Source organism: Pseudophryne corroboree, chromosome 11, assembly GCF_028390025.1.
Source record: "Pseudophryne corroboree isolate aPseCor3 chromosome 11, aPseCor3.hap2, whole genome shotgun sequence".
NCBI lineage: Eukaryota > Metazoa > Chordata > Amphibia > Anura > Myobatrachidae > Pseudophryne > Pseudophryne corroboree.
In genome coordinates, this window is record NC_086454.1 from 288,565,126 (window position 1) to 288,709,304 (window position 144,179).

The 144,179-nt window shown below is 47.0% G+C and overlaps 1 protein-coding gene and 4 pseudogenes across 3 annotated transcripts; 2 read left to right on the plus strand and 3 right to left on the minus strand.

Moving 5' to 3' along the window:
* Positions 1–448: 448 nt before the first annotated feature.
* B3GNT9 (UDP-GlcNAc:betaGal beta-1,3-N-acetylglucosaminyltransferase 9) lies at positions 449–86,957 on the minus strand. 3 transcript variants are annotated; one of them, XM_063945426.1, is made up of 3 exons: positions 41,271–41,997; positions 13,532–13,696; positions 449–3,339 (listed from the first exon to the last, which is right to left on the minus strand). In XM_063945426.1, the coding sequence occupies exon 3, from the start codon at positions 3,274–3,276 to the stop codon at positions 2,047–2,049; it is 1,230 nt and encodes a 409-aa protein (XP_063801496.1). In that variant the 5' UTR covers positions 3,277–3,339; positions 13,532–13,696; positions 41,271–41,997; the 3' UTR covers positions 449–2,046. The 3 variants fall into 3 exon arrangements, with proteins under 3 accessions (XP_063801496.1, XP_063801495.1, XP_063801494.1); XM_063945425.1 differs by lacking the exons at positions 13,532–13,696; positions 41,271–41,997 and adding an exon at positions 86,723–86,957; XM_063945424.1 differs by lacking the exon at positions 13,532–13,696.
* Positions 86,958–102,854: 15,897 nt separating this feature from the next.
* On the minus strand, positions 102,855–102,972 carry LOC134970768 (5S ribosomal RNA; annotated as a pseudogene).
* Positions 102,973–103,116: 144 nt separating this feature from the next.
* LOC134971307 (5S ribosomal RNA) lies at positions 103,117–103,234 on the minus strand (annotated as a pseudogene).
* Positions 103,235–106,067: 2,833 nt separating this feature from the next.
* On the plus strand, positions 106,068–106,185 carry LOC134971308 (5S ribosomal RNA; annotated as a pseudogene).
* A 144-nt stretch (positions 106,186–106,329) lies between these two features.
* On the plus strand, positions 106,330–106,447 carry LOC134970780 (5S ribosomal RNA; annotated as a pseudogene).
* The last annotated feature ends 37,732 nt before the right edge of the window (positions 106,448–144,179 follow it).

Below are 144,179 nucleotides of genomic sequence, written 5' to 3' on the forward strand. Positions count from 1 at the left end.
TTTGAACCCTGACATTCTCTCATTTCCCTATCTCTCAATTCTCCTTCCATCCCTCTACTTCACATTTACCTCTAACATCTCTCTCACTGTTCTTCCCAACTCTCACTTTTCACTTGAAGCTGTGGTGCTCTCTCCATCTTCCTCTCATCCCCACTTACCTCTTTCTCCCAGGCTCTTTTCCTCCCATCTCTACCTCACTAGTTCATCTGCCCATGTCTTCCTCCATCTTCCTCCCATCTCTCTCCCCCTCCTTCACCCATCTCTCTCCCCCTCTACTTCCCATCTCCCCCTTCCTCCCATCTCTCTCCCCCTCCTTCACCCATCTCTCTCCCCCTCTACTTCTCATCTCCCCCTTCCTCCCATCTCTCTCCCCCTCCTTCACCCATCTCTCTCCCCCTCTACTTCTCATCTCCCCCTTCCTCCCATCTCTCTCCCCCTCCTTCACCCATCTCTCTCCCCCTCTACTTCCCATCTCCCCCTTCCTCCCATCTCTATCTCACTGTGTTCCCTTCACACTATTTCTCATCCTGTTCCTCCTATCTCCCCCTATTGTCACTTCAAGCTCTGGGGAAGGAGGGGAGGGCATCATGTAGACAGTGAAAGTTGTGAGGGGGCAGCTCGCCCTGCACTTGTGGTAGAAGGGCATCCATGTGGGTTATATAATAGACATATACATTATACAATGGTGCTTTTAATACTCCTGTTTCCCTGGGTTACATAGTTGCCAGCACTCTCTTTTTTTTTTGGGTGGGTGGGGGGGGGGGGGGGGGGGGGAGGGGGTGGGGGGGGGTTGGAGGTTAATTTCTGATTCGGGTTAAATTTTAATTCTTATGACTAGTTCTACAAATAAGAAAAGATCAGTGAATTTCTAACATTAGCATCTGTAATACACTTACACACCTAAGGATGTATTTTGTTACACAAGATTTTTCATCAACGGATGGCAAGTGCCCTCTCTCTATTGAATACATTATATTCAATGCTGTAAACAGCATAAAATAGATTCCATTATACAGAGATGTGGCAAGCAGGTCAATCACATTCCTATGCTCCAAATACTGCAAGGAGACATTTTTAAAACCACAAGCATCTTCTATGGTCTTAGAAGGGGATGTGGTCAATACCGACACTGTGATCCCGACCGGCACTATCCCGACATATTCTCCCTCTGTGGGTGTCCACGACACCCATAGAGTGAGAACAAATTAGTGTGCCGAGCGTAGCGAGGCACCGTGCCTGCAGCGTGGCGAGCGCAGCGAGCCCGCAAGGGGCTGCGTTGCGCTCGTCCCCCTGTCGGGATTGTGCCGGTCGGGATCCCGGTGTCTGTATTCCGACCGCCGAGATTCCATCCGGTGGTATCGCGTTCTGATCCCCCTAGAAGAGACACACATATATGAGTGGGCAGCAGGTCAGCTGGTTTTGCCCCTCAGGTGAGGCTTCCTCCGATACTCATCCATGGACCTATCCCTGTACTGGAGATATTCTGATGTTCTATAGCGCCACTGTAAATTAGAATGCTCCATTATAAGCCAGTAAGAAATTATAACAGATCTTATCACAAAAATCTCTGAAATATATTTCAATTGCACCTGTCTACTGAACACACTGGAGACAGCTGTTCACTGAGTTTGCGACACCCAAGTTGTGCCTTGTGCCTCTGGAGGTGGAACGATTTCCTAGTAACCCGACATTTATGACTCAGCAGTTATTATTTTACCAAGTCCAATAAATGTTGCCGCTCCTATTAAAGTGGTTGAAAAGTGTGCAAATAACAGTGGTGACGAGTACAACTTACAGTGGGGGCATAGCGGCAACTAACTGTTTTAAGGTCAGTGCTACATAAATGACGTTGTAGCAGCTGCAAAAGATAAGGCAAGTTATGAGACGCTTAGAGAAGTGCCACATTCTGCGATGCATTAAAGTGACTTTTAGTGTTGGACTAAGTTGTCCTTGTAGACGTGCCTTGAAGCTTGCATCTTATATTAGATGTGTCTATTAGTCACTGCAATAGTGCAAGGTGGTTCACAGTAGTCTTGTATCCCTTCTTTAGTTTGTGACAGCCTTCCCCGTCTGTTTTGTCTTTTTCCTTTTCCAGTGGAAGGGTTTCTTTATCCGCTGTTTTTGGGAACATGGTGGTTGTTGACTGTGCAGGAGACTCCACATTAGCCAGATCTCTGCTGCCTTCAGGCTGTGCACCACCATCAAGTCCCGGTAGAAGCAGGGATCAAATGTCTCCAGATGGGGAGCAGCTGAGGGCTTTGTAATACCAAATGTTTTAAACCCTTCATGAAGCACTGGTGTGAGATTGATTCTTTGCAAGCACATGCCTAAGAACACATCATCTATTGGGAAGAGTTCCACCTCCTTGCAGGATTGGGACAGTTTTCTCATGGTGACCCCTGACATAAGGAACCCACCCCCACCTGCATATGCTGGGTAAATGCCTAACCCATACATAGTCTCTGGGATGTAGTATTTGCTTTTCTTTGATCGTATTGGTTTGGCATGGTTTATTATATCTCCAACAAACAAGTCTCCAGAGGAATCCTGAGTCTGTAAGAAATGGATCAGATTCTCTACATTGACAAAAACGTCCGCGTCGCCCTTGAATATAAATTTAACGTTGCTGCAGAAGTCTTCTGCCCAGCTGAGGAAGTGGATCTCCTTCAGGGTTAGGTTGAAGAAAGTATCAAGGAAATCCCACAGTAAAATATCTTTGTAGTAATGACTTTCATGTTGCATGAGCGACTCCCACATAGACACTGCAGTCTTATTCCTGGGAGTACCCAAAAGGAATATTCTCCGCACTCTCGCCCCATTGATAATTCCTTCTCTGCCCCAAGTCTTGCGGACACTTTCTCGTCGGTCAAAGTCTTCCACAATGGACTTCACAGCAATCAGCAGGAACGTATCTCCTGAGGGCTTCGTACACTTGTTTGGCTGGTTAATCAGCAGGCTGAAGTTACGATGATCTTTACTCCTAAGATATTGTTGGAAGTCAAAGGGGGGTTGTGTCACCAAAGCTGGAGTGGTGGGCTTGACCTCCTCGCTGCCATCCCGTGCATTGTATACATCAGAGAGGAGTTTTGCTCTACCTGCCTTACCCTCAGACTCAAAGAATGTTTTGGGCTTTGCAGTTGTAGGTAGGGATTTGGACTTGTTGAGTTTAACAGGGAATAGTCTTTGTGTTGGTCTCATTAAAGTGTAGAGTAATGTACACAGAACAATCACCAGGAACAGAGTGCACAGAATATCCGCCTTAAGCCGAACTCTCATTGTTACCTTAGCGTTTTCTAGTATTACGTTCTCATGTGAGGAAGCAGCATGTTGTCAGTCCATCTGAAAGAATTGAAACATAATGAATACAGAGCTAATGCCATTTATGGGGGAACCATCATACAACAGTTATGTATAAATAGTTATCTATCTAGGGTGAAGAAGAAAAAAAAAGAATTACTAATAGACAATTAAGGGCAAATGTAATAAACCTTAAGGCCCATACACACTTGACGATGCACACGTCGTTAACGACTTCCCTTGAACTTCCCTTCAACAGCTGAGCAAACGACATGAGCATACACACTACCAACGACCAAAGACCATTCATCGTTGAAGCATCCAAGCTGAACAATTTATTAAAATAATGAGCTGGGAACAGGGCTGATGAACAGTGGCTTGGTCGTTGGTCGTTCACACCATACACATTCAACGACGTCTCTGGTCGGTAACGACCATAGTGGAAATTGAGCATACATGCTCTACAGATAAGCGAGGGTCGTTAACGTCCCACGGGGCCGTGCATCGGTGGTCGTCGGATCCATACACACTTGACGATATAATGAGTGACGTCGTTGATGAGGGCTGAAATGAACGACGTCGCTCATTTTATCGTCAAGTGTGTATGGGCCTTTAGAGAGAGCTAAAGTGGAGAAGTTGCCCATAGCAACACATCACCTGTCATTTTATAGACTGTGCAAGAACAGTAAGTAATAGCTAGAAACTGATTGCTATGGGCAATGTCTACACATGGGTTCGGTATGTAATACCGCCGCCCGGGATGCCGAATGTCGCTATCCCGACATCAGCACCCCGAGCATTGGGATGCCGACAGGGTGGCGAGGGCAACTAAGCCCCTTGCGGGCTCGCTGCGCTCGCAACGCTGTGGGCTCAGCTATGAGTGTCGTGTATACCCATAGAGGGGGAATCACCTATCTCACCGGGTATCGGCGGCGGTATGGTGCCCCTGTTGAGATACCGCCATCTTTATTGTGACCGCCGGGATCCCGACTGTCGGTATGCTAACCGCATACCCTACACTTTATCACTCTCAAAGATTTGATACATCTCCCCCTAATGTTACATTTCAGCACAAATAAAAAACGAATAATATCAATCACTGCATTATGTGTTTCGGGTGGCAGCCATCCTTAATGTGCTTTTGTTTCCTAAATGTTGAATCCTATTAATAAAATGGAAAACTAAAACCATATATTTCATGGGTGTCCTCAGACAGCAAAGGGTAAATATTTTGTGAGTCAGCCCTAAACCCTGACTTTTCAGTTCTAGTTGAAACAGCTGGAACGTCTTTCAATGACTAAACTTTTGGAAGCCATTCTGGTTATAGAAATCAGAGTTCCTTACAGATCTGGGAACACATGGCCAACAGTGCAGAGTTTGGCACAGAAAACACTTTTTCCTATGTGTCATAACTTAGTTCAATGCCTAACTTCATAAGCTTTTAGGCTGAGCTATCTCCTTTTCCTGCAAGGTGGGTATAGAAATCATGTGACATTAGTGTAAACATGTGAACTGGGACTTAAAACCAAAGTGTGAATTTTATGAGTCTCTGCAGGCACAAAGGGATTACAGCTTGCCAGTCCCTCCTAGCCTTTCCAGGAACAGGATTCCCACAGCAGATGGATGCTTCATCATAATTGCTTCAGACATTTGCTCCGCTTGCCCAGCAGATACTTTCCGTTCAATTTGGCATAAATGTGACTATTGTGATTAGAATGCTGTCTCCGTCTTTGGTTAAGAACAGCCATGTGGATTCAATTATGGAGGTTTAATATTAACGTGCTAGATGTCTCTTGTCCCACCAGACAGATAAAGTAATCAGAGATGGATTAAAACATTATGGGGCCCTAGGCTCCAACTAGTTTGGGCCACCATGCCTCCCAGTCCCTCCCCCTTCCCCCTCTATTTGTTGAGAAGGACAAAACATAAACAACGGATTAGTGTAAGGCGGGCCACCTTTTCCCCACTGGGCCCGTGATGGTAGTCTAGGATGCCTAATATATGATCCAGTTATGAAGGTGATGCAGATACAGTACACTCAGTATAGTACTTTGCTAACTTGTACCTAGCACAGGGACAAAGTGGTGGAATGAGCTGTTTTGGTGGCCAAAGCAAAGTACCTATTTTCCCACCTTTCTTACCATAAATATTTACATACAGTACCCTACAGTGTCACACACAGCAGTAGTCCCCATCATATAATATATATCTCTTGTGACTAGCGTGTAAATCATAGTACAGGGCTACAAGGATACATACGTTATCCCGGCAGACGGGATGCCAGCTGTCACTATGCCGACAGCGGCATCCCATCTGCCGTAATACCAGGAACGAGACAGCAAATCCCCTCGCTGCGCTCGCCACAGGTTCTATTCCCACTCGGTTGGTGGCGTGGACCATGGGAATACTGGTCAGGATAGACGGGATTCCGTTTGTCGGTAATTTGCCGGCTGTTGGGATGCCGGCATCGGTCTACTGAACACTGGGATTCCAACAGCCATTATATTGACTGCATCCCGGGCTATACTGCAGGATTTCTACAGAATGTCTGAAAATGCTTGAAAAACTGCCACAATAAGTATAAAACAAGCACTTTACAACGTGTTGCTTATTCACACTTTTTGCTGCCCGTGCGATCAACTAGACGCCGCCTATGGGGAGTGTATTTCTGCATAGCAGGGCTGCGAACGCTTGTGCATCCCTGCTATGCAAAAAAGGTTTCCTTTAAAAGAAGACCAGGGTAAGATTTACTTACCCTGTGTGATCGATCCAGCGATGCAGGTCCCGGAATTGATGTCAGACATCCGCCCTCCAAACACCTGGATACGCCTGCGGAAAATGGTCAGTTGGCGCCCCGGAACGCATTCCTCCTGTCAACCTTCTTGCGGTTGCTGCTGCGACCGCTTTTGTTGTTAGCGGCGTCGCTACCCACGACGGCTGTTGCCGGGCAATGCCGTGCCTGTGCAATGCGGCCGCCGCGCATGCACAGAACCGACCCATTTGCACCGCTGCGACAAACAGCAGCGTGCGAACGGTTCAAAATGACCCCCACCGTCTTAAATTATATGAAGTAGCTTTAAAAGGGTCAAATGTTTGAGCCCATACAATAAATACTGCAGATGTGCAAATTTACAGTCGCTGCCAATATTGCACATACCCATGATTAATGTGGAATGCAATTGTTCAGCATAAAAGCAATCTTCATCGTGCAGGGGACACTGAGAGGACCATTCCCTCCAGCTGTACCTTTTTAGCAGGTACAGGACCTTTTTTTTATGGTCTGTACCGATTTTTGGATTTCCAAACTTCCATTGAAAGTATAAGGAAAGGAGCGTGGCCACGCCCCCTTTACCTGCGGCCACGCCCCCTTTTCTAATTTGTACCGATTTTTATGTGTAAAATGTTGGAGGGTTTGGAGGACTGGATGACACACGGACAGGACAGACAGAAACACAAGCAGCACTGACAGTGCTAGAAGCCAGAATCACGGGTCACTTACTCCATCTGGTTAAACACCTTTGATGGTAAAAGTATTCAACATCGGCCATAGACCATCAATGATTCTGAATAATTAATGGTCGATGGCCATACCTAGTTCTGCTACTTCCTGAACTGATCCCTCCCCTCACATCTGCTGTCAGCATCTTGCAGTGCCTAGAGATCCTACATCACAGAAGAGATTATTCCCTGGTGGCTAGTATATAATACAGATCATACCTGTGGTAACTAGTGTACAAACAAAAAGGGTATGCAGTTAAAATACCAGCTGTCGGGATCCCGGCATACAGAGACCAATGCCGGAATCCCGGCAGCCGATGAAATACCCACCCGCACTGCTCCCATGAGAACAGGACATTTATAATTTTCTCAAAATAATGTTATTACAGTTTTCCTCCATCTGTTGGTTCCTGCAAATTTATTTTTCTCTTCTTTTTCTTCTCATAGCGTACTTCCACCCCACTGTGTGCTATTCCTGTAATGTTTGCCTCCACGGACTGCATACCCTGCCAGCAGCAACCTACGCAGTGCGCCGCAGATGGTTGCCTCGGATGGTTCCTCCATGGGCAGGGTGTGCTTCATTTGGATCTTTCCGCGCAGGGTGTAGCATACTACTATACCCGTTTCAGTTTTCCCATACATGCATTTGGCTATTGTATGGCTCAGCTCCCACAGTGTAACCTTCGTAGTGCGACCAACATGGCTGCCTTATCTGGTGCGCTTGTGGATGGGATAATAAATACATGAACCTGATGGTTTTGTTGGAACCCTACTCTGAACTTTAGGACTCTGAAATCACCCCCATGTTGTGTCATCTCTTCCAGGGGTGGACTATTCCACCCTGGGTAATCCTACACTGTGCGCCCAAGATGGCTGCCACACCTGGTACTTTGTGAGGGTGGAATACACAACCCTTGGAAGTTATTACCCAAAATGCCTACACAATCATGCATTATGCTTTCTGTGTGCTCAAGGTTTTCTTTTATGTCTGTGTGGCAGATCTATTGCTCTATTACTTAAATCTTCTGTATTATGTGCATTGTTTTTGATGTCTGTAAAGCGCCTTGAGTCCTGTTGGAGAAAGAGCGCTATGTAAATAAAATAATAATAATTATTATTATTATTATTATTATTATTAAATACCGCCAGACAGAATCCCGACATCTGCCGGGTACTCCCACTCGGTTGGTATGTTAACGCCAGCAACCAAGTGAGAACATAACCTGTGGCGAGTGAAGCAAGCTCATGTGGGGACTCGATGCCTTGCTGACGGGATTCCGAGAGACGGATTCCACTGTCTGTATACTAACAGCCGTCATCCCGTCTGTCAGTAAAACATACCGATTCCACAAAAAGTGGCCATTCATTGGTGGCAAGTGTATAATTTATGGGCCTTTCAGTGGTTGCCAAAGTAAAGCCAAAGACTAGTGACGCATACGCGACGCATACGCCAGGTACGCGGTGACGCATACGCATAGTGACGCATACGCGAGGTACGCGGATTCGTAGAGCGCCAGACTGAAGAGGGCAATGCGTTTGTGGTACGGGATGGAGCAGCATCCATGGAGAAGGCCACAATAAGATGGTGGAGGAGGTACTTCAACGTCAATTTAAGCACTGTACTGGGCTTTGGGCACGGTAAGAAGGAGAGATGGGGGCCCAATGGTACGTCAGTTGGCGCAAGTGCTCTCACCCCTGTAGTGTCACATCCCCGCAGCGGCTGGAGCATCATCCCTCAGTCTACAAGCACTACTTACAACAAGCCGCTGCTGCCAGAGGCCAGGGATTCGGAACCATACTGCATGCATCCCTGGTGTCCCGAAAGACAAAGCTGGGCCACAGTAGCCAGTGAGTGTGTGCCTGAAGGGCTGGGCAGGAGGCATCACAAGGTGTAGTGAGCATGGACTGCAGTGTGTATGTTTAGGGAGTACTAGGGAGCAAGGACCTGGGTGCAGTGTGTAGGAAGCAGGGACTACAGGTGGTGTGTGTAGGGAGTATGGAACAAGGACTGGGGGAGTGTGTAGGAAACAGGCACTTCAGAGTGAGGCAAGGGGGGGGGGTGCAGTGAGCAGGGACCGCAGGGTCGGTGCTTGTTTGTGTAGGGAGCAGGAACCACATATATATATATATATATATACTGTATATACTGTAGTGTATACAGTATGTGATGTGTGTTTGTATGTATGTATATGTGTGTGTCATTATGAATTGGGGGCACTGCTGTGTGGGGGCCCTGCATATTTTGCCAGTGCTAGGACCTACAATTTCTGATGGCAGCTCTGGTTCCCGTTCTGAGGTGAGTTCCCGCTGTGTACTTGTAGTGTCGCTGCAGCTGGACAGATCACTAGTAGTGCACATCATGCAGAGAGAGGAACAGGCCAAAGCTAACTTCAAGAAGAGACTGGCGTCCATATCACCCCAGCCTCAGTCACCCACTATCTCCCTGTCACCCCAGTTACCTACTATATCCCTATACCCTTGGTGTTTACAATTATGTGACCATGCCCCTTTCTTGTGAGACCACACCCCTTTTTTCCCCACGCGCCTTCGGCGCACGCTGTCCCTTTAAGAAGTTTATCCCATCAAAGGGCACCATTTGCCTACTAAACAAAATAAGCTCATGTCAGCCATGCCAAAGACAATTCCCCAGCAACCAGTATAAAATGCAGAGCATGCTCCCTGGTGGCCAGTGTAAAATAGGGGTTACTTTACTGAATGGTGCACTTTATATATTCAACCTTTAATGTTTCTGTTATCAAAATAAGGGGAAAATAAAAAATGAACATTGCTACCGTGTTTCCCCGATAATAAGACCTACCCTTACTTCTGCAGAACGGTCCAAAATACGCCCTACCCCGAAAATAAGACCTAGCTAAATCCCCATTTTTTCCATTCCCTGTGCTACACTACAATGCCCCCAGCTCCGCCCCCCCCCCCCCTCCCCCGCATGAAATGGATGCCGCTGTTAAAGATTTAACAGTGGCATCCAATCACAGCGGCAGCGTTTCACTCTCTCACAGTGAGCGCGCACCCCCCCCCTTCGTTCTCTGTGAATGACGCTGGCGTGCGTGCCAGCGCCATTTACAGCAGCGCCACGGAGGAGAGTACAGAAAAAGAGGAAAGTGAAAACAAAACAAAAAAACGGTAAGTAAAGTATTGTAAAGCAGGTCTGAGGGTCAGGAAATGGAGGCGCAAGAAATCCAGGCCGGAATTCAGGGTTTGGACACATATGATAATGTTGTTGAAGAAGATGAATAAAGTTGTTGAATAAAGTTAGATTTTTTTTGTTCACACTTACCTGTTTATTGAAATTGCTGTCAATGTTAATTAAAATAAGACCTACCCCGAAAATAAGCCCTATGGTGTTTTTTGGACCGAAAAAAAATAAAATAAGATAGTGTCTTATTATCGGGGAAACACGGTATAAGTCATTTCAAAGGCAAATAAATATGTAATGCACATTCATCCACAAAGAAAAGTCATATTGTAACATCTCACATGTAAGGGGAGGTGTGTCAAGCTTTGGAGAGAGATAAAGTGGAGGCTGACTAATTCAATCAATCATCTCCTGACATTTATTTACCACAGTCAATGAAATGACTGTTTGCTTTGGAAAACTACTCCACTTTATCCATACCTCCCAACTGTCCCGATTTTCGGGGGACAGTCCCGCTGTCCCACCCGCGGGCCGCAGTTTCCCGTGGTGGTGCGGGTGGCAGTTGGGAGGCTCCTGCACTCGTTGCTCTGCTTAGCAGAGCCGCAATGAATAGACGCTGTGCGCATGCGCACAGCGTCTATTCAGTAGAGCCAGAAGGAGAGGGGGCATGCCAGCGGCTCACAGAGTGCTGGGCATGCCCCCTCAGTGATGAAAACGGGGGCGTGGCACATAATTGCGGGCACTCCTGCGAAGCCAAGCACCTTTTTCGTAGGTTACGCCCCTGTGTGTCCCTCTTCTGGTGCATCGAAAGTTGGGAGGTATGCTTTATCTCTCCAAGGCTTGATACATCTCCCCTATAGGGCCAAATGTACAGTAATATCCAGCACGATTCCGGTGAGATAGTTATTAGCTTTAAAGCAGCAATTGGTTTAAAGGCAAAACCAGGTTGGCATGTGTTTTTGGATTCTTTAATACCTGTTGCTACAAGAGTCCTTCTAGAAAGTCAACATGCTCTGAGAGCAAAACAAATCTGAGTGATTATGGTGTAAAGAGATTAGGACAGATTTAATTTAGGGGGAGAATCCTTCCAGGCTGGAGTGTGTGCAGTCTTTATTTTCCCCACAAAAAGACAGCAGAGGCATTGTGGCACATTACGGGGGTGTAATGTGTGCCCGCGCCCATTTTGTGTGTGCAAGCCTTCGATCCAACACAGTTGTCCCAAATCAGAATGGAACTGAATTTTAGCAGGTATGACCGATACTGCTCCAAGCCAGTTCATGTCCTTGATAAATTGCAGTGATACATGATTTGTTATGACCTTGATAAGCGGCAATAAAAGAATCATCCTTATCACAGCAGGCTGATAAATTGGTTCTTAAATCTAGCTTTATTTCCTTACACGTTGGTTACCTCAGGGCCAGATTAATAATGGGGCAGATGGAGCTACAGCTACAGTCCTTCACAATAAAAAAGGGCCATCATCATAACAGTATGATGATAACAAGCCACCTAGCTGGCCACAAGATCGGCCATAAATCATGAGTTTAAAATTTTCTCATAAAATTCTGCAATTTTTCTATTTTTTTGTATTTTGTGGGACAGTGGGTCTGATAGTGTGAGGGAGTACACACCCAAATGTCTCTGACCACACCCACACAGCACTGACCACACCCACAAATCACTGGTCACAGCTCCTCCCCTTCTCAGTATAGGCCCGTAAAACAGTTTAAGCCTCAGACCCATGTGGCCCTTCATCCGGCCCTGTGTATTCTGCACCACTAGTGAAACATCTGGGCCATGGGCTCTGAGAATGTCACTGGTCCCCACACAACAAACAAGTCTTGATTAATTGGCAAATGCAGGGCTGGATAAAGGGCAATACGGGCCTGGAGCTGAAAATGTTCAAGGGCCTATTCTGAGACAAACATACATTATGTGAAACAGCAAAAGGCACACCGCATTATAGTGCTAGATGCATCATCACTTGGAAAGTGATAAAATGGAGAGTGAAAAATTACCAGCCAATCAGCTCCTAACTGACATTTTTCAAACACAGCCTGTGACATGGCAGTTAGGACCTGATTGGTTGGTGCTTTTTCACTCTCCATTTTATCACTTTCCAAGCGATGATGCATCTAGCCCTATGTATGTTTGTCATGTAACTGTGTTCCTCTGGCATGTACATCTCTCCTGGTTCGGAGTCCAAACAAACTCCCTTTATCATATATGCTCAATCTTTCCTTGTCACAATGCTGTCTCCCACATACAGTATGTCCCTTCACTTGCTCCTTGGCACATATGCTAATCACTCTCCCCTTCTCACGTGACGTCACCCTCCTATCACTTATCATATATGACTCTCGCTCTCTCTTCCATTGTGACCTATATTATCCTTGGTCACGTATCATATTGGCCAATTTGAGTGACAGACTAGCATGGTAGTTATATGTAACACTGGGAGACAGATACAGCAGAATATGTGACAAGGAAAGAGTGGCATAGTAACAGGTGCAATTTAATTAGTAAAATTAGTGATCCAGCTATTAGTAATGTACATATAACTGATAACACTTGACCTTCTGCCTAACAATAATGTATCAAACTATAATTCCGCTTACAGCTGGTGCAAAACACAGCTGCCAGGCTGTTAACCAACCAGCCCCGTTCTAGCCACATAACACCCATCCTCTACTCCCTTCACTGGCTGCCTGTAAGATGGTTAATCATCCTCAAGATTGGCTTACTGAGTTTCAAAGCACTTCATGACCAGGGCCCTAGGTACCTGAAGCAGCTTCTGATCCCATACTGCCCCACTCGATTACTGCGATCTGTAGATGAAGGACTTTTAGCAGTACCTAGAATCTACCGTAATTCATCTGGGGGTCGAGCTTTTAGTCATGCGGCTCCGACTCTATGGAACTCACTTCCCCGCACAGTGCGAGAGGCCCCAACTATAGAATCCTTCAAAAGTAGACTCAAGACTTTCCTGTTTACTCAAGCATTTCCATAATGTCCCTTTTAGTATCTTCATGCTTCTGTATTTTATGAAAAGCTTTTCTGTACTTCATTATTTTCTGTACTTCATTATTTTCTGTACTATATTATGCTATGTATCTGTTAAGCGCCTTGAGTCCTATTGGAGAAATAGCGCTATATAAATAAAATTATTATTATTATTATTATTATTATTATTATTATATGAATCAGGTTTTGGTTGCAGCGATCTGTTCTAAACACTTATATTTTCCAGTATAAGTGAGCACCAACTGCCTATCACTGACTGTAAGATACTGAAGTATTACTATGCAAGACATCCCCAGACTCAGATCTATCTCTCTGCAGATCTGCTATTTCCTGTTGTGTTATAATATGCCACATATTTAACTAATAAAAGGAACATCTGCCTAAGCCTCTCGTCCTCAAAACAGGTCAACAGTAAAAAGTTCCCATCGCTGCAGGAGAAATGAAACTCTATTAACGTACCTCCACTGCCCTGGTGTTTGTAATAATGGGGTTAATAAAACATACAGTATGATTTCAAGCAACGCGCAAAAGAATAACGGTATAAACCCTACTTACTTTACCCATGTAGAGGTATTCTTAAGTTATGACGACCTTCAAAGAAATCCATTTGTGCAGCCAGAACCATGACAACGAGCTATGAAGTGGTCACTTTTCTGAAACAAACTCTTTGTGGTGGCATGGAATTTTGGATGCCCTCTCCTAGCAGATCGATAAAGCATTCTAGAAGAGAGGTAACCAATCTTACCCTATGTGCGGAACAGGAAGAGTCTGAAACAATACAAAAATCTAGCTTAGACCCATATGTGAAAAGGGAGGTGTTCCCTCGGGAGAGAGATGTCTATTGGCTGAGGAGACACAGATGTGTGTATAGTGGCTCCAGGACATGTTGTGCTTCTCATATTCTAGGTTGCATTATTTCCAAATATGAGTAAGCCCTTTCTTCTGACAGATATTACCATTCCAACTGTGGACTGTTTTCCAGACAAGTGTCGCACACAGCTTCTGTTTACAGATTGTAGCATCTAATAAACTCCTATAGCTCTGCTGCAGCCAATATAGAAACCCACTTTATAAAATGATGGTGGTGCTCGAGTTTACAACCCCATGTGACTAACAAATCCCATGCATAGACCTAGATTTGTGGCAGCATAGACATCATGGCACCCATGGAACTGGCATCTATGGTTGTCAACAATTGCAAAATGATTTACATTTATGTTTTGCAGTCAAGATGAGGCATCACATGTGCCTCAGTGGACCTCAGAGCACTACAGTCCGTGTCACGCAGGGTCACCCTATAGCGAGCATATAGTGATTGGAACATTAACAGCTTAAGGGACCTGGTCACAGGAAGCACTTGCATGTACTATCCCATATAGTTGCTGCCCTTCTGCTAGATCGAACATGTTATGTGAAATCTTCCATGGACCATTGAGGTATCTCCATAGCTCCCTGCATCACTGGCTCTGCTGCCACCTTTAAAGATTTAGGAGTAGCAGGCAAAAGACTTGGGAGTCTATTTACTAAGCCAATCAGCTCTTAACTGTCATTTTTCAAACCCAGTCTATGACATGACAGTTATGAGCTGATTGGCTGGTACTTTATCTCCTACCACTTTTTCTCCATACAAGGCTTAGTAAATAGACCCCTTGGCTACCAGTCTGTGCTGAACCCTTGGACCCCTGCAAAATACTGCTGCAACCTTCCAGCAATTATCCCGCCCCTAAGTAATAATGTTCTCTTCAAAATAAATATATATATATATATATATAATGCAAATGTGCTCCGGCACTCCGGTCCTCCCCCTCAGGGTGTATCTTGCTTCGGTGCCTTCCCCAGGGATGCTCTCCCTCACATGTACCGACAATAGAAATCAAAAGGCGGCACTCGAAGACTGTAGTAAACAGTGAAAAAAACTGTATTTGTGCGGTCAACGTTTCGGGGACCACCTCCCCGTCTTCAGGACAAACAAATAGTGACAATAGTGAACTTTAAATACACACTTACCCCCCTCCTCTTTCTGATCTCCCCGCCAGCGACCGCCGTGGACACGCCAGCCGCACTTCCTGTCCGCGGCTCTGAATGCTTCTTTCTAACCGGAAGTGACGTCTCATTGTGGGCCGCGTGACCATGGCGACGCTGGGGGGGAAGAAGAAAAAGTGAACACTTAATCCCTAGTGCTTAAAATCAGATCATACAACATATATATAATTAAGAAACGGTAGCTTATTTTTTTAAAAGAAAGAAAACTCGCTCCGCTATCATGTCATCAATATGTATAGTTAAAAACAACATTTTTTGCAATCACTATTAAAACATTCAATGTGTTCACGATGTCTCTTGTGGTACTTTCAGTGATTAAAAATTTACTAAATTAAGACCTGTACAACCACCGGATAATTATTACTCGGCTGGTGTCAGGATAGGTGCTTCACTCCAAAATTATTTATTTGTGCACAGTAATTAATGTTCCTTAAAACAACATATGCTGATGTTTATTTTGGCTGCTGATAGATTATTCTGTTTAATTTGGAGACTTTTCCCCTATTATCATTCCTAGTTACTGCTTATAGTGACCTTCTATATACGGCATTTGCTGGCAGTTATGTATTTAAATTTAAATTTATTGCTAACCTTACAAAAAATTAATCAAGCCCAGACTGTCATTCAAACCGCCCGGTTTCAGGGTATTTAATTTGTGGATCCACCTGGACTCTAGTTGCAATAACTGTTGTCCTCGATTGCCACCTCTGGGCTGAATTGGCACATGATCGATGATCCTGTGTTTAAATGTGGCCATACCATGTCTGTTATCCAAATAATGTCTGGCCACAGGTTGGTCTGCGCTACCGGTTGCTAAGGCGTTGCGTATTGCCTGTCTGTGCTGTGCCATTCTGATCTTAAACTGGCACTCCGTCTTGCCGATGTAATAGCGCCCGCATGGGCACATAATGGCGTATACCACAAATTTAGTGCTACATGTCAGTGGCCATCTAATGGGGAATTTCTTCCCCGTATATGGATGGACAATATTATCACCAGGTGACATGTGGGAACACGTGGTGCAACCTGTGCACTTGTAGCAGCCATTTTTGCGTGTTAAGAAATTCTTTACTGGGGGTGCTTTGAATTTGGACATGTCCGTCTTGACCACTATATCCCTGATGCTTTTACCTCTTTTATGGCTAGGCATCAGTCTCTTATCTTTAAAGATTTGTAAGTCTGGGTCTGTTGTGACAATGGGCCACAACTTCTGTACCTGCTTTTTAGTGGTCGCACTCCTAGTAGAGAATTCATTCACCCATGGAATGACCTTGGTCATATCCTTGGCCTCAGCTGGTTGCAATAGCTCTTCTCTCTTTTTACCCAAGGCCTTAACCTTGGCTGCCTGCAATAATTTTCTGGGATATCCCCTTTGGAGAAATCTTTGCTCCATTTCATCCAATTGGGATATCCTCTGTTGTTTGTCGCTATTCACCCTGCAGACACGCAGAAACTGGGAGTAGGGGAGCCCCTTAACTGTGGCTGGGGGGTGGAAACTGTCATGCCTTAACATGGTGTTCCTGTCTGTCGGTTTTTTATACAGACTAGTGATGATCTGCTTATCTTGGATTTTGATGTGAATATCCAAGAAGCAGATCTCTGTCTTGCTGCTTATTGCGGTAAACTTGATGGGGCTGGTTGTGGCATTATGTATCGCCACCAGCTCCTGTAATGCCAACTCTGTGCCTCTCCAAAGCAGCAATAGGTCATCTATATACCTATAATAGACGAACAAGCAGTCCGCCACCGTTTTCTCTGCAAAAAAGAGCTCTCTCTCTACTACCCACATGTAGGAATTGGCGAACGAGGGTGCCACCGAAGACCCCATGGCACACCCCGTTAGCTGCCTGTAATAAATCCCATCAAAAATAAAAAAATTGTGGGTAAGTGTGAATTCCAACAACAAAATAAAGAAATCTACATCAGGTCCTTCATAATGTCTGTTCCCTGTTATCAGCTGTCTTACAGCCTGTAGACCCTGTGCATGGGGTATGCACGTGTAGAGGCTTGTGACGTCTAGGGTGGCTAGTACGACATCTGTCGGTACCTCCTTGATGGACAGGAACTTCCTGAGCAGCATACTAGAGTCTTTTAGATGGGAGACCGTGTTCTGGATGCAGGGTTGTAGGTAAGTGTCCAAGTACACTGCGGCTGGCTCGCACAGAGACCCCCGGGCGGATATGATCGGTCTTCCCGGAGGCCTCTGTGCGTTCTTGTGTATCTTGGGGATTGTATACAATATAGGTGTTACTGGATATTCCGGACACAGCTTCCTGCCAATTTCAGCTGTTATCAACCCCTCATCCTGTGCTTCCTGTAACAAACTCCCCAATTGTGTTCTGTAATCCTGTGAAGGATCAGAACTCAATCTGCAGTAGGTGTCCTGGTCGCTCAACAATCGAAGACATTCTGTCTTGTATTCTAAAATGTCCTGTATTACTACGGCCCCACCCTTGTCCGCATTGCGGATGACAATGTCTTTGCGGTTGCTTAGATCTTTTAGAGCAGCACGTTCCTCCTTCAATAAATTATGATGTTTATGAAGGGGTATGTTTTTGCCTGCTGTCTCCAGCATCCTGTAAAAAGTTTTTATCGATGAGTTATGTGAGACTGGATCAAACCGCGACTTAGGTCCCAAACCCTGAATCCTTGGTGGTAGTATAACTTTATCTTTGCTGGGGGGGATTTTACTAAAATGTTCCTTGATCTTAAGGGTACGATGTAATTTAAATGTCTCAACAGACCACCCAAAATCACTACCAGCATTTGTGGGGACATATGACAACCCTTTGTTAAGAACACTCACCTCAGCAGGTGTGAGGGGGGTTGTAGACAGGTTAAAAATTAACGTGTCTTCCCCTTGGTAGTTTTGCCTTTGTCTTTGGCTTTGTCCTCCCCGTCGCGTTTGCCTCCTTTTCCTCCCCGAGCTGCCACCTTTGCTCGGGTCTTTACCCCTAAAGGGGTCCTCTCGTTTGAGGATATGGCTGATGATGTGTTGGCTTCCTCAGAGTCACTAGCTGAGGTATAGCCGTGCCTGCCACCACTTCGGAATCTCGGATTACGGGTGGGCCTCCTCCTGATGTTCTCTGTTTTGGTGTTACCCAACCAGGTGTAAACTTGGTGTTGCGTGTAATCCATCTGCACTTTTCTCAATTTCTCTTTCTTGAATTTCAAGAGATTGTTTTTGTACTGGTCTACTTGTTCGTTGAGTTTGTTCATCCAGGTTTTGGATTGTTCCATGGATAGAGCCGTGGCATGCTCTAGCTCAAATTTGCCAATGTTCTCTCTTGTTCGCTCCAATTCCTTGGTAGATTCCTCAATTACGAGGAGTATCAAGTCCATTGAGCATTTGTTAAGGACCGCGATCCATTTTTTACAGAACTCCATACTGTATCGTCCAATAGTGGGGATATTATGGACTCTGAAGCCCCTCGGTAGTTGTTTCGCTCTGTAATAGTCAGATAGCGTCCGGCTGTGATACAGGTAGTCCATATATAGAAGGTCACTATAAGCAGTAACTAGGAATGATAATAGGGGAAAAGTCTCCAAATTAAACAGAATAATCTATCAGCAGCCAAAATAAACATCAGCATATGTTGTTTTAAGGAACATTAATTACTGTGCACAAATAAATAATTTTGGAGTGAAGCACCTATCCTGACACCAGCCGAGTAATAATTATCCGGTGGTTGTACAGGTCTTAATTTAGTAAATTTTTAATCACTGAAAGTACCACAAGAGACATCGTGAACACATTGAATGTTTTAATAGTGATTGCAAAAAATGTTGTTTTTAACTATACATATTGATGACATGATAGCGGAGCGAGTTTTCTTTCTTTTAAAAAAATAAGCTACCGTTTCTTAATTATATATATGTTGTATGATCTGATTTTAAGCACTAGGGATTAAGTGTTCACTTTTTCTTCTTCCCCCCCAGCGTCGCCATGGTCACGCGGCCCACAATGAGACGTCACTTCCGGTTAGAAAGAAGCATTCAGAGCCGCGGACAGGAAGTGCGGCTGGCGTGTCCACGGCGGTCGCTGGCGGGGAGATCAGAAAGAGGAGGGGGGTAAGTGTGTATTTAAAGTTCACTATTGTCACTATTTGTTTGTCCTGAAGACGGGGAGGTGGTCCCCGAAACGTTGACCGCACAAATACAGTTTTTTTTCACTGTTTACTACAGTCTTCGAGTGCCGCCTTTTGATTTCTATTGTCGGTACATGTGAGGGAGAGCATCCCTGGGGAAGGCACCGAAGCAAGATACACCCTGAGGGGGAGGACCGGAGTGCCGGAGCACATTTGCATTATACTATTAGCCCTTGCACGCCGTGCAGGCGTAAAGGACTACTCAGGGCACCCGGTAACTGTTTTATCTGGTACATGACCACCCTACTTCATCAGGTCTGATCTCACTGGCACGAGCACTTTATTAAGCACTAAATTTATGCACAGCACATTTCTGCACTTTAAATTGCTTTTTGCACGTCGGAAATTAACAACATGGCTACAGCTGCACAGGAAAGTGGAGACCTCACTTCATTCCTGCTTCACTGTGACACATATGATACACTGAGCTTCTCCGACATTGAAGCAGAAAGAATACTACATAAGGAGCCAGCATTCACAGAGTCGGTTACAGCCTCGGGGGATGATATCCAGCGAGAATTGTTCCGTTTAAAAAAACGCGAATTGGACTACCTGTATCACAGCCGGACGCTATCTGACTATTACAGAGCGAAACAACTACCGAGGGGCTTCAGAGTCCATAATATCCCCACTATTGGACGATACAGTATGGAGTTCTGTAAAAAATGGATCGCGGTCCTTAACAAATGCTCAATGGACTTGATACTCCTCGTAATTGAGGAATCTACCAAGGAATTGGAGCGAACAAGAGAGAACATTGGCAAATTTGAGCTAGAGCATGCCACGGCTCTATCCATGGAACAATCCAAAACATGGATGAACAAACTCAACGAACAAGTAGACCAGTACAAAAACAATCTCTTGAAATTCAAGAAAGAGAAATTGAGAAAAGTGCAGATGGATTACACGCAACACCAAGTTTACACCTGGTTGGGTAACACCAAAACAGAGAACATCAGGAGGAGGCCCACCCGTAATCCGAGATTCCGAAGTGGTGGCAGGCACGGCTATACCTCAGCTAGTGACTCTGAGGAAGCCAACACATCATCAGCCATATCCTCAAACGAGAGGACCCCTTTAGGGGTAAAGACCCGAGCAAAGGTGGCAGCTCGGGGAGGAAAAGGAGGCAAACGCGACGGGGAGGACAAAGCCAAAGACAAAGGCAAAACTACCAAGGGGAAGACACGTTAATTTTTAACCTGTCTACAACCCCCCTCACACCTGCTGAGGTGAGTGTTCTTAACAAAGGGTTGTCATATGTCCCCACAAATGCTGGTAGTGATTTTGGGTGGTCTGTTGAGACATTTAAATTACATCGTACCCTTAAGATCAAGGAACATTTTAGTAAAATCCCCCCCAGCAAAGATAAAGTTATACTACCACCAAGGATTCAGGGTTTGGGACCTAAGTCGCGGTTTGATCCAGTCTCACATAACTCATCGATAAAAACTTTTTACAGGATGCTGGAGACAGCAGGCAAAAACATACCCCTTCATAAACATCATAATTTATTGAAGGAGGAACGTGCTGCTCTAAAAGATCTAAGCAACCGCAAAGACATTGTCATCCGCAATGCGGACAAGGGTGGGGCCGTAGTAATACAGGACATTTTAGAATACAAGACAGAATGTCTTCGATTGTTGAGCGACCAGGACACCTACTGCAGATTGAGTTCTGATCCTTCACAGGATTACAGAACACAATTGGGGAGTTTGTTACAGGAAGCACAGGATGAGGGGTTGATAACAGCTGAAATTGGCAGGAAGCTGTGTCCGGAATATCCAGTAACACCTATATTGTATACAATCCCCAAGATACACAAGAACGCACAGAGGCCTCCGGGAAGACCGATCATATCCGCCCGGGGGTCTCTGTGCGAGCCAGCCGCAGTGTACTTGGACACTTACCTACAACCCTGCATCCAGAACACGGTCTCCCATCTAAAAGACTCTAGTATGCTGCTCAGGAAGTTCCTGTCCATCAAGGAGGTACCGACAGATGTCGTACTAGCCACCCTAGACGTCACAAGCCTCTACACGTGCATACCCCATGCACAGGGTCTACAGGCTGTAAGACAGCTGATAACAGGGAACAGACATTATGAAGGACCTGATGTAGATTTCTTTATTTTGTTGTTGGAATTCACACTTACCCACAATTTTTTTATTTTTGATGGGATTTATTACAGGCAGCTAACGGGGTGTGCCATGGGGTCTTCGGTGGCACCCTCGTTCGCCAATTCCTACATGTGGGTAGTAGAGAGAGAGCTCTTTTTTGCAGAGAAAACGGTGGCGGACTGCTTGTTCGTCTATTATAGGTATATAGATGACCTATTGCTGCTTTGGAGAGGCACAGAGTTGGCATTACAGGAGCTGGTGGCGATACATAATGCCACAACCAGCCCCATCAAGTTTACCGCAATAAGCAGCAAGACAGAGATCTGCTTCTTGGATATTCACATCAAAATCCAAGATAAGCAGATCATCACTAGTCTGTATAAAAAACCGACAGACAGGAACACCATGTTAAGGCATGACAGTTTCCACCCCCCAGCCACAGTTAAGGGGCTCCCCTACTCCCAGTTTCTGCGTGTCTGCAGGGTGAATAGCGACAAACAACAGAGGATATCCCAATTGGATGAAATGGAGCAAAGATTTCTCCAAAGGGGATATCCCAGAAAATTATTGCAGGCAGCCAAGGTTAAGGCCTTGGGTAAAAAGAGAGAAGAGCTATTGCAACCAGCTGAGGCCAAGGATATGACCAAGGTCATTCCATGGGTGAATGAATTCTCTACTAGGAGTGCGACCACTAAAAAGCAGGTACAGAAGTTGTGGCCCATTGTCACAACAGACCCAGACTTACAAATCTTTAAAGATAAGAGACTGATGCCTAGCCATAAAAGAGGTAAAAGCATCAGGGATATAGTGGTCAAGACGGACATGTCCAAATTCAAAGCACCCCCAGTAAAGAATTTCTTAACACGCAAAAATGGCTGCTACAAGTGCACAGGTTGCACCACGTGTTCCCACATGTCACCTGGTGATAATATTGTCCATCCATATACGGGGAAGAAATTCCCCATTAGATGGCCACTGACATGTAGCACTAAATTTGTGGTATACGCCATTATGTGCCCATGCGGGCGCTATTACATCGGCAAGACGGAGTGCCAGTTTAAGATCAGAATGGCACAGCACAGACAGGCAATACGCAACGCCTTAGCAACCGGTAGCGCAGACCAACCTGTGGCCAGACATTATTTGGATAACAGACATGGTATGGCCACATTTAAACACAGGATCATCGATCATGTGCCAATTCAGCCCAGAGGTGGCAATCGAGGACAACAGTTATTGCAACTAGAGTCCAGGTGGATCCACAAATTAAATACCCTGAAACCGGGCGGTTTGAATGACAGTCTGGGCTTGATTAATTTTTTGTAAGGTTAGCAATAAATTTAAATTTAAATACATAACTGCCAGCAAATGCCGTATATAGAAGGTCACTATAAGCAGTAACTAGGAATGATAATAGGGGAAAAGTCTCCAAATTAAACAGAATAATCTATCAGCAGCCAAAATAAACATCAGCATATGTTGTTTTAAGGAACATTAATTACTGTGCACAAATAAATAATTTTGGAGTGAAGCACCTATCCTGACACCAGCCGAGTAATAATTATCCGGTGGTTGTACAGGTCTTAATTTAGTAAATTTTTAATCACTGAAAGTACCACAAGAGACATCGTGAACACATTGAATGTTTTAATAGTGATTGCAAAAAATGTTGTTTTTAACTATACATATTGATGACATGATAGCGGAGCGAGTTTTCTTTCTTTTAAAAAAATAAGCTACCGTTTCTTAATTATATATATGTTGTATGATCTGATTTTAAGCACTAGGGATTAAGTGTTCACTTTTTCTTCTTCCCCCCCAGCGTCGCCATGGTCACGCGGCCCACAATGAGACGTCACTTCCGGTTAGAAAGAAGCATTCAGAGCCGCGGACAGGAAGTGCGGCTGGCGTGTCCACGGCGGTCGCTGGCGGGGAGATCAGAAAGAGGAGGGGGGTAAGTGTGTATTTAAAGTTCACTATTGTCACTATTTGTTTGTCCTGAAGACGGGGAGGTGGTCCCCGAAACGTTGACCGCACAAATACAGTTTTTTTCACTGTTTACTACAGTCTTCGAGTGCCGCCTTTTGATTTCTATTGTCGGTATATATATATATATATATATATATATATATATATAAAATTTATTTTTTATTTATTTTCAGTTTAGAAATAAGTTGCAGCAATGTCACTTTAACAGGTAATCTACACTTATATATATTAGCATTTTAAAGTTCAAGCTTATCTATTTATTTTGTTATTTATTATTCTTTCATAATACAGGCACTTCTAAGCCTAGGGTTCTTCTGAGTTATTACACAAAGACTGTCCTTATTTTTACATGGATGAGCTAATGGCTGGCGTAGGATTGTTGGGTATATGTGACCGGTGGTCAGGAGGCCGCTGGTCACAATACCGATGGTGGGATCCCAGCTGTCGGATGGCCGGCAGCAGGACAAGCGGAACAAAGCCCCTTGTGGGCTCGGTGGCTCGCCAGAGGTTATATTCCCACTCTATAGGTGTCGTGAACACCCACGAGTGGGAATAGTCCCTGCTGGTCGGCACGTCTCCAGACTGCCGGTCACATTAACGTAACCTGCGTAGGAAACACAGATATGTACAGAGAGGTTCTCCTATACTAACCTCCATTACTGTAAGACCATAGGGTACAGTACAGCATCAAACACATTAGCCCCTGATGAAAAAAAAATCCAAATATATTAGTCCCCACAGGAAAAAAATGTAATATATTGTCCGCTGACATGAAAGAAAACAAATACATTAACCCCCACAGGAAAAACACACGACAGGAAAAAATGACAGGAACATACCAAACACAGTAGCCAGCACAGGAAAAAAATAAAACACATTGGCACTCGACAGAAAAAACCCCAAAAACAAACACATTAGCCACCACAGGAAATATTTTTATACATTGGCACCTGACAGGGAAAAAAAACAATTTAAAACCCACAGTCCTGCGCTACTCACATAATCAAACAGGGCCCCGATATTGGCTGTCACCAACAGGGTCCTGGTGCCTGGAGAAGCCATTCTCCCGATCCTGCTGTGCCCAGGACAAGCACAGAGATCCTGGGGCTCAACCGGCAGATAAATGAATCAGCACAACCCAGCAGGCTGAGTGATCTGGCCTGGTGGAATGGTACCGGTCCAGCGGTAACATACCCAATATACTTGTGGCTCAATCCAGCCCTGGAGAGCAGGGTAGGGCAGGTATAGATTATCTGTCTGAGGTGCCCCAGAGTGGCTGCAAATCAGCCAGGGCAGAGGAGCAATGCCCCCCATCAGTTAAACAATACACTACACACTATTCAGAGGGGTACATGGTTTTTGTGCAGTTTCTGAGTAGCTCTGAACTTACTCAGCCACTGCGATCACTTCAGCCTGTCAGGTCCCGGAATTGACGTCAGACACCCGCCCTGCAAACATGCCTGTGTTTCCCACGGCACTCGCAGAAAACGGTCAGTTGACACCCAGAAACGCCTTCTCCCTGTCAATCACCTTGCGATCACATCTGCGATCGCATTCTTCGTAAGGTCCCACGCTGTCCGGCATTTCCCGTCGCTAGGTAAAGACGTGCTCGCGCATTGCGGTCGCGGTGCATGCGCAGTTCAGGCCCAATCGCACCGCTGCAAACAACTGCAGCATGCAATCGGGTCAGAATGACCCCCTCAATGGCTGCAAGCATAATCTTGAAGCATTGGTTATAAGCACTGTGGTCCGCAACACATGGACGCTGCCTCTACCCACGCTCTGTGCACGGAAAGGGGATTAAGGTACTGCAGTGCTGAATACAGACTTTAAAACCACAATTCAGGTGACGGACTTTATGATAATAATCAATATAGCTGCTTATGCATAGGAGGTAGAGTGCAACGCTGATCAAAAAACGAAGGGTGGGTAAGAGCAATACAGCTATCTACACTTTGGCTATATTTATATCTATATATGAATTTACCAATAACTCTGGATCAATAGATTATTTAATATCAAAGCTGATGTGTTACCCAGCTAAAGTGTATATTCACGAATATTGTTTTTATAACTTTTTGATTATGTAATAAATATTTTAAATATTCTTGCGCTCTCTTATACATGTATCTATTTTTACGATTTTCCCTGACCTACTACAATAAAAATCTCTAGATTGTAAGCTCACATGAGCAGGACCCTCTCCTGTCTTACGTCTACATCTTCTCCATCTGTCTCATATTTGTTCTGTTTTCAAGTATGACCTATTTTTATGTGCAATTGTTATGCCCACTGTCACTAGTGCCCTGTGAGGCCTTACTCACACAAGATGATGATAATAATTATTATCAAGCTATTGGCTATAGCAGCACGTCAGGACCCAACATGAACTTTTTTATTCAGTGCCTTATAAAAAAAAATGACCATAACTGGTCATATATTGTAGACTTTCTTTAAAGTGCCACTGTGTCTTGGAGATGGCTTTATTTATACCACAGTGTACAGATGGAGCCCTGCTCATTTATCCCTTTAATAGGATTAAGTGAGCCAGTGCTGTCGGACGTAATCCCCTGCTGTAATGACTTAATCCCCTGATGTACTGTTGTCTCTGTATTGTATTGAAGCTGATAACAATAGATGAAAGGCGTATGCTAATAAACCTTGGTGCACCTAGACTCAGCAGAGAAGGCTAGATGAGCAAGGCTCCATCTGTATTTTGTTCGTAACAGAAGAATCTTTCTGTGGAACAGTCATTAGGTTATATTTACTAAGCAGCAATTTTTGAAAGCCGCCACTTGTTGGAGGCTTTGCTCGTGGGATTTAAAAGGGTATATATTAATATATGCAAAAATAGGAGTGCTTTGCATTTAATGTTATTGCCCTTTAAAAAAAGAAGAAGAAAATCTACTATAAATGTGCTGGGCATTCCTGGACGGTGACTGGGACACTGACGTATCTATAATGGGTGCAAGGGCTCACACACCGCACACCCTGTACATATATAATTATATTTCTACTCCGTCGTTGTGACACTGGCTGTGCAGAGCTGCAGAAATCACCAGGAAAATGGACAGCGAGGCCATTTTTCTGGTGATTCACGCATATGCAGTAGAGATATCCTGGGATCATCAGCATTTACCCGTGTTTTTTGCTAGTAGAAATGGCTCCCTCAGGAAAAACCCGGATCAAGTGACCTGGGAATACTACCCGGGTAGCTACCTGGGTAGGACACGGGAATGATCCGGGTAAGGTTGATCTCCCAGCGCCGCCCCTGCCACTTCACCAGCAGCGTCACCAACCCGGCAATATGCCGGGATGGTGACTGCTGATGGGAAAGGGGCCATGAAGCGGGTCGCAGCCGGGTAGCACCCGTGTCAGGCTCCCGGCTGCGACCCGCATCGTCAGATGGAAAAGGGGTATCAATGAGAGAAGAGGAATGTAAGGCAGAAATATACACAGTATATTAGGCAATGCTCTTCAAAATAATTCTAATTTTCCTGGAAGCCAAGTAATCAGACCTGATAACATAATGGTGAGAGTGCAGACTGTTCAATTACGTTTATCTACTAGTTAAGGATACTTATTCCAAAAGGGACAATACAGTATTATGTATTATACAAATAGTGGATCTGTATATCATTTAGCACTGCAAGGGGTGAACATACATGCATTTATTTATTTATTGCATGCAGGATAAACACTGGCTGCTTTTGCATGTAGCCCACAAGTACTGGATAGCTTTAAGGTGTATACACACAGTGCGATGCGTGCTTACGATTTTGACTATATAGTCAATCGTGTGAAAAGGTAGCACATATCGCACTGGGGGTGTCATTCTGACCTGATCGCACACTGACGTTCATCGCAGCGCAGCGATCAGGTCAGAAGTGCGCATGCATCGGTGCATGGCTGACAGGCGATGGCTGTCATTGCCTAGTGGTCGCTCTTGCCTGATTGACAGGCAGAGGCGGTCGCTGGGTAGGAGGGGCTGCACGGTGGCATTTGGCCACAGTTTTGTGGGCGTGGTCCGGCCAACGCAGGCGTGGACGGACCATGCGGAGGGCGTGCCGCAGCGGCTGCGTGATGTCACACGCAGCTGCTGCGACTCGGGCAGCGATGAGTAGCTCCCGGCCAGCACGCAAAAGCTGCGCTGGCCGGGAGCTACTCCTGAAGTGCAAAAGCAGCAGCGATGCTTTTGTAATTCTGCAGTGGATGGGAGTCGGGATTGACATGCGGGTAGGACTAGCCATGTGCTGGGCGTCCCCCGCATGTCAGTGTGCCTGATCATAGCCCTGCAAAATTTTGCAGGGCTACGATCAGGTCTGAATTAGGCCCTGTGTGTATACAGCTTGCGATACCAATGCGCGCTCCCTTAGTGTCCGTATCGCAAGAAAAAATAGACTGTGTAGGCATGGCTGTTTTGACTAAATTGTGTACAATCTAGTTTCTAGTATAGCCAAAATTGTACATAGCCAAAATTGCACAGCGTGTATAGTCAATATTGGTGGTTCTGGGTTCCTGGGAGTTCAAGGGTAATCGCAAAGTCAAAATCTTAGGCAGAATCGTACCGTGTGTATGCACCTTTAGTTTTACACTGCAATTTCGAGTTCAGCTGGGACACGCCCCTCCTGTATATTTGTTTTTATGCAATATTTAGAATGTTGTAGGTGCACTTGGTGCCATTTTATATAAATGAGGTAATGATTTCTATCTGGGGTAAAAAAAAAAATGATGAGTGAGACCAGCATATGACTGACAGGACTTGCATTAGATATACAACTACAATTACTTACCAAGAGCTACAGTTACTTATGTAAGCTGCAGCGAGTGCACGTAAGCGACTTTCTGCAGTGACCGCGCCTCTCAGCTCTCCAGCATCCGTTACTTAATTTTGAAGTTACTTTGGCACAGCTGTCTCATCCGCCTACCACATTGTGTTTCGCAATCAGCAATCCTCACAGAGCCAATTGCAGTAACATAATTAAAATGGATTTATTTATCTTTCGAAACGGAGGGAATATAACATAACCGAAGAAAGCTGCAGTTTTGTGCCTCGGGCGTTATCAGCACAGTTGGCACTGGGCAAAGGAGTAGGTGTTCCAGCTTGGATGAAGATAATTTCAGGTGTACACAAATGAAAGGAGGTTAAGTACCCCAGGGCCGGTTCTAGCCCTTGTGGCGCCCCGGGCAAAAAATAGGGGCATGGCTTCATATGGGGGCATGGTCAGTTACGCCCCCATTTGTGCCCCCTGTAGAGTAGCGCCGCTGAAAGAAAATAAAAATAAATAAATTAATACTTACTATCCCTGCTCCTGATTCCCAACCGCTGCAGACCACCGCCGGCGCCGCTCCTCTCCTTGGATCTATTGGAGAGATGCATGACGTCTCTCCCATAGCACTGCATAGACACTAGAGGTCAGTTATGACCCCTAGCGTCTGTGCCAGTCCCACAATGCTGTGCGGTGCGCGATGACGTCATCGTGCACCGCACAGCAAAGGTCCTCTCCACGAAGGGAAACTAGATGGGTAGCGTCTAGTTCCCTTCACAGCGGGGGACACAGCGGGGGACACAGTAGGGGATCTTGTCATGGTGCGGCGCCCTCCGGATGGCACCGGTGCCCTCCGGAAGGCGGCACCCCGGGCAAAAGTCCTGCTTGCCCTTGGCAAGATCCGCTACTGAAGTACCCCTATGTCCTTCTTATAGATAGGTACAGTAACCTGTACTATGTTCCTGCATCAGAGTTCAATTCCAATGTTGAGAGCAGGGCTGTTTCTAACTAATTTGGCTCTCAGGGCGAACAAAAAAAATGTGAGGGGACATTATTAATATTTACAAATATATAAAGGGACAATACAAGGATCTATCAGGCAATTTGTTTATCGAAAAATCTCTACACAGGACATGTGAGCACCCTCTTAGGTTAGAGTAGAGAAAATGTCACACCCAATGAAGAAAAGGGTTCTTCATAGTAAGGGCAGTAAAAATGTGGAATTCTCTGCCAGAGAAAGTAGTAATGACTCAGTCAATATGTTTAAAAATGGATTAGATAAATTCCTAGCTGAAAGAAATATCCAAGGATATAGCATTTAAAGGAAGAGAATTTTAGAAAAAGCATGAATTATAGTTGTTATTTAGACTTAAAAACATAACTTCACCTGGGTCATTATAGTTAAACTACAGTTACATACAGATTAGTGTAAGAATTATAATACAGGTTGAACTCGATGGACATTTAGTCTTTTTTCAACCTTAATAACTATGTTACCATGTTAAGAACCACACAGTAATGCCTATTGCACCTTATTATGCCCCACACAGTAATGCCCATTGCACCTTATGATGTCCCACACAGTAATGCCCATTGCACCTAATTATGTCTCACACAGTAATGCCCATTGCACCTTATTATGTCCCACACAGTAATGCCCATTGTCAGGCTTGGACTGGCCCACAGAGGTACAGGGGAAACCACCGGTGGGCCCCACTGCCTGGGGGCCCACCTCCTGCTCTAAGGATCAGGATTCAGACTGTGCACTTGAATTATACATCATACATATGTTACCTTATACTGGACTATGGTGTATTTTCTACAGTGCATTGCTGTTATTATTCTGGTACATTATCATGCATGCAGCACAGAGCCGGCCTTAGCTATAGGCAGGCTAGGCATTTGCCTAGGGCATTCAAGCATGTCTATGGGCATCCAAGCATGTCCCTGCAGCATCTCATGCTGAGAGGGACAGTCCGCAAACTAACTGTTACTTTCCAAATGTGTTCAATCAGTACTTGTAATTATACACTGCTGTTTACATTTGTCAAAAAAAATGCACACTGTGCCTTAAACTTCCTCTGACATGCTTGAATGCCCCTGACTTGTGAGACCTCAGACAGACAGCAGAAGCCCAGTAAATGCAATTCCTGGACCTGTGACATTTTTACTGACTATATAAGGTTATTACTGGATGGCTTCTTATGATAACACATGTGTATTTTGGAAGACTGCTTCACAGAAACCTGACATCACCTATACTGCTTGTGCACATGGGGGAGAAAGACCCTGCCATCCTGTGTGTGTCCCTTATCCCTGTGCAAACCCCAGGTGTCTGCAGGGACATAACATGGGCAGTGTTCTCCCCACACTTTATTTCTTAGTCAGTCCATACCGTAAAATTCCCTTGCCATCTAGCACTGTAACGTGGTCAGTAAGTTGCGTTGTGCTATTTCTATATGAAACATCAGTGCAGCGTGACTTTTGGACACATCAGACTGGAGGGCAGAGCATTTAGCTCCCACAGTAACAATAAAGTAAAGTGCATGCAGTTAACGGGAGTAACAGACACCAGCAAACACACTGAATAGTGAAGAGAATGGACAGTTTCTACATGTTTGATACTGATCTTTTTGTATAACCAGCAAGTGTGGCAGTATCTGTGGCAGTATATGTGTATTATGGGCATTACTAATGTGGGGCATATGTGTAAGGTGCATTACTGTGTGGCATTGTGTATTATGGGCATTACTAATGTGGGGCATATGTGTAAGGTTCCTTTACTGTGTGGAATTATATGTATTATGGTCATTACTGTGTGGCATTGTGCAGAGTTGAACTGGCCCACAGGGTAACCCCCCGGTGGGCCCCACTACCTGAGCGTTGCAGGTACAGATGCAGAACTAGCGACGGAGCTAGGGGGCACCAGACAAAATTTTGCCTAGGGCATCAAATTGGCTAGGGTCGGCTCTGATGCAGCAGCTGCATTTACTGTATATATTTATGAATGGGCCCAGATATTGCATTAATGGTTAGTCAAACCAATGATGTGGCAGGCCACACCCCCTCTGCGGACTGGCCACACCCCTAAAATGGGCCCTTACCACTGCATTCCCCCGGTGGGCCCTACATGCCCCAGTCCGACACTGCCCATTGTACCTTATTATGTCCCACACAGTAATGCCCATTGCATCTTATTATGTCCCACTCAGTAATGCCCATTGTACCTTATGTCCCACACAGTAATGCCCATTGCACCTTATTATGTCCCACACAGTAATGCCCATTGCATCTTATTATGTCCCACTCAGTAATGCGCATTGTACCTTATTATGTCCTACACAGTAATGCCCATTGCATCTTATTATGTCCCACTCAGTAATGCCCATTGCACCTTATTATGTCCTACACAGTAATGCCCATTGTACCTTGTGTCCCGCACAGTAATGCCCATTGCACCTTATTATGTACCACACAGTAATGCACCCTAGCACCATGCCTCACTTAAAATTGGCAGTGTACCTGCTTGTTGTCAAGGGGTTGTTTCATGCTGCTGGCCTGCCTGCTCCCTTCGCTGCCACCGCCGCCGCATCCCCGGCACTGCTGTACCGTTTTTTGCCTCCTCCTGCTCCTTCCGTCTCAGTCTATGAGATGTCCCTCTTAAAATGGCCACCGCCTCCTCTAGCATCCTTAAAATCTGTCCTCTCTCAATCAGCGGCCATTTTGGGAGGGACGTTTTAACAGTATTCTATACGGCCGGTCAGTCCAGATAGAATACTGCTACAGTGTACTCACAATGGCCGCAGGCTGGCACTCTGTGCGATTGCATGGCTGGCCTCACCCCAAAAGGGCACTAGTTGAGAGATCTGTGCAAGCCCAGATGTCGTACTGCGTTTGTGCAGATCTTTCTGTGCGAGAATGCAAGCAGTGCTTCCAAGTCACAGCATCACTGACATGTTGCAGCCGTTGGGGGGCATGACAGAGGGCTGCAACTGGACCATTCTACAAAAGTGAGGTCCCACCAAAAAAAAACACACACACAGCACCCCCATTTTGTAGGCGTGCAAAGCCAGGGTCTGCATCTTTTACAATTATGACATTTATTTTATGTTCTAATTAGAGATGAGCGGGTTCTGTTCCTCGAGATATGAACCCCCCCGAACTTCACCTATTTTACACGGTTCCGAGGCAGCCTCAGATCTTCCCGCCTTGCTCGTTTAACCCGAACGCGCCCGAACATCATCATCCCGCTGTCAGATTCTCGCGAGATTCGTATTCTATATAAAGAGCCGCGCGTCGCCGCCATTTTCACTCGTGCATTGGAGATTAAACAACAGTATATAGTTGTACAGTATATGATTAGGCCATTGCTGTAGTATCTTGCAGCTCAGTGTCACTGCAAGTATCCATTCCATATCTGTGCTGCATTTTGTGAGCAGTATATATAGTATTACAGTGCAGCATTTTGGTGACCAACAGTATATAGTTGTACAGTACATTAGGCCATTGCTGTAGTATCTTGCAGCTCTGTGTCACTGCAAGTATCCATTCCATATCTGTGCTGCATTTTTGTGAGCAGTATATATAGTATTACAGTGCAGCATTTTGGTGAACAACAGTATATAGTTGTACAGTACAGTAGGCCATTGCTGTATCTTGCAGCTCTGTGTCACTGCAAGTATCCATTCCATATCTGTGCTGAATTTTTGTGAGCAGTATATATAGTATTACAGTGCAGCATTTTGATGACCAACAGTATGTAGTTGTACAGTACATTAGGCCATTGCTGTAGTATCTTGCAGCTCAGTGTCACTGCAAGTATACATTCCATATCTGTGCTGCATTTTTGTGAGCAGTATAATTATATAGTATTACAGTGCAGCATTTTGGTGACCAACAGTATATAGTTGTACAGTATAGTAGGCCATTGCTGTATCTTGCAGCTCTGTGTCACTGCAAGTATCCATTCCATATCTGTGCTGCATTTTGTGAGCAGTATATATAGTATTACAGTGCAGCATTTTGGTGACCAACAGTATATAGTTGTACAGTACATTAGGCCATTGCTGTAGTATCTTGCAGCTCAGTGTCACTGCAAGTATCCATTCCATATCTGTGCTGCATTTTGTGAGCTGTATATATAGTATTACAGTGCAGCATTTTGGTGACCAACGGTATATAGTTGTACAGTACATTAGGCCATTGCTGTAGTATCTTGCAGCTCAGTGTCACTGCAAGTATACATTCCATATCTGTGCTGCATTATTGTGAGCAGTATATAGTAGGACAGTGCAACATTTTCGTGACCAGCAGTATACATATATAGTACAGTACAGTAGGCCATTGCTGTATCTTGCAGCTCTGTGTCACTTCTAGTATCCTGATCAGTGCTCAATATCTGCTGCATTGTTGTGACCAGTATGTATACTGTACTGTGCGACGTGTGTTATACACCTGGTGATTATACATCCTGTAATCTGTACTGAGCAATGTGTGAGATACACCTGGGGGTTATATACCCTATATACTGTACTGTGTGATGTGTGAGATACACCTGGGGATTATACACCCTATATTATTATTATTATTATTATTATTATTATTATTATTATTATCCTTTATTTATATGATGCCACAAGGGTTCTGCAGCGCCCAATTACAGAGTACATAAATAATCAAACAGGAAAACAGCAACTTACAGTTGATGACAGTATAGGACAAGTACAGGGTAAATACACATAGTTACATAAACAGATGACACTGGAATAAGTATCAGGTGGCAGAAGACTGCTGAATGTGGTATAGTTGAAGATTATTAAAGAAAGACAAAGGATAAGCACATGAGGGAAGAGGGCCCTGCTCGTGAGAGCTTACAATCTAAAGGGGAGGGGTAGACACAGACATGGGTGACACAGATGGGGTACATAGAGAATGTGGAACAGAGGTTTAGGATGAGATTTGGCTGGGTTTTGTGAAGAAGTGGACCCCCAGAAGGCACAAGTCAATACTTAACATTGCAACATTTTACTGGGCTATGCAGGAGAAAATTAAAAATAGGGGAAAATAAAAAATACAAAAAAGAATCAATAACTTCTACCGCTTTCAAAAAGGTCAATGGAAGCTGAAATAATGGACAACTACCTCATGGAAGCCAGATACAGTATACCAAACAGTACTTAGCAGAGTTAGGAATGAGTGCTTATGAAATACAGTAACATTTTGTCATAATATTTCAGAAACTGCATGGCTGGTCTCTTGCACTCTTTTGCATTAATACACCACCTGCTTTAGGATTTATATTCAAAAACATTATGTCTCCATAATCCCAAAAACGTCAGTCTTCTTGGAAAGTGGTTTGTGCCTTTGTAAGGGAAAAAGAACAAATGTTCTCAAACAACGGTTTCTCAATTTCTTTTTCCTCTGGGAAGGGATTGTGGATTCGCAAGAATATCTGAGCATTTCTGTAATCAGAAAGCAGTGACTTTCTACAAATGTTTACGAATAATTCCAGTGATTTTGTCATTTTCTTCCAGTGATTTGGACCAATAATACCATTGATTAGAACGAATAATTCCAGTGATTTTGTCATTTTCTTCTAGTGATTTGGACCAATAATACCATTGATTAGAACAAATAATTCCAATGATTTTGTCATTTTCTTCCAGTAATTTGGACCAATAATACCATTGATTAGAACGAATAATTCCTGTGATATTGAGGTGTTTGTGTCGCTTAGCTTAGCCGTCCAGCGACCACAGTGCACCTCGTTTTCTCTTTTCTTTGCATCATGGGGGTAATTCCAAGTTGATCGCAGCAGGAATTTTGTTAGCAGTTGGGCAAAACCATGTGCACTGCAGGGGAGGCAGATTTAACATGTGCAGAGAGAGTTAGATTTGGGTGTGGTGTGTTCAATCTGCAATCTAATTTGCAGTGTAAAAATAAAGCAACCAGTATTTACCCTGCACAAAAACAAAATAACCCACCCAAATCTAACTCTTTCTGCACATGTTATATCTGCCTCCCCTGCAGTGCACATGGTTTTGCCCAATTGCTATCAAAAATCCTGCTGCGATCAACTTGGAATTACCCCCCATGTGCTGTTTGGGGCCAATTTTTTTAAGTGCCATCCTGTCTGACACTGCAGTGCCACTCCTAGATGGGCCAGGTGTTTGTGCCGCCCTCTTGGGTCGCTTTGCTTAGTCATCCAGCGACCTCAGTGCAAATTTTTGGACTAAAAATAGTATTGTGAGGTGTTCAGAATAGACTGGAAATAAGTGGAAATTGTGGTTATTGAGGTTAATAATATTATAGGATCAAAATTTCCCCCAAATTCTATGATTTAAGCTGTTTTTGAGGGGTTTTTGAAAAAAAAAAAAAACACCCGAATCCGACAAAAAAATTTCAGGGAGGTTTTGCCAAAACGCAACCAATACAAACAAATGGAGTAGAACACAAGCGCTACAGTACAGATGGATCAAGGCCTCTAGAAGGTTGTCTTAATACTCAGGTAGCTATCCCCTCGATCAGGCTCGCACCTGCAGACTGACCTCCTCTCATTGGGGGAAAAACACAGAAAGGTTTCTTTTAGCACCACCACGGTCACATTCAGTTCCAGGGGGTATCCTCTCCCTCAGTATAGGTGCTCACCTTACTACAGGTCCCTATGTGCCTTGAAAGGTATCTTTTCCTCCCAACTTCTTATATCCTTCCGTATTCACAACATTTGGGGGTCACCCTCCAATCAAACGCTCACCTTAAAAATAGGCCCTATGTTCCTTGAAAGGTTTCTTTTGTTGTATCCTTCCAACAGTCTCTTCTATAAGGCCGTGTAGACTTTTTCTCAGGATATTTATTTTTCCTCAAACATGAGATCCATTCAGAAAGATATATTAAAAAATTTTATTCCACATACAACTCCATCAATGGAATACAACATACAAATGATAAAATAATCAGACAAAGCTGATCAAAAAATCCCCCTAAAAAGACGGCCTGGGTTTTTCCTTTAACACTCCCCTTAGAAGCCGGTCGGAGAAATTTCTCCCAAAAGGATATAAATTAATCCCCCGGTTTTAAGGCCTCCATACAGGGTAGTGAATCTATAAGTAAAACCTTACCGCCTAGGGGCTAAAAGTGCTGGTGCCAGCACTTTTAGCCCCTAGGCGGTAAGGTTTTACTTATAGATTCACTACCCTGTATGGAGGCCTTAAAACCGGGGGATTAATTTATATCCTTTTGGGAGAAATTTCTCCGACCGGCTTCTAAGGGGAGTGTTAAAGGAAAAACCCAGGCCGTCTTTTTAGGGGGATTTTTTGATCAGCTTTGTCTGATTATTTTATCATTTGTATGTTGTATTCCATTGATGGAGTTGTATGTGGAATAAAAAATTTTTATATATCTTTCTGAATGGATCTCATGTTTGAGGAAAAATAAGTATCCTGAGAAAAAGTCTACACGGCCTTATAGAAGAGACTGTTGGAAGGATACAACAAAAGAAACCTTTCAAGGAACATAGGGCCTATTTTTAAGGTGAGCGTTTGATTGGAGGGTGACCCCCAAATGTTGTGAATACGGAAGGATATAAGAAGTTGGGAGGAAAAGATACCTTTCAAGGCACATAGGGACCTGTAGTAAGGTGAGCACCTATACTGAGGGAGAGGATACCCCCTGGAACTGAATGTGACCGTGGTGGTGCTAAAAGAAACCTTTCTGTGTTTTTCCCCCAATGAGAGGAGGTCAGTCTGCAGGTGCGAGCCTGATCGAGGGGATAGCTACCTGAGTATTAAGACAACCTTCTAGAGGCCTTGATCCATCTGTACTGTAGCGCTTGTGTTCTACTCCTTTTGTTTGTATTGGTTGTATATTGAAGAGTGGTGATCTTTGGGGGTTTAGGACAAAGCAGCTACAGGGCGCAAGTTACATCTCTCTTATTCTTTATTTGTTTTTGCCAAAACGCGTCCGAATCCAAAACACTGCCGCGGAACCGAATCCAAAACCAAAACACAAAACCCGAAAAATTTCCGGTGCACATCTCTAGTTCTAATGGCAATTTTAATGTAATTTATTAATTGGTTCCTATGATGTAACGACATGTTACGCACTTTGACCTTGGTAGTGGTGGTTATTTGGGGGAGATTTATCAAAGCTTGGAGAGAGATAAAGTAGAGAGAGATAAAGTACTAACTATTCAGCCCCTGCCTGTCATTTTGCCGTCTGTGAGGTCTATGTACTAAGCCTTGAAAAGAGATAAAGTCAACCAGCTCCTAAGATGTATCAAACAAGAGAGAGAGAGAGATAAAGTGGAACAGTTGCCCATAGAAACTAACCAGCTACTGTAACTTTGTAGACTAGAGGACTGATAGCCAGAAGTGTATTGGTTGCCATGGGCAACTTCTCCACTATCTCTCACTATCTGAAGCTGGATACACACCTATACAGTGGTCGAGCCGTTCTTTCAATTCCCGACCCGTTCAGCGGTAAGAGTATGTACTCACCTCCTGTCATGATCTGTCAGAGAAAAACAGGTCACATCTAAGGTCAGGTGTTATGTGCAGTTTAATTTTCATCAAATTCACTGGTACAATATCAGGCAAAAAGTGGAGCGTGTACAATGCGATCCACTGTTCTGTCCGATGTTCCCCCAGCAGCAGCACCACCATCATTGTGTCTTTCCGGCAGATATTAGACAATGAGTTTCATGGATGGAAAGTAGATTGTAAAGGTGTGTACACCAGAGTCTGCACTGTGTAGTAAAATCACATTGAATTTATGATTGCATTTTATCCTGGTGCACTGCATGTTTCAGCAGTCCCAGGATGCCATGACGAGATTTACATGTGCCAGTATACGCAACCTTTTAATGGCAAACAGAGCATGCTGGGAACCCATGGAATAATAATTTTGCCACCTAATCTTCTGCTATTTATTACTACTGCAGTGCAGTACAGAAAAGCACATTTTGCATCCAACTCTACACGAGTCCGAGAGATTATAAATCTGCAGAGAATACTAAGGGCCTAATTCAGATCTGATCACAGCAGCAAATGTGTTAGCTAATGGGCAAAACCATGTGCACTGCAGGGGGGGGCAAATATAACATGTGCAGAGAGAGTTAGATTTGGGGGGATCAGTATGAGATCCCGGTGGCGGGAGCCCGACAGCCGGTATCCCGGCAGCGAGCGCAGCATGTCCCCTCGCGGGCTCACTGCGCTTGTCAAGCTTCGGGCCCAGCGGTCGCCACAGGTTTCTATTCCCCTCCGGGTGGTGGCGTGGACCACCACCCAAGAGGGGTAAGCAGCCGGCGGTCAGGACTCCGACCGCTGGTATTTCAGCTGGTGTCGGGATTCCGGCGTCGGTATCCTGACCGCTGGGATCCAGCAAGGTGGTCAATTGACTGACTCCCAGATTTGGGTGGGGCGTGTTCAAACTGAAATCTAAATTGCTGTGTAAAAATAAAGCAGCCAGTATTTACCCTGCACAGAAACAATATAACCCACCCAAATCTAACTGTCTCTGCACATGTTATATCTGCTCCCCTGCAGTGCATATGGGGGGTAATTCAAACCTGATTGCTAGGGTGCATTATTTGCATCCCTGCGGTCAGGTAGTCGCCGCCTACAGGGTTTATGCAGTCTCTGCACAGCCTAGAACTTACTCAGCCGATGCGATGATCGGGGCCGGAGCTGACGTCACGAATCCTCCCACAAAATGCCGGGTCCCTCCTGCGTTTTTCCGGACACTCCCTGAAAACGGTCAGTTGCCACCCACAAACGCCCTCTTCCTGTCAATCTTCTTGGGATCGCCGGTGCGATCGGATTTTCCATACCATCCCGCGCTCCCCGTTGCGCCTGCACATTGCGGTGCATACGCAAGCAGTGGCAAATGCAGGATTCCTAAAGGGGGGTTTCCAAATGCAATTCGCAATTTCTCATTCTGCGGAACACTGGAACAAGTGCAGGAGTCTGAGGGAGCGGCAGAAGACCCTAGTAACAACCCTGGCCATTAATGTAATCTATGGTCTTTTTATTCACTGGATACTGCAGGGATTACTGTGTAAATATTTAACACTGTTGATTGGTCTCTAATATAGGCTGTAGCAAACATAATTAAAAAATATAACTAAGTGGTCAGAAAAAGGTTAAACATACCATAATAAAAAAATTACACAAACATAAAAGTACCACTGCTGCACTTTCTAAGCACACATTCTCCCATCACATGGTAAGGCTCCTCTATCCTCTTCCTGGCAGCTACTCTCTAGTCCAGTGCACTGATTGAGGACTCAGATCCGCACACATAGCAAACTTGGTAGAAGAAGCTGTTACCACTGGGCATGAGAGGAGGGGGGTTTCCGAGCAACCGGAACCCCCCCCCCCTGCATTTGCCTATGGCAAGCGCAGCTCAGACCTGATCGCACAGCGGCGATCAGGTCTGAATTAGCCCCATGATTTTGCCCACTAGCTAACAAATTTGCTGCTGCAATCAGATCTGAATTAGGCCCTTAAATACACATCTTATATTTGGAGTACTGCTTATAAAACACTACTCTAAAACATTTCTGTTACTGTGTTACATTTTACAATAAATTACCAAAAGACTATCCATTCATTGAATGGAAGTAAAAAGAAGGGAAAATGTGATGTATTTCTAATGCACATCTATGGTATGTAATGGTATACCATCTACTAAACCATATACTATTTCCTTTACACACATGGCTATTACAGGCTAATTGTGTGACAACCACCCACCCCTGTTTGAAGGTCCCTAAAATTGTGGGGCCCCTGGCAGCTGCCAAGTGTGCCTACACGTTAAGATGGCCCTGACGGGGAAGGCACTGTTTAGGTGCGTACACACGGTGAGATAAATCCTTTCGATTTTGACTATATAGTCATAATCGGAAGGAAAGTTAGTGCAAATCGGAAGGTGTTATGCCGCTTGCGATACCGATTCGATCAATCTAGTACAAAGTATAGTCCAAACTGGCACTTAGTCAAAATCGTACATAGTCAAAATCGAAAATACAGATAGTCAAAATCTGTGTTATGTGGGCTCTGGGGGAGTTTATGGGAAATTGCATAGTCAAAATCGGCCATAGGAAGGATCTCACCGTGTATATGCACCTTTAGTGTCCCACGGCCCCTGAATCTGGCTAGCTGGAAATGGCACTCTGTAGCTGGTATTACTGCTGTGAAGGACTCACTGGGCACGTACACTACAGACTGTTCAACTGCTCAGAGCGTCCTAAGAATGCTGCTGGCTGTGCCGAACTTCCCGATGGTGACTGCCCCGCCCCCTCAGTCCATGATGTCATGTACTCAGGGAGCGGGATCGGCACAGGGCTTAGTGCCACCCTGTCCCGGCATTGGCCAACACTAATGCGCACAGCCATATCTGATGACAAATAAGACGATCAGAACCACAGAGCTATGTTTAATATGCAGAGTCATTCCTGGTGCCAAGACTAAATTGCATTGTCAGATCTGGAGCTAAGAGAAATACTGTATGTAGAGCCATATTTGATGCCAGGACAGTAAAGAAAACTGTGTATTGTTATTGTAACAGACATGCTGAATGCAGCCTCTTCACCATCAGCTCAATAATGTTTATATTTGCTTGGTTGCATGCAGTGTCGGACTGGGACATGTAGGGCCCACCGGGGAAATGCAGTGGGAGGGGCCCATGTTAGGGGTGTAACCATTAGAGTGCAACTTTTGGTCCCCTTCAAAAATATATACAGTAAATTCAGCTGCTGCATGCATGATAATGTACCAGATTAATAGGAGATTAATAACAGCAATGCACTGTAGAAAGTACACCATAGTCCAGTATAAGGTAACATATGTATAATGTATAATTCATGTGCACAGTCTGGAACCCGATCCCTAGATAAAGAGGTGGGCCCCCAGGCAGTGGGACCCACCGGTGGTTTCCCTGTACCCCTGTGGGCCAGTCCAAGCCTGGTTGCATGAGTTACATCACAATGAAACATTAAGGGCCCCATTTAATAATAAGTAATATGCTTGTTATCACTGTTACAATCCTATATGGTGCTCCAACAAATCAGCTCCTGTCATTTTACAGGCTGTGTTTGAAAACTGACAGCTATGAGCTGATTGGTTGGGGCACCATATAAGATTAGTAACGAGTGATAACAAGCATATCACTCATTATTAAATGGGTCCCTAAATACTGAGAACTGCTACCTGTCATTATCAGGTGCACTTACCAGACGTCCAGAGTGACCGCGTCCTGCAGCTGTTATGGGAAATACCAGATATCAGTCTCGGGAATATGTATCCCCATGTGACTCCACTTGTATGACCATACTGTAATATATAAACTTGTACATCTGTATATTGCTTTGTGTCGTTAGAAACTGGTTATAAAGGGAAATATATGAGCACATTTAATATTTCAGGTTTTGGAAACCTGAAATTATTTAAACTTTTTAAAAAAAATAAAAAGAAGAAGAAAAATAAAAATTTGAAAGTTTTCCTTTGGCACAAATGTCCATTTTAGATCAATTTTCCTGATTACATATTTCCACTTGACAATCCGACAACTGATCTGTCACATTCCCTTGCGGATCTGACTCAAGTATCATGGCCAACTTGCAAATCTCCAGGTAGCACAACTGTGTTCTCCTGGGTCTGTGTGAAGCAAATGTCCGTCCTGTCAGTGATGTGGCAGAAAGCATGAAATCCTCTGTAGAAAGCCCCCTGAGCAGCCAGTGACAGCTACCGAATCTCCCACAAAGGTGCTGATTATCTGCAAGGCTGGGCATGTCGCAGGAATAAGCAGCTGGAGAAGATGAGATGAGGATGTATTACTAGCAGATATCCCATTGCGTCTCTATACCGGCCCTTCTGAGAGTTTTCGGCTGTGTTCTTTGTGTGTCTGTGTGCGTCTTTCTCAGGACTGCCAAATAAGCACATCTGGATTTTTTTCAATCTGTACATTCCGTAAGCCTCGCCTCTTGAATAAAAGCTCAGCCGGAGCCAGACGTCCCATGGCAGGACTGAACTTGTATCCTTGTGTGATACACTACAGCTCTACCTACCTCAGGCTCCCATGTGTCCCAGAACAAACCTAATGTTTTCCTGAATGTGAATTGTTCTGCAGTTTAGACTTCTGATTGTATTTCTGGTTCTGCCATTTCTTTGAGGTATTCAATAAACAAACTTGGAAACAAATAGAACTAAAGAACTACTTTATTGCGGTTTGAACACAAAAAGATGCAGTTCATTTTATTTATATACTTGGAAATGGCAGTGCACATCAGTGTCCTAGTATGGGCATCAACAACTGTAGCCTGGTCACAACCATGACGCTGAGGGAGCAGTATGAAAACAGGATTATGGAAAGTTGTCAGAACCGTTTTGTTTTGCTAGAGCCTAAACAAAAGGAGTCGCTGACAGTGGGCCACACTGTTATTTATTTATTAACAGTTTTATATATAGCGCAGCATATTCCGTTGCGCTTTACAATTAGAACAGCAACAAAACTGGGTAAAAACAGACAGACATAGAGGTAGGAAGGCCCTGCTCGCAAGCTTACAATCTATAGGGAAAAAGGCATTGATACACAAGGATAGATGCTACCTATTGCATAATGGTCCGCCAGATTGCTAGGTTCTTAATGGGTTGTATGATATGATCAGCCAGAAATGTTGGCCATGGGTCAGGAGGGTATGTTAGTAAAAAAAGACATTGTTGTGTAATATAGGACTGATTCAGGTTTGTAAGCAATGCAAATAAAGCACACAACTGGGCAAAACCATGTTGCACTGCAGGTGGGGCAGATGTAACGTGCAGAGAGATTTAGGTTTGGGTGGGTTATATTGTTTCTGTGCAGGGTAAATACTGGCTGCTTTTTTTTAACACTGCAATTTGACTTTCAGTTTAAACACACCACACCCAAATCTAAATCTCTCTGCTCGTGACGGAATCAGTATGTTATCCCGCCGCACAGAATCCCGGCGGTCAAAATACCAACGCCGGGACCCCGAAGTTCAAAACACAGACAGGAGTGAGGAAGAAGTGTTCTACCCTCACCCCACCCCCCTAACCCTCCCTACCCGCAACTTAACCCTAATCTCCCCCCTTAGTGCCTAACCTTAACCCCCCCCACCTCCCCCGGAGATGCCTAAACCTATCTGTCCATCCCTGCTGCCTAAACCTAACCCACCCTCCCCGCAGCCTAACCCACCCTCTCCCCTGGTCCTAAACCTAACTTTGAATGCATACTTATTGTCGGGATGCTGGCCTTCGAGATTCCGGCGTCGGTCTTCTGGCCCATACAGAGTCCCGACATCGGGTGTCGGGATTCCAGCGTGTGTGTATTTCGACTGCCGGGATCTTGACAGTTGGCATCTTGACCACATCCCCATGTTACATCTGCCCCACCTGCAGTACAGCATGGTTTTGACCAGTTGGGTGCTTTATTGCTTTAGTTACAAACCTGAATCAGGACTATAGCCCCTAGCATTAAATGCAAGTGGATGGCAGCAAGTAACCTCATTCCAGTAGTATTTTATTATTACTATTATTATTATTATCAGTTATTTATATGGCGCACGCATATTCTGCTGCGCTTTACTTATAGGCCCTACACACATGCCGTTTGTTTGAAAGATATGAACGATCTCATTCATAAATGAACGAGAACTCGTTCATATCTTTCAGTGTGGAGGCTCCAACGATGAACGATGCGCGGCCCCGTGCTCGTTCATCGCTGGTTCCCCGTCGGCTGTGCATGCAGGCCAATATGGACGACCTCGTCCATATTTGCCTGCACTTCAATGGAGCTGCGTGACGGGGGGGATGAAGAAACTTCACTCCCTCCGTCACTGCCCCCCCCCCCCCCCGCCGGGTCGCCCATCGGCCGTATCCGCCGTCGGGCAGCTCGGCGGCGGATCGGCATGTCTGTAGGGCCCTTTAGACTATATGGCCATTTGTATCAATCTCTAAGCCAGTGGAGCTAACACTCTGTTCCCTACCACATGTACACGTACATACACGCTAGGGTTCATTTTCGTTGGGAGCCAGGTAACCTATCAGTATATTTTTGGATTGTGGGAGGAAACCAGAGAACCCAGAGGAAACATTCTCAGGCATTGGGGAGTATATACAAACTCCATAGTTAGGTCTTTGTTGGATTACCTGGTTAGTTGGAGACACCATTCTTTCTTCTAACTTAAATCTTCCCTCATAATGATTCTCCTTCCAATGTGCAGACTTTAAATACAAGCCCTTTGCTTGGGGTAGCAGATTCTGTATAATACCCATTCCCTGCAATGGATAATATTTAAATTTTTTCCCCCGTTCAATACTATTATTATTATTAATAATAATAATAATAATAATAATAATAATAAAAAGAATAGCACAGATGTGATGAATGCAAAGAATTATTTAATAGCCTAATGCAAATATCATTAGTTTTAAATACCACCGCCATATGACGCAAAGCTGTACAGAGTTTATATAATCCTTCCCATCAGTTCCAGGTGCAGGCTGTTCTGAGGCTGGAGACATTCAGTCATAGATCAGTCAGTGTGTATCTATTGTGGTCTTGAAAGAAAAGCCTCAGTTTTATTAAATATTGGAGCATCTGTTATGCATGCCATTGTGGCATTGCTGATGTGTGATGTTAGACAGGCTTCTGCTTTCAGTCATAGCCAGGGACGGACTGGGGACTCCGTCTGGCCTGGCATACGTGAAATGTTGAGGCTAGATCCAAGTGGCCTAAGGGACCTTTTCCATCAGGGGGAGGAGCCACGACACAAGGGGGAGGAGCTAGGCCTCCGGGACAGTTGCTCTACTATCCATGTCACCAACTATTACCTTTAGTAATTAGGTGGCGAGCGAAGCGGAGCGGAGTGAGCCACCAAGCCCGAAGCGTGGCGAGCGTACTTTTCGGGTACCCTGTTTGGCTGTAGCTCCTCTCCCTGGTGACGTAGCTCCTCCCCATGGGACTGTCAAAGTCAAAAAATATCATGATGCATACCCCTTGTACTAACCCCTCATGCACATGCACGCTGCTCGTGCACCTGTTCCCCCGTGTGTGCACATACCCGCAAGTTGCGTAAGATCGCTCCGGCGATCGTGCGCATGAGATGTGTATTTACGGCGGAGTTTGTGAGCGTGTAGCGTACGACTCGATCGTAGCATATTTAACCCAAATAGTGCATTTTGTAGTTAATATTCCCCTAGACCAGGCTTTCCCAACCACGGTCCTCAAGGCACACCAACAGTGCAGGTTTTAGCGATATCCAGGCTTCAGCACAGGTGACATAATTAGTAGCTCAGTTATTTTGATTTAACCATCTGTGCTTCAGCCTGGATATCACTAAAACCTGCACTGTTGGTGTGCCTTGAGGACCGCGGTTGGGAATGCCTGCCCTAGACCATGTCAGCCAGTATGATTAGTTTAAACTGTTCCTGGACAGAGAGATTCCTCTTTGCATGATAGGAAGTGTCAGATAAAGGTTGAAAGGTGGTGTCTAGTATCCAGCTGTAGGGTATTTCAAGGGTAACATTCCGGTGTTAGTTAGGAAAGGATCGCTCGCTCCTGCATATAGTTATGTACAGAAGTAGATTATGAACATTAACTGTATTTGCTGTAAATTACACATGCGGCGGGAATCCTGAGGATACCTCCCACCAGAGCAGTTGGGGAAAGACATAGCCCACCTGTTCAAATCCACCTATGACCTTTGCTGTAATGTAGTGACACATCCCTGTGTCCAATGAACAATGAGATTACAGGTACCATTGTATTGTGAATGTATGTTGTGTATATAAAGACCACTGTTGTCTGGCCAGCCTCATGTCTCTGAAGGCTTTCTACCTGAATAGCTGAGGACTGGATTCCAGGTTGTGCTTGCGAAAGATTCCCCACGTATGTATATTCTCTGTAGCCATTGTTCATGTTATTCTCTGTTATTATGTTAGATTTCTGTGTTAGCTTGTAGTGTATAACTTGTACTGTTTTCCCCTTTTTCTCTGAATAATCCACGGCGGTGTTAGAGCTGCTGTGGTTGTAACCAAACCCGGTGTTGTGTTTTCACTTTCCTGCAAAGGGCTCTCTTAGCGTCTTAATCGCTCAAACAGCATACACATTGTTAAGGTTTAAGCGTTACATCATTACAGTATTTGACTACTAAGGTTTAGAGTATAAGTATATTCTTACTGTGCTTTATTAACAAGGTTTAAAGGTTATCAACTGTGTGTGCGCCCGCTGTGTGTATTCCGTACACTCAGCGCAGCGTGTGTACGCCAAGTGCGTACCACGTGCGGGACTCTGTACGCAAATAGCATACAAAGTGCGTAGCACGTGCACGTGGTCTAGCGGCCATAGCTGCTCCACGGTAATAGTGTATAGCTTTATGTTTAAAGATAATAATTGACATTATCAGGACGTCAGAAGGTCCCTTCTCCCACTCCGATATAGAATCAACCATACGTGAAAGGGGCCGCGCGCCGTGTAAAGTGCGTGCAGACACTGCAAATGGGGGTAAGTCACGAGTCAGGGGGCGTGGACTCGCGGCACGCCCCCATATTGCTTAGAAACGGGGCACGTCTGGCTGCGGCGGCGGCAGCGGGGAACAAACCAGTGAGCCGGGAGCTGCGTTGAGCGCAGCCTTCCCGGCTCTCTGTGGACCGGATCAGCCCATCGGCCCTTCTGGCATTTGCATACTTGTGCTATCATAGCACAAGTATGCATTAACTGTTCATTGGTCCACAGTGAATTAAAATGTGACCGGGATGGTTGGGAGCAATATGTATGGATCTATACCTGGCATGTAGCTTTGTTGTAACCATATTTACATACTTTCATATCTTCCTTCCACATGGAGTCTACATAGGCAACTGTGCAGGGCCAGTGCTGAGTTACTAGGTGGCGGTGCCCTAGGGGCAAAGCTTCTCCCTACCTTCTCTGCTTCCCCGTACATAAAACCTTACCTACTGTACATGCTTTTTACCAAATTTGGCTGTCTGAGGTAGTGGGATGGCTCCCGAATTGCATAGCCGATATAATTTACATTTACATATGCTGCCTCTTATATCCATGCTATTTAATGTTTTGGTCATTCTGTGAAGTCGTGTTTTTTATTGTTTGTTTTTTATTGTAGCATGTCAATAAGAAGGGATCAGTACTAATTGCCGCCGGTCGGAATCCCGGCGGTAGAAATACCGACGCCGGAATCCCGACCACACAATCCCGACAGGGGTGGTGAGCGGAACGAAGCCCCTTGCGGGCTCGCTTCGCTCGCCACGCTGCGGGAACGGTGCCTCGCTACGCTCGGCACACTATTATATTCTCCCTCTATGGGTGTCGTGGACACCCACGGAGGGAGAATATGTCGGGATTGTAGCGGTCGGGATTCCGGCGTCGGTATTTCGACCGCCGGGATTCCGTCCGGCGGCATCCTGACCGCATCCCAATAAGAAACAGAGGGGTACATTTACTAAGCAGTGATAAGAGCGGAGAAGTGAGCCAGTGGAGAAGTTGCCCATGGCAACCAATCAGCACTGAAGTAACATCTATAATTTGCATACTATAAAATGATACAGAGCTGCTGATTGGTTGATGGGGAAATTTCTCCATTGGCTCACTTCTCCGTTCTTATCACTGCTTAGTAAATGTACTCCAAACAGTGATATAACAATCATCACTAAATAAAATACAGAATCAAAATAACTAAATACAATAGCCCAATAGAAGGAACAAATAAGAGTAAACAATAGAACATAAGACAAATGGACAAATGTTATCGAGTCACATAGCAGTTTATAAATCAAACAATCTCCTATATATTAGCCATGTGACTCGGTGCCTGGCCCTCTAACGATGGATGGAGTCACAGCGGTGGGCGGAGTCACACAGCCCGCCCACCACATGTGCAGCAAGTCTCTGCTCCTGCTGTCTGTCCATCTACCCCCTCCGTCATCAGCAACTCTGACTCCCTGGCTGCGGCGCCGGGCGAACAACTGCTGCTGCCGCTGGCATTCACGTTAGGAGGGACAGGTGGCGCAGTAGAAGGCTTCATAGCCCTCCCTGCGCCACGTACACAGACCCGCCCCTCCACGCTCATCCAGACACGGCGACAGGGGGGTCATGAAGTATACAGTATTACAATTGCCGCCCGCCGCCTCACCTTAGCCTGTCACTTCGTTCGGGTCGTGCCGCTGCCCCTGCCCTTCACCACCGGAATTACCGCAGATGCCAGCCCTGCGGTGTGCACACTACCTGCTCTGCTGTGACAGGAGCCGAGTGAGATAATCCTCTGCAGCACTCGGCTCCTGCCACAGAGAAGAGTCGACACACACACACTCCAGTCTCCGGGGGCTGCCAGCATCTACAGGCAAGCTGGACACACCCCCGGAGCAAGAGAGAAAATACCCGCGAGGCTATGCCCCCTTTCAAATTAAGCCACGCCCCTTTCAGCCGTCGCACGGCACGAGTGTGGGGGGGGGGGAATGCATATATAAATGCATGCGTATGTATGTTGAGGAGGGGGGCTAGGGTGGTTTGGAGAGGAGGGCCCCAAGTATTCAGTTGCCGCCCCTGCGCACGCCACATTCCAACGCTGCCTCCCTCCATCCCCAGAGGCTCTAACTCCACGACACACGGCCGGCCCGACAGCCCAGAGACAGGGGATTAAACGGACAGAGTTCGTGATACTGTGGAGGGAGATATCTCTGGACGCTGCACCAATTTCACAGGTGAGAGTGCACCGCTGTGAGTGTCGGGGGCAAACTGTGAGCCAGGAGAGAGCAATCCCACCCCGGTCTACCCTTCTGGTGTCCACCCCCTCCACTACTTTCCATGTTCTCTTCATCAGCTTCCTCACTGGGGACTCCCCTACCTACTGACCTGTGTTTCAGTATCCCCTCCCTGCCACCCTGCGTCTCTGTATGCCCTCCCTACCGCCCCGCGTCTCTGTATGACCTCCCTACCACCCCGCGTCTCTGTATCCCCTCCCTGCCGCCCAGCCTCTCTGTATCCCCTCCCTACCACCCCGCATCTCTGTATCCCCTCCCTACAACTAGGGATGTGCACTTGAAATTTTTCGGGTTTTGTGTTTTGGTTTTGGGTTCGGTTCCGCGGCCGTGTTTTGGGTTCGACCGCGTTTTGGCAAAATCTCACCGAATTTTTTTTGTCGGATTCGGGTGTGTTTTGGATTCGGGTGTTTTTTTCAAAAAACCCTAAAAAACAGCTTAAATCATAGAATGTGGGGGTCATTTTGATCCCAAAGTATTATTAACCTCAAAAACCATAATTTCCACTCATTTTCAGTCTATTCTGAATATCTCACACCTCACAATATTATTTTTAGTCCTAAAATTTGCACCGAGGTCGCTGAATGACTAAGCTAAGCGACCCTAGTGGCCGACACAAACACCTGGCCCATCTAGGAGTGGCACTGCAGTGTCACGCAGGATGGCCTTTCCAAAAAACACTCCCCAAACAGCACATGACGCAAAGAAAAAAAGAGGCGCAATGAGGTAGCTGTGTGAGTAAGCTAAGCGACCCTAGTGGCCGACACAAACACCTGGCCCATCTAGGAGTGGCACTGCAGTGTCACGCAGGATGGCCCTTCCAAAAAACACTCCCCAAACAGCACATGACGCAAAGAAGAAAAAAAGAGGCGCAATGAGGTAGCTGTGTGAGTAAGCTAAGCGACCCTAGTGGCCGACACAAACACCTGGCCCATCTAGGAGTGGCACTGCAGTGTCACGCTGGATGGCCCTTCCAAAAAACACTCCCCAAACAGCACATGACGCAAAGAAGAAAAAAAGAGGCGCAATGAGGTAGCTGTGTGAGTAAGCTAAGCGACCCTAGTGGCCGACACAAACACCTGGCCCATCTAGGAGTGGCACTGCAGTGTCACGCAGGATGGCCCTTCCAAAAAACACTCCCCAAACAGCACATGACGCAAAGAAGAAAAAAAGAGGCGCAATGAGGTAGCTGTGTGAGTGTGAGTCTGCTGCTAATATAGACTGGATGATAATAAATTACACATGCGGCGGGAATCCTGAGGATACCTCCCACCAGAGCAGTTGGGGAAAGACATAGCCCACCTGTTCAAATCCACCTATGACCTTTGCTGTAATGTAGTGACACATCCCTGTGTCCAATGAACAATGAGATTACAGGTACCATTGTATTGTGAATGTATGTTGTGTATATAAAGACCACTGTTGTCTGGCCAGCCTCATGTCTCTGAAGGCTTTCTACCTGAATAGCTGAGGACTGGATTCCAGGTTGTGCTTGCGAAAGATTCCCCACGTATGTATATTCTCTGTAGCCATTGTTCATGTTATTCTCTGTTATTATGTTAGATTTCTGTGTTAGCTTGTAGTGTATAACTTGTACTGTTTTCCCCTTTTTCTCTGAATAATCCACGGCGGTGTTAGAGCTGCTGTGGTTGTAACCAAACCCGGTGTTGTGTTTTCACTTTCCTGCAAAGGGCTCTCTTAGCGTCTTAATCGCTCAAACAGCATACACATTGTTAAGGTTTAAGCGTTACATCATTACAGTATTTGACTACTAAGGTTTAGAGTATAAGTATATTCTTACTGTGCTTTATTAACAAGGTTTAAAGGTTATCAACTGTGTGTGCGCCCGCTGTGTGTATTCCGTACACTCAGCGCAGCGTGTGTACGCCAAGTGCGTACCACGTGCGGGACTCTGTACGCAAATAGCATACAAAGTGCGTAGCACGTGCACGTGGTCTAGCGGCCATAGCTGCTCCACGGTAATAGTGTATAGCTTTATGTTTAAAGATAATAATTGACATTATCAGGACGTCAGAAGGTCCCTTCTCCCACTCCGATATAGAATCAACCATACGTGAAAGGGGCCGCGCGCCGTGTAAAGTGCGTGCAGACACTGCAAATGGGGGTAAGTCACGAGTCAGGGGGCGTGGACTCGCGGCACGCCCCCATATTGCTTAGAAACGGGGCACGTCTGGCTGCGGCGGCGGCAGCGGGGAACAAACCAGTGAGCCGGGAGCTGCGTTGAGCGCAGCCTTCCCGGCTCTCTGTGGACCGGATCAGCCCATCGGCCCTTCTGGCATTTGCATACTTGTGCTATCATAGCACAAGTATGCATTAACTGTTCATTGGTCCACAGTGAATTAAAATGTGACCGGGATGGTTGGGAGCAATATGTATGGATCTATACCTGGCATGTAGCTTTGTTGTAACCATATTTACATACTTTCATATCTTCCTTCCACATGGAGTCTACATAGGCAACTGTGCAGGGCCAGTGCTGAGTTACTAGGTGGCGGTGCCCTAGGGGCAAAGCTTCTCCCTACCTTCTCTGCTTCCCCGTACATAAAACCTTACCTACTGTACATGCTTTTTACCAAATTTGGCTGTCTGAGGTAGTGGGATGGCTCCCGAATTGCATAGCCGATATAATTTACATTTACATATGCTGCCTCTTATATCCATGCTATTTAATGTTTTGGTCATTCTGTGAAGTCGTGTTTTTTATTGTTTGTTTTTTATTGTAGCATGTCAATAAGAAGGGATCAGTACTAATTGCCGCCGGTCGGAATCCCGGCGGTAGAAATACCGACGCCGGAATCCCGACCACACAATCCCGACAGGGGTGGTGAGCGGAACGAAGCCCCTTGCGGGCTCGCTTCGCTCGCCACGCTGCGGGAACGGTGCCTCGCTACGCTCGGCACACTATTATATTCTCCCTCTATGGGTGTCGTGGACACCCACGGAGGGAGAATATGTCGGGATTGTAGCGGTCGGGATTCCGGCGTCGGTATTTCGACCGCCGGGATTCCGTCCGGCGGCATCCTGACCGCATCCCAATAAGAAACAGAGGGGTACATTTACTAAGCAGTGATAAGAGCGGAGAAGTGAGCCAGTGGAGAAGTTGCCCATGGCAACCAATCAGCACTGAAGTAACATCTATAATTTGCATACTATAAAATGATACAGAGCTGCTGATTGGTTGATGGGGAAATTTCTCCATTGGCTCACTTCTCCGTTCTTATCACTGCTTAGTAAATGTACTCCAAACAGTGATATAACAATCATCACTAAATAAAATACAGAATCAAAATAACTAAATACAATAGCCCAATAGAAGGAACAAATAAGAGTAAACAATAGAACATAAGACAAATGGACAAATGTTATCGAGTCACATAGCAGTTTATAAATCAAACAATCTCCTATATATTAGCCATGTGACTCGGTGCCTGGCCCTCTAACGATGGATGGAGTCACAGCGGTGGGCGGAGTCACACAGCCCGCCCACCACATGTGCAGCAAGTCTCTGCTCCTGCTGTCTGTCCATCTACCCCCTCCGTCATCAGCAACTCTGACTCCCTGGCTGCGGCGCCGGGCGAACAACTGCTGCTGCCGCTGGCATTCACGTTAGGAGGGACAGGTGGCGCAGTAGAAGGCTTCATAGCCCTCCCTGCGCCACGTACACAGACCCGCCCCTCCACGCTCATCCAGACACGGCGACAGGGGGGTCATGAAGTATACAGTATTACAATTGCCGCCCGCCGCCTCACCTTAGCCTGTCACTTCGTTCGGGTCGTGCCGCTGCCCCTGCCCTTCACCACCGGAATTACCGCAGATGCCAGCCCTGCGGTGTGCACACTACCTGCTCTGCTGTGACAGGAGCCGAGTGAGATAATCCTCTGCAGCACTCGGCTCCTGCCACAGAGAAGAGTCGACACACACACACTCCAGTCTCCGGGGGCTGCCAGCATCTACAGGCAAGCTGGACACACCCCCGGAGCAAGAGAGAAAATACCCGCGAGGCTATGCCCCCTTTCAAATTAAGCCACGCCCCTTTCAGCCGTCGCACGGCACGAGTGTGGGGGGGGGGAATGCATATATAAATGCATGCGTATGTATGTTGAGGAGGGGGGCTAGGGTGGTTTGGAGAGGAGGGCCCCAAGTATTCAGTTGCCGCCCCTGCGCACGCCACATTCCAACGCTGCCTCCCTCCATCCCCAGAGGCTCTAACTCCACGACACACGGCCGGCCCGACAGCCCAGAGACAGGGGATTAAACGGACAGAGTTCGTGATACTGTGGAGGGAGATATCTCTGGACGCTGCACCAATTTCACAGGTGAGAGTGCACCGCTGTGAGTGTCGGGGGCAAACTGTGAGCCAGGAGAGAGCAATCCCACCCCGGTCTACCCTTCTGGTGTCCACCCCCTCCACTACTTTCCATGTTCTCTTCATCAGCTTCCTCACTGGGGACTCCCCTACCTACTGACCTGTGTTTCAGTATCCCCTCCCTGCCACCCTGCGTCTCTGTATGCCCTCCCTACCGCCCCGCGTCTCTGTATGACCTCCCTACCACCCCGCGTCTCTGTATCCCCTCCCTGCCGCCCAGCCTCTCTGTATCCCCTCCCTACCACCCCGCATCTCTGTATCCCCTCCCTACAACTAGGGATGTGCACTTGAAATTTTTCTGGTTTTGTGTTTTGGTTTTGGGTTCGGTTCCGCGGCCGTGTTTTGGGTTCGACCGCGTTTTGGCAAAATCTCACCGAATTTTTTTTGTCGGATTCGGGTGTGTTTTGGATTCGGGTGTTTTTTTCAAAAAACCCTAAAAAACAGCTTAAATCATAGAATGTGGGGGTCATTTTGATCCCAAAGTATTATTAACCTCAAAAACCATAATTTCCACTCATTTTCAGTCTATTCTGAATATCTCACACCTCACAATATTATTTTTAGTCCTAAAATTTGCACCGAGGTCGCTGAATGACTAAGCTAAGCGACCCTAGTGGCCGACACAAACACCTGGCCCATCTAGGAGTGGCACTGCAGTGTCACGCAGGATGGCCTTTCCAAAAAACACTCCCCAAACAGCACATGACGCAAAGAAAAAAAGAGGCGCAATGAGGTAGCTGTGTGAGTAAGCTAAGCGACCCTAGTGGCCGACACAAACACCTGGCCCATCTAGGAGTGGCACTGCAGTGTCACGCAGGATGGCCCTTCCAAAAAACACTCCCCAAACAGCACATGACGCAAAGAAGAAAAAAAGAGGCGCAATGAGGTAGCTGTGTGAGTAAGCTAAGCGACCCTAGTGGCCGACACAAACACCTGGCCCATCTAGGAGTGGCACTGCAGTGTCACGCTGGATGGCCCTTCCAAAAAACACTCCCCAAACAGCACATGACGCAAAGAAGAAAAAAAGAGGCGCAATGAGGTAGCTGTGTGAGTAAGCTAAGCGACCCTAGTGGCCGACACAAACACCTGGCCCATCTAGGAGTGGCACTGCAGTGTCACGCAGGATGGCCCTTCCAAAAAACACTCCCCAAACAGCACATGACGCAAAGAAGAAAAAAAGAGGCGCAATGAGGTAGCTGTGTGAGTGTGAGTCTGCTGCTAATATAGACTGGATGATAATAAATTACACATGCGGCGGGAATCCTGAGGATACCTCCCACCAGAGCAGTTGGGGAAAGACATAGCCCACCTGTTCAAATCCACCTATGACCTTTGCTGTAATGTAGTGACACATCCCTGTGTCCAATGAACAATGAGATTACAGGTACCATTGTATTGTGAATGTATGTTGTGTATATAAAGACCACTGTTGTCTGGCCAGCCTCATGTCTCTGAAGGCTTTCTACCTGAATAGCTGAGGACTGGATTCCAGGTTGTGCTTGCGAAAGATTCCCCACGTATGTATATTCTCTGTAGCCATTGTTCATGTTATTCTCTGTTATTATGTTAGATTTCTGTGTTAGCTTGTAGTGTATAACTTGTACTGTTTTCCCCTTTTTCTCTGAATAATCCACGGCGGTGTTAGAGCTGCTGTGGTTGTAACCAAACCCGGTGTTGTGTTTTCACTTTCCTGCAAAGGGCTCTCTTAGCGTCTTAATTGCTCAAACAGCATACACATTGTTAAGGTTTAAGCGTTACATCATTACAGTATTTGACTACTAAGGTTTAGAGTATAAGTATATTCTTACTGTGCTTTATTAACAAGGTTTAAAGGTTATCAACTGTGTGTGCGCCCGCTGTGTGTATTCCGTACACTCAGCGCAGCGTGTGTACGCCAAGTGCGTACCACGTGCGGGACTCTGTACGCAAATAGCATACAAAGTGCGTAGCACGTGCACGTGGTCTAGCGGCCATAGCTGCTCCACGGTAATAGTGTATAGCTTTATGTTTAAAGATAATAATTGACATTATCAGGACGTCAGAAGGTCCCTTCTCCCACTCCGATATAGAATCAACCATACGTGAAAGGGGCCGCGCGCCGTGTAAAGTGCGTGCAGACACTGCAAATGGGGGTAAGTCACGAGTCAGGGGGCGTGGACTCGCGGCACGCCCCCATATTGCTTAGAAACGGGGCACGTCTGGCTGCGGCGGCGGCAGCGGGGAACAAACCAGTGAGCCAGGAGCTGCGTTGAGCGCAGCCTTCCCGGCTCTCTGTGGACCGGATCAGCCCATCGGCCCTTCTGGCATTTGCATACTTGTGCTATCATAGCACAAGTATGCATTAACTGTTCATTGGTCCACAGTGAATTAAAATGTGACCGGGATGGTTGGGAGCAATATGTATGGATCTATACCTGGCATGTAGCTTTGTTGTAACCATATTTACATACTTTCATATCTTCCTTCCACATGGAGTCTACATAGGCAACTGTGCAGGGCCAGTGCTGAGTTACTAGGTGGCGGTGCCCTAGGGGCAAAGCTTCTCCCTACCTTCTCTGCTTCCCCGTACATAAAACCTTACCTACTGTACATGCTTTTTACCAAATTTGGCTGTCTGAGGTAGTGGGATGGCTCCCGAATTGCATAGCCGATATAATTTACATTTACATATGCTGCCTCTTATATCCATGCTATTTAATGTTTTGGTCATTCTGTGAAGTCGTGTTTTTTATTGTTTGTTTTTTATTGTAGCATGTCAATAAGAAGGGATCAGTACTAATTGCCGCCGGTCGGAATCCCGGCGGTCGAAATACCGACGCCGGAATCCCGACCACACAATCCCGACAGGGGTGGTGAGCGGAACGAAGCCCCTTGCGGGCTCGCTTCGCTCGCCACGCTGCGGGAACGGTGCCTCGCTACGCTCGGCACACTATTATATTCTCCCTCTATGGGTGTCGTGGACACCCACGGAGGGAGAATATGTCGGGATTGTAGCGGTCGGGATTCCGGCGTCGGTATTTCGACCGCCGGGATTCCGTCCGGCGGCATCCTGACCGCATCCCAATAAGAAACAGAGGGGTACATTTACTAAGCAGTGATAAGAGCGGAGAAGTGAGCCAGTGGAGAAGTTGCCCATGGCAACCAATCAGCACTGAAGTAACATCTATAATTTGCATACTATAAAATGATACAGAGCTGCTGATTGGTTGATGGGGAAATTTCTCCATTGGCTCACTTCTCCGTTCTTATCACTGCTTAGTAAATGTACTCCAAACAGTGATATAACAATCATCACTAAATAAAATACAGAATCAAAATAACTAAATACAATAGCCCAATAGAAGGAACAAATAAGAGTAAACAATAGAACATAAGACAAATGGACAAATGTTATCGAGTCACATAGCAGTTTATAAATCAAACAATCTCCTATATATTAGCCATGTGACTCGGTGCCTGGCCCTCTAACGATGGATGGAGTCACAGCGGTGGGCGGAGTCACACAGCCCGCCCACCACATGTGCAGCAAGTCTCTGCTCCTGCTGTCTGTCCATCTACCCCCTCCGTCATCAGCAACTCTGACTCCCTGGCTGCGGCGCCGGGCGAACAACTGCTGCTGCCGCTGGCATTCACGTTAGGAGGGACAGGTGGCGCAGTAGAAGGCTTCATAGCCCTCCCTGCGCCACGTACACAGACCCGCCCCTCCACGCTCATCCAGACACGGCGACAGGGGGGTCATGAAGTATACAGTATTACAATTGCCGCCCGCCGCCTCACCTTAGCCTGTCACTTCGTTCGGGTCGTGCCGCTGCCCCTGCCCTTCACCACCGGAATTACCGCAGATGCCAGCCCTGCGGTGTGCACACTACCTGCTCTGCTGTGACAGGAGCCGAGTGAGATAATCCTCTGCAGCACTCGGCTCCTGCCACAGAGAAGAGTCGACACACACACACTCCAGTCTCCGGGGGCTGCCAGCATCTACAGGCAAGCTGGACACACCCCCGGAGCAAGAGAGAAAATACCCGCGAGGCTATGCCCCCTTTCAAATTAAGCCACGCCCCTTTCAGCCGTCGCACGGCACGAGTGTGGGGGGGGGGAATGCATATATAAATGCATGCGTATGTATGTTGAGGAGGGGGGCTAGGGTGGTTTGGAGAGGAGGGCCCCAAGTATTCAGTTGCCGCCCCTGCGCACGCCACATTCCAACGCTGCCTCCCTCCATCCCCAGAGGCTCTAACTCCACGACACACGGCCGGCCCGACAGCCCAGAGACAGGGGATTAAACGGACAGAGTTCGTGATACTGTGGAGGGAGATATCTCTGGACGCTGCACCAATTTCACAGGTGAGAGTGCACCGCTGTGAGTGTCGGGGGCAAACTGTGAGCCAGGAGAGAGCAATCCCACCCCGGTCTACCCTTCTGGTGTCCACCCCCTCCACTACTTTCCATGTTCTCTTCATCAGCTTCCTCACTGGGGACTCCCCTACCTACTGACCTGTGTTTCAGTATCCCCTCCCTGCCACCCTGCGTCTCTGTATGCCCTCCCTACCGCCCCGCGTCTCTGTATGACCTCCCTACCACCCCGCGTCTCTGTATCCCCTCCCTGCCGCCCAGCCTCTCTGTATCCCCTCCCTACCACCCCGCATCTCTGTATCCCCTCCCTACAACTAGGGATGTGCACTTGAAATTTTTCGGGTTTTGTGTTTTGGTTTTGGGTTCGGTTCCGCGGCCGTGTTTTGGGTTCGACCGCGTTTTGGCAAAATCTCACCGAATTTTTTTTGTCGGATTCGGGTGTGTTTTGGATTCGGGTGTTTTTTTCAAAAAACCCTAAAAAACAGCTTAAATCATAGAATGTGGGGGTCATTTTGATCCCAAAGTATTATTAACCTCAAAAACCATAATTTCCACTCATTTTCAGTCTATTCTGAATATCTCACACCTCACAATATTATTTTTAGTCCTAAAATTTGCACCGAGGTCGCTGAATGACTAAGCTAAGCGACCCTAGTGGCCGACACAAACACCTGGCCCATCTAGGAGTGGCACTGCAGTGTCACGCAGGATGGCCTTTCCAAAAAACACTCCCCAAACAGCACATGACGCAAAGAAAAAAAGAGGCGCAATGAGGTAGCTGTGTGAGTAAGCTAAGCGACCCTAGTGGCCGACACAAACACCTGGCCCATCTAGGAGTGGCACTGCAGTGTCACGCAGGATGGCCCTTCCAAAAAACACTCCCCAAACAGCACATGACGCAAAGAAGAAAAAAAGAGGCGCAATGAGGTAGCTGTGTGAGTAAGCTAAGCGACCCTAGTGGCCGACACAAACACCTGGCCCATCTAGGAGTGGCACTGCAGTGTCACGCTGGATGGCCCTTCCAAAAAACACTCCCCAAACAGCACATGACGCAAAGAAGAAAAAAAGAGGCGCAATGAGGTAGCTGTGTGAGTAAGCTAAGCGACCCTAGTGGCCGACACAAACACCTGGCCCATCTAGGAGTGGCACTGCAGTGTCACGCAGGATGGCCCTTCCAAAAAACACTCCCCAAACAGCACATGACGCAAAGAAGAAAAAAAGAGGCGCAATGAGGTAGCTGTGTGAGTGTGAGTCTGCTGCTAATATAGACTGGATGATAATGAGATGAAATCAATATATATATATATATATATATATATAATATCACTAGTACTGCAGCCGGACAGGTATATATATTTATTATGTAATGACTGATGACGGACCTGCTGGACACTGTCAGCTCAGCAGCACCGCAGACTGCTACAGTAAGCTACTATAGTAGTATGTATAAAGAAGAAAGAAAAAAAAAAACCACGGGTAGGTGGTATACAATTATGGATGGACGAGCGACTGCCGACACAGAGGTAGCTACAGCCGTGGACTACCGTACTGTGTCTGCTGCTAATATAGACTGGATGATAATGAGATGAAATTAATATATATATATATATATAATATCACACTAGTACTGCAGCCGGACAGGTAGATATATTTATTATGTAATGACTGATGACGGACCTGCTGGACACTGTCAGCTCAGCAGCACCGCAGACTGCTACAGTAAGCTACTATAGTAGTATGTATAAAGAAGAAAGAAAAAAAAAAAACCACGGTTAGGTGGTATACAATTATGGATGGACGAGCGACTGCCGACACAGAGGTAGCTACAGCCGTGGACTACCGTACTGTGTCTGCTGCTAATATAGACTGGATGATAATGAGATGAAATCAATATATATATATATAATATCACTAGTACTGCAGCCGGACAGGTATATATATTTATTATGTAATGACTGATGACGGACCTGCTGGACACTGTCAGCTCAGCAGCACCGCAGACTGCTACAGTAAGCTACTATAGTAGTATGTATAAAGAAGAAAGAAAAAAAAAACACGGGTAGGTGGTATACAATTATGGATGGACGAGCGACTGCCGACACAGAGGTAGCTACAGCCGTGGACTACCGTACTGTGTCTGCTGCTAATATAGACTGGATGATAATGAGATGAAATCAATATATATATATATAATATCACTAGTACTGCAGCCGGACAGGTAGATATATTTATTATGTAATGACTGATGACGGACCTGCTGGACACTGTCAGCTCAGCAGCACCGCAGACTGCTACAGTAAGCTACTATAGTAGTATGTATAAAGAAGAAAGAAAAAAAAAAACCACGGGTAGGTCGGCCCCGTGTGAAAAAAACTGAAGTTCGGGCGGGTTCGGATTCCGAGGAACCGAACCCGCTCATCCCTACCTACAACCCTGCGTTTCTGTATTCCCGCCCTGCGTCTCTGTATCCCCTCCCTACCTCCCGCGTCTCTCTGTCCCCTCCCTACCACCCTGCCTCTCTGTATCCCCTCCCTACCACCCCGCATCTCTGTATCCCCTCCCTACCGCCCCGCATCTCTGTATCCCCTCCCTACCGCCCCGCATCTCTGTATCCCCTCCCTCCCACCCTGCGTCTCTGTATCCCCTCCCTACCGCCCCGCATCTCTGTATTCCCTCCCTCCCACCCCGCGTCTCTGTATCCCCTCCCTACCACCCTGCATCCATGTGTCCCCTCCCTACCGCCCCGCATCTCTGTATCCCCTCCCTCCCATCCTGCATCTCTGTATCCCCTCCCTACCGCCCCGCATCTCTGTATCCCCTCCCTCCCACCCTGCGTCTCTGTATCCCCTCCCTACCACCCCGCATCTCTGTATCCCCTCCCTACTGCCCTGCGTCTCTGTATTCCCGCCCTGCGTCTCTGTATCTGTCCCCTCTGTATCGACGGTGTGAAGAGCGCCCGTAGGGCGCGATGAAGCACCTAGTATAAGTAATAAGAACATAACAAATCCGTGAGGCACGCTGGGGCTTAGATTATAAAGAAAAAGGAAACAGTAGAGTAACTGGTCAGGGTACAAGAACAATTTGGGGATCATATAGACGCATATGGGCAGGGTTGGACTGGCCCACAGGGGAACAGGGGAAACCACCGGTGGGCCCTACTGCCTGTGGGCCCTCCTCCTCCTCTAGGGATCAAGTTCCAGACTGTCCTAGTGCACTGGATTTATGCATTGTACATATGTTACATTATACTTCACAATAATTATGTTTATTGTATATTTACCAAGGGGCACAAAACATGTAATGGTTAGCCAAACCTCTGTGGTAATTGGCTACACCTTCCTGGAACCTGGCTACACCCTTAAGCACGGGCCCCTACAGCAGCATTCCCCCGGTGGACCCTTCATGCCCCAGTCCGACACTGCATATGAGTTTCTGGGTTTCGTACCATGTAGTGGCAGAAAAACAGTTGTTAATACGCCGCCAAACTGGTTCTGGGCCTCAGAAAGTTGTCCAGTAATTTGTTAATTAAAGAGTAAACCTCAAACCAACCTGTGAATAAATGGATAAATGAAGGAAGACGATTAAACAAAAACTACATTTTTGTTGAAATTCTGGTTATGATCAGACTTAGCAAAGAGAAGCGATGAAGGGAAGGATTGCATAATTTGGGACAGGAGATTTTAATAAAAGCTTATTTGGTATATTCCTTTAAATGGCTAAATCCAGCCCAAACTATTCAACAACATGCTGCCTGCAGGAACAAGGGAATCATTGCTGGATATTTACTAAGGTGTGAAATGTTAAGGAAATGAAGCAATTTCTAGCATTCTTCCCTGTCTTTTAATATCATTTAATACTTAAAGCAATATTATGAAAGACATGTTTGTGATAAGGAATGTATGTTCATGACAAGAATTTGCCTACTTCGCTAAATCATCCTAGCTTTGCTGAATTCTGTACGTCATGTACCCAAGCCAGGACCAGATGGTGTTCGATAAGGAGGAACTGGCCTCAAGGCCTGCTCGGATTGGTCCAAACCTTGGGTGGAGGAATTTTGTAATATACAATATTAAGGACTTTTGTTCGCCATGTTCTGGGCAGACTGAGCGTTCTTGTAATATTACCTGTAAGTGCATGCTAATTGCATACTTGCCTACCTGACCCTCTCCATGAGGGAGAAAAAGCTCTGTTCCTGGACTTTCCTGGTAATGTATGATTGCCATCACCTGTGGTGAGCTAGGTAATTGATAAGAAAGGTGTTTCACCACAAGTGATGGCAATCATACATTACCAGGAAAGTCCAGGAACAGAGCATTTTCTCCCTCATGGAGAGGGTCAGGTAGGCAAGTATGGCTAATTGTCACTTTATTGTAATCTTGCTCTGCCATTATCAATATAAAATACAAATTTGATAACAGCGGTTCACGTTGTTTTTTATCCACAACAGAGTTTTTTCAGAAGTTGAGCTATTGCCCATAGCAACCAATCAGATTCTACTTAACATTTATCTAGCTGCTTCTAGAATATAATAGCTAGAATATGATTGGTTGCTATAGGCAACATCTCCACTTCTAAAAAATCCACACCTTAGTAAATATACTCCATAGAGAGACCCGCTGGATTAGGTGGAGTGCATGAGACCAATTCATTTCCATACATTTGTGCAAATATAGATCCATTAAACTTTTCTAAATTATTTTAAAAAGAGTTTATAAGACAGCAATATTATTCATATTCATCTATAAATAACTGATTCTGGGAGATCAGCCAAGCAACAAATTGAATCTGGAAAGAATTAAAAGATTCCCAAACTCAGATAAGATGCCAGAACTCTCAATTTAACCTCTTACAGCTAAAGTTTCTCCGCTGTGGAAAGTCTTTTCCCAAACACAATTGCTTCTACTTTCACGGATGGGGAATACTTATATTTACGCTTAGCTTATACACGTCAGCAGCTGATGTGTGTGGTCAATGCACGATTGCAGGCAGTATCCCACAATGCATCACTCATACAAGTGTAAATGTCACCTTAAAGCACAGTATAGTTGTGGTTCAACACTTTATTAATTGTACATTTTTTAATTCTCTCTGTATATGGTGCCCATTTTATGTTCATGTTTCTCTTGGACTGTAAGGAGCCACATAAGCTGCCTCTACTCAAAGTGTTAAAAATTAGAATTTTGATAACACATCGGAGTGCATGAACAGATGTGCGCATTTTACCATACTTGTAGCATAACTTCTGGGGCTCTAATGCTGTGGCTCCAGTTTATGTTACCCTAATAATATAGATCAGGGTGCCCCAGCCACCGTCCTTAAGGTACACTAGCAGTACAGGATTTAAGGATAGTCATATTAGTTCCATAGTTATTTTGAGTTAACCATCTGTGCTCAAGCATGGATATCACTAAAACCTGAACTCTTAAGGGCCCTACACATTTCCCGATGCGCCGCCGAGGTGCCCGACGGCCGATATGGCCGACAAGCGACCCGGCGGCGGGGGGGCAGTGACGGGGGGAGTGAAGTTTCTTCATCCCCCCCGTCACGCGGCTGCATTGAAGTGCAGGCAAATATGGACGAGATCGTCCATATTGGCCTGCATGCACAGCCGACGGGAGACCAGCGATGAACGAGCACGGGGCCGCGCATCGTTCATCGCTGGAGTCTCCACACTGAAAGATATGAACGAGTTCTCGTTCATTTATGAACAAGATCGTTCATATCTTTCAGAAAATCGGCCAGTGTGTAGGGCCTATTAGTGGGGGTAATTCTGAGTTGATCGCAGCAGGAACTTTGTTAGCAGTTGGGCAAAACCATGTGCACAGCAGGAGGGGCAGATATAACATGTGCAGAGAGAGATAGATTTGGGTGGGGTGTGTTCAATCTGCAATCTAAATTGCAGTGTAAAAATAAAGCAGCCAGTATTTACCCTGCACAGAAACAAAATAACCCACCCAAATCTAACTCTCTCTGCAAATGTTATATCTGCCTCCCCTGCAGTGCACATGGTTTTGCCCAATTGCTAAAAAATTTCCTGCTGCGATCAACTTGGAATTACCCCCCATGTGCACTGCAGGGGAGGCAGATATAACATGTGCAGAGAGAGTTAGATTTGGGTGGGTTATTTTGTTTCTGTGCAGGGTAAATACTGGCTGCTTTATTTTTACACTGCAATTTAGATTGCAGATTGAACACACCACACCCAAATCTAACTCTCTCTGCACATGTTATATCTGCCTCCCCTGCAGTGCACATGGTTTTGCCCAACTGCTAACAAAGTTCCTGCTGCGATCAACTCGGAATTACCCCCTTAGTGTGTCTTGAGGACCAAGGTTGGGAATCACTGATATAGATGTTTATGTACCGTTTGAGAACTTCGCATATACAGAATCTGAAACTGAATGCATTGTACTAAGCATACTGAGATTAACAGGATCCTGAGTTAACAATATTATTTATAACTAACTAGTTACCAGCCCGTTAAAATGACAAAACAACATAACCGTAATGTCAGTGCCATGGGCTGTGCATGCCCGAATGGAGCAAAACTTGAATTGCTGCGTCAGTAGCTGTCTAGTGGCTGCCGACGTGCAACACACTTGAATTCCCCCTGTAGAGGTGAGGGGCAGCGTTAGCCTTTTATTATATAGGATTTCCCTTGCAGGAAAGAATGCAGTAAATTAAGAAAATAGAAAAACAATCTAATAAAGTGCCTAATTCAGACCTGATTGCAGCAGCCAAATTGTTCTCTAATGGGTAACACCATATGCACTGCTGTGGGGGGGGGGGGGGGGGGGGGGGGGGGGGTCAGATATAACATGTGCAGAGAGAATTAGATTTGGGTGTGGTATGTTCAAACTGAAATCTAAATTGCAGTGTAAAAATAAAACAGCAAGTATTTACCCTGCACAGAAACAGTGGCAGAGAGGGGGGGGAGAGGATACAAATTACCTGGGCCCAGGTCTGATGGAGGGGCCTAGTGGGGGCCCAGGACCCGTCTCCCCCTTACCTGGAAGCAGCAGCTGCAGCTTTTCTTCTAAGCGTGCTGGGCTGCAGTGTGGCCAGGGAAGTGCTTTAAAAAAATCAGTATTTCTTTCTAAGGGTGCATGGCCATGCCTCCTGTGATTAGGCTATGCCCCCTGAAAAGTACCTAGGACCAGCCAGGCTCTCTACTACCCTGTTTGGGAGGCATGCCATGCCCCTGTGAGTGGGTGCTTCTCATGTTCTAGACATCCCCCCAAAGAAGTGTGGCTATGCCCCCAGCATGCTGAGGTCACCCCCCCTACAGGGGGGGCGTGGAGGCCCATGAAGTTGTTGTACTGGGGACCAGGATTTCTCTTGGCAGTCCTGCGCAGAAACAATATATCCCACCCAAATCTAACTTTCTCTGCACTTTATATCTGTCCCACCTGCAGCGCACATGGTTTTGCCCATTAGAGAAAGATTTTGCTGCTGAGATCAGGTCTGAATTAGGGCCAAAGGGGTCATTCCAAGTTGATCGCTAGCTGAAAATGTTCGCTGCGCAGCAATGATGCAAAAAAACTGCACTTCTGCAAATGCGTATGCGGCGCAATGCGCACGCACGACGTACTTTCACAACGGCCAAAGTAGTTTCATACAAGGTCTAGCGAAGTCGCACTGCTGGCTGCCGAGTGATTGACAGGAAGTGGGCGTTTCTGGGTGTCAAATGACCGTTTTCAGAGAGTGATTGAAAAAACGCAGGCGTGCCTGGAAAAACGCAAGCGTGGCTGGGTGAACGCAGGACGTGTTTGTGACGTCAAATCAGGAACTAAACAGTCTGAAGTGAACGCAAGCGCTGAGTAGGTCTGGAGCTACTCTGAAACTGCACAATTATTTTTTGTAGCCGCTGTGCGATCCTTTCGTTCGCACTTCTGCTAAGCTAAGATACACTCCCAGAGGGCGGCGGCTTAGCGTTTGCATGGCTGCTAAAAACAGCTAGCGAGCGATCAACTCGGAATGACCCCCAAAGTATGATCAGGCTCAGAGTATTGGAACACGGTGCCAGTTACACTGGTGTTTATTCAACCTCTAGCTTCTATAACATTGTTATTTTTTAATTGTAGATGGAAGTGTGCAGCAGATGTACAGATATACGGCTTCAAATTCTCTATGTCACGAATATAATGGTCATCTATTGGTAGGCTGACCATACTATCCCTTTTAACCGTGACAATCATGAATTACACAGGTTCTGTGGCTGGCTGACTTCAAGCATGCATGTCATTTGGTTTTAACTTAAGCAGCCACAAAACCTGTGTAATCCATGACCTGGTTTAAAGGGATGCTGTGGAAAGCCTATCTATTGGTACTTTTATCGAGTGCTTTGGACACTTCTCCAAAATGCTGCTATTGTAATAACAGGTAAGTAGTGTGTCGGTGGTATGGGTGATCGTACCTAAACTCTTCGGCTGGGATCGCCTGTCTCACCCGGATCTCACTGCTGGAACCAAAGGCAGAAGGATGGAGAATACCCTAGAGAATCACCCAGACTTAATGACGGTGACAATTAATTTATTAAGCAGGGAGAAGGGTGGTCACCGCTGCAACTTTAAATTTTAGTTAAGCAAAACAATTTACGATTCACAAGGCAAGGTATAATTAATTACATTAAATGCTAGACATCAATTAGCATGCATCAGCATGGATATATGACTATATAGGCAATACAGTTCACAAGCAAATATATTGACTTTAGGTGGCAAGCGTATTGATTAGGCATAACATAGAAATATTCAGCTCAGGTCATATAACACCATATAACATAACAGTATACCGTACCCTGGAAATAATGCAACAGCCTGTCTAAAGCTCAGTATCTACTTCACTGTAAATTGAGAATGTTATTCCGTGGTAATGAACTTAAGTGTCCACCAGGGGTGTATTTAGGGGTCCGAGTGCCCCTGGCAAAGTAAAAGACTGGTACCCCCCCACCATAATTGAAATAGGGACGGTACGTGTGTGGAAAAAAGGGGCGTGGCCACTCAATAGTACCCCAATTCAAATGACACCACAATAGTGTGCATTACTCACATTACACAGCACAGTAATGTACAGTACATTATTCACGTTATGCTACGTTATGCTACACAGTAGTACTCATGTGCAGATTCCATGTTTGGGCCCCCTCCTGTCTCATAGCCATCACCGCTGAGAGTCTACAGTGCATGCGCAGGACTCTGAAAAATGGCCACCGCGCCATTTTTTCGAAGTCCTATGCATGCGCTGTAGACTCTGGCAGAGTCTCTAGGGCTCAGTTCGCTAGCAGCAGTGGTGACGGCTACAGGAGAGGAGGGGTCCCACACACAGTCAGCGATGGATTCTGAAAAGGTAAGTATAGGAGAAATGGGTGCAGTGTGTGCAGTGTGGGGCCCCTGGACTCAGGAGCCAGTGTGCACAGCACACATTGCACCCATTATAGATACGCCACTGAGTACTACCCCTTATACACATTATGCTACACAGTAGTGCCCATATATCTGGGAAAGTGGGCATGGCCTAACAATTTTATATTATGATATCAAACTATAAATATATAATCACACCCCCTACACATGCACACACACAGTTAGCAGCCTTACACACAATGGTGGTCATTCCGAGTTGTTCGCTCGCTAGCTACTTTTAGCAGCAATGCAAACGCAAAGCCGCCACCCTCTGGGAGTGTATCTTAGCATAGCAGAATTGCTAACAAAAGATTAGCAATTCTGCTATTAAGTATTTCCTTGCAGTTTCTGAGTAGCTCCAGACCTACTCCTAGATTGCGATCACCTCAGTCCGTTTAGTTCCTGGTTTGACGTCACAAACATGCCCAGCGTCCGGCCAGCCACTCCCCCGTTTCTCCAGCCACTCCTGCGTTTTCTGCTGGCACGCCTGCGTTTTTTAGCACACTCCCGGAAAACGCTCAGTTACCACCCAGAAACACCCACTTCCTGTCAATCATTCTCCGATCAACAGAGCGACTGAAAAGCTTTGTTCGCCCGTGAGTAAAATAGCATAGTTTTGTGTGAATTTACTTAGCGCGTTCGCCTGCGGTGCATACGCATGCGCAGAACTGCCGGATTTTAGCCTATTAGCAATTCTGCTAAAAATAGCAGCGAGCGAACAACTCGGAATGACCCCAATACCCACAGTAGTTCTCCTTACACGTAATGTCCCAAGTATGTCAGATGCACATAATACCCCCCAGCATAGTGCCAGTTACACATAATGACCCCAGTAGTGCAGTGCCAGATACACATAATGCCTCCAAGTATAGTGCCAAATACACATATGCCCCCACAGTGCCAGATACACATAGTGTGCTCCCACAGTACCAGACACTCGTATGCCCCCACAGTGCCAGACACTCAAATGCCCACATAGTGCCAGATACACGTATGTCCCCACAGTGCCAGATACACGTATGCCCCCACAGTGCCAGATACACATATGCCCCCACAGTGCCAGACACACATATCCCCTATGTTGATTTTACTATTAAAGGCAGCACTTTTAGGTAGATTCACTTTTAGAGGCGGCAGCTATCCCCCCACCCCCATGTAGTTCCTCAACAGCAGGGATGCCCATTAATGATCAAAGAATGCAGCAACAGCCACTGTAATTGGCGCCGGGGTCCAGCACCATACCACAATACAGACAAGAAACTCTACATACTGTAAACTACACCTCCCAGCAGCCGCTGCTGCATGCTGTGATCCTTACTGGGCATCCATGCTGGTGGGGAACTACACAGAGGTGGGGGGATAGCTGCTGCCTCTAAAAGTGAATCTACAGTACCTACTGCCCGCGGGTGGCACCTCTGGATGGCGTCCAGGGCCGATTCTAGCCCTTGTGGCACCCCGGGTGAAAATAGGGGCGTGGCTTCATAAAGGGGCATGGTCAGTTATGCCCCCTGTAGAGTTGTGCCCCCGTTTGTGCCCCCAGTAGAGTTGTGCCCCCGTTTGTGCCCCCAGTAGAGTTGTGCCCCCGTTTGTGTCCCATGTAGAGTTGTTCCCCTGTTTGTGCCCCCAGTAGAGTTGTGCCCCCGTTTGTGCCCGATTGTGCCCCCAGTAGAGTTGTGCCCCCGTTTGTGCCCCCAGTAGAGTTGTGCTGCTTACAAAAAAAATAAAACAAAAATAAATGAATACTCACCATCCCCGCTCCTGATTCCCGACCGCTACTGACCTCTGTCTCTGGCCGCCGGCGCCACTCCTCCTCTGATCTATGGGAGAGACATCATGACGTCTCTCCCATAGCACAGCATAGACACTAGAGGTCAATTATGACCCCTAGCGTCTATGTGCCGGTCCCACAACACCGTGCAGTGCGCATCAGTGACAGCACAGCAACGGGGGGCACCACCAGTAGCAGATCTTGCCACGGCGGCGGCGCCCTCCGGGCAAAAATCCTGTGTGTTCATAGCAAGATCCGCTACTGATGGCGCAACTCCTCGACTGGCGCTCCTGGCGAGTGCCATCCTGGCCAATAAGAAGATACACCCCTGGTGTCCACCAGAAAGCGACTAAAACTTCCCTATTGCTCCTTTATATTATGCAATTGCTCCCTCTGAGTGAAATCTTTTTGTTCCCAGTGCTGTAGCACTGTCTTTTTAGAAGTAAAGGTCCATACACACTTGACGATGCACACATCGTTAACGACCGTCGTTAACGACTTCCCTTGAACTTCCCTTGAACAGCTGAGCAAACGACATGAGCATACACACTACCAACGACCAAAGACGAAAGACCAAAGACGAAAGACCAAAGACCATAGACCATTCATCGTTGAAGCATCCAAGCTGAACAGTTTATTAAAATAATGAGCTGGGAACAGGGCTGGTGAACAGTGGCTTGGTCGTTGGTCTTTCACACCATACACATTCAACGACGTCTCTGGTCGGTAACGACCATAGTGGAAATTGAGCATACATGCTCCACAGATAAGCGAGGGTCGTTAACGTCCCGCGGGGCCGCGCATCGGTGGTCGTCGGATGCATACACACTTGACGATATAATGAGCGACGTCGTTGATGAGGGCTGAAATGAACGACGTCGTTCATTTTATCGTCAAGTGTGTATGGGCCTTTAGAGTCAGCCTGTTCGACAAGTAGGGGTTAAATTGAGCCTGAACGGGGCGGAACTGCGTTCCGTCAGTTCCACTTGGAGACGGAACCCAGTTCCGCCTCTTCCGGCTCACCTAACCCGATGTGTGCCCGGCGCCGCAGGGAGATGCCGGGCGCCCGCTGAGATTGTGTTACCAGCGGGCGCCCGGCCCTCTCTCCACAGCGGAAGTCGGCGGCAGGAGCTCACTACTGAGTTCCGGCTCCTGGATCTGTCAGTGTGCGCTATGGGAGACGTTTCTCCCATAGTGCCGAGGAGCGGACGCCGGAAGGACTGCACTGCAGCGGTTGGACGTGGGAGCGGGGCTTGGTGAGTATTGTGTTTTTTTTTCATGTTTGAGTGTATTAGCTGCGCATCTACAAACTACAAGGGGGCTAACTACTGGGGCTAACTACAAAGGGGGCATTACTATTGGGGGGGCATTACTACTGGGGGCTAGCTACTGGGGGCAAACTACAAGGGGGCATTACTACTGGGGGCTAGCTACTAGGGGCAAACTACAGGGGGCATTACTACTGGGGGCATTACTACTGGGGGCATTACTACTCAGGGCAAACTACAAGGGGGCAAACTACAAGGGAGCATTATTACTGGGGGGCATTACTACTGGAGGCAAACTACAAGGGGGCTAACTACTGGGGCAAACTACAAGGGGGCCTTACTACTGGGGGGCAAACTACAAGGGGGCTAACTATTGGGGGCAAACTACAAGGGGGCATTGCTACTGGGGCCTAGCTACTAAGGGCAAACTACAAGGGGGCATTGCTACTGGGGGCTAGCTACTAGGGGCAAACTACAGGGGGGCATTACTACTGGGGGCATTACTACTGGGGGTTTTACTACAGGGGGCTAACTACATGGTAGCAAACTACAGGGGGGCATTACTACTGGGGGGCATTACTACAGGGGGCAAACTACTGGGGGCAAACTACATGGGGGCATTACTACTGGGGCATTACTACTGGGGGCATTACTACTGGGGGCAAACTACAAGAGGGCATTGCTACTGGGGGGATTACTACTGGGGGTGAACTACTAGGGGCAAACTACAAGGGGGCTAACTACTGGGGGCAAACTACAAGGGTGCCTTACTACTGGGGGCATTACTACTGGGGGCAAACTACAAGGGGGCTAACTATGGGGGCAAACTACAAGGGGGCATTACTACTGGGGGCATTACTACTGCAGGCTACCTACTGGGGGCAAACTACAAGGGGGCTAACTACTGGGGGCATTACTACTGGGGGGCATTACTACTGGGGGCTATCTACTGGGGAAACTACAAGGGGGCTAACTACTGGGGGCAAACTACAGGGGTCATTACTACTGGGGGCATTACTACTGGGGGCTAAACTACAGGGGGCTAAACTACAGGGGGCTAACTACATGGGGCAAACTACAGGGGGCATTACTACTGGGGGCATTACTACAGGGGGCTAAACTACAGGGGGCTAACTACATGGGGGCATAACTACAGGCGCTAAACTACTGGGTGCCTTACTATTGGGGGGCTAAACTACATGGGGCAAAAAACATGAGGGCTAAACTACAGGGAGACTAAACTACTAGGTTCATACCTACAGGGGCTAAACTACTGGGGGCATAACTACAGGGGCTAAACTACTGGGGGTATTACCACTGGGGGGCTAAACTAAAGGGTGGTAAACTACTGGGGGCATAACTACAGGTGGCTAAACGACTGGGGGCATTACCATTAAGGGCATTACTACTGGGGGCACTACTAATGAGGGCATTGTAAAGGGGGCACTTCATAAGGGGCACTACTACTGGGGGCATTGCATAAGGGGCACCACTACTATGGGCTCTATATAAGGGGCACTACCACTGTGGGCACTACGAGTACAGTGGACATTGCATATGGGGCACTACAACTGTGGGCATTGTATAAGGGGCGCTACTGCTGTGGCCATTATGTGTATTAGGGGTGCTACTAATGTGGGCTTTGTGTATAAGGGATAAAGTCAGTATACAGTATCTCCTTAAAAACCACTTAACTGACAAATATTCCCTTCAAAATCATTCATAACATTGTTTTTTACATTTTTTTTTATTTAAAATAGTTTTAAAAGTATTTTTTTTGCAATATTTAAATATTATACTATGCACATCTGCAGAACGAATCTCCTCGTCAAAAACTGGGGGACACATTGGGGCGACGCGGTTGCATGAGATCTGACCATGGCAGTTAAGTGGTTTTAAACTGTGAGTAAAGCCAGGAAAATAGTCTTTCAGCAGTTGCTTAACAGATGTGGGCAGTCCCACTTAAATCTCTCTCAGTAGCGGTAGCTCACTGGGCTTAATTCAGACCTGATTGGTGTTGTGTGTTTTCGCACAGCAGCTGATCAGGTCTGAACTGTGCATGCATCGGCGCTTGGCGGGAGTGGGCGGGCTGGCGGGGTTTGGCCGCCCTTTAGGGGGTGCGGTCCGGGCAAGTAGGCATGCCCAGACCGTTGTGGGGGGGGGGGGGGGCAGCGGCGTGACGTCACAGGCAGCTGCTGCAACCCTCACAGCGACGAGTAGCTCCCTGCCAGCATGCACGCTAGCAGGGAGCTACTTCTAAGGTACAAAAGTATCGCTGCTGTGTGATGCTTTGTACTTGTGTGTGTGTGGGGGGGGGGGCCTGACATGCGGGGCAGGATAGCCCTGGGCTGGGCGTCCCCCCGCATGTCTGTGTGACTGATCGTAGATGTGCTATATTTAGCACATCTACGATCAGGTCTGAATTAGGCCCATTATACCCTGAGCCCTGAACAAAGCAAGGCTTAAGCAGCTCATGAGTTGCACAATTGTAATCATGCGGTGCAGTTCCTCTGTGGGTACAGGGGTGTGTTAAAGCCAGTCAAGAAGCAGGTTAAGGGAACACCCGGTTTACTAAAGAGATAGTGAGCAGTGATAGGTGCAGAGTGAAGGGGTGGCACAGGTTATTACTTAAAACGGACACAATGATTCCGCACTGATCTGGCAGTTGTCAAAGTCTCATGGCACTACATTAGCTCAATCTGCCCCCAACTTATGTGTTAACAGGGCGCACAGTCCCTCCAGAACTATCACTGGCTAGGACAAGGGCATCAGTTCTGTCTACCCCGGTGGTACCATCCCTGGACTGTGTGGACGTGGTGCTATTTATCTGGTACTAGTCACTTTTCCTGCATTGGTGATACCGTGTGGGTGTAGGTCTCCCACAGCTTTCACTCTGTCTGCTGATCGCTGACTCCCCTCCTACAGCTCCCTGGTGGTCCTTTCTCGCAGCGCATCGCTCTGCGGTCACAGCCGCTGCTCCGGTCGCTGCGACGATTGGCACCTCAGGGCTCTTGGCACAAACCCCAAAACTTCCTAGGCTTCTTAGGAGTCAGCGGCTCTCTTCTCCAGCCCCGGCACTTCTCTCTCCGGCCTCTCAGGGTGTGCACGCCATGGCTCTCTTACAGCACAGAGCTCCTTATGCACTGCTCCATTGCCGCTCTTGGGCGGCAGCCATGCTCCTCCAAAAACCCTGGCACCTCACACACTCCAGCTCCAGCCATGTGCAGGAGCTATCCTCAGCCCTCCTCTAAACCAGGGCAAAATTCTATCTCCAGGGTAACATTTCATGTCTGGGATTCCCGCCCTCAGGGCACCCAATCAGCTGCAGGTCAGGAGTCCTGCAGCTTGCAACACTGTATAACCTGCAGCATCTTGGATGCTGGCTGTAAACTGCATTAACCCTTTCTTGGGCTGGTTGGTCAGCTATAATCAGTGGGGTGCCACATTATTAGCTATTCTAGGCATAGGTGTGCGCAGGGGGGTGCCTGGTGCGCACAGGCACCCCCTAATGTCTGGAACCCTGATCTCACATGCCTGATGCAGCGATCCCCTGATGCAGCGTCCCCTTTGCGCTGCACCCTGTCAGGACTGCATTACTGACCGGACGCCTGGGTTAATGAAAGGTGCCACTGCCACCGGCTTTCAAACTCCAGGCTCCACCTCCATGTACAAAAACAGCGTGATGTGACGTGATTATGTCATGCTGCTCGCAAGCCCACACGTCACACCCGCCACACGCCCACCTCTCTCCTTCAATGCTATGCCAATGCCAGCCACTGATGAGGATCAGCATGCAGCCAGCGTTCCTCTTGGGAAAACAAATTCAATACTGGCAGGCGGTCGGCAGCAACATTGACACGTCACTCGTTTTTTCAGCAGCAGCAATACTAGTCTGCGACTGTCAGTGCAGGGCCGAAACTAGGATTTTTGTCACCCGGGGCAAGGTAGTCATTTGACACCCCCCCCCCCCCCCGGCAAAAAAAATAATAATTCTTTTACAATAAATAAATAAAAATAATAATAATAAAAATTAAAATAAATAAATACATGAATAAAAATATTATATATATATATATATATATATATATATATATATATATCTCTTTCAGAACTTTTTTACCTGAAAAATTGCCTTTTCTAACATGAATTTCATATCCAGGAAAAAGTGTCCCCATTTTACACAGTACGACAGGCAAGTGTCCCCATTCCCCATTTTACACATTGCGGCAGACAGGTGACCCCATTTTACACATTGCGGCAGACAGGTGTCCCCATTTTACACATTGCGGCAGGAAAAAGTGTCCCCATTTTACACATTGCGGCAGACAGGTGACCCCATTTTACACATTGCGGCAGATAGGTGTCCCCATTTTACACATTGCGGCAGGAAAAAGTGTCCCCATTTTACACATTGCGGCAGGCACGTGTCCCCATTTTACACAGTACGCTGGCAAGTGTCCCCATTTTACACATTGCGGCAGGAAAAAGTGTCCCCATTTTACACATTGCGGCAGGAAAAAGTGTCACCATTTTACACATTGCGGCAGGAAAAAGTGTCCCCATTTTACACATTGCGGCAGGCACAGGTCCCCATTTTACACATTGCGGCAGGAAAAAGTGTCCCCATTTTACACATTGCGGCAGGCACAGGTCCCCATTTTACACATTGCGGCAGGAAAAAGTGTCCCCATTTTACACATTGCGGCAGGCACAGGTCCCCATTTTACACATTGCGGCAGGAAAAAGTGTCCCCATTTTACACATTGCGGCAGGCACAGGTCCCCATTTTACACAGCACGCTGGCAAGTGTCCCCATTTTACACATTGTGGCAGGAAAAAGTGTCCCCATTTTACACATTGCGGCAGGAAAAAGTGTCCCCATTTTACACATTGCGGCAGACAGGTGACCCCATTTTACACATTGCGGCAGATAGGTGTCCCCATTTTACACATTGCGGCAGGAAAAAGTGTCCCCATTTTACACATTGCGGCAGGCACGTGTCCCCATTTTACACAGTACGCTGGCAAGTGTCCCCATTTTACACATTGCGGCAGGAAAAAGTGTCCCCATTTTACACATTGCGGCAGGAAAAAGTGTCACCATTTTACACATTGCGGCAGGAAAAAGTGTCCCCATTTTACACATTGCGGCAGGCACAGGTCCCCATTTTACACATTGCGGCAGGAAAAAGTGTCCCCATTTTACACATTGCGGCAGGCACAGGTCCCCATTTTACACATTGCGGCAGGAAAAAGTGTCCCCATTTTACACATTGCGGCAGGCACAGGTCCCCATTTTACACATTGCGGCAGGAAAAAGTGTCCCCATTTTACACATTGCGGCAGGCACAGGTCCCCATTTTACACAGCACGCTGGCAAGTGTCCCCATTTTACACATTGTGGCAGGAAAAAGTGTCCCCATTTTACACATTGAGGCAGGCACAGGTCCCCATTTTACACAGTACGCTGGCAAGTGTCCCCATTTTACACATTGCGGCAGGCACAGGTCCCCATTTTACACAGTACGCTGGCAAGTGTCCCCATTTTACACATTGCGGCAGGCACAGGTCCCCATTTTACACAGTACGCTGGCAAGTGTCCCCATTTTACACATTGTGGCAGGAAAAAGTGTCCCCATTTTACACATTGAGGCAGGCACAGGTCCCCATTTTACACAGTACGCTGGCAAGTGTCCCCATTTTACACATTGTGGCAGGAAAAAGTGTCCCCATTTTACACATTGAGGCAGGCACAGGTCCCTATTTTACACATTGCGGCAGGCACAGGTCCCCATTTTACACATTGCGGCAGGACGGTGGTGGAGGGAGAGAGAGACGAGAGGAAGGGAGAGGGGCTGACTTACATTTGAAGCGGTTCTCGCCGCTCTTCAGCCGCCTCTCCCTCCTCGTCCGGTCTGTGCGGCTCCCCCTTCTCCCTCCTCCGGCGGGGTTTCGTGGAATGACGCGTTTGCGCCGTGACGTCACGACGCAATCGCGTCATTCCGCAAAACCCCGCCCCCCGAGCTGGGCACTCGGGAGAAGGGGGTTTCAACGTTATAAAAGTGCCGCGGCGGGTGTTAGGGGGTCTCGGCGCCCCCTCCAATCCGGCGCCCAGGTCGCCTGCCCCCCTAGCCCCCCCCTAGTTTCGGCCCTGGTCAGTGTCAGTGAGTGACTGACTTGTAAGTAAGCTGCTGCAGCTTGCAGGGGAAAGAGAGTGGGAGCCAGACCAGGCTGAGGAGGAGCAGTGTAATTGCAGTGAGTGCCATCAGGGGTATTTGTTTGGTGCACACCACAACATCTGACAATGTATCTTCTTTATTAGGATTGGTACAAGGGTGGATATTTTATATTGCGTTGACCGTCAATAGATGGTGCTAGACACGCCCAAAAGGCGGTGCTAGACACACCCCTCCGACAGTGCACCCTCTAATAAAATGTGCTGCGCACGCCTATGATTCTAGGATAAACCCATAATTCCCCTTTCAGACTGACAAAAATTTCCCGAGTTATTGCACATGAACGTGCATCAACCCGGGAATTTGCTCAGTGTGAAAGGGTCCTGAAAGAATATCCTGGGACGAGCGTCCCGGCATTTCATCCCAGGTCTCGACCAGGGTTGAATCCAGGATCATCCCGGGATGCAGTGTAGTGTGAATGGGCCCTACCCGGTATTCAGTACATGGGACTGTAAAAAGGCCTCTCATTGGAGCTTTCTTGGGCTCAGAAATGATGATGTCATCATCCAGAGCCCGGGGAAGCGTCCTGGAAGTGGAGGAGACAGGCAATATGGCTACCTGGACTGCTCAGGAGGTCAGAGAGCTGCTCAGCATAAGGGGGGAGAAGGAAATAGACAGATAACTGGCACAGTGAAGGATGCTATTATTTATAAAAACATTGCAAAGCTGCTTGAAGCCAGAGGAATGATCCGTACACAGCAAGTTGTTAATAAAATGAAGACTCTGAAAAAGCAGTTCTTGAAGGTGCATGACAACAACCATAAAAAGAGTGGGGCTGGCAGGATCGAATGGCAATACTATGATATCTGCGCAAATGCCTTTGGACACACAGCTATCTACAATCCGGTGAGTCTGTCTTCCAGTTCACAGTACACTGCTACAGAAGGCAGTCAAGATCCTGAAGATACACAGACAACCAGTGAAGTCTGCCCGCCATCACCGCTGTTAATTGAGGACACACCTGAGAACAGCGAACCTGAACATGACACATCCACTCACCTGTCCACGCATACATCTAGCCATGATGACAGCATAACTGACACCATTGATGAGGTCGTAGAAACTCAGTCCAGTGACAGTGGGAATGTGAAAAGTTCCGTCGCCGTCACCCCAACTTTGCAGAAAAACAGTATTATATTTTTCCAATTTTAAACACACATAGCACAGTATAGGGTTAAATATGAGCCAGTGTTAAAGGTGGGTGGCTGTATTCTCCATTGTTGCACTTCCCCAATTTTTTAACAACATATGGGGTAGTATGAATGGCCGGCAGTGGGGCGAGCGCAAATGAGCCCCTTGCGGGCTCGCTGCGCTCACCACAATGCGGGCAAGGTGGAGCGCCATGCAATTTTTTCTTCCTCCAGGGGGGTCGTGGACCCCCAAGAGGGAGAATAGTTGCCGGTATGCTGGGTGTTGGGATTCCAGCCCCGGTTGTCAGGCTCCAGAGCCTTACCTCCGGCGAGTGCTCCCGCGGGTTACCGCCCCACTGGTTGGTGCGGCTGCGGCGGCAGGGAGCTGCTGGTGGCGGGTCCACCTGGACGGATGTGCAGCTGCCAAGGGCCGGGGAACGAGGGTCTGGAGAGCCGGGCGCTGCGGCGGGGATCGATGTGGTAAGGTCCTCTATTGGTGACACAGTATAGCGTGTCAGAGATAGATGCTGACTAAAGCTGTGTGCTAACAGCTAAGTATGTCTCCTGTGCTGGGGGCAGCCATGTTGGAGACCACAGTATTACCAATGAAGTTCCCAATCTGTGTCCAGTCAATCCTGCGTGTTCTCCCCTTACAAAAGGGGGCTGGCTCAGAGGGAGAGTGCCAGTGCTTCAAGTTACCTCCTTGTGAAAGGTTCTCCAGCTCTGTGCTCCCAGGTTACTTCTGGTTCCCTGGTCCTGGTTGCTCTCATCCATCGGTTACCTAAACGCTGCTGCAGTCCTGCTGTCTAAGTCCGTTGCCACTCGTGGAAGCGCTCACGGGGTCCCAGGTCATAGAGGAGTTCCAGGTGCTAACGGTGGTTCCCGCAGACGTCTTCATTTCTTCAAAGTCCAAGTTCTTTAGCCTCGTTTTTCAATCACAAACCACAGTCTTCGTTTCTTCAAAGTCCAAGTTCTTCAGCCTCGTCTTTCAATCACAAACCACAGTCTTCGTTTCTTCAAAGTCCAAGTTCTTCAGCCTCGTCTTTCAATCACAAACCACAGTCTTCATTTCTTCAAAGTCCAAGTACTTCAGCCTCATCTCTTAATCATAAAACACAGTCTTCAGTTCTTCTTTACCGGAGTTTTTCAGCTTCACTCTTCAAGTCATTTAACCATAGACTCTAATTCTTCCAGTTTCTTCTATTTCTCCAATATTCGTGTACAGCCTGATTATTCATTAAAACTAAAGTTATCTTCCTACGGAGTCCTCCTTTTCTTTACGCCCTCCGGCCAACATTAACACTTAGTTTGGCTTCCACCCCATGAGGAGGAATTACATTCAGCCACCTCGTTTACTCTCCTCAGAGGTAGCTGTCCCTTCAGCCAAAACTCGGTTGTCGGAACCCCAACTTACGCCGAGTGTGACACCGGTATACTGAGCGCCGGGATTCCAACAGGTGGCATACTGAATGCCACCCGTGGTCACGATACTGGCCGTCATGATCCTGAACATCTGACCACGGGAGTTGAGTATGCAGTCAGTGAAAGGGTGTTAGGGTAGGGAGGGGGCAAGCTTAGGGTTAGGCTGTAGGGTTATCCACCACCCAGGGGGACTTAGAGTTATGTACTTACGTATGTACTTGGTGACAGGGTAGGGGGGGGGTAACATAATGACCAATTATGTTCAGGATTGCCACGCTCAGAATGCCTGCATTGAGAACCACGGGATATAGTTTTCACTGCTTTATATATAGAGCAATGTAACTTGTTGCAGAGTTAAGCTAGTGTGTAGGTGGGTTAATGCTATTTTTATGTACGCTCATTTTTTTAATCTTATCTTCACAGTTTTCAACGTTCCACTTAGAAGGAAGAAACTGAACAAAGCGGAGCAAGTAGCTAAAGCCATGACAAATGTCCTTGTTGAACAACTCGGAGAGATGGACACTGCTATGTCCACACAGGAGGATGCAAGGCTCGACAGGTTTATAGAGGCAGAGCGCCAAATGCAAGACACATTTATTGCCCAAGTCATGACAATGCAGGAACGCATGAATAGAGAGCAGCATGACCATCATTGGGAATTGCAACAAATGAACATGGCGTTCTTTGAACGTTTGATCAATACTTCAAGAGCACCAACCCAACACCACAGCTCACAATACCCTGAGAAGGGTTTTTCCACATTTAATCCTGGCCCATACTGTGCCCCAAGTACTGCAGCATCTAACGTACAAAGGGGGTCATTCCAAGTTGTTCGCTCGTTGCCGATTTTCGCAATGGAGCGATTAAGGCAAAAATGCGCATGCGCATGGTACGCAGTGCGCATGTGCTAAGTATTTTAGCACAAAACTTAGTAAATTTACTCATGTCCGAATGAAGAAATTTCATTGTTGAAGTGATCGGAGTGTGATTGACAGGAAGTGGGTGTTTCTGGGCGGTAACTGGACGTTTTCTGGGAGTGTGCGGAAAAACGCAGGCATGTCAGGGAAAAATGAGGGAGTGTCTGAAGAAACGGGGGAGTGGCTGGCCGAACGCTGGGCGTGTGTGTGACGTCAAACCAGGAACGAAACAGCCTGAGCTGATCGCAATCTGTGAGTAGGTCTGGAGCTACTCAGAAACTGCTAAGATTTTTCTATTCGCAATTCTGCTAAACTTTCGTTCGCTATTCTGCTAAACTAAGATACACTCCCAGAGGGCGGCGGCTTAGCGTGTGCAATGCTGCTAAAAGCAGCTAGCGAGCGAACAACTCAGAATGACCCCCAAAGTTCAGAGTTTAGTGCATACCGCAATTTAACTTGAACTTATGGGCACATTTATCAACGAGTGATACATTTCACTGTGAGTGATAAATTGCACCATCCAAACATCTCCCAGATGTTTTTTTTCTTCTTCTTACAGATGACAGTTAGGAGCTGGAACAAATTATCACTCACAGTGAAATTTATCACTTGTTGATAAATAACCACAGTGTTTATGCACAACTGTTTGTGCATTATGTTTAATTATAATGGTTTAAATGGTTTCTAATGTTTATTTTGTATAGTGTCTACAAACCTCCAAACACTTGTTTTTGTATTTTATGCAGTAATATACTGCAGGGATACTGTGTCTATACATTGGTATAATTGTACCTACAAGCCTACCAGTGTGCATTTTTTTTTGGAATTCAAAAGTTATGTGAAACTATATGCATAATGGGGGTCATTCCAAGTTGATCGCTTGCTAGCTGTTTTTAGCAGCCGTGCAAACGCTATGCCGCCTCCCACTGGGAATGTATTTTAGCTTAGCAGAAGTGCGAACGAAAGGATCGCATAGCGGCTACAAAAATGTTTTGTGCAGTTTCAGAATAGCTTCAGACCTACTCAGCGCTTTCGATAACTTCAGACTGTTCAGTTCCTGGTTTGACATCACAAACACGCCCTGCGTTCGGCCAGCCACGCCTGCGTTTTTTCACACACTCCCTGAAAATGGTCAGTTGACACCCAGTAACGCCTACTTCCTGTCAATCGCTCTGCGGTCAGAGGAGTTAGGTGTGAGGAATAATTGCCTATACCGCAAGTCGGGGAAACGGACGGGAGGTTTGAAAATCCCCGCCCGCCAATAATAGCAAGATGTAAATGCAGCGGACAGGGCCGGCTCCAGGCATGTTCGACTAGAGCGGCTGCGCGGGGCGCCACCCTTAATGGGCGCCGCGCGCTGGCGCCGCCATAGTCGTACCTGGAGCCGGCCCTGTACACTGCAGCTCTCCCCGCCGTCCCCGGCCTTTGACTGTGTGTGCACCGCGCAGCGCGCATGGAGCGCTCAAGCGGCCGGGAACAGACAGTCGGTGCCCTCAGACGGCAGCACTTCCCCTCCCAGCGCCGCCGCAGGTATTGTGGGGATCATCGGGCACTGTGTGGGGGCATATCTGTCACTGTGGGGTCATCTGCACTGTGGGAGCACTGGCACTGTGTAGGGGCACATCTGTCACTGTGGGGTCATATCTGCACTGTGGGGGCATATCTGTCACTGTGGGGGCACTGGCACTGTGTGGGGGCATATCTGTCACTGTGGGGTCATATCTGCACTGTGGGGGCATATCTGGCACTGTGAGGTCATCTGCACTGTGGGGGCACTGGCACTGTGTGGGGGCATATCTGTCACTGTGGGGTCATCTGCACTGTGGGGGCACTGGCACTGTGTGGGGGCATATCTGTCACTGTGGGGTCATAGTTGCACTGTGGGGGCATATCTGGCACTGTGGGGGCACCGGCACTGTGTGGGGGCATATCGGTCACTGTGGGGTCATATCTGCACTGTGGGGGCATTTATGTATCTGGCACTGTGGGGGCATTTATGTATCTGGCACTGTGGGGGCATTTATTTATCTGGCACTGTGAAGGCATTTATTTATCTTGCACTGGGGGCATTTATGTATCTGGCACTGTGGGGGCATATCTGCACTGTGGGGGCATATATTTATCTGGCACTGTGGGGGCATTTATGTATCTGGCACTGTGGGGGCATTTATGTATCTGGCACTGCTGGGGGGCATATCGGCACTGTGGGGGCATTTATTTATCTTGCACTGTGGGGGCATTTATGTATCTGGCACTTTGGGGCATTTATGTATCTAGCACTGTGGGGGCATTTATGTATCTGGCACTGTGGGGGCATTTATGTATCTGGCACTGCTGGGGGGCATATCGGCACTGTGGGGGCATTTATTTATCTTGCACTGTGGGGGCATTTATTTGGCACTGTGGGGGCATTTATGTATCTGGCACTGCTGGTGGGGCATGTCACGTGTAGCTGGCACTGCTGGAGGGCATGTCACGTGTATCTGGCACTGCTGGGGGGCATGTCACGCGTATCTGGCACTGCTGGGGGGCATGTCACGTGTTTCTGGCACTGCTGGGGGGCATGTCACGTGTAGCTGGCACGGCTGGGGGGCATGTCACGTGTAGCTGGCACGGCTGGGGAGCATATTATGTAGTGTTCCCGCTAGGCGTCTGCAGCTAGGCAATGTGTCTCAGTGCTCTGCCTGGCGCAATGTGTCTCAGTGCTCTGCCTGGCGCAATGTGTCTCAGTGCTCTGCCTGGCGCAATGTGTCTCAGTGCTCTGCCTGGCGCAATGTGTCTCAGTGCTCTGCATGGCGCAATGTGTCTCAGTGCTCTGCATGGCGCAATGTGTCTCAGTGCTCTGCCTCGCGCAATGTGTCTCAGTGCTCTGCCTCGCGCAATGTGTCTCAGTGCTCTGCCTCGCGCAATGTGTCTCAGTGCTCTGCCTCGCGCAATGTGTCTCAGTGCTCTGCCTCGCGCAATGTGTCTCAGTGCTCTGCCTGGCGCAATGTGTCTCAGTGCTCTGCCTGGCGCAATGTGTGTCAGTGCTCTTCCTGGGGCAATGTGTGTCAGTGCTCTGCCTGGCGCAATGTGTCTCAGTGCTCTGCCTGGCGCAATGTGTCTAACGTGCTCTGCCTGGCGCAAAGTGTCTAACGTACTCTGCCTGGCGCAAAGTGTGTAGGAGGTTCTACCTGGTGCAATGTATATTAGCTGCACTACTGTGTGATGTAATACGAATTGCCACTATTATGTGGCCACGCACCTTCCCCACGAAGCAACGGCCCTACATTTTTTATGCGCGCCTTCGGCGCGCACTGTCCATGCTCTAGCATGTTGGTAGGTGAGCACCAAGCATTACAGTATGTACAAAATTTCACCCTCCTAACTTAAAAATGTGCCCCCGCTGTGATCAGCACCCTGCCCTAAAAAGTGAGCACTATCATGTGTAGCTGACACTGCTGGGGGGCATATTGTGTGTAGCTGGCACTGCTGGGGGGCATGTCATGTGTAGCTGGCATGGCTGCGGGGAATGTCATGTGTAGCTGGCACTGCTGGGGGGCATGTCATGTGTAGCTGGCACTGCTGGGGGGCATGTCATGTGTAGCTGGCACTGCTGGGGGGCATGTCATGTGTAGCTGGCACTGCTGGGGGGGCATGTCATGTGTAGCTGGCACTGCTGGGGGGGCATGTCATGTGTAGCTGGCACTGCTGGGGGGGCATGTCATGTGTAGCTGGCACTGCTGGGGGGGCATGTCATGTTTAGCTGGCACTGCTGGGGGGGCATGTCATGTGTATCTGTCACTGCACATTATGTGTATCTGGCTCTGCACTACTGTAGACATTATGTGTATCTGGCACTATACTGGAGACATTATGTGTATCTGGCACTATACTGGAGACATTATGTGTATCTGGCACTGCACTACTGTAGACATTATGTGTAGCTGGCACTATACTGGAGAAATTATGTGTATCTGGCACTATACTGTAGACATTATGTGTATCTGGCACTGCACTACTGTAGACATTATGTGTATCTGGCACTATACTGTAGACATTATGTGTAGCTGGCACTATACTGGAGACATTATGTGTATCTGGCACTATACTGTAGACATTATGTGTAGCTGGCACTATACTGGAGAAATTATGTGTATCTGGCACTATACTGTAGACATTATGTGTATCTGGCACTATACTGGAGACATTATGTGTATCTGGCACTATACTGTAGACATTATGTGTATCTGGCACTATACTGGAGACATTATGTGTATCTGGCACTGCACTACTGTAGACATTATGTGTAGCTGGCACTATACTGGAGAAATTATGTTTAGCTGGCACTATACTGTAGACATTATGTGTATCTGGCACTGCACTACTGTAGACATTATGTGTATCTGGCACTATACTGTAGACATTATGTGTAGCTGACACTATACTGTAGACATTATGTGTAGCTGACACTATACTGTAGACATTATGTGTATCTGGCACTGCACTACTGTAGACATTATGTGTAGCTGGCACTATACTGTAGACATTATGTGTATCTGGCACCAGGGCCGGCGCTAGGGTGTCCGGCGCCCTCCTGCAAACAATAAATTTGCGCCCTCCCTCCCATATGGAATAAAGGGACAGTGCCCGCCAAAGGGGCGTGGTCTCATATGGAAGGGGCGTGGCCACATAATAGTATCCCCAATTCAAATTACGCCACACAGTATCACAATCGTATTCACATTATACCACACGTAGTGCCTGATTCATATTGCACCCGATAGTTGTGTACCTAATTCACCTTACGATACACAGTAGTGCTCCTTATACACAATACCCACAGTAGTGTCCCTTATACAAATAACACCCACAGTAGTAGTGCCACACTAAATGCCCACAATGACAGCGTGCCTAACACACAATGGCCCTCATTCCGAGTTGTTCGCTCGTTCTTTTTCATCGCATCGCAGTGAAAATCCGCTTAGTACGCATGCGCAAAGTTCGCACTGCGACTGCGCCAAGTAACTTTACTATGAAGAAAGTATTTTTACTCACGGCTTTTTCTTCGCTCCGGCGATCGTAATGTGATTGACAGGAAATGGGTGTTACTGGGCGGAAACACGGCGTTTCAGGGGCGTGTGGCTGAAAACGCTACCGTTTCCGGAAAAAACGCAGGAGTGGCCGGAGAAACGGTGGGAGTGCCTGGGCGAACGCTGGGTGTGTTTGTGACGTCAACCAGGAACGACAAGCACTGAACTGATCGCACAGGCAGAGTAAGTCTCGAGCTACTCTGAAACTGCTAAGTAGTTAGTAATCGCAATATTGCGAATACATCGGTCGCAATTTTAAGAAGCTAAGATTCACTCCCAGTAGGCGGCGGCTTAGCGTGTGTAACTCTGCTAAATTCGCCTTGCGACCGATCAACTCGGAATGAGGGCCAATGCTCACAGCAGTAGTGCCACACAGAACGCCCACAGCAGTAGTGCCACACAGAACGCCCACAGTAGTCGTGCCACACAGAATGCCCACAGTAGTTGTGCCACACAGAACGCCCACAGTAGTAGTGCCACACAGAACGCCCACAGTAGTCGTGCCACACCGAGCGCCCACAGTAGTCATGCCACACAGAACGCCCACAGTAGTCGTGCCACACCGAGAGCCCACAGTAGTCATGCCACACAGAACGCCTACAGTAGTTGTGCCACAAATAACGCTCACAGTAGTCGTGCCACAGAGCGCCCACAGTAGTTGTGCCACACAGAGCGCCCACAGCAGTAGTGCACCACAGAGCACCCACAGTAGACGTGCCACACATAATGCCCACAGCAGTAGTGATCCACAAAGCGCCCACAGTACTAGTGCCACATAGAATGCCGACAGAAGTAGTGCAACAATTAAAGAACCTTACACTTAAGTAAACCGGAGGGGAGATAGAGGTGGTGTGCGGTACATACCGCACACAGATCCGTGGAGAGTGCTGCCGGTGCCGCTGCCTAAAGTGCAGTGGGGAGGAGGGAGGGAGCCGGAGGGACCAAGCCGGAGCCGCGCTTCACGGTGCTGAGCTGGAGAGCACCGGCTCTGTGCGGGAGAGTGCTGCTGGCGCCGCTGCCTAAAGTGCAGTGGGGAGGAGGGCAGGCCCGAAACCAGGAGTTTTGTCACCCGGGGTAAGCCATTAACTTGTTGTGTGTGCATATATATATATAACTCCACAAGGGCAAAGGGGATAGCTACTGTAGGCATTTTCACACTTTTTACTTGTATTTTTTTATTTATTTGGGCTACAGATAAAGATAAAATAATACCTCTGTTATATCATCTGAGGTGGATCGCACCTGGGAGCCTGACACGGATGCTTCCCGGGTGCGACCCACCTCAGGCCCTTTTCCCACCGCAGATTCCAACTTGGCATATTGCCGGGTTGGTGACATTGCTGGTGACGCAGCGGAGGCGGCACTTGGAGATCACATGATCTCCAAGCGCTGCCTGTACATACACTGTGAACAGGAGCCGGGTTGCATCGACCCGGCTCCCAGTTTACACAGCACAGTTTGCCGGGTTGAACCCGTGTTCAACCCTGCAAGCTACCTGGAGTTGGTATACCAGGTCAATCGACCCGGATTATTCCAACTGGGCCCTTTTACACCAACCAGCAACATGGGTTATGCGTGCTCATGTCCAATAACCCGTGTTACTAGCTGGCGGTGTAAAAGGGGTATACAATAATTACTCATACATTGATACATACATGAAATCACACACCTATACAAATACATGCTGTCACACACCTAAAAACATACACGCACACATACATTCTCTCACATACATACATACATACATACATACATATAATCACACACCTGTATAAATACATATATAGTGACACATATACATACAGTGACATACCAGCACACATACAGCTATGTAGTCACACACCTATTCACATAGTTACACACAAGCAAACATTTATACACACATATAGCAGTCACACACACACATACAGTGCCCTTCCCTGAGTCACACTCACTGTTTTGGCCATGCTGCTGCTCACATCCCGTCCATTCTCCTATGCTGCTGGCAACTGGCAAGGCACTGTGTAGTACAGTGCCGTTTAGCCCCGCCCCCTTTTCAGACGTCGGGTAACTTCTTAGTTTACAGTGCACTGCCATGATTAATGGCAGTGGGGGGAAGAGGGGGGTGGTGAAAGGCTGGGGTAACTTGTCCCCTACCTCTGCCCCCTCAATCCTGTTCAACTGATCACTGCAAGATGAAACTGAAAGTAAACTACAGCTCCCGGCAGCAAGGGCTGCTGGGAGATGTAGTTTTTGTTCAGTTTCATCTCGATGCCGATGGCTGCTGCATAGGGAGGGGAGCGTTAGGGGGGATCGGCGCCCTCTCCTATCAGGCGCCTAGGTGACATGCCTCCCTAGCCACGGCCATGAGGAGTGGTGGAAACAGGAGGGAGGGAGCCGGAGCCGCACTTCACGTTGCCTGCGTCTGTCATACAGTGTGACAGATGCAGCAGCAACCAGGAGCCAGCAGCAACAGCAGAGCGGGGAGAGCGCCTCTGCCGACCTGCGCCTCCCTGCCTTGCAGGAGCTGCTGAGTGGTTAGCGCCGGCTCTGTCTGGCACTATACTGTAGACATTATGTGTATCTGGCACTATACTGGAGACATTGTGTGTATCTGGCACTATACTGGAGACGTGTATCTGGCACTGCACTACTGTAGACATTATGTGTATCTGACACTATACTGTAGACATTATGTGTATCTGGCACTATACTGTAGACATTATGTGTATCTGGCACTATACTGGAGACATTATGTGTATCTGGCACTATACTGGAGACATTGTGTGTATCTGGCACTATACTGGAGACATTGTGTGTATCTGGCACTATACTGGAGACATTATGTGTAGCTGGCACTATACTGTAGACATTATGTGTATCTGGCACAGCACTACTGTAGACATTATGTGTAGCTGGCACTATACTGTAGACATTATGTGTATCTGGCACTATACTGGAGACATTATGTGTATCTGGCACTATACTGGAGACATTATGTGTATCTGGCACTATACTGTAGACATTAAGTGTATCTGGCACTGCACTACTGTAGACATTATGTGTATCTGGCACTATACTGGAGACATTATGTGTATCTGGCACTATACTGTAGACATTAAGTGTATATGGCACTGCACTACTGTAGACATGTGTATCTGGCACTGCACTACTGTAGACATTATGTGTAGCTGGCACTATACTGTAGACATTATGTGTATCTGGCACTATACTGTAGACATTATGTGTATCTGGCACTATACTGGAGACATGTGTATCTGGCACTGCACTACTGTAGACATTATGTGTAGCTGGCACTATACTGTAGACATTATATGTATCTCGCACTATACTGGAGACATTGTGTGTAAGGAACACTACTGTGGCTGTTATGTGTAAGGCTGCTAATTGTGTGCGTAGAGGGGGTGTGAAAATATATTTATAGTGTGATAATACATGAGGCCATGCCCACTTTTCCAGGAGGCCACACCCACTTTTCCTGGAGCGCGCGCATAGGGTTTTTTTTTTGGGGGGGGGGCGCTTTTATATTTTCTCGCTCAGGGTGCTAGTAGGCCTGGAGCCGGCCCTGGCAGCAGACATGATGACTGGCCTCCCCACGGTATAAACTGCACGAGGAGGCGGATGCTAGAGCCCAGAAGAAGCTCTAACAAAGAGCGAACTGCGCATTGGTGTAGCCGTGCGCCGCTAATATTAATGTGTTGTTCTAAAAGCTCCTAATTGATCTGTCTATGTATCGTACATTTATGTGATTGCTTATCATGTTAGGATAACATAGTGACCAATAACCTGATGCTCATGTATATTCAAAGAAAGTGTTACCCTCAGATACATTGTCATGCACAATGATATGCGACCCTAGGAGGCAGGGCATGAGGATCATATAATATTATACTTAGACTGTCAGAAACTTGTATCTTTTTGGTCTAACATTATATTAAATTATGCAGAGCATGCCAGCCTGTGGGTTTTACATATAAGAAAGTAAGCTCACTTTAATACCAACTGTGTTATACTCTCTGACATAGCCCGTTATCTAGTAACCCAGGATTGCTGGTGTGGTTGAGTACAGATTGACAACTTATTGTAGCCCTCATCCCCACATGTGCATGCATATTATTATAACTGCATAATATAATTCATGGAATTTATGCAAATAGTGTGAGATAAGGGGATTGGTAAATTCAATTCCCCATTATTCATCTTAATTATAGGAAGCAGTAATTAATATCACGTCTATCATATATATAAGAAATATATGGTCACATAACACAGCTTGAAACTGAGGATGAACACTTCAGCATCATTTATGGTTAAAGAATAAGAAGCAATCACATCTTTAAATCTGTGAAGTACAGAAAGACTGGCAGACTGCCAAGAATTCATACTGATATATATGTAGCAACATTTGTTGCCAGTCTCTGCACATGGGGGGTAATTCCAAGTTGATCACAGCAGGAAATTTTTTAGCAATTGGGCAAAACCATGTGCACTGCAGGGGGGGCAGATATAACATGTGCAGAGAGAGTTAGATTTGGGTGGGGTGTGTTCAATCTGTAATCTAATTTGCAGTGTAAAAATAAAGCAGCCAGTATTGACCCTGCACAGAAACAAAATAACCCACCCAAATCTAACTCTCTCTGCACATGTTATATCTGCCACACCTGCAGTGCACATGGTTTTGCCCAACTGCTAAAAAATTTCCTGCTGCGATCAACTCAGAATTACCCCCATAAAGCAGTGTGAAATTGAAACCAATCACTGTCAGTAAAGAGAAATGAGTGGATACAGTGTCAACATCGCACACAGAGTAGTGTGAAATTGAAACATATTATTGTCAATAAATAAATACAAGTAGATACAGTGTCAACACTAAAATCTGGACAGAAACTGTGAATTTTAATTTCTTTTCACACTGCCAAATGTAATAAAAGTGTGTTACACTCAGAACGAATACATTGTTCAGACATAGGTATAGCACAGTTAAAAACATTTGGGTATAAGAGCAATATACTGATATTTACTAGGTGCATATATATAAATAATTGGAGCTCAGAACACCTATACTCATCATAAGAGTGTTATAAATATATACGACATAATAGGCGGCACACAATTTGGTTTTAATAAATTTTATTTTATTCTTTCACACAAGACAGAAATCTGTCTAATAAATATTTCTTCTTTTCACGTTTTTCTATTTCTAAATAAACATTTTTTTTTTTATATATATTTCGCTTTGTATGGTCTAACACTCAGGCCATTATAATACCGTATGGGAGATCATGAATATAGGATGACATTCCATGTGGGTATTGGTACCTTATGTTTATAAAGATATATTTAACAATGAATTCATTAAATTGTAAAAATACTATAGATGTAGATCTATGAAGGGGGTAGAGTGCATCCGGACAAACTGATCTCTGCCACAATTTTTCATTGTATATGTTTATTTTTGTGCCTACAAATTGCACCTAAAACACAAAGGTGGTAAACAAAATAAACAAAATATAATTAACCTAACATGTTGTGAAGACTTTTATAATACTCAACTTTTCTAATAATGATGAAAGGGTTGTAACTACTATTGTAACAGTGCTGCAAGGTTTGCCGTAATAGTGTTACGGATTTGTTCTGCTGTGGAGTTTGTGTCAGCACCAAAAAAAATGCACATTTAACAAGTGGGTTTCCAACCTCAGGGTCCTGCACAGTCCACTCAGGAAGAAATAGTTCATTTTTAAGTTCGCAGATGTTGTGCAATATACAGCACGCAGCTAATACAATAGGCATGATCTTTAGGTCAACATCATTTCGCTTCATCAAACAACGCCATCTTCCTTTTAACCTGCCAAAGGCATTCTCTACCATTCTCTTGCCGAACTCAGGGTGTGTGTATAGGTTTCTTTTTCAGGGCTCAACTGGACCTGTTAGGTGTAGCCTTTCATAATCCAGTGGCGTAAAGGGTATGATGTGAACGGGGATCTCCACCCCATTCATGAACTTAGAATACTGTTTTAAAATGGGGAAAAGAATATATTGCAGAAGAGTCAGTCAAAAGTATAATAAGATGGGGTTAAAAAATGATGTAGGCAAAGATATGCAACCATTAAAGCTAAAATACAGCACATAGGAGATTATGTAAAACATATTTACCTCTTTGGGGTACAGCCAGCCATCCTGCTTCTCCTCTACGATGTTGAAAAGATCTGAATTGGCAAGAACTCGGGAGTCATGAGATTGTCCTGGCCAGCCAATGAACACATCTAGGAAACTAAAATACAGTTACATTTTAAAAAGTTATACTGTAAAACACCCATGCAACTCATCTCACTACCCCAAAAAAGAAACACTTACCAATATTTGTGGTCCACAACAGCCTGTAATATGACTGAGTGCCAGCCTTTCCTGTTAAAATAGTCTGCAGGTGTTATGCACACCAGTGCCTGCAGGAAAGTACTGGTGTCAGAACTGTTATGCACTCCAGTGCCTGCTGGAATGCACTGGTGTCTGAACTGTTATGCAAAACAAATGGACTCACAGACAGACTGGGGAATATGACACAACGCACACAGAAGGTGATAGGGTAACAAAATACACACAAGGTGAACAGAGAAGCCCAGAGGCTAAGGCACTGGGTATCTCCCTTGTATTAAAACTGCTCAGATGGGAAAAGCAAGATGTTGTGTTTTAATACGTAGAGAACCCGAAATGCTGTTGCTAAGGGCAACAGCAAAACCCTAAAGGGTTACCAACGGGTGTGGCAGTAAACTCCTTGGTCAGAGATGGAATGATAGACACAAGGAGAGTCTCCACAATCCTAATTCTCACTTGCAGTGCACAGGTTCAGCTTACTGCCACTAAACTGACCCCTGACACCTAGCACAGTGAGACAGGATTAGACAGGCAAGTCTTAGAATACAGCCGCAAACTTGCTAAGTTCACAGAGTAGTAACAGAACCCCAGCAAGCTAAACGACTGACTCCAGTCTTACTGCTAGGTCTGGATTGGCAGAGTGTAATATCAAATCCCCAGGCCTATTTGCAGTAAGCAACAAACAAATACAAAGCTACACAGTACTGGTTAACTTTCAGGAACTGACTAACCAACAAAGATTCAGCAGCATCTGCTTACCCTGAGAAGAGGCCTTATAAAGCAGGTGCTGTCCACGCCCCTCTCAGACCTCACAGACTGTGAGCACAAAAACCAGCACCGGATCCCCTGCCGTGCACAGAGCCTATAACCACTGCACAGCAAAAGACCCGAACCGGAGTATCAGCTGCGCTCAGGTTACTCCGCTAGCACTTGTCTCCCGGTTGCCATGACGACGTGGCAGCACAGGGCAGGAGACCCTAACAGTACCCCCCCTCTGACGAGGGGTCAAAGAACCCCTACCACCGGGTTTATCGGGGAACTGCGAGAAGAAAGAGCGTATCAGTCTGGGTGCATGAAGATCACAACTTTGCACCCACGACCGCTCCTCCGGGCCATACCCCTTCCAGTGCACCAAAAATGACAGCCGACCCCGAACCACCTTGGAGTCAAGAATCCTTTCAACAACAAACTCCCTCTGGCCACGTATCAGAAGAGGGGAAGGTCTTCCACTGGAAGAAGGATTACTAATCGCCCGTTTTAAAAGGGAACAATGAAATGTTTTATTGATACCCAAAGAACGGGGCAGATCTAACTGAAATGCCACCGGATTGATAACCCTGGTGATCTTATAAGGGCCGATGAACCGGGGGCCTAACTTATGAGATGGCTGTCTCAACTTCAAATTCTTGGTAGACAACCAGACGAAGTCTCCTAATTTGAAGCTGCAGGGTCTTTTCCGCTTATCAAAAACCCTTTTGGTCACTAATGACACAGACACAAGGGCTTTCTTCACTTTCCGCCAAATACCTCTAAGGACCGAAACCACAGAGGAACCACCAGGCGTGGAGTCCAGGGGGTCAAAAGAATTGGCCTTAGGATGATGCCCATACACACAAAGGAAGGGAGAGATCCCTGTAGCAGAGTGAGCCGCGTTGTTATAGGCAAACTCCGCCATGGACAGATGAGCAACCCAGTCAGTCTGACACTTGGAGACATAACACCTGAGGAACTGCTCCAAGGACTGGTTCACCCTTTCAGTCTGCCCATTAGACTGCGGATGGTAGCCTGACGACAAGCTGACAGAAATCTGGAGATCGGAACAAAATGCCCTCCAGAATTTGGCCACAAACTGGGATCCGCGGTCAGAGACCACATCAAGTGGCAACCCGTGGAGACGCACAACATGCAGCATAAATAATTCAGACAGGCGTCTGGCCGATGGCAGCCCAACCAGTGGAACGAAGTGCGCCATCTTCGAAAACCTGTCAACGACAACCCAGATGGCTGTCATCCCCGAGGATTTGGGCAAGTCCACCACAAAATCCATTGAAATGTGGGTCCATGGCTTAGATGGGATAGAGAGTGGATGTAATGGGCCAACAGGAACCCCTCTAGGAGTCTTATTTCGGGCACAGATGTCACATGCCCGAACCCACTGATCCACATCCTTAGCCACCGAGGGCCACCACACCGCCCTAGATAGCAACTCCCGAGTTCTGGCAATACCCGGGTGACCTGCCGACTTCTTGGCATGGAATTCCAGGAACACTCGCTGTCTTAAGCTAGGAGGCACAAACAAAAGACCTACCGGAAGGTCTGGAGGAGCCTGCTCCTGTGCTCTAAGGACTAATGATAAGAGGTCCTGGGTAATGCCCACTTTAATACATGATGGGGAAACAATGGGCAACGGCTCCTCGGTGGTCTCCTGGATTGGAGCAAAACTCCGCGAGAGCGCATCAGCCTTGATGTTTTTTGACCCAGGGCGATATGTTATCAAAAAATTAAAGCGAGCAAAAAACAAAGCCCATCGTGCCTGCCTGGCATTGAGACGCTTTGCTGACTCTAAATATGCCAGATTCTTATGGTCAGTGAGAATTGAGACCACAAACTTAGCCCCCTCAAGCCAGTGTCTCCACTCCTCGAGTGCATCCTTAATAGCCAACAATTCCCGGTTACCCACGTCATAATTCATCTCGGCAGGCGTACATTTACGGGAAAAGTAAGCACAGGGATGAAGGCGATTATCAGACACTCCCATCTGAGAAAGCACTGCCCCAATACCCATCTCAGAGGCATCCACCTCCACCACAAAAGGACGCTCTGGATCTGGGTGTCGCAGCACCTTGGCCGAAACAAATGCCCTTTTGAGACGGGCAAAAGCCGCTTTAGCCTCACAAGACCAGTGAGCAACATCCGCCCCTTTCTTAGTGAGTGCCACCAAGGGCGCCACTATAGACGAAAATCCAGCGATAAATCGTCTATAAAAATTCGCAAAGCCCAGGAAACGCTGAAGCGCCTTCAAACTAGTGGGCTGCACCCAATCCAGGACTGCCTGTACCTTGGAACCCTCCATTTGGAAACCTTCTGGGGAGATAATATATCCTAGAAATGCGATTTGCTGAACTTCAAATTCGCACTTCTCCAGCTTCGCCCCAAGCCGGTGGTCTCTGAGTTTCTGGAGGACTAAGCGTACATGCTTCCGATGTTCCTCCAGGGAATGGGAGAAGATTAGGATGTCATCTAAGTATACAACTAAGAATCTATCCAAATATTCCCTGAGCACATCATTCATGAAATCCTGGAAGACTGCCGGGGCATTACAGAGCCCAAAAGGCATCACCAAATATTCATAATGCCCTGAGTGGGTATTAAAGGCAGTCTTCCATTCATCCCCCTCTCTTATTCGGATTAGATTGTACGCACCGCGTAGGTCAATCTTAGAAAAAATGGTGGCAGTACGAAGCTGGTCAAACAAGACCGAAATGAGAGGCAGTGGGTATGAGTTTTTAATCGTGATACGGTTCAATTTCCTGAAGTCGATGCAGGGTCGCAACGAACCGTCCTTTTTACCCACGAAGAAGAACCCCAACCCAACTGGAGACTGTGAAGGTCTGATAAATCCCTTAGCCAAGTTCTCCTGAATGTACTCTGCCATAGCCTGAGTCTCAGGACGTGACAGGGAGTACAACCTGCTCTTGGGAAGCTTAGCATTTGGCAACAAATCAATGGCACAGTCATAGGGGCGATGGGGAGGTAGTACCTCTGCAACTTTTTTGGAGAACACGTCCGCAAAATCTGCATAACACCCTGGCAATCCTGGCAAACTTAGCTGCGAGAGCCTGACTGGAAGGCTCAAGCAACTCCTGAAACAATCAGTACCCCAACTAAGAATCTCCCCAGAGACCCAGTCAAATTGAGGATTGTGGGCCCTTAACCAGGGTAACCCCAACACCAATGGGGCAAAAGTACAGACAGTCACATAAAAGGACAATTTTTCAGAGTGTGTGGCTCCAATAAACAAAGAAATCTGGCTAGTGCAAGAGGTAATTTTACCTTGGGATAATGGTTCCCCGTTTAACCCACAAATCTCAATTTCCGATGCCAAGGGTACTAAGGGAACAGAGTGTTTCAGGGCGAATTGGCGGTCCATAAAAACCCCGTCGGCCCCACTGTCCACAAAGGCCTCAGTCTTGACAGTTTGACCGAGGATCTTCAAGGTCACCGGAATGATAAAAGTCTTCTTGGGAAATTCTGACTTCTGGCCTGACAGGATATTTCCCATCACCCTCAGGCCCTGAAGTTTTCCGGCTTTTCTGGGCATGATACTACCACATGACCTTTATTCCCACAGTACAAACACAACCCCTGCTGTCTCCTCCGCGTCTTCTCACGCGAGGAGAGGCGGGTAGCCCCAATCTGCATAGGCTCCTCGGAAAATTCCTCAGAGTCTGAGGTTCCCTTGGGAAGGAAGGAAATCTCAGTCTCCCTTTCAAGCCTACGCTCTCTCAGCCGTCTATCCACCCGGATGGATAACTGCATGAGCTGATCCAAGCTATCAGGCAAGGGATATTGTACCAGTTGGTCCTTTATCTGGTTAGAAAGACCTCTTCGGTACTGGTGTCTCAGGGCTGGGTCATTCTACTGGGTATCATGGGCCAACCTCCGAAACTCCGTACAGTAAACCTCAACTGGCCTTCGCCCTTGCTTAAGGATCGAAATCTGAGCCTCGGCTGAGGCCGTCTTGTCAGGGTCATCATACAACATGCCCAGTGCCGTAAAAAAAGCATCAACACTTTTAAGCGACGGACAGTCAGGCTGCAACCCATATGCCCAGACCTGTGGGTATCCTTGTAGCAAGGAAATCACTATGCCCACCCGCTGAATCTCCGACCCAGAAGACTGAGGCCTAAGCCGGAAGTATAGCTTGCAGCTCTCCTTGAAACAAAAGAACTGCGAGCGATCTCCAGAGAAACGATCCGGGAGATTTACTTTCGGCTCCTTAACCCCTGCAGGTGCTGCTGCTGCGGGAGCTCCGCCAGCAGCCTGGGAGGTGTGCATTTTAATGGACAAATCATTAAATTGTCGAGTCAGGACCTGCACCTGATCGACCACCTGTTGCAACGTATTTTGAGGGGTATGCTCCATATTCCCACAAAATTTCAACAGGAGTATTAGGCTGCTGAATATGTTATGCACACCAGTGCCTGCAGGAAAGTACTGGTGTCAGAACTGTTATGCACTCCAGTGCCTGCAGGAATGCACTGGTGTCTGAACTGTTATGCAAAACAAATGGACTCACAGACAGACTGGGGAATATGACACAACGCACACAGAAGGTGATAGGGTAACAAAATACACACAAGGTGAACAGAGAAGCCCAGAGGCTAAGGAACTGGGTATCTCCCTTGTATTAGAACTGCTCAGATGGGAAAAGCAAGATGTTGTGTTTTAATACGTAGAGAACCCGAAATGCTGTTGCTAAGGGCAACAGCAAAACCCTAAAGGGTTACCAACGGGTGTGGCAGTAAACTCCTTGGTCAGAGATGGAATGATAGACACAAGGAGAGTCTCCACAATCCTAATTCTCACTTGCAGTGCACAGGTTCAGCTTACTGCCACTAAACTGACCCCTGACACCTAGCACAGTGAGACAGGATTAGACAGGCAAGTCTTAGAATACAGCCGCAAACTTGCTAAGTTCACAGAGTAGTAACAGAACCCCAGCAAGCTAAACGACTGACTCCAGTCTTACTGCTAGGTCTGGATTGGCAGAGTGTAATACCAAATCCCCAGGCCTATTTGCAGTAAGCAACAAACAAATACAAAGCTACACAGTACTGGTTAACTTTCAGGAACTGACTAACCAACAAAGATTCAGCAGCATCTGCTTACCCTGAGAAGAGGCCTTATAAAGCAGGTGCTGTCCACGCCCCACTCAGACCTCACAGACTGTGAGCACAAAAACCAGCACCGGATCCCCTGCCGTGCACAGAGCCTATAACCACTGCACAGCAAAAGACCCGAACCGGAGTATCAGCTGCGCTCAGGTTACTCCGCTAGCACTTGTCTCCCGGTTGCCATGACGACGTGGCAGCACAGGGCAGGAGACCCTAACAGCAGGGTTGTCACGTGGGGCAATAATGGGGATGTGTGTCACATCGATCGCTCCTGCACACTGTGGATAGCCTCGCTTCACAAATCCTTTTATGGTATCCTGTAAGCGCTGTCCATGTGGTAAAGATATGAAGCGCTTGTATAAGGTAGACACAATTGTCTGAGTCCCCTGGTGGACTACGTAACAGACTGTGGAGATCCCAACACCGAACAAGCACGAGATTGTGCAGTACCCTCCCGGGGTAGCATACCACCACAATGCAATGGCTAGCCTCCTGCGTGCCTCAATGGGTCTTCTAAGCCTGGTGGTCTGCATGTCAAGTGCTGGGGAAAGTAAGTCCAGGATGTAATCAAAGGTTGCACGAGACATATGGAAGTTAGCCATCCACTCATCATCCTGATAAGCTTCCACGGTCCTCATAAAGGCTTCTCTGTGCCGGTGATCTCTGGACCACAATGATCGGTTGGTCACCGTGTTCAGTCTCAGGATGGTACTAATTCTGGATGATATGAGGCCTCTCCTCCTGCGCAAATATTGGCGGTGACTAGCAGCCAGCTCCACCATAAATTGCGCCCTCCTCCTCCTCCTCATAAAATATATGTGCAGTATACTGCACAGTGTGGCAAGCTGCATCATGCTCTCACTGGCTGCATCAAACAGCTGTAAAGCACAAAGAATTACGAGCTCCGGCATACACACTGGTACTCCGTCGGCCACGACTGCAGCAATGCTGTGAGCAGGCCCCACCCCTCCCTTTGCTTGCCTATTGTGACCTCATCTATGTGAGCCAGAAAAATGTCCATTTCTAATGACATTCATATGCATTTGCAGGGATTTCCTGGGAACGGTGTAAAAGGGGCTGTCCCGGATCGAACCCAGGTCTAAGTGCAGTGTGAAAGGGGTCATTCCCGGGTTGTGTACCGGGATACGTCCAGGAACACAGTCTGAACGGGGTATTACTTGTCATCTTCTTCATATCACTCATTGTGACGAGTGGTAGTTAACTGCAAGGAATATACCACAATCATGTAAGTGCATGTAAGGGTCTATGAAACTCTTTATATAGCCTGTTACTTTATGGCTATGAGTTTTTCTGAGTGCATTTGGAAATATAATAATTTTTTGTTATGACTAAATCCAACAAATCATTTTTTTTCGTTGCTTTATTGACTGCTTTTGCATTAAGCACAAAGGTTTCTGGAAGGGATGCAGATAATTTGCCAGCTGTCGGGATCCCAGCAGTCAGGATACCGACGCCGGAATCCCGACAGCCACTGGAGAGTGGCAGCCATATTAGCTGTGGTCACGGAACGGAAGAAAGGAGGTCCTGTGGAACCCTGGCATTAGTAGGGTGCGTGGCACTGCCATGGGGGCACAGTTAATGCAAGGGGCTAAGTCCAATAAGTAAAGGGCCCTCTTTGAAGTGCCCCACCACCTGAAGAGAAGGGGAAAGCCCTGTATTATAGAGGCCCCCCCTCCAGGTGCCCCCAGATAGGAGAAGAAGCCCATGAGAGAGGCATGATGTTGCCTCATGCAAGTGACTGCAGCTGTAGTAACAGTCTAGAGCACAGGTTCTCAAACTCGGTCCTCAGGACCCCACACAGTGCATGTTTTGCAAGTCTCCTCACAGAATCACAAGTGAAATAATTTGCTCCACCTGTGGACCTTTTAAAATGTGTCAGTGAGTAATTAATACACCTGTGCACTTGCTGGGTTACCTGCAAAACATGCACTGTGTGGGGTCCTGAGGACCGAGTTTGAGAACCACTGGTCTAGAGCCTGCAGTTTGAGAGAGAGAGACCCCTGGCAGAGGACAAGAGGGGGAGTGCTTTTGGCTGTTACGTGCCTGCAGTCTGGGCCGGCGCTTCCACTAGGCAGCTGCCTATGGGCGGCGGTACCTGAGGGCGGCCTGCTACGGCTGCCTAGAAGAAAAAAATCTCTGAAAAAGCAGCTTTCTATTGGCGGCAGAAGCAGTGTATGTGACCACAGTCCACACAGCTCCTCAGGGAGTCAGGAACAAGTGACTCCCAACCTACAAATCAGCACCAGGGAGAGAGGGTGCAGCGCTGATAGCCTCAGTCACAGGCACCAAAGAGAAAGGAGGGGAGAGCATCTGTACCCGCCCATCGACGTTAGCTCCTGGAGAAGCGCAAGTTTGCTGAGTTCTCACCGCCGGACGGAGCAGAAGAAACTAATCCGAGCCGAGGTGAGGGAAGATACCGTCGCTGCCGCTCGCCCGCCGCCCCCTTCCTCCCGGGCTCGTACAGCGCAAGTCCGCCACAGCGGTTCGGTATACTGTGGCCCCCCTTCTCCCCAGGTCCTGTGTTAGCCTCCCTCATGTCCCCAGGTTGTGTGACAACTAGTGTTCCTCCTCCCCCTCGCCACCCTGTCATGTCCCCATAATCTGTGATGCTCCCCCCCTCATGTACCCAGGTCATGTGTCCCTCCTCCCCCTCATGTCCCGTGGCACCCCCTCCCCCCTCATGTGCCCAGGTCCTGTGTCCCTTCTCCCCCCTTATGTCTAGTGTCACGCTCCTTCCCCCCTCATGTCCCCATGTCTGTGACACCCCCTTCCCCCCTCCAATGCCCAGGTCCTCTGTCACCCCCCCCCCCCTCAAGTCCACAGGTCCTTTGTCTTCCTCCTAAGTCCTATGTCATACCCCCCCACCCTCATGTCCCCAGGTCCTGTGTGTCTCCTCGCCTTTCCCCCTCATGTCGTGTGTAACCCTCTTCCCTCCTCATGTGCCACGGTCCTGTGCCACACCCCCTCATGCCCCGTGTCCTGTGTCCCTCCCCCCAACTCCCCATCACCCTCATGCAGGGCCGTAACTAGGTGTGCGCTAGCGGTGCGTTGCACACAGCGCATCTGCTGGCACAAACACAGGGCCGCCCGCATCAGTAGCAGATTAACCGCTAAGCAATTTAAGCATGTGCTGCCCGCTGACAGGGCTGTTTGTTGCTGCCTGCGGTGCGGCTAGGTGCCGCATCCTCTCCCCTGCATCCTCCCATGTATACCCGCCACGCCCCTGCCGCCGCATCCCTCTCCCCTCCCCAGCGTCAAGAGTCAGACCCGGGCCCCAATACCCGGAAGCAGCGCGGACTGCTGCTTACCAGGCTGGATATGCGGGGCACACAATCGAGCACCCCACGTCGCTGATCATATGCACTTAACCCCCAGACGGTACTGCAGCTCAGCGCTGTCTTACAGCTCGGGACCTGCTCAGGAGGTCGCGGGGCTGATAGCTCCAGAAGAAGAGCCTGGTAAGTATGAGGCTGCCATGTCTCTCTCTCAACATTTCTCCCCCCCTCGCTTTCTCTCTTACATGTCTCTTCCCTCCCCATGTCTCTTCCCCTCGCCTCTCCCCCCATGCCTCTCCTCTCTCCCCATGCCGTAATGTGTAAAAAGGGGATGCAGTCTGCCATAATGTGTAAAAAGGGGGACGCAGTCTGCCGGAATGTGTAAAAAAGGGGACGCAGTCTGCCGTAATGTGTAAAATGGGGATGCAGTCTGCCGTTATGTGTAAAAAGGGGGACGTTGTCTGCCGTAATGTGTAAAAAGGGGGACGTTGTCTACCGTAATGTGTAAAAAGGGGGACGTTGTCTGCCGTAATGTGTAAAAAGAGGGACGCTGTCTGCCGTAATGTGTAAAAAAGGGGGACGCTGTCTGCCGTAATGTGTAAAAAGGGGGATGCTGTCTGCCGTAATGTGTAAAAAGGGGACGCTGTCTGCCGTAATGTGTAAAAAGGGGACGCTGTCTGCCATAATGTGTAAAAAGGGGATACTGTCTGCCGTAATGTGTAAAAAGGGGACGCTGTCTGCCGTAATGTGTAAAAGGGGCTCTACCTGGTGTAGTGGCGCTACTGTGCATCGTAATTTGAATGATGGCGACTACTATAATATGTAATATGAATTGGTATTATTGTGTGGCCACACCCCTTCCCCATGAAGCCACGCCCCTATATTTTTTGCGCGCGCCTAAGGCGCGCACTGCACCTGTTTTGCATAAATGGGGGGGGGCTGATGCCCTATCTTGCACACAGCGCTAAAATGTCTAGTTACGGCACTGCCCTCATGTCCACATGTCCCGTGTCTTTCTCCCTCATGTCCCCTGGTCCTGTGTCCTTCCTCCCTTTCCCACCACCCCGCTCATGCCCCAAGGTCTTGTGTCCCTCTCCCCCTTCATGTGACCAGATCCTGTGTCACAGCTTCACAAGCTTATCCATCCCTGCAACTCTTTGTGGAAGCATGGGCAACCAACAGGAGACCCACTAACAGCAGAGAGTCCCTGAGCAGAACCATATGGACTCAGGTTAGTGTGATTGTGACTGTACTGGTCACATCGAGTGCATCCTCCCCTGTGGCTGGAGCCTGGTCTGGTGGGGGCACTGCCGACTCTAGAAACGATTATTATTAACAGGGGGCTATGGACTGTATGTATGCCATTGTCTCCCATGCAGGACACCAGGAGTGACTGCAGGTACCAGATACAAGCACACAGCATTCCAGGATGACAGCACTACACAGCCTCGTCACTGTAGGCAGTGCCTGCCTGAAAAATAAGTATGGGGGGGGGGGGGGGGCAGTAGGCTGAAGTTTTGCCTAGGGTGCTAAGAAACCTTGCACCGGCCCTGCCTGCAGTGAGAAGTGTGACCTTGCAACAGAACCAGTGAGTGCTGCCAGGTGAGAGTGCTCCTGTACAGTGTAACCCTGCAGCAGACAGGGGGTGCCACAATGGAAGATGAGAGATCTCCTGTGAAGAGATCGCCTATGCATGAGAGGGTGAGTGTCTATGTGATGTGTAACACTGGATCCCTGGTTGATAGCCCCTAGAGAAGTGCCCCATAGTAAGGGAGGGGTCGTTGCAAAGTGGCACCGAGGCTAGAGGGGAGTTCTGAGTAACCGTATACGTAAGTGGAAGAGCCCAGCAGTGAAGGGTTTAAGACCTGCATAAGGTGAAGGTTGTCAGCATGTCAGATGAAAGGTCCCCAGATAGTGGGATTTGTATTAGCGGCAGAGTCCTTGAATATAGAGGACGTTAGCATGACCGAAGAAGGTTTATGTGGGGTGACGGAAGGAAAGAGGGTCCTTATGTATTGGGATGTTTCCGTACGTTAGAAGTCTCCTATGAGGATTGAGATGAGTGTGATGAACTTTGGATCTGGAGTCTCCTGTATGTCAATTGAAAAGGAGAGAAAAGACAAAAAACCCTTGTTTGGGAGCACTCGTTTGTAATGATTTGTATAATGTAAATAGAATAAATGATAAGTGAAATAAAACTTAACCTTTAATTGTTTCTTGAATAAAAAGAAATAAATGTGAAATAATTGTGAGACTCGTGTCTAATGTTTGAAAAAAGGAACTTGTTTAACCTTTTTAGCAAATGAGGTACAAGTTGCTAGGAGAAGGTGAAAATATCAGAAGCAATATATTTGATGAATATCAATGTGTTCTGATGAAATAAGTGTATCCAGAACAGTCACTGTACATGCCTTGGAATGAAGGTTTCAATAGAAGCGTGATATGGTAGCAAGGTTGAGTTAACTGAAACAAATCTTTTGAGAAAGAAAGAAAGAAAAGGGGGCCCACTGCACCTGGTATTCTCAGGGGGTTTCCCATCCTGATACTGACCAGGCCATACCTGCTTAGCTTCCGAGATCGGACAAGATCGGGCGCATTCAGGGTAGTATGGCCGTGGGCCTGTTGTAAGAAATGTAAGGAAAGAGATGAGAGAGAGAATACACTCCTATTGTCCGTACAGTACATAAATCAACCATGTGTAGTCCGGGAGTGTTTTTCCAGAAGCAGAAGTAGAAGTATAGCAAGCATTGGAGAATTAAAAAGGGCCCACCGCACCTGGTATTCTCAGGAGGTTCTCCTTCCTAGTACTGACCAGGCCATGCCTGCTTAGCTTCCGAGATTGGACAAGATCGGGCGTATTCAGGGTAGTATGGCCGTGGGCCGGTATGAGGAAAATATGAATGGAAAGGGAGAGTACACTGCTTTCTGTACTTCACACTCAACCAAGGCCACTAATGGTCTCAAATTGGTATTTCCAGACAAAGTATGTCAAGATAATTCGGAGTGTCTGGAATAGATAGAGGTAAAGTGTGGTAAGTGAAGTTTGGCAGATAGTGAGCTCCCATAGAAATGTTGAAAGGATAATGTGTGGTGTGTGTGTATATCTTGATACTTGAACTGAGAAAAGATAATAATAATAATAATAATAATAACTTATAGGTAAAGAATATACCAGTTAGTAATAGAACAGAGCTAGAAAATAACTAAATTTAAATGACAATTCACACAATAATTGCTGGTCCCCTGAGGGAAAGCCAGATGAATGATCATATGCTGGAAAGGAGCTCAAGGCTGGCTCCCAAATGGTACTATTAGCCTTATATTCAGAGTAGAAAAGGTTTGATACCAAATGTCAAATGTTCTACAATCAAAGCCAAAATTGCTGATAAGGAGCTCAAGGCTGGCTCACATATGGTACTATTAACCATATATTTAGAGTGGGAACGGTTAATACCAAATGTCAATTATTCTATGATAAATGCCAGAGAATAGAAAAATGCTACCATAAATACACATGTGTGTTGAAATCACAACAAATAGAAAATGTCACCATAAATGCACTTGTGTGTATAAATCATGGTTAAATATCTGTATCTAATAAATAAACCTTGGAGGCATAGGCGGGTGTTAGGACAGAATTATGCAGATATTATCTGCTAATAAAACGCTGTTCTAAAACAGAGAGTGTAGTGGTAGATTTAGTATCTGTTATCACTACTAATGTGTATGTGGACAAAATCCAGTATGCAGTCGGTGTTAGGCAACAAATTTAAACACTAGTGATTCCTGCTGCACATTTAAACCCTGGTGGTCTAGTGTCAGTTACTGCAGCCGCAAGGTATGCGGCGAACGTTGTCCAGGTCTCCTCTGTACACACTCCCGCTGCAGTGATGAGCGCGGCCGCCCGCTTCCGGAATGGGCGTGGCCGCGATGACGTCACTAAGGACGTTCTCTCGACGTACGTTTCACCTGATTGGGCTTGGTCACGAGAGCCTCTCTCTACTGCTCTCTTGTGGCCAGTACTTAAAGGTTGAAATAACCAATGAATTAGTTACTTAGATTTGACTGACTAATGGTTAAACCTATCAGATTTCGAGTGGGATACCCTGTGGAATCCATTTTGGAAAAGGGAAAAGGGAAGGGAAAGGGGAAAGGATGAGGAATGGAATGGAGGAAAGTGAGTGTAATGAAACTGTGAGTGAAAGTGGGAGAAAAATGAGTGAATGCAGGAATGGAATTGGGAAAGATTAGAGGTGAATATGAAATTAAAATATAAGAATAAGATGGAAAAATAAATGAATATATAAAAATATAAATATAAAAATAAAAAATATAAAAATAAATATAAAAATAATAATAATAAAAAATAATGATGTAAAAAAATTAAATATATAGGATTATGTAAATTTAATTTTTTTTTACATCATTATTTTTTATTATTATTATTTTTATATTAATATTCCCTTCCCCTTTCCCTTTTCCAAAATGGATTCCACAGGGTATCCCACTCGAAATCTGATAGGTTTAACCATTAGTCAGTCAAATCTAAGTAACTAATTCATTGGTTATTTCAACCTTTAAGTACTGGCCACAAGAGAGCAGTAGAGAGAGGCTCTCGTGACCAAGCCCAATCAGGTGAAACGTACGTCGAGAGAACGTCCTTAGTGACGTCATCGCGGCCACGCCCATTCCGGAAGCGGGCGGCCGCGCTCATCACTGCAGCGGGTGTGTGTACAGAGGAGACCTGGACAACGTTCGCCGCATACCTTGCGGCTGCGGTAACTGACACTAGACCACCAGGGTTTAAATGTGCAGCAGGAATCACTAGTGTTTAAATTCGTTGCCTAACACCGACTGCATACTGGATTTTGTCCACATACACATTAGTAGTGATAACAGATACTAAATCTACCACTACACTCTCTGTTTTAGAACAGCGTTTTATTAGCAGATAATATCTGCATAATTCTGTCCTAACACCCGCCTATGCCTCCAAGGTTTATTTATTAGATACAGATATTTAACCGTGATTTATACACACAAGTGCATTTATGGTGACATTTTCTATTTGTTGTGATTTCAACACACATGTGTATTTATGGTAGTATTTTTCTATTCTCTGGCATTTATCATAGAATAATTGACATTTGGTATTAACCGTTCCCACTCTAAATATAAGGTTAATAGTACCATATGTGAGCCAGCCTTGAGCTCCTTATCAGCAATTTTGGCTTTGATTGTAGAACATTTGACATTTGGTATCAAACCTTTTCTACTCTGAATATAAGGCTAATAGTACCATTTGGGAGCCAGCCTTGAGCTCCTTTCCAGCATATGATCATTCATCTGGCTTTCCCTCAGGGGACCAGCAATTATTGTGTGAATTGTCATTTAAATTTAGTTATTTTCTAGCTCTGTTCTATTACTAACTGGTATATTCTTTACCTATAAGTTATTACTATTATTATCTTTTCTCAGTTCAAGTATCAAGATATACACACACACCACACATTATCCTTTCAACATTTCTATGGGAGCTCACTATCTGCCAAACTTCACTTACCACACTTTACCTCTATCTATTCCAGACACTCCGAATTATCTTGACATACTTTGTCTGGAAATACCAATTTGAGACCATTAGTGGCCTTGGTTGAGTGTGAAGTACAGAAAGCAGTGTACTCTCCCTTTCCATTCATATTTTCCTCATACCGGCCCACGGCCATACTACCCTGAATACGCCCGATCTTGTCCAATCTCGGAAGCTAAGCAGGCATGGCCTGGTCAGTACTAGGAAGGAGAACCTCCTGAGAATACCAGGTGCGGTGGGCCCTTTTTAATTCTCCAATGCTTGCTATACTTCTACTTCTGCTTCTGGAAAAACACTCCCGGACTACACATGGTTGATTTATGTACTGTACGGACAATAGGAGTGTATTCTCTCTCTCATCTCTTTCCTTACATTTCTTACAACAGGCCCACGGCCATACTACCCTGAATGCGCCCGATCTTGTCCGATCTCGGAAGCTAAGCAGGTATGGCCTGGTCAGTATCAGGATGGGAAACCCCCTGAGAATACCAGGTGCAGTGGGCCCCCTTTTCTTTCTTTCTTTCTTTCTCAAAAGATTTGTTTCAGTTAACTCAACCTTGCTACCATATCACGCTTCTATTGAAACCTTCATTCCAAGGCATGTACAGTGACTGTTCTGGATACACTTATTTCATCAGAACACATTGATATTCATCAAATATATTGCTTCTGATATTTTCACCTTCTCCTAGCAACTTGTACCTCATTTGCTAAAAAGGTTAAACAAGTTCCTTTTTTCAAACATTAGACACGAGTCTCACAATTATTTCACATTTATTTCTTTTTATTCAAGAAACAATTAAAGGTTAAGTTTTATTTCACTTATCATTTATTCTATTTACATTATACAAATCATTACAAACGAGTGCTCCCAAACAAGGGTTTTTTGTCTTTTCTCTCCTTTTCAATTGTAGTCCAGTCTACAAAATTCCTGGGAGCACCGCCAATCATTAGCAGTTTAAAACTTTTTTTTTTTTCCCAACTGCATATATATTGGTTTCTTTATGTCATTTCTACATTTTGTTTAGATTGTCAAGACTAGTGCGGTTCCATATTGAATTTATTTGTCTCCTGTATGTCGTATGGTGTCATTATTGGATTAACATGCTGTAGAACTACTGTACCCAGCAAAATCGGGTATGTGCTGTCTTCACTGCTGTGTCATATGCGTAAGACTGTGCTGGAGGTGTTCGTTTGGATTGGAAACTACTGTATAGCTATCCTTTTGTAACCATCAAGATTGAAGTATACAGTATTTACCATCTGCTGGAAGTATTGTGCTGGAGGAAGTTGGCGACATAGAGCTTGTAACCATTATGCTCACTGTGCTGGCGGATATGGAGGAGTGTAGATAAAGTTTTCTTGTTCTTGCATTAAGAGATGGTCTGGCGCCCGACATTTCTTTCTTGCACTGCACCTGTTGTCCATGTGTATTCCCTCCATCAGGTACTTTGTGCTAAGCACCCGTGTATTCGGGAGCCCTGCTGGTCACGGACGCCATATCCACGGTATAGCCGGAACAGAAGAGAGCAGCCACATAGGGGTGAGAAACTATATTCAGAAACCCCAAGTAAGTCTACCACAGTACCAGTAGGGTTTCACACTATTATCATGTAGCTTAGGACTTAAAAAGCAGAGTTGCTTTGCCATAGCTCATACCTCCCAACTGTCCCAATTTTCGCGGTACAGTCCTGTTTTTTTGGGTCTATCCCGCTGTCCCTCCTGCAGGCAGTAGTGTGCCGTGGTGGTGGGAGGGGGGGGGCAGTTGGGAGGCTTCCTATCACTCTCTGCTCAGTTCAGAGCAGAGCAGCGGTGAATAGACGCTGTGCCAGTGAGGCAGAGGGACTGGGGGCATGGCCAGAAGCTTACAGAGCACTGGCCATGCCCCCACTGTGACGGAAATTGAAGGAGTGGCTTGAAGTAACATCATACATGCGAGGCCATGCCCACTTTTCAATAGGTCACGCCCCCGTTTTGATCCCACGCGAGGAGTCCCTCCTTCAAATATCCAAAAGTTGGGAAGTATGATAGCTGGTGGCTTACCATATGTTTGTAGATGTTTGTAGCTAAGGGGGTAATTCAGATCTGATCGCTAGGGTACGTTTTTTGCATCACTGCGATCAGGTAGTTGCCGCCTACAAACGCTCTTATGTCGGTTATCTTGTGATCACTGGTGCGTTCGTAATTTTAGCACAATCCCGTTGCTGGCCGGCGATCCCAGTTGCTGCGGTCCATCGCGCCTGCGCATTGCGGTGCATACACATGCGCAGTTCAGACCTAATTGCCCGATGTGCGAAAACGCACTGCAGCGATCAGGTCTGAATTAGCCCCAAAGATTTCTGCATCTTCTATTATTATGTAGGATTCTGTCTCTTTTGCAGTGTGCTGGGGGAATTCTATTTGTTTTTCTAATCTAATGGAGTAGTATGCTCTTAGTAGTCACTGGGAGAATTAGCACATACAAAGGTACCGTGGTATCGCCTGAAAGCCCTGGCTAGTGTGACACATCAAATATTTTAATTTGGGATGGTTAGATGCTGTGTAACACCACCCGCCATCTGGACTTTTGAAATATTTAATTGTCTTGCAACTTTTTGTCCTGTTTGAGAAAAGTTTTGTCCTGTTCTCACAATTATGCAATCTAATAAATAAAGCTAGGGTAGCACTGCATGCTGGAAAGGCGTCCAAATCACTTTTAAATCCACTTAAAGAATTGCCCATAACTACTTCCATTTGTAGAGCATTCCATAGTCTGACTACCCTCACAGTAAAGAACCAATTCTTAAGCTGATGGTGCAAACGCATTGGATGTATTCTTACAGGGCCATGTTAACAGCAGTGTAGGCCCCTGGGCAAAGCAATGGAGAAATTACTGCTCCAGGTCCTACATGCTGAGCGTAAGATAGAACACCCCCTACCACCCATGGGACATCAAAGTTGCCACTTAGAGCATCCCCCACCCCTACCACTGGAGGATGGGTAGGGGCCCCAGTGCATTACAGCAGTGTAGGCCCCTGGTACATGACTTCCAGGTGATAGGGGGTGCTTATTACACAGGGGAGGGGTGGCTAGTGGAGTGGGCTTAATATTCATAATTTTCAGATGGGAGCAGGGGTGTAGCGAGGGTGGCTCCGGGCACTGGAAAAGTTAGAGGGAGCACCAACACCTGACCACCCCCTCCCTCCATCAACTATACCGCAGGCCCAGTGGCGGAACTAGCGATCGGTGGGCCCAGGTGCGACAAAATGCTTTGCTCCCCCCATCCCATCCAAGTCCACCCCCTCACACCTGGAGAGGATCTGGTGAGGGGGACCTGCTCAGGGCCAGGGAAATGGGTACCTAGCAACAGTGCCGTAACTAGACATTTTAGCGCTGTGTGCAAAAAACGGCATCGGAGCCCCCCCTCTATATAAAACAGGGGCAGTGTGCACCTTAGGCACGCGCAAAAAAAGATAGGGGCGTGGCTTTGAGTGGAAGGGGTGTGGCCACAAAATAATACCAATTCATATAACGGTGCACAGTAGTCTCCATAATTCAAATTACACCGCACAGTAGCACCACTACACCAGGTAGAGCCCCTTTTACACCTGGACAGATTCCCCTTTTTACACATTACGGCGGACAGCGTCCCCTTTTTACACATAACCGCAGACAGCGTCCCCTTTTTACACATAACCGCAGACAGCGTCCCCTTTTTACACATAACCGCAGACAGCGTCCCCTTTTTACACATAACCGCAGACAGCGTCCCCTTTTTACACATAACCGCAGACAGCGTCCCCTTTTTACACATAACCGCAGACAGCGTCCCCTTTTTACACATAACCGCAGACAGCGTCCCCTTTTTACACATAACCGCAGACAGCGTCCCCTTTTTACACATAACCGCAGACAGCGTCCCCTTTTTACACATAACGGCAGACAGCGTCCCCTTTTTACACATAACGGCAGACAGCGTCCCCTTTTTACACATAACGGCAGACAGCGTCCCCCTTTTTACACATAACGGCAGACAGCATCCCCCTTTTTACACATAACGGCAGACAGCATCCCCCTTTTTACACATAACGGCAGACAGCATCCCCCTTTTTACACATAACGGCAGACAGCATCCCCCTTTTTACACATAACGGCAGACAGCATCCCCCTTTTTACACATAACGGCAGACAGCATCCCCCTTTTTACACATAACGGCAGACAGCATCCCCCTTTTTACACATAACGGCAGACAGCATCCCCCTTTTTACACATAACGGCAGACAGCATCCCCCTTTTTACACATAACGGCAGACTGCATCCCCCTTTTTACACATAACGGCAGACTGCATCCCCCTTTTTACACATAACGGCAGACAGCATCCCCCTTTTTACACATAACGGCAGACAGCATCCCCCTTTTTACACATAACGGCAGACAGCATCCCCCTTTTTACACATAACGGCAGACAGCATCCCCCTTTTTACACATAACGGCAGACAGCATCCCCCTTTTTACACATAACGGCAGACAGCATCCCCCTTTTTACACATAACGGCAGACAGCATCCCCCTTTTTACACATAACGGCAGACAGCATCCCCCTTTTTACACATAACGGCAGACAGCATCCCCCTTTTTACACATAACGGCAGACAGCATCCCCCTTTTTACACATAACGGCAGACAGCATCCCCCTTTTTACACATAACGGCAGACAGCATCCCCCTTTTTACACATAACGGCAGACAGCATCCCCCTTTTTACACATAACGGCAGACAGCATCCCCCTTTTTACACATTACGGCAGACAGCATCCCCCTTTTTACACATTATGGAAAGAAAGAAAGAAAGAAAGAAAGAAAGAAAGAAAGAAAGAAAGAAAGAAAGAAAGAAAGAAAGAATAGATTATACTTGCTGTCTCCGCTGGCAGTCAGGCACCTCGGTGCAGCAGCTTCTGGCAGAGATCCCGGGCAGGGGAGGAGGAGGAGGGAGCCGCAGCAGCACAGTGTAATTGGTGGAGGCGCTGCTTCAGCTGTCCCTTTCCTTCACCATAGGCTGTCTTCCGCCGCGGTGAATGCTGGGATGCGCTTCCCAGCATTCACTGCGGTGGAAGCCTATGGTGAAGGAGAGGGACAGCAGCAGCAGCGCCTCCACTGATTACACAGCGTTGCTGCGGCTCCCTCCTCCTCCTTCCCCCCTGTGACCGCTGCGCTCCTCTCCTCAGCGGGCGGCTGTGTGCTGCGGGTGGTGGTGGCCGCAGCACACAGCGGCATGTAATGAGTCAGTTTGACTCATTACATGCCGCGCTGCTTTGGGCCCCTTGACAGTGGCGGGCCCCAGTGCAAGGCACAGCTTGCACTGGCGGTAGTTCCGCCACTGCGCAGGCCATTGTACAGACAGGCACAGACCAGGAGGAGGAGAAGCAGAGGAGACAGACATTGATTCGGACTCAGAGATTAGGTAGGAAACAGGGCCAGATTAACAATGGGGCGGATGGAGCTCCAGCTCCAGGCCTCCAAATAAAAAATAGGCCCATCACCCTGGCAGTATGATGATCACTAGCCACCAGCTGGCCACATGTTCGGCCATAAATCATAACTATTAAGATTGTATTTCTATTTTCCTCACAAATTATGCAATTTTTATATATTTTAATATTTAGGGAGACATTGGATCTTATAGTGTAGGGATGTACATGCCCACATAGCTCTGGCCACACCCACACAGCACTGATCAAACCACCCCCATTTCTCACAATAGGCTCTTAAATATTTTCAGCTCCAGGCCCATGTGGCCCTTAATCCGGTCCTGGTAGAGAACAGGGCAGGCCAGAGGCGACAGCAGGAGACACTGACCACCATCAAATGCCGGAGCTCTGCCCACCCTATTTATATGTCTCAGTGTCTGCTTGTAGTTGTGTAGCAGGGTTATTTCTTTCCTGCTATACCACTCTCTGCCCCAGCTGCTGCAGCACCTCTCTCTGCCCCAACTGCCGTAGCGCCTCTTTCTACCTTGACTGCTGCAGCAACTCTCTGCCCCAGCTGCTACAGCACCTATCTCTACATTGATGCTGCAGCACCTTTCTCTCTGCAATAGAATCTGCAGAGTAACATGTATAAGCGACTCTACTGTGGCGTAACATCTGTAAGTGGATCTACTCTGGTGTAATGTATATAAGCGGCTCTACTGTGGTGTAACGTGTATAAGGGACTCTACTATGTGGCGTAAAGTGTATAAGGGGTATTACGGTGTAGTGTAATGTGAATAACGGATAATACTGTGTGGTGTAATCTGAATAGGTATTATTATGTGGCCACACCTCTTCTCCAGGAAACCACGCCCCCATATTTTGGTGCGAGCCTTCGTTGCACACTGTTTCTACTTTAAACATGGGGGGGCGACCAAAGGAAACTTCCGCCCTTACCTCCACAAGGTCTAGAACCAGCCCTGTCATCAATTTAGGATTTTTAAATATGTCTTATTTTCAAATGTAACATGCTCCACACGTTGGCCAGGCCCACAATTCAGTAGGGAAGGGGGGCACCAAAACATACCCTTGCTCCGGGCACCATGGCACCTAGCTACACCTCTGGGTGGGAGGGCAACTTGCTTGACTGCAGATATCTCCAGTTCCTGGAAATATTTCTTAGCTTCCAATGGGATAAAAAACTAGAGAGTCCCACCCAGAGGCCTAGCGTGGAGACATGACACCTGGAGCAGGGTCATGTCACAGCACCCTCCCCACCACACACACACACATATATATATATCACAGAAAAACAAAAAATGTCCAAGTAAGGGCATAATGAGGCAGACCAGCACACCACCTTGTAAAATGCAAATAAGCTAAATTTTAATCAATCAAAAGGCAGTTAGCCTGTTCATTAGCAGCATCAGGCAAAATCCTTTACATAAGCAGCATTATAGCATTCCAGGTCAGGTACATCATAATGTAAGAAGCATAATACTCATCCATCATCTCTAGGATCTGTTTGATCAGATAAGCTGCATATGGCAATCCCTATGGCCCATTTCGGTTATTTCCTTCCTCAAGGGTCATGGCAAAAGCATATTGTAAAATTAATTTAAATCCTAAAAAGAGAATATAAAAAGTGGGAGAGACAATATGCTATAATTGCATAAATGTACATTATGGTAAGAACTTAACAATAATAATGGTATTTCTCCTAAGTCCACAGGATAACATTGGGATATGATGAAGCGACAGCGGATATGCACCAATCGGTCAAAGCTTTTAGCTTTTCCGGCCTCAAAGCATGCAACGGGCCCGTCCATATATCCCCGCCTCCTTGCTCAGGCAAATCAGTTGTATTCCAAAGCTCAAGACAGGAGCATCATAGAGAGCCCTAATCAGGCGATAAGAACGCATATCCACACCCTTCCGTACAAGAAGGAAGAGGTTAGTGAGTAAAAGGATCCTCAAATCAGGTGCGTCATGGTGGGATCCCTGTGGATCCTGTGGACTTAGGAGAAATACAGTTATCAACGGTAAGTTCTTACCATAACATGTGTTTCTCCGGCAGGGTCCACAGGTTATCCACATGATAACAATGGGATTTCGCAAAGCAATTTAGTGGTGGGGACGCTCCTGATTGGACAGGAAAATCCTTCGTCCGAATTCAGCGTCATGAGAGGCAAAGGTATCCAAGGTATAACGTCTAATGAATGTGTTAATGGAAGACCATGTGGCTGCCTTAAATATCTGTTCTGCTGAAGCACCACGTTGTGCTGCCCATTACGGACTTACCTTACGAGTACAGTGAGCAGAGACATTAGCCGGAACAGGGAGATCAGCCTGAGAATATGCTTCTGAAATCGTCATCCGAAGCCATCTTGCCAGCGTCTGCTTATCAGCAGGCCATCCTCTCTTGTGAAATACATAGAGAATGAAGAGAGAATCTGTCTTTCTGATGACACTGGTATGATCCACGTAGATCCATAATGCATGGACCACGTCCAGCGATGCATCTCCCGCAGAAAGGCCCGGTACCTGGAAAGCCGGGACTACAATTTCTTTATTAAGGTGGAATTTAGACACCACCTTCGGAAGATACCCAGATCTAGTTCTGAGAACTGGATAAAAAATCAGAAATGGAGAACGAACATGATAATGCCCCTAAATTTTATACTCTTCTAGCTGACGCCATAGCCAGTAGAAAGAGAACTTTAGCTGTCAACCATTTAAGATCCACTTTATTAAGTGGTTCAAACGAGGCAACTTGAAGGGCTTTAAGGACTAGACTTAAGTCACAAGGCACTGTAAGAGGAACAAAAGGAGGTTGAATGTGCAGCATTCCTTGGAAAAAAGTATGCACATCCTGTAAATTGGCAATTTTCTTTTGGAACCATACAGTCAATGCCGACACTTGCACTCTCAAGGAAGACACCTTCAAACCTTTATCCATTCCTGCCTGAAGGAATGCTAAGACCCTGGAAACTCTGAAAGCCTTAGGGTCCATTTTCCGTTCACTGCACCAATGAATATAGGTTTGCCATATTCGGTGATAAATGCGAGCTGAGGAAGGTTTCCTTGCTCTGAACATAGTATGAATTACCTTTTGTGAGAATCCTCAACTTTAAGATAGAGGTTTCAAGAGCCACGCCATCAAAGACAGTCGATCCAGATGTCTGTGATAACAAGGACCCTGCATCAGTAGATCTGGATGTTGAGGGAGCGGAAGTGGAACATCCATCGACATCCTCTGCAGCTCTGTGTACCAATGTCTTCTGGGCCAAGCTGGAGCTATTAGTATCACGGCACCTTTCCCTTGCTTTATCTTTCTCACCACTCTGGGTAATAGGGTGATTGGAGGAAACACATAAGCCAGATGAAATTCCCATCTCACCGACAGGGCATCCACAAAGATCGCTCTGGGATCCTTTGTTCTTGCCCCGTATGTAAGAACTTTGTTGTTCAGATGGGACGCCATGAGATCTACTTCTGGCAACCCCCACTTGTCTACTTGAGTCTGGAAGACCTCCGGGTGTAAAGACCATTCGCTTGCCTGAATGGCGTGTCGACTGAGAAAGTCCACTTCCCAGTTTAGGACTCCCGCAACGAACACTGCGGACAAGGCTGGATGATGAAGTTGTGCCCACTTTAGTATGTGACTTACCTCCTCCATCGCTTTTCGGCTAGGATTTCCTCCCTGATGGTTCAGGTACGCTACTGCCGTTGCATTGTCCGAGCGGATCTGGACTGGTTTTCCCCCGAAGGATGTCCTTTGCCTGAATCAGTGCCACGTATATAGCCCGAAGTTCCAATATGTTTATTGGCAGGCAACTTTCTTTCCTGGTCCATTGCCCCTGTAAACACAACCTTCCTGACACTGCTCCCCAGCCCTGAAGACTGACATCTGTCGTCAGAATTTCCCAATCTGATATCCAAAGGGGTCTCCCCTTGTCCAGATGGGATGTCTGTAGCCACCAGGCTAATGACCTTCTTACTTCTATCGTAAGAGACAGGGCCTGTATTTTTATCGTCTGATGCAACCCATTCCATTTTGCAAGAATCAGATTCTGCAGAGGCCTTGAGTGGAATTGTGCATACTCCACCATGTCGAACGTTGATACCATCAAACCTATCACCTGCATTGCTGCGTGAATGGATACCTTTTGACTAGAGATATGCACCGGAAATTTTTCGGGTTTTGTGTTTTGGTTTTGGATTCGGTTCCGCAGCCGTGTTTTGGATTCGGACGCGTTTTGGCAAAACCTCCCTGAAAATTTTTTGTCGGATTCGGGTGTGTTTTGGATTCGGGTGTTTAAAAAAAAAACCCATCAAAAACAGCTTAAATCATAGAATTTGGGGGTCATTTTGATCCCATAGTATTATTAACCTCAATAACCATAAGTTCCACTCATTTCCAGTCTATTCTGAACACCTCACACCTCACAATATTATTTTTAGTCCTAAAATTTGCACCGAGGTCGCTGGATGACCAAGCTAAGCGACCCAAGTGGGTGGCACAAACACCTGGCCCATCTAGGAGTGGCACTGCAGTGTCAGACAGGATGGCACTTGAAAAAATTAGCCCCAAACATCACATGATGCAGAGATAAATAAAATAAAAAAAAAGAGGTGCAAGATGGAATTGTCCTTGGGCCCTCCCACCCACCATTATGTTGTATAAACAGGACATGCACACTTTAACAAACCCATCATTTCAGCCACAGGGTCGGCCACACGACTGTGGCTGAAATGACTGGTTGGTTTGAGCCCCCACCAAAAAAGAAGCAATCAATCTCTCCTTGCACAAACTGGCTCTACAGATGCAAGATGTCCTCCTCCTCCTCATCGTCCAGTTCATCACCCCTTTCACTGTGTACATCCCCCTCCTCACAGAGTATTAATTCGTCCCCACTGGAATCCACCATCTCAGGTCCCTGTGTACTTTCTGGAGGCAATTGCTGGTGAATGTCTCCACGGAGGAATTGATTATATTTCATTTTGATGAACATCATCTTCTCTACATTTTCTGGAAGTAACCTCGTACGCCGATTGCTGACAAGGTGAGCGTCTGCACTAAACACTCTTTCGGAGTACACACTGGAGGGGGGGCAACTTAGGTAAAATAAAGCCAGTTTGTGCAAGGGCCTCCAAATTGCCTCTTTTTCCTGCCAGTATATGTACGGACTGTCTGACGTGCCTACTTGGATGCGGTCACTCATATAATCATCCACCATTCTTTCAATGGTGACAGAATCATATGCAGTGACAGTAGACGACATGCAGGGCCGGTGCAAGGTTTCTTGGCACCCTAGGCAAAACTTCATCCTCCACCGCCCCCCCCCCAAAATAAATAAATAAATAAATAAATAAATAAACACCCCGCCATTGGCCACCACAGGAATATATAATAACAAACACATTCGCCCCTTTCAGGAAAAAAAGAAAATAACACTTTGGGCTCCACAGCGTAAAAAACACACACATTGAGGCAGACGCACACTCACAATGACACTCATACTGAGGCAGAGGCACACATACACACTCATACTGAGGCAGAGGCACACACACACACACACACACACACACACACACACTCATACTGAGGCAGAGGCACACACACACTCATACTGAGGCAGAGGCACACACACACACACACACACACACACACACTCATACTGAGGCAGAGACACACACACACTGATGCTGAGACACACACACACACTGACACTCATACTGAGACACACACACTGATACTGAGACACACACACACACACACACACACACTGACATTCATACTGAGGCAGAGGCACACACACTCGTACTGAAACACACACACTGATACGGACACTCATACTGAGGCAGAGGCACACACATTCGTATTGAAACACACACACTGACACTCATACTGAGGCAGAGCCACACACACTCGTACTGAAACACACACACTGATACGGACACTCATACTGAGGCAGAGGCACACACATTCGTATTGAAACACACACACTGATACGGAGACACACACACTGACACTCATACTGAGGCAGAGCCACACACACTCGTACTGAAACACACACACTGATACGTAGACACACACTCTGACAATCATACTGAGGCAGAGCCACACACACACTGATGCTGAGACACACACACACACACACACACACACACACACACACACACACACTGACACTCATACTGAGACACACACACTGATACTGAGACACACACACACACACTGACATTCATACTGAGGCAGAGGCACACACACTCGTAATGAAACACACACACTGATACGGAGACTCACACACTGACACTCATACTGAGGCAGAGGCACACACACTCGTACTGAAACACACACACTGATACGGAGACACACACACTGACACTCATACTGAGGCAGAGGCACACACTGAAACACACACACTGATACGGAGACACACACACTGACACTCATACTGAGGCAGAGGCACACACACTGATACGGACACTCATACTGAGGCAGAGGCACACACATTCGTATTGAAACACACACACTGATACGGAGACACACACACTGACACTCATACTGAGGCAGAGCCACACACACTCGTACTGAAACACACACACTGATACGGACACTCATACTGAGACAGAGGCACACACATTCGTATTGAAACACACACACTGATACGGAGACACACACACTGACACTCATACTGAGGCAGAGCCACACACACTCGTACTGGAACACACACACTGATACAGAGACACACACACTGACACTCATACTGAGGCAGAGCCACACACACTCGTACTGAAACACACACACTGATACGGAGACACACACACTGACACTCATACTGAGGCAGAGACACACACACACTGATGCTGAGACACACACACACACACACACTGACACTCATACTGAGACACACACACTGATACTGAGACACACACACACACTGACATTCATACTGAGACACACACACTGATACTGAGACACACACACACACTGACATTCATACTGAGGCAGAGCCAAACACACTCGTACTGAAACACACACACTGATACGGAGACACACACACTGACACTCATACTGAGGCAGAGACACACACACACTGATGCTGAGACACACACACACACACACACACACACACTGACATTCATACTGAGGCAGAGGCACACACACTCGTATTGAAACACACACACTGATACGGAGACACACACACTGACACTCATACTGAGGCAGAGGCACACACACTCGTATTGAAACACACACACTGATACGGAGACACACACACTGACACTCATACTGAGACAGAGGCACACACACTGATGCTGAGACACACACACACACACTGACACTCATACTGAGACACACACACTGATACTGAGACACACACACACACACACTGACATTCATACTGAGGCAGAGCCACACACACTCGTACTGAAACACACACACTGATACGGACACTCATACTGAGACAGAGGCACACACATTCGTATTGAAACACACACACTGATACGGAGACACACACACTGACACTCATACTGAGGCAGAGCCAAACACACTCGTACTGAAACACACAAACTGATACGGAGACACACACACTGACACTCATACTGAGGCAGAGCCACACACACTCGTACTGAAACACACACACTGATACGGAGACACACACACTGACACTCATACTGAGGCAGAGACACACACACACTGATGCTGAGACACACACACACACACACACACACACACACTGACACTCATACTGAGACACACACACTGATACTGAGACACACACACACACACACTGACATTCATACTGAGGCAGAGGCACACACACTCGTATTGAAACACACACACTGATACTGAGACACACACACTGACACTCATACTGAGGCAGAGGCACACACACTCGTATTGAAACACACACACTGATACGGAGACACACACACTGACACTCATACTGAGGCAGAGGCACACACACTCGTACTGAAACACACACACTGATACGGAGACATACACACTGACACTCATACTGAGGCAGAGGCACACACACTCGTACTGAAACACACACACTGACACTCATACTGAGGCAGAGGCACACACTGAAACAAACACACACACACCCTGACACTCATGCTGGGACAGAGACACACACACTCATATTGGAGGCACACACCTGTCACTACCACAGTAGTTACCTCCAGGCTCAGCTCTGATCACAGGAGCCAGTCTCCCAAAGAGCAGGCAGGCCAGGCAGGGCCACAGACAGACCGCGGGGAGAACTGGCAAAGTCGGGGGGCGTGGCCTAATCACGGATATGTGGCCACGCCCCCTTAAACACAAAAGCATCAAAAAAATCCAAAGCAGCAGTCTATGGAGCCGGCAGAGAGGGGACACGGGAACGGGAACGGCCGAGGGGGAAACCACCTCTCTGCTGCCACTGCATATCCTCTACAGAGAGGTGGTGAATTAAAGAAAAACGGTGGTGGATCCCGGGACACTGAGTAGGGTATAGTGGCCTGGAATGGCCAAAAAGCATCAGTTGCTGTCACTTGGTTTAGTAGCGTTGCAGGACTACCCCCGCAGCGCTGCTACTAGTGTGTCCAATGTCCATGCCGCCTGGTACCCTGCTGCTGCTGCTGGCCTGCTATTTCATGGGGGATACAGGGAGGCGGTCTAACCACTAGAATGACCAGGGCTCCTGACAGCCTCAGTGTGCCGCCCCCTCAGTTCCCTGCGCTCATAGGCAGCTGCCTAAAGCTGCCTAGTGGAAGCGCCGGCCCTGACGACATGTCAGTAATCGTTGGCAGGTCCTTCAGTCCGGACCAGATGTCAGCACTCGCTCCAGACTGCCCTGCATCACCGCCAGCGGGTGGGCTCGGAATTCAAGGCCTTTTCCTCGCAGCCCCAGTTGCGGGAGAATGTGAAGGAGGAGCTGTTGACGGGTCACGTTCCGCTTGACTTGACAAGTGTCTCACCAGCAGGTCTTTGAATATGTGCAGACTTGTGTCTGCCGGAAAGAGAGATACAACGTAGGCTTTAAACCTAGGATCGAGCACGGTGGCCAAAATGTAGTGCTCTGATTTCAACAGATTGACCACCCGTGAATCCTGGTTAAGCGAATTAAGGGCTCCATCCACAAGTCCCACATGCCTAGCGGAATCGCTCCATTTTAGCTCCTCCTTCAATCTCTCCAGCTGCTTCTGCAAAAGCCTGATGAGGGGAATGACCTGACTCAGGCTGGCAGTGTCTGAACTGACTTCACGTGTGGCAAGTTCAAAGTGTTGCAGAACCTTGCACAACGTTGAAAACATTCTCCACTGCGCTTGAGTCAGGTGCATTCCCCCTCCTTTGCCTATATCGTAGGCAGATGTATAGGCTTGAATGGCCTTTTGCTGCTCCTCCATCCTGAAGCATATAGAGGGTTGAATTCCACCTCGTTACCACCTCTTGCTTCAGATGATGGCGGGGCTGGTTCAGGAGTGTTTGCTGGTGCTCCAGTCTTCGGCACGCGGTGGCTGAATGCCGAAAGTGGCCCGCAACTCTTCGGGCCACCGACAGCATCTCTTGCACGCCCCTGTCGTTTTTAAAAAAATTCTGCACTACCAAATTCAATGTATGTGCAAAACATGGGATGTGCTGGAATTTGCCCACATGTAATGCACGCACAATATTGGTGGAGTTGTCCGATGTCACAAATCCCCAGGAGAGTCCAATTGGGGTAAGCCATTCTGCGATGATGTTCCTCAGTTTCCGTAAGAGGTTGTCAGCTGTGTGCCTCTTATGGAAAGCGGTGCTACAAAGCGTAGCCTGCCTAGGAACGAGTTGGCGTTTGCGAGATGCTGCTACTGGTGCCGCTGCTCCTGTTCTTGCTGCGGGAGGCAATACATCTACCCAGTGGGCTGTCACAGTCATATAGTCCTGAGTCTGTTCTGCTCCACTTGTCCATATGTCCATGGTTAAGTGGACATTGGGTACAACTGCATTTTTTAGGACACTGGTGAATCTTTTTCTGACGTCTGTGTACATTCTCGGTATCGCCTGCCTAGAGAAGTGGAACCTAGATGGTATTTGGTACCGGGGACACAGTACCTCAAGCAATTCTCTAATTCCCTGTGAATTAACGGTGGATACCGGACACACGTTTAACACCAACACAGCTGCCAAGACCTGAGTTATCCGCTTTGCAGCAGGATGACTGCTGTGATATTTCATCTTCCTCGCAAAGGACTGTTGGACAGTCAAATGCTTACTGGAAGTAGTACAAGTGGTCTTCCGACTTCCCCTCTGGGATGACGATCGACTCCGAGCAGCAACAACAGCAGTGCCAGCAGCAGTAGGCGTTACACTCAAGGATCCATCGGAGGAATCCCAGTTAGGAGAGGACTCGTCAGACTTGCCAGTGACATGGCCTGCAGGACTATTGGCGTTCCTGTCTAAGGAGGAAATTGACACTGAGGGAGTTGGTGGTGTGGTTTGCAGGAGCTTGGGTACAAGAGGAAGGGATTTAGTTGTCAGTGGACCCAAAGTTTTTGAACTTGTCAATGACTTCTGATGAATGCGCTCCAGTTGACGTATAAGGGGGGATGTTCCTAGGTGGTTAATGTCCTTACCCCTACTTATTACAGCTTGACAAAGGCAACACACGACTTGACACCTGTTGTCCGCATTTCTGTTAAAATAATTCCACACCGAAGAGGTGATTTTTTGTTTTGTAATTTGACCAGGCATGTCAATGGCTATATTCATCCCACGGACAACAGGTGTCTCCCCGGGTGCCTGACTTGAACAAACCACCTCACCATCAGAATCCTCCTTGTCAATTTCCTCCTCATCCTGGTGTACTTTAACAGTGACATCTTCAATTTGACTATCAGGAACTGGACTGTGGGTGCTCCTTCCAGCCCCGTGCAAATGGTGGAAGGCGCCACCTCTTCCCGTCCAGTGTTGGGAAGGTCAGGCATCGCAACCGACACAATTGGACTCTCCTTGGGGATTTGTGATTTAGAAGAACGCACAGTTCTTTGCTGTGCTTTTGCCAGCTTAACTCTTTTCAGTTTTCTAGTGGGAGGATGAGTGCTTCCATCCTCATGTGAAGCTGAACCACTAGCCATGAACATAGGCCAGGGCCTCAGCCGTTCCTTGCCACTCCGTGTCGTAAATGGCATATTGGCAAGTTTACGCTTCTCCTCAGACGCTTTTAATTTAGATTTTTGGGTCATTTTACTGAACTTTAGTTTTTTGGATTTTACATGCTCTCTACTATGACATTGGGAATCGGCCTTGGCAGACAACGTTGATGGCATTTCATCGTCTCAGCCATGACTAGTGGCAGCAGCTTCAGCACGAGGTGGAAGTGGATCTTGATCTTTCCCTATTTTACCCTCCACATTTTTGTTCTCCATTTTTTCAATGTGTGGAATTATATGCCAGTAATATATCAATAGTAATGGCCTACTGTACTGTACTATATATGTATACTGTTGGTCACCAAAATGCTGCACTGTAATACTATATATACTGCTCACAAAAATGCAGCACAGATATGGAATGGATACTTGCAGTGACACAGAGCTGCAAGATACAGCAATGGCCTACTGTACTGTACTACTATAATTATATACTGGTGGTCATGAGTCCCCACAATGCAGCACACTGAGCACAGATATTTGCAGCACACTGAGCACAGATATGGAGCGTTTTCAGGCAGAGAACGTAGATATTTTCAGCACACTGAGCACAGATATTTTCAGCACACTGAGCACAGATATTTGCAGCACACTGAGCACAGATTACGGATCTTTTCAGGGAGAGAACACAGCCACGTCCTCTCCGTTCAATCTCCAATGCACGAGTGAAAATGGCGGCGACGCGCGGCTCTTTATACAGAATATGAATCTCGCGAGAATCCGACAGCGGGATGATGACGTTCGGCCTCGTTCGGGTTAATCGAGCAAGGTGGGAAGATCCGAGGCTGCCTCGGACCCGTGTAAAACAGGTGAAGTTCGGGGGGGGGGGGGGGGGGGGGGGGGGTTCGGATCTCGACAAACCAAACCCGCTCATCTCTACTTTTGACTGTGTAACAAGTCCTGAAACCTTGACTAGACCTTGGATATCTTGTTCAGAGGTGAACTTACTCTCTGAAGACCTGAATCCAGTACCACCCCCAAGTGAGTCATCCGTTGTGACGGAACCAGAGATGATTTTGCCCAATTTATGAGCCACCCGTGGTTCTGCAGACACGGTATTATCGGTCGTAGATGACATAAGAGCAGCTCCTGCATCTGTGCCAGGATTAAAAGATCGTTAAGGTATGGAAAAATTCTTATCCCCTGCTGGCGGAGATAAGCTGCCATTACCACCATAATCTTGGTAAATACTCTGGGAGCTGTGGCTAACCCAAAAGATAGGGCCTGGAACTCAAAATTCTGTTGGAGGAAAGTGAACCTGAGATAGCACTGATGAGACCGTGCTATAGGAACATGTAGGTAAGCATCCTGTATATCCAGGGATACCATATAATCCCCTGGTTCCATGGCCAAAATGATGGAACGTAACGTCTCCATGTGAAACCGAGGTACCCAAATGTATTTGTTCAGTACTTTGATATTGAGAATGGACTGAAAAGACCCATTTGGCTTCTGAACTAAAACCAGGTTGGAGTAAAACCATGTCCTCGTTGCGCAGGAGGAACTGGAATGACTACTCCTGAGTGAAGCAATTTCTGAACTGCCTCTAACAAAGCCCTGGCCTTCGTCTCTACCCGAGACAAGCTGGTACAAAAAAAACCCTTCGTGGAGGGTACTTCTTGAAGGCAAAAGCATAACCTAGAGATACCACTTCCTGCACCCAGGCATCTGTTGTAGACTGCTGCCAGATTTGTGCAAACTGAAGAAGTCGGCCCCCCCAGGTGGAGGCCCGCACCATCAGGCTGGTGGTTTATCATGTGTCTTCCCAACCAGTCCTCTGGTAGCCCAATGCTTTTTAGTCTTACCAGACTTGCTGTATTGTGCCTGTTTGCCCTAATTTTTTCCTTTAGCTTTTCCTTGATACCGAAAGGGCCGAAAAGCCGGAACTTGATCTGATTAGAGTCTGCTTCTGACTCCAGAATATCTGTTAATTCTTTACCAAAATGAATATCTCCAGAAAAAGGTAATGATTCCAAAACCTTCTTAGATTCTGAATCAGCTTTCCACGTACATAGCCAAACCGCTTTGCGAGCAGCTATTGTTGAAGCTGATGCCCTGGAGGCAATAGTACCCATATCCAATGCTGCTTCTTCCAGGAACATCGCAGCCTGTTTTATATGAGCTATATGGGATTTTTGCTCTCTAGAAGCTATAGAAAAATCCCCCTCCAATGCATCAGCCCAGGCAGCCACTGCCTTTGCCATCCTAGCTGAAGCCATGGCTGGCCTTATGAATGCTCCAGACAGGGAAAAAATGTTTTTTAGAAAATCATCCACTCTATCCATGACATCATTTAATGATGTTGAAGGCAACGGTAATGTAGATTTTTGCACTGATCGAATTACATGCGTATCTACTTTAGGAGCCACCTCCCTTTTTAAACAATCCCCAGCTGGAAGAGGATAATGGGAATTCCATTTCTTAGGAATTCTAAACTTCTTATTGGGCGTAGCCCAAGCCTCTTCCATGATTTCCATCAGCTGATCTGACCCTGGAAACTCAGTTTTAACTGTTTTGGGACGTTTAAACACAGGTGCCTTGGTTTTTAACACAGGCTCTGCTGATTCCTCTATGGATAGAATAGCTTTCATTGTTTTAATTAACTCAGCTATATCCACTGAGCTGAGACCTTCCTCCTCCTCTTCGTATGCCGAAGTAGAATTAATTGAGCTTTCATCTTCCGATAAATCCTCACCTGAATCATGTGTTGCCTGTCAAGGTGAAAATTTACTTACCACCGGTTTATCAGCTTGTTTCTTTTGATAAGTTGCTACTGGAAGCGATACACCATAGGTGGGGAGCTGTATGTAAGGGTTAATAGTGTAACCTATCCCTGGTACAGGAGTTGGAGGAATTATCTGTTCAGCTATACTGGATAAAGTCTGTGCAAACATAGCCCAAGGTGGATCCATTTGTACCTGAATCTGCCTTGTATTTTTCATTAACCCCTGATGAAAGCTAAAACAATTTGCACACAAACCATCCTGAACCAGATCCTAAGAGGAGAACACATTTTTGCAAGACAAACATGATATGAGTATTGGTGTTGGTGTGAGTGTACCTTCCTCACCTTTGCCGCTCTTAGACATGATAAATAATCAACACTTCCACAGTGTACGACACAATTTGTGACTGTAATCACTTTAAATTTTTTAAAGTGATATACAATCCGACCCTACCCATGCACCGGCATTGAGGATCAGAATAGACAGCAATCACACTAGCAGTCAGTCACATGTTATACATTAGTATATTAAGCAATATAAGCACAACATCAACTACAGCTACATTTTAAGTATGTAGGAGAACATATTACTGCAACATGTTTTAAACATATCTAACATATTCAGACGTAAATGCGAAAGAAACAACAGTAAATGTATACAGACTCATATGCAATAGGCACTTTAACTATTCATACTCAAAAGGGAGATAGAGACTTAGGGGGTCATTCTGAGTTGATCGTAGCTGTGCTAAATTTAGCACAGCTACGATCATTCACACTGACATGCGGGAGGACGCCCAGCACAGGGCTAATCCGCCCTGCATGTCAGTGCCAGCCCCCCCCCCCACCCGCAGAAGTGTAAAGGCATCGCACAGCGGTGATGCCTTTGCACTTCAAGAGTAGCTCCCGACCAGCGCAGCTTTAGCGTGCTGGCCGGTAGCTACTCGTCGCTTCCCGGCCCGCAGCGGCTGCGTGTGACTTCACGCAGCCGCCGCCGCCCGCCCCCCCAACGGTCCGGCCTCGCCTGTGTTGGCCGCGCCCCCTAAATGGCAGCTTAACGCCGCCGTCCAGCCCCCTCCCGCCCAGTGACCGCCTCTGCCTCAGAAGCGATCGCTAGGCAACGACAGCTGCCATGCGCAGTTCCGACCCGATCGCTGCGAAAAACTGCAGCGAGCGATCAGGTCAGAACGACCCCCTTAGTGCTGTATAATCCGTACTCTGTAGAGTGGGATACAGGGAGACTCACTTCACTTCCAGGACCGATCAATACGTTAGCGAACGCTGAATGGATCCAGACGCTAATAGTGTACACTGCCGCTCCATGAACCTATAGTGAACACAGACGCTCAGTGAACACGGACGCACCAGTCACACAGCCGCCTATGCTGCGACTGGGTCTCCTACGTGTACAGCGTCTGAGACGGAAGCGGGAAACAGTTCATGGCGGGAGACTCAGAAGAACCGGGGGGAGGGGCGACCAGGAGAGCGTCTGACTCCCCACTGCTGACATCAACCCTAGGGATCGCGGCCTCATACTAATCCTGGAGCCTCTGATCCCTAAGGCCTAGTGCTGGTGCACCCGAGGTGGCAGCCGCGTCAGCGACTGTTTGGGGGTCTCCTTCCCAAAATAGTGCGGCTGTGTCCGTATTCCCCTTCTAAGCGGAATTGATGCCTTACCTTCTCCCCGTGCTCCGGCCACAGCCTGGTAACGTCTGCTGGACCTGGTAGTATATCCGACACAGACGCCTGCCGAAACAGCACTGTACTCGTGGGTAAGCGTTGCCGCGACCTGGCGAAGAGTTGTTGGAGCAACTCTTTCTAAGGTACGTATAAGACGCTGTTTAGAGAGATCACTCAAGAAATAGTAAGACTATAAAAATAAAATAAGAAAGCTTAGGGCTAAGAATCAGCAGCCCTCTGACCATGGTCCGGCTCCTGCCGCACCAAACAAAAAACTGATTTGCCTGAGCAAGGAGGCGGGGATATATGGATGGGTCCGTTGCATGCTGGGAGGCCGGAAAAGCTTTGACCGATTGGTGCAAATCCGCTGTCGCTTCATCATATCCCAATGTTATCCTGTGGATAACCTCTGGAGAAATACGAAGTACCCCTGCCAGTCAGTGAATAGAAAATTATTTAGATCTGCATTAAAAAAATATATATAAGCAGAAGATTGTTGCATAAATTAGCAGATACGGAAACAGGTGTCGGGTATGATTTACCGGCGGTCAGGATGCCGGCATTGAGTATACAGTCTCCAGCATCCCGACAATTGACACCCTGCCAGGGATGAGTTAACGATGTTCTCCCCTCTCCCCTACTTCCTAAACCTAACATAGTAACATAGTATCTAAGGTTGAAAAAAGACAATTGTCCATCGGGTTCAACCTATTTGTGGTCTCCTATGCACGATAATTTTGTATAAAATTTTGACTGAAGTTGCTGACTGCCGTTCCGATTAACCCCTCTTTTTTATAATAACCATAGTGCGTGACTATGCCCCGTAACCCTGGATATCCTTATCCATTAGGAATTTATCTAACCCATTCTTAAAGGTGTTGACTGAGTTGGCCATTACAACTCCCTCAGGCAGGGAATTCCAAACACGTATCGTCCTTACCGTAAAAAAGCCTTTACGCCGTATTGTGTGGAATCTCCTCTCCTCTAACCTGAGCGAGTGTCCACGAGTTCTCTGTGTTGATCTAACCAAAAACAGGTCCTGCGCAAGATCTGTATATTGTCACCTTATATATTTGTAAATGTTGATCATGTGCCCTCTTAATCTCCTCTTTTCCAGTGTAAACATGCCTAGTCTTGCAAGCCTTTCCTCGTATTCCAGCGTCTCCATACCCTTAATTAGTTTGATTGCCCGCCTTTGAACCTTTTCTAGCTCCAGGATATCCTTTTTGTAGTAAGGTGCCCAGAACTGTACACCGTTGTTGCCTATACCTAACCACCCCTTTCCCACAGCCTAAACCTAACCTGGTCAGGATCCCGACAGTCAGAATCCAAATGGTGGAATCCCAACACTGGGGGTGATTCCGAGTTGTTAGCTCGTTAGCTGCTTTTAGCAGCATTGCACACGCTAAGCCTACGCCTACTGGGAGTGTATCTTAGCTTAGCAGATTTGCTAACGAAGGGTTCGCTAATTTTCTCGTAACGATTACCCCGCAGTTTCTGAGTAGCTCCAGACTTACTCAGCCATTGCGACCAGCTCAGTCCTTTTCGTTCCTGGTTTGACGTCACAAACGCTGGCCCAACCACTCCCCCGTTTCTCCAGCCACTCCTGCGTTTTGCAACTCTAACGCCTGTGTTTTTCCGTACACTCCCATAAAATGGCCAGTTTCCACCCAGAAACACCCACTTCCTGTCAATCACACTACGATCAGCAGAGCGATGAAAAAACTTTGTTACGCCGTGAGTAAATTACCAAACTTTTGTGCTAATTTACTTGGCGCAGGCGCACTGCGTACATTGCGCATGCGCAGTTTGCGACTAATCGCTCCGTAACGAAAAAAAATAACGAGCGAACAACTCAGAATCACCCCCACTATTTGGAATGGCAACACCTGCATCCCAACTAGGGTCTCCAGCCTAGCGCCGGAATCCGGACAGCAAGGATCCCGAACAAACATCCACTGCCATGCCAGAGAGGTAGGCCGCAGAGGTGGTGGTGGTGGTGGGTGGGGGGGGGGGGTTATGCTGCGACTCGGGGCGGTGAGGTTTAGGCTGCGTGGAGGAGGGGGTTAGGTTTAGGCACTCCCCAGGGATGGTTATACTGCAGAGGGAGAGGACGGGGATTTAGGCTGCGGTGAGGGTGGGTTAGAATAAGACTGCAGGGAGGGGGGGGATAGATGTAGGCACCCCCCAGGGAGAGTTTTGGTTAGGCTGTGGGGGGGGATGGATTAGGGTTAGGCTCCGGGAAGGGGTGGTATGGTTTGGTTTAGGCTATGGAAAGGGATGGTTAGGGGGCCAGGGGAGGAAGGTAAGTATATACAGAATTCTGACCACAGCATCCTGACGTTTACAATCCTGACAGGGATAACTATACTTACCTTCCCCTGTCGGGATTCTAACCGCCGGGATGTCGCGATCGGTATTCTGACTGTCGGCATCCCGAATCAATCCCAACTCGATAAATCAGGGCTGCAACTAGGGGGGACTAAGGGGTCACCTGCCCCAGGCGTTGGAATTGTGGGGGTGCTGAGACACTTGTGAATTTTACGCTAAGTACACTGTCAGATTTTTTGGGGTTGGCCCGACAACCGGATGATTTTTTGGGAAATTGTAGGCACCAATCTTAGTTACACACTGTAATATTTTTTTTGCTTACCAACTTTCTGCCACATCATACTGCATTTGTATACAGTATGTCCACCCACAAGTGGGATGACATAGTGACAAGAAAACATGCATGGAATTATGGGCAGATTATTGAGAGTGCACACACACTGCTCGATATCGGGAGATTGTGGTCGAGATTTTTGGTTTGGGACGACAGATAGTAAAATCGATCACTCATATAGTGGAAACACTGAAAGAATCGTTCATACACACTATACAATAAATCAGGCCGATCTACATAGTAACAGTTTCTGAGGTTGAAAAAAGACAATTTGTCCATCGAGTTCAACCTGTTAGTGATCTCCTACACAGTAATATTTTTAAGACTAATTTTAACTGTGGTGAATGTTTAGCTGTTATGTAATATTTTTTTATTTTATTACTATAGTGCATGATTTACCCACCATAACCCTGTATATCCTTATCCATTAGGAATTTATCTAGCCCATTCTTAAAAGTAATGACCGAGTCAGCCATTACTACTCTCTCAGGCAGGGAATTCCAAACTCGTACTATGAAAACACGAAATCTCCTCTCCTCCAACCTAAGCGGGTGTCCACGTGTCATTTGTGATGATCTTACCAAAAACAAACCCCTAGCTTGCTGTGTATTGACCCCTTATATTTTTGTAAATGTTAATCATGTCCCCTCTTAATCTCCTTTTTCCCAGTGTAAACATGCATAGCCCAGCAAGCCTCATATTCTAGCATCTCCATCTCCTTAATCAATTTGGTGGCCCAATTATTGGCAAATCGGCTCAATAATTATATAGTGTGTACTTAGCTTCACTGTGTGACCTGCTATAGGGTTGGCCATTGACCATCAATATTTAGAAATCATCGATGGTCTATGTCCAATGTTAACTAGTTTTAAGATCGATTGCAGAGATCCAGATAGTTCCCCGCCATCAATGGTAAACATGTGCCCGATAGTTGTTGTTTCTTCTTTCATGTACAGCCTGCTCCAGCTACACAGAGAGATAAGTTCCGTGCAGCCCCTGCATCTTACATCTACAGTCAGTGTGCTGCCACGATTGGGATGGCCCTCCCCACCTCCCTGACAGGCTCAGCTGTCAGTCAGCAACCTTGTCCCACCAACTCTCTCTACACATACTCATGTTTCTGTGGGCCAGGGACGTGCAGCGAGGTAAATATATATAAGCCCAAGGGTTCATGTTGGCATTATACACAGGTGCAGCAGTATATACTGCTGGAAATTTGTTGAGTTTTGATGAGAGATGTGCGGAAAAGACAGGCAGGTGAGGCAGTGCCATAGACTATTTACTCCAGAGTTTTGACTATAAGAATGATTAGAATAATACAAAGAATATTTATAATATAGTCTTTGTATTTTTCATATACTTTATATAAAACTTTGGTGTATACTATAGCCTGAAGGGAAAGGCTCTGCCTCACCTACCTCCCCTCACCACAAGTCACTGCTGTGGCCATACCATCTTGTCTAGTACAGTCAGCAGCTAGCCTCACAGCTCTGCTGGTGCAGCTGAGTGGCAGTGTGCTAGGCACTGGCATATTTATAATGAGTGCAGTGTATGCAGTGCCAGGGGGGCCCACACAACACACTCTGCACCCATTTTTTTCAACATTTATCCTCTGGAGTCCCCCGTCTGAGCAGCAGTGCTGCAGAAATCACTGGGCAAATGGCACGGCTGCCAATATCCCAGTGTTTTGCGCATGCGCAGCAGGAAAATTATTGGGAAAATGGACGCCGTGTGACCCTAGAGCCCAGATTCAAGTGAGCTGGTGGGTAGAGAGGACGGGGCCCAGAAGAAGACTGCACATGGGCCTCTTCCTCTCTGATGATGCCCCTGGTGCCGGGGATGGGAGGAGAGATTATACTCTGGCTGCTGCACCCGAGTTAAGTAAACGTTAAGTAAATAAACACAACACACATAGCAGCAGACATGCTACTTCAGCCCAGCCCCTGGCCCCTCCCTGCACCACTGAATGCTGACTGAGGAGCACTGTGTAGCTGCAGGTGTGCTGGTCCACAGAGTCCCAAATCCGGCAGAGCAGCCGCAGCTGGATCTGCGCGTCTCTTCTGCGCATGCGCAAACCCTGATGCAGGAAACATCAATGGTATGACATGTACCATTGTTTAATACCGTTGATGATTCCTATCACTCTTACCATCAGTGGCGACCATCGATGTAGAACATACTGATGGCCATTCCTAGACCGTTTGCTCTGACTATGGTGGCCCAGGCGGCCCAAACTAGCTACGTGCACTTCCCCCTCTGTCCCCTCTCACTGTGCTGCTGGTGATAGGGTTGTTGAGGATAATGTGCCCTACACATGGAAATATGTGAACAATAAACTAGGGACGGTGAAATAATATCAGAACAAAGAATTGAGTGCGCACCAGTGGTGTCACCAGGAGCGGTTCTTGGTAAGGGCAAGCAGTGCCTGCGCCTGAGGCACTGCGGCCTGGGGGCGCGACCGCAGTCACCGCCGCCTACCAGCACCCCGGCTGCAGCAGAGGCAGTGGGCTGTGTGGGCGTCCTCTGCAGCCGGCTCCAGTGACAGACAATAGAGGTTATTATTGACCTCTAGTGTCTGTGCGGCGCTGCTATGGGAGAGACGTCATGACGTCTCTCCCATAGAGAGGAGCCGCGGGAGGCCAGACGGAGCAGCAGCAGCGGTCGGGAAACAGGAGTGGGGCAGTGGTAAGTATTGTTTTTTGTTTGTAGGCGACTACTAAGGGGCACAGCGACAGGGGGCACAACTACTGGGGGCAAAGCAACAGGGGGCACAGCAACAGAGGGCACAACTACTGGGGGCAAAGCAACAGGGGGCAAATCTACTGGGGCATAGCTACAGGGGGCACAACTACTGGGAGCAAATCTACTGGGGGCAAATCTACTGGGTGGCACAACTACTTGGGGCAAATCTGGGGGCACAGCTACTGGGGGGCATAACTGCGGCCACGCCCCTCCCCTATGATGCGCACTAACTGTTTTGCCGCGGGGGGGGGGGGGGGCGCCAGTGGAAATTTTCGCACTGGGCGCCCCAAGGTGTAGAACCGGTCCTGGGTGTCACCACAGTAATTATTGTTAACCAATATGACGGCCTGACTTTTGAAAAAGATATTGGGACTGCGCTTGATTTGTGGTGTTTGCAGTGATTTTGCAATAATACAACAATAAAGTAATTTTGTAAAGGCAAAAGCAAGGGCAAAGAAAAGTCTAACTGTGTAGTAATGTAAAATATAGCTTTTATTAAATATCCCATGGCAATGAGCAGGTAATTTAAAAGTAATTAGAAGCCTTACAGTAGGGGATAATGTATCATGGGCATTGTAGTGTGTGGCAGAATATGGTGAAATTAATTTCTTTCCTGTGGTGGCTGAGGTCTGTTGGTGCAGGGTCAAAAACTGGGGTTTAAGGTAGTCTTTTCCTGCAAGGCCACGCCCCCTCATCTTCGACGTGAGCAAAATATGTATTTTTTATGTCTATGGGGGAGGGGAGTTTGCATTTTTTTACTGTTCGCACTGGGAGCCAAATTGTCTAGCAACAGCCCTGAGTGTAGGGACTGCTGGTAATCAGAGAAGCTGGGAAGAGGCCTAGTGGCTTACCATGTATTTGCAAATGCATGCAACAAATATCTTTGAATTTCTATTACCATATAGTTTTTCAAGTATTGTTGCTGGTACAATTTAGTGTGCTGGAGGACAATCGGGAGCCGGTCTCTAGGTCGACACTATCTAGGTCGACCACTATTGGTCGACAGTAACTAGGTCGACAGGGTTATCTAGGTCGATATGTTCTAGGTCGACATGAGTTTTTCACAATTTTTTTCTTTTTTTTAACCTTTTCATACTTACCGGTCCACGTGGACTACGATTGGAACGGTAACCTGTGCCGAGCGTAGGGAACACGGTGCACTAATTGGGGTTCCCGGTCACTCTACGAAGAAAACATATAGTCTCTCCCTGTCATGGACCTGAAAAGTACTCCCAAATTGATTTGAGCAGCTTCAACTGTGTTTTTGTGTTGTTTTGAGAGGCATGGATAGAATCAGCATTTGGAGGAGATGCTGGTTCATGTAGTGCTATTTGGAGATCCCAGGGATGGCTCCTAGGTAAGCTAACTTTCAATGTGGGTGTATTTCTGTTTGTGCCTCTGTCATGAGGCCTTACAATAGACAATTACATGGCCCAGAGTGGGTATTGTTATTATGCAGTGTAGAGAGAGCCGGTATAAGAGAAGCATTGAAGTTGGCTTGATGGCTTACAATGTATTTGCAAATTAATGAAACAAATATTTCTGAATATCTACTACCATACAGTTTTTCAAATATTGTTGCTAGTACAATTTAATGTGCAGAGGGATACCTGGGGGACAATCCACCTGTTTTTTAGTTCTGTGTATAGATCACTTCCTATATCTCAAAAATGTTGACATAAAAATACAAACCTACTGTAGATTTAGATACGTAGAAGTGCAAATCAAAAATATCAACTACAAATTGGTACAGTAAAAAAACAAAAAACAAACAAGACTAATCCAGTAGTACTTTCATGAAACGTAGCTTTCACTGAGTCTCTGGAACTCACCAGAAATATGTTGACATTTATTGACCATAATACCCAACACTCCTGTTCAGGATTATTTTTAAAAATGACTCAGCACACGGTTCATCGCAGCCTGTGTAATCATTGATTGAGATCAGCTGCATAAATGGTGGCACTTTTTTAGATTTACTTCCTGATCATAAATGTCGGGATGCCAACTACACCCCGCCTACAGGTGTGTCCTCATACACTATTGATGCAGTCGAACCAAACGGCCCATCTCGGCACACCAGGTACCACGTGACTCTTCTAGCGTCAGGCGTGTTTTTCGCATCTTTTTTACCCGAAAAATCCATCTTAGTCACAATGCACAGCACTGAGGTCATGAGTTTGATTCATACTTGCCGATATGGTGGGGGGCGTGGCTCAGCATATTGAGGGCGTGATGGAGGGGGGGTGATGCTAGGTAGGGGCGGATCGGTGGGCCTGTCCGTAAAATTGCATCATCGCGTGACTCGCCCCCTGCTACACAATGCCGCTATTACAGGCATTGTGAGGCAGGGGGCCGGCCACGACAACGCGATTCACATCATCCGTGCCCCATCTGCCGGACCTTGTGTGCGGCTGCGGGGGAGGTGTGGGCAGGTGGCGGCTGGCCAGGAGAGTTGCCCTCTCTTCCGGGAGAGCCACGCGATTTTCGGGAGATTCCGGGGGAGTAGGTAAGTATGGTTTGATTCCAACCATGACCCTAACAGTGTGGAGTTTGTATTTTCTCCCCGTGCTTGCGTGGGTTTCCTCCGGATACTCAGGGGTTCATCCCACTAACCAAAAATATACTGGTAGGTTAACTGGCACCTGACAAAAAGTTAACCCTAGTATGAATGTGTGTGCACGTGTATTTAGGGCAGACTAGATGGATCAAGTGGTTCTTATCTGCAGTCAAACCCTATGTTTCTTTGACCCGTTAAGTGGCCGTGAAATCCTGCTGACACAGACATCACAACTGGGCAGGCAAATTTAAATGCCCATCCAGTTGTGATGTATTGTATGGCCAGACATATCGAGCAGCAGATTGGTAAGTGTGTATAGCTTAACCATTCAGCCGCTCAATCAGCAGTTCCATGGGTCGATGGAGAAGTCGGCCAGGTGTGTGCCCAGCATTACACAGTAAACCCGATACCCTCCAAAAAGAAACTTATAAGTTTTTAAATGTTATACAGTGATGGACCGCTCACTACAATGTGCTCTTTCATGCAGCTGAAACATGAATTACAGCATTCCCATACCTCCCGATTGTCTCGATCATGACAGCCCCCCCCCCCCACCCCCTTCCCCGGTTACTTGCTGCTCATAGACACTGTGTGCATGCAAACAGTCTCTATTCACCGGCAGAGAGGAACATGTCCAACAGTTAACGGAGCACTGGGCATGCCCCCACAGTGACAAAAACGGGGGCAAGACTCACGATCGCGGCACTTGCCGTGAGGACACGCCCCTTAGCCATGAGGCCACACCCCCTAATTGCAGGTGTCCCTCTCTACGGCTGGCAGGCGTTGGAAGGTATGCATTCCTCAGTCCTTCCACCACGAGTGAGTCTAACATGCCAATGACATTTACAGATGTTTTACAATATCTACACTTCAGTGAAGGGATTATAGAAAGGTAGAGACATCAGACTTTCCAGTGTCTAAGCGCTATACACAAATACAAAGAGTAACGAAACGCTAGAATAAAGTCCTCTTTATTACATCATATGGAATAAAGTCTTACTATGGAACCTTTCATAAAATACTTAACACTTTTGATTTAGGGTTACAGCACCTCGTTGGGCCAATAATAAAATATAAAATCTATTTGTCCTATACACATGATAAAACAATTACATAAAGGAGGACTGAGAACAGAATAAACAATTCATTTAGCTCCCTGAAAGGTTTCCTGTCAAAACCGGATTAAAATCTATGGCCCTCATTCCGAGTTGTTCGCTCACTAGCCGCTTTTCGCAGCAGTGCACACGCTAAGCCGCCGCCCTCTGGGAGTGAATCTTAGCTTAGCAGAATTGCGAACGAAGTATTCGCAATATTGCGAAAAGATTTTTCTTTGCAGTTTCTGAGTAGCTCGAGACTTACTCTTCCAGTGCGATCAGTTCAGTGCTTGTCGTTCCTGGTTTGACGTCACAAACACACCCAGCGTTCGCCCAGACACTCCCCCGTTTCTCCAGCCACTCCCGCGTTTTCCCCAGAAACAGCAGCATTTTTTCACACACTCCCATAAAACGGCCAGTTTCCGCCCAGAAACACCCACTTCCTGTCAATCACACTACGATCAGCAGAACGAAGAAAAAACCTCGTAATGCCGTGAGTAAAATACCAAACTTCTTAGCAAATTTACTTGGCGCAGCCGCAGTGCGAACATTGCGCATGCGCAGTTAGCGGAAAATCGCACCGATGCGAAGGAAAATAACGAGCGAACAACTCTGAATGAGGGCCTATATGCAGTAGAGAAACAACATCAAAAAAACTAATCTCCACCACAAAACATATAAGGCTGGAAGGCCAATCCTTATATAGCCAATTTATTATGTGTAAAAACATACATAGAAATCCAGCCCTTTTAGTTTTGTGTAAAGGCATCAGATTGTCTGGTGCATGCTTACTTTAAGCTTTTGGGAAATTCCCCTGTTAAATGGAGAGGCACCTCCTTTTGTAGGTATATGGGTGCAATGAGTGGCGGATCCGCGGGAGTATTGCCCCCTGTAATAGGCACACACCTTTTGCATGGACCTCCCTTTCCTCCCTCAGTCGGAGCTCCCATCTGGCTCCACCTCCTCATTCACAGAACAACTATTGAGTTAGCGGTCGCACCACCCAAAGCAGCCATAAGGAAGGAGTGTATGTTATGGGGGGCTATCACCCTGATCACCCCTGGATCCACCACTGGGGGTGGCACTCGATATCCCGGCTGTCGGGATCCCGGCGCTCAGCATATCGGTGCTGGGATCCCGACCACTGGGATACGGACAACTATTTTCCCTCTTGGGGTGTCCGCGACACCCCTGGAGGGAGAATAAATAGCCTCCGCAAGGGGCTCGCTCCGCTGCTGGCATTCCTGCGGTCGGGATCCCGGCGCCGGTATGCTGGGTGCCGGGTTACCGACTGCCGGACAGCCGTAGTAGAACCCGCCACTGGCACATGAAAATGGAAATGTTGGAAAGTGTAGAAAAATAAGTCTCTGAAATCTCCACCACTTTAGGATTTCCTTTTTTAGTGCATTTAAACGCCTACAGGGAAATGTATGAAATCTTCTGAACAGTGGTGAAGTTGCCCATATGATATGGCCAATTAGCTTCTCGCTAGAACGTAACAGGTACATCCAGGAGCGTTTTAAGAGAGGAGGGGACCCACGTGCAGCCTCAGTCGCGGGCCCCCTCCTCTCTGGCAGCTAGTAGAGTCCGGCTTAAAGCCAGAGCTTACTGCGCATATGCAGGTCTCCGGGAACATGGCACCCACACCTTGTTCTCGGGGACACCTCCAGTGAGCATGCGCAAATCACTCAGTAATGGCCATGGCAGCCATTTTCCAAGTGATTTGTGCCCGCACTGCAGAGCCGCCGCTGTGGGACTTCGGAGTGGTAAGGGTACTCTATGGGTGCAGTATGTGCGGTGTGGGCCCCCTCAGACCTAGGTGCCCGTGTGCACCGCACACACTGCACCCATTATAGAAACGGGTATGGGTACATTCTATAAAGTGATAGGTATAACTTAATTGGTTGCTATGGCCAACTTCATTTGTCCACTCTTCAGAAGATTTGATACATTTCTCCCTTACACGTCTCTTATACAATACTGCATGTGTGAGCATCATTTATGTCTCAAAAAATCATAAGAGTAAGAACATTGGGTACATTCCGGTTCCCTCACTGTGCTGTCCCCACCACTATGCACATCTCATTTAAATATCACAAGCTGCAAAAGAAAATCCAATTTTTGCTTGTGAACACAATACAAGGTGCATCATGGGCCATACCCACATTTACAGTAGCTACATATGCCCTCTGATCCTCTCTTTGGAAGGTGTAGACGCAGTCATGCCAACATGCAGATCCACGCACATCCTGCACTCCAAGGACACATTTCTTTTTTTTTTTAAAGGCATTTAGTACCTATAGTTTCGGAGACCTACAAAGTACTGACGTCAATAAAATCTTGTTAGTCTATTTGTTGTGGTGTCCAATCACTTGTCTACATAGTGCATCATACAGCGGGGTATATTTACTAAAATTCGTAATTTACTGAATGAGGTTAAAGTTCAAACACGAATGACATCGAATGTGTGAAATTGCAACTTTTTGAATTTTTTACGACTCATTTACTATGCTGTCGTATTCTGCATTTTCGAGTTTTCCGATGTCGATGTCATTCGTATTTTCAGGCAGTGTTTTACGGGAGTGAATAGTTAAAAACACTGCCGACATTAACACAATGAATCTCGGCCGGATCTGTGAGATCCGTGCAGGGCTTCATTGTGCACCTTTAAAAAAAAATTAAAGTGTTAAAAATAAAAAAATAAAAATGCGTGGGGTCCCCCCTCCTAAGTAAAACCAGCCTCGGGCTCTTTGAGCCGGTCCTGGTTGAAAAAATATGGGGGGGAAAATGACAAGGGTTCCCCCATATTTGATCAACCAGCATCGGGCTCTGCGCCTGGTCCTGGTGCAAAAAATACAGGGGACAAAAAGCGTAGGGGTCCCCCGTATTTTTTGTACCAGCACTGGGCTCCACTAGTCAGAGAGATAATGCCACAGCCGGGGGACACTTTTATATAGGTCCCTGCGGCCCTGGCATTAAATCACTAGTCACCCCTGGCTGGGGTACCCTGGAGGAGTGGGGACCCCTTAAATCAAGGGTTCCCCCCCTCCAGCCACCCAAGGGCCAGGGGTAAAGCCCGAGGCTGTCCCCCCATCCAAGGGCGGCGGATGGGGGACTGATAGCTTTGTGAAAAAATAAGAAAATAGTTTTTTGTAGCAGTACTAAAAGTCCCAGCAAGCCTCCCCCGCAAGCTGGTACTTGGAGAACCACAAGTACCAGCATGCGGGGGACAAACGGGCCCCCTGGTACCTGTAGTACTACTACAAAAAAAATACCCCCAAAAAAACAGGACACACACACCGTGACAGTAAAACTTTATTACATACATGCACACCTACATACACACACACTTACCTATGTTCACACGAGGCTCGGTCCACTTCTCCATGTAGACTCCACAGGGTACCTGTGAAAAAAATTATACTCGCATAATCCAGTGTAGCTTCTGTCCTCTTTATAATCCACGTACTTGGCAAAAAAACAAACCGGAAACCCGAACCACGCACTGAAAGGGGTCCCATGTTTACACATGGGACCCCTTTCCCCGACTGCCAGGACCCCCCCTGACTCCTGTCAAAGAGGGTCCTTACTGCCAATCAGGGAGCGCCACGTCGTGGCACTCTCCTGATTGGCTCTGCGCTCCTGTACTGTCAGTGAGGCTGCGCACTGAAGATACAATGTAGCGCATAGGCGCTCCATTTTATCCAATGGTGGGAACTTTGCGGTCAGCGGTTGACCGCGAGTAACCTCAACCGCTGACCGCAAAGTTCCCACCATTGGATACAATGGAGCGCCTATGCACTACATTGTATCTTCAGTGCGCAGCCTCACTGACAGTACAGGAGCGCAGAGCCAATCAGGAGAGTGCCACGACGTGGCGCTCCCTGATTGGCAGAAGGGACCCTCTTTGACAGGAGTCAGGGGGGTGGGGGTCCTGGCAGTCGGGGAAAGGGGTCCCATGTGTAAACATGGGACCCCTTTCAGTGCGTGGTTCGGGTTTCCGGTTTGTTTTTTTGCCAAGTACGTGGATTATAAAGAGGACAATTGCTACACTGGATTATGTGAGTATAATTTTTTTCACAGGTACCCCGTGGAGTCTACATGGAGAAGTGGACCGAGCCTCGTGTGAACATAGGTAAGTATGTGTGTATGTAGGTGTGCATGTATGTAATAAAGTTTTACTGTCACGGTGTGTGTGTCCTGTTTTTTTGGGGTATTTTTTTTGTAGTAGTACTACAGGTACCAGCGGGCCCGTTTGTCCCCCGCATGCTGGTACTTGTGGTTCTCCAAGTACCAGCTTGCGGGGGAGGCTTGCTGGGACTTTTAGTACTGCTACAAAAAACAATTTTCTTATTTTTTCACAAGGCTATCAGCCCCCCATCCGCCGCCCTTGGATGGGGGGGGACAGCCTCGGGCTTCATCCCTGGCCCTTGGGTGGCTGGAGGGGGGGGACCCCTTGATTTAAGGGGTCCCCACTCCTTTAGGGTACCCCGGCCAGGGGTGACTAGTTAGTGATTTAATGCCAGGGTCGCAGGGACCTATATAAAAGTGTCCCCCGGCTGTGGCATTATCTCTCTGACTAGTGGAGCCCGGTGCTGGTACAAAAAATACGGGGGACCCCTACGCTTTTTGTCCCCTATATTTTTTGCACCAGTACCAGGCGCAGAGCCCGGTGCTGGTTGATCAAATATGGGGGAACCCCTGTCATTTCCCCCCCCCATATTTTTTCAACCAGGACCGGCTCAAAGAGCCCGAGGCTGGTTTTGCTTAGGAGGGGGGACTCCACGCATTTTTTTTTCTTAAATATAACCCTTTCACACCCTTTCCCACTGATAAACATGCACGGATCTCACGGATCCGTGCATGCCTATCAGAACACGGTAAAAAAAAAGCAGGTCTATTTTAAAACTGCTTTTTTTAACGATTTGTATTTTTTCACGGCAGTGTTTGGCTATTGCCGGCAGTGTTTGTGAAATAGAATTTTTAGTAAATTACCGAGTTATTAAATAACAGCCGTATTTGACCGATGGTGTATTCATTCGTATTTTTTTTCTTTGACTTCCAAAAAAATACGAATGCCCTCATCACTGCCGAAATTTGAGTTTAGTAAATTCCCGAGATGACACTTTGAACAAAAAACACCAAATCGGTCAAAATCGGTAGCTTAGTAAATATACCCCAGTATGTGCTTTATTTATAACCGGTCTGTAGAGAACTACAAAAAACAAAAGCAGACTGCGCCCCCTGGAGGCAAGAATCAAGAGACACATATCGCATTTTTATAACAAATAAATTGCTAACATTGGAGTACACCTTGCAATGTGCTGAAAGAACAATATTGGAGCAAAACCAAGGCAACCTAGGATGGACATCCACTGAGCTATTATGGACAGAGCAGTGGCGGCCACGATACAACTCTGTTTTGGGAAGTGGAGGTCATCACTGCTACCTCTTTCCCATCAAACAGCTGTAGACTGACAATTAGTTGATGCCTGCAGTCATTCTGCTTCCAGCTATGTAGGACATGTACCGCACATGCCCAGTACAAGTCCAGCTCATTGCGCAAAGTACCAAACATCAGTACTTTGTGACATGTAATGGAAGTGCAGCGGGATCTGAATTAGGGTCCGATTTACTAAGCTCTGGATGGAGATAAAGTACCAGCCAATCGGCTCCAAACTCATTTTTTAAACCCAGTCTATCACATGGCAGTTAGGAGCTGATTGGCTGGTCATTTATCTCAGTCTACTTTATTTCCATCCAAGGTTTAGTAAATAGGCCCCTTAGTCCCAAGGTCAAAGTGAACTGACAGGCTGAATTCTGGTTCGGAAATGGCTTCCTTCACGGAGTGTATTTGATATTTTCACTGTAAACAGTCAAGTTCTATTTGTTAAAAATAAGGTGCTTCATGTTTACAAATAACATAACACACTTAGGCGATGACCAGTGGCGGATCTTGCCACGGGCAAGCAGGACTTTTGCCTGGTGCGCCGCCTTCCGGAGGGCGCCGCACCATGGCAAGATCCGCCATTGTGCAGTGTGCCCCCCAGCAGTGCCCCCCCCCCCGCTGTGAGAAGGGAACCAGACGCTACGCGTCTAGTTTCCCTTCGTGGCACTGGTCCCCCCCGCTGTGAAGGGAATCAGACGCTAAGCGTCTAGTTTCCCTTCATGGAGAGGACCTTTGCTGTGCGGTGCGCGATGACGTCATCGCGCACCGTACAGCATTGTGGCACAGACGCTAGGGGTCATAATTGACCTCTAGTGCCTATGCTGTGCTATGGGAGAGACGTCATGACTGACGTCTCTCCCATAGATCCGAGGAGAAGAGCGTCGCCGGCGGAGGTCTGCAGGTCTGGAATCAGGGGGGTCATTCCGAGTTGTTCGCTCGCAAGCTGCTTTTAGCAGCTTTGCACACGCTAAGCCGCCGCCTACTGGGAGTGAATCTTAGCTTATCAAAATTGCGAACGAAAGATTCGCAATATTGCGATAAGACATCTCTGTGCAGTTTTGAGTAACTCGAGACTTACTCGGCATCTGCGATCAGTTCAGTGCTTGTCGTTCCTGGTTTGACGTCACAAACACACCCAGCGTTCGCCCAGACACTCCTCCGTTTCTCCAGCCACTCCCGCGTTTTTCCCCGAAACGATAGCGTTTTTTCACACACATCCATAAAACGGCCAGTTTCCGCCCTGAAACACCCACTTCCTGTCAATCACATTACGATCACCAGAACGAGGAAAAAACCGTGAGTAAAATTCCTAACTGCATAGCAAATTTACTTGGCGCAGTCGCAGTGCGGACATTGCGCATGCGCACTAAGCGGAAAATCGCTGCGATGCGATGAAATTTACCGAGCGAACAACTCGGAATGACCCCCCAGGAGCGGGGTATAGTAAGTATACGGTTTTTTTTTAAATTTCCTTTCAGCGGCGCTACAAATGGGGGCGTGACTGACTACGCCCCCGTATTAAGCCACACCCCTAACTTTTGCCCGGGACGCAACAAGGGCAAGAACCGGCCCTGGCGATGACCATGTACTATGTAAGGTAAACGCGTTTGGTTGTTTTAAGGCAACAAAAGCAAGTTTCCCTGCACATATAAATTCCAACAATACACTTGTAAATTTGATCTTTGGTATCATAGCGATCCTCAGCGGCTTTACAACGACTAGATAGCCTCAGCGGCTCTACGCCGGCTAGGGAGCCTCAGCTGCTATACGCTGGCTAGATAGTCTTCCATAACTGTACATTTATCTCCTCTTATAACAAAGGCTACTGGATAACTGGCTTCTTTGGCATCACTCCCATACATGTTTTTATTGCAGTTGTAAAGTGCTTTCCCAGGCACAAACAGTTTAGGCAGGCACACTACCAGGTGATGTACTGTATGTGTCTGATGTCAAGACAAAGATTACACATTAAGATGTGGGTGCAGAGCTGAGGTCAGGCTTGTTTGCAGAGCATATTTGTGGCATTTTCTCGCACTGCATACGTTCCGGGACTAAAGGTGTGTACATATGGTGAGATTTGGGCTAACTCCGATTCTCGCTATGCGACAGGGACTAAGTCGGTATCGCAAGCATATAATCACTGTGCTTGCGATACTGACTATGTGTGATTTTGGCTAAGTGTCAATTTTGACTATCTTTTCTACGAGATAGTCAAAATTGACTTGCCTGCACAGTCTGTCTATGCTTGTGATGCCAACCGCGCATCGGCATCACATTGGGATCGCAAGGTGACTTTCACCTTGCAATCTGCACTAACTTGTCTTACAATTTTGACTATATAGTCAAAATCGTAAAAGAAAATATCTCACCGTGTGTACACACCATAAGTGTATTCAAGAATAAGCAATGTGTGTTATATAGTTTTCAGTTGAGTCTCCTCTTGCTCCAGAAGGGGCCGGTCTGGGCTGTAACAAGCTGTTCTGACATAGGCAAAGTTCAATCAGCACGCATCAACAGAACAGCGGGCCGCAGTTTCCAGGCTTATCTTTGCCACAAAGTATAGGCTGGTTCACTTAAGTACTGATGATCCTGGGCCTTATTAATAGATATACGCTGAGACTCACCCCGAAAACAGCCACAACTGCCTGAGTTTTTGCCACCACTTCCTATTACCTCCCAAAAATGGTCCC

Coding starts and splice junctions, on each gene's coding strand:
- B3GNT9 (XM_063945425.1), bottom strand. CDS start 3,276: ATGAGAGTTCGGCTTAAGGCGGATATTCTGTGCACTCTGTTCCTGGTG.